The 144,179-nt window shown below is 39.1% G+C and overlaps 1 protein-coding gene across 1 annotated transcript; it reads right to left on the bottom strand.

Moving 5' to 3' along the window:
- Positions 1–28,855: 28,855 nt before the first annotated feature.
- Positions 28,856–76,814, bottom strand: LOC122789140 (peptidoglycan-recognition protein SC2-like). The gene is made up of 4 exons (XM_044056365.1): positions 76,736–76,814; positions 75,695–75,902; positions 59,072–59,190; positions 28,856–29,339 (listed from the first exon to the last, which is right to left on the bottom strand). Exons 1-4 carry the CDS (start codon positions 76,812–76,814, stop codon positions 29,176–29,178), a joined length of 570 nt encoding a protein of 189 aa, XP_043912300.1. The 3' UTR covers positions 28,856–29,175.
- Between the last annotated feature and the right edge of the window lie 67,365 nt (positions 76,815–144,179).

Consider the following 144,179-nt stretch of genomic DNA (forward strand, 5'->3'; position numbering starts at 1 on the left):
ACACATACACATATAAATGTATATACAAGGACCTTGTCAGGTCACATGCATGCATACTTAACACCTCAGTCTGTTATATGTATTTATAAATGATTCATGACTATGTCTGAGAAGCACTTCTTCTGTGGGAAAGATAGAAAATCACCATTGTAGAAGAAAATATGTTATTCCTTATGCATAGGTTTGTATACTACATTGTAAAAATCAATTTTAGCAGTGTATAAGGCCAAAAAACATGTGCCAGGTCATGAAATATATGCCTCCAGGGCATGTCTGCTAAGTTAAATTACTTAACAATTACTGCAGCAGACACCCCTCAAACAAATGTCAATTATCAGATTAACCTACCAATTTCAAAAACTGCTTTCCTCTCTATTTAGCACTGTTGCTCTATACTTAACATTGCGCAAATGCTGGTGACACCATTGCTTGGGTTTGCACACTACCAATAAAAGCGATAACAGGAATTGCAGGAAATCATTATTTGATATTGCACTGCTTTGGGATTTTGCAATGAATATTTTGAGTAATCCATAATTATAGTTTGTAGTTGTTAGGAAGTATACTTATATGTAAAACATCAGATAAAATAGTTGTATTATTGTGATAATGCATTGTATGTCACATATGATGGCACTAATTTTATCTATTTTTTCTCTCACTTCAATTCTTACCTCTTTTTTTTATTTTCTATTATGTGTCATCAAAATGTCTCAATGCCATCCATCTGTAACAAATCACTAAACGCTTCACAACACAGAGAGGTAGACCAACCCCAGTGGCTCAGCCTGCCTCCACTCGATCAGTTCTAGCACCGATGCCCAGCACATCTTGTACCCAACCTGGCAGTACTGCCTCTGCTGCCCTGCATCACCTATGCCCTCAGGTAGCACTACCTTGACAGCTAGTGCTGTGGTACTGGGAATACTAGCAGAGGTTTGGATTTCATTACCTGCCAGGAGATGTCAGGGTTGGTCCATACAGTTGTGCACAGCACCATTTGTATATGCCTACACTGGATAGAAAGACTGCTCTCCCTCATGGTCCATAGGAGGAGAAGATGTCAAGCACTCCAGCAGCCAGTGGAGGAAGGGGACAGTGATGACAGTCCTGTGGGTCCTCATGTATGACAGGCATGGACTTGTATTGTCTCCTCCCTATCCCCAATCATGGTGTCCCTGAACTTTGGTATCCCTCACTGTCCCTGTGTCTTGTCTTGTTTGGCCTGTTTGTTTGTATTTGTTTCCTCACCTATCTAACTTACCTGACCCAGAAATGCCAACATCCTTATCCAGCATTCCCCTCTTACTAAAGTAAAAAAAAGTGCACATGTCCCACAAAAAAACTATCATCCCACACATAGCTCTCTATTTCTCACATGTGTCTTCTTGACATACTTGATTTGGTCCAATTGGCAATACAACATGATTGCATTGTTGTCACCCCTCTTTGTGGAGGTGACAGTCCAAACTCAGTTAATATTCTGTACATATTTTCATTTTACAATATTGAAGAAAAGGATAGCTATTCTTCTTTCCTACCTCCTTACTGCACATTCCTGTATTGCTTTCCTTTGTTCTTCCCCCTGCTTGCAATCCATTTCCTCACTTTCCTAGATACCTTCTTTTTAACACCTGTAATTTGGTCAAAAAATAGAATCACACACAACACACATAAGTAACAAAAAAACCCCAAAAAAAACAAAACAATGGAGCCATTCCCTTTTTGGCCTCTGTGTTTGTGAAGAGTTTGGCATTGCACACCAATGCTAAATGATGGTGAACGGCTCTTGATAGTGCAGTTACCTCCATGCAATGCAGCTTAAACATGCTGCTCTACATCAACATACAGTAACACATGGTAAATGTAGTATAAAGATTTATTTCATTGCATTATCACTATTGATTTAAAAGTATTACATACACTTGGATTCAAACCCTATATCACCTGGGCTCAAACATAAATTCCTCTTTTCAGAAGGCCAAAATAATAAATGTTTGTGTTTATTTGTAGACCATGTGGCTTTGGCACCAATCATTTGTCTGTGTTAGCCCTTCCTGTAGTATGTTAACATCATCAGTTGGCTCAATAATTGTACCCAATATGCAAGAATCAGCAAACTTGGTAAGCCAACGGCCGTATACTTTAGCCTGGCCTGTCGAGAAATAGATTCCAAACAGTAAAGGGCCAAACACAGATCCTTGGGGTATACCACTGATGACTGAACTACTGGTCAAGGTTGATTTACAAACTTTCACAATATGTTAGTGTCAGTGAGCCAGTTGGGTAACCATCTATTGACTTAAGGGTTAATCTCAAGCTGGGAGAGTTTCTCAATGATACCTGAGTGGGAGATTGTATCTAAACTCTTGGCCAGGTCAAGAGAGGCAGTATGTACTGTCTTACCTTCATCCAGTCCTATCACACAGAATCAGTGGGCTGTGACAGCATCACATATCTCCTTTAGCATGACTCAGAACATGCAACTACCTAACACTGTTGGACACGCACTTCAACACACCTCCAGATAGACTGTGTTCCTGTAGAAGGGTGTACATCACCATGCATCCATCTGAGTGGGGGATGGACAGCACCTGATGCATGCATGTATAGACACATCCTGACTGTCCTCATCTATGAAGTAGATGAACATGTCATCATGGACCTTTTCTAAATGGACACTAGTAGTATCCTGGCTATGTGCAACAGACATGTGTGAGTTGTTAATGCTACATCCATGTCTGTTACATCTGTTAGATGTCCTCAAAGAGGTCATCGAGGGAATCCATGATGACAACACTGTCATTCCGTGGAACTTCACCAGGCCAAGGAATTTGGCACAAATCCACATTGAGGTATTCACTCAACACTGTTAGATGTGGCCATAAACACCTATATCACCAAGTGGGTAGACCACTGGATCACATACGTGGCATCTAAATATGTTGAAATGTGCAAAGTGACCTATATCTCAGGTTGAGTTTACTTCATTTGTACAAAGTTTCAGTACTTCGAAACCCACTTGGTCAAACCCAGTTGGTTGAAGTACCAAAACTTCGAAAACAAAGTACAGAGATCACAATACAGTGCAGAATGGGAATATTCCTTTTTCCTGACTGTAGTGTGATCTCGGAGTTGGTATATTTAAGTAGGGGGAGTGTAGGGGCACAGCCCCCCACATGAGGGTGCAGGGGGGGGGCTTTCTCCCCTGCTAAACATGTTTTCTGTGTGTTTTTTTAGTCAGCTGATCCAGTGACTAGGCTTCAGTGAAAGTGCACTTTCGTTGAAATGCACTTTCGCTGAAGTGAGCATCTACTTAGTTTGATGTAACGTATTTTTGAAGAAAGTAGCTCCCTCAGGCCCAGTGATCAGGTCCATACATCAGGGATGTCTGCTACACCCTTTCCTGTTCATTATTTAAGTCAGAGACATCAAAAATGACATACACATCCTGTGTACAAAGAGCTGTCTGGAGGATACAGATTGTGGGCAGTCATTGACTTCAATTGTGATATTAGTATAATACAGATAGTATAAACAAACACCAAAGATTGCTGCCACAGCCATGACAACACATAAGATGAAACAAAAACATGGGAGGATTTGTTATATTATGAAAACAAACTCACTACCCAATGATAATGTAGACATCACACCGCTATAAGCAGACCAAGAGGTATGTAACCTGTGTCCTGGGGAAAATGGTATGTGGAAAGTCCACCAGCATGAGGCCACAGTGGTGACTACTCCCTTGTATGTAACACAACTATGGAGTATGTGTAGGACATCCACATCAAAGACCATAATACCTCCATAGTTCACAGTCTTCATCACACCAATGACTGAGTACAATGCACCCTTCTTCATGTACCTCCCTACACATCTTCCAGTGATTTGTAACTGAAGTGCACCACCTTTGCCACAGTGAGCTCCCACACATATTATTGGTCATGTCTAGGTATTCTTCTTGTTGCATAAACATTACTGTCTGATGGTGCAGAAACCCCATTACACCAGATGCATGTGTGGTGCCTGTTCCGGTGATGCACATAGTACATACATAGCTGTTTGACAACATTGATGAAATGGGTTACATTAATGACACTGTGGATTGTGCCCCCCCACACACACACACACACACACATATTATATATATATATATATTTTTTTTTTTATTTATTTTATTTATATATATATATATATATATATATATATATATATATATATATATATATATATAAAGAGAGAGAGAGAGAGATATGTGATGCATACCAGTCAACTAACCTGTTTTGATTATAATGTCACATACAGGTATAGCAGTGTCCCTCCTAACACCTACAGCAGATGTTACAGTGTCAGAATGGTGTGCTTGATTACCTTCATACATTGCTAACGTGTCACAATAGTTGACAAGGGTGTTCATGCAGAACTATCTATGATCACTCAGAATCACATATGTTGTGTCAGAAACATGGGATTACTGGTGGTATTATTCTGATATTGTCCATGATTGTGCGTGCTTCTTTTACTCTTGTCTGTGAGCCTGTAAGTATGTCCCACTTGTTGGAAACCTCTGCTGAGATTACTGTCATATTCAGGCAAATCGGTTTGCACAGCTTCACAGTATGCACCCAATCCCTTATAGATGTCCTTTCCATTGTTCATGTAAGGATACTTATATCAGAAAGACATCTGCACAATCCCCCTAACCTAGTTTTCTCTAAGGTAAATAAGTTTGCTAGCCATGTTGCTTGACATGGTTTCCTGGCTGGCAACAGTGTTGCCCGCCACAAAACTGCGCTTGTTTATGATTAAACATGGTGCATGGCATGGATATGTAATCACCGCTGCTCCTCACAGTGCAAACACATAAACTCCATGTAGGCTTCATGCGAAGCTTAAACAGAGTTTATTAAATCCTACTGTTTCTTTTTTCCTGCATTTTTTCAGCACACATTAACTAAAACTTCATTGTAACTGTACTTAGGGGGCCACCAGAAACATAAGGGATCTAAGTGTTCTGCAATGTACTTTAGATTTTCTTTAACAACCTTTTCATCCAACAATGGCCTAAATATAAACCATGATTAAGGAAAGAAATTCAGTCTTACTCTTCAACTTTTCAACATACCCTAACCAGATGAAATTGCTATGTAGTAACTAAATTAAGCTGTGGGTCTAGGGGCTGATAAGCACCCAGAATCCATGTCGATACAGATGCTCTGAAGTGCATCTCAGAGCTTTTTACCTACCTTTTGATCCAATGATGGCCTGAACAAAAATCATGTGTAAGGGAAATAAATTCAATCTTACTTTGTTATTTCAAGGAAGTATAAGTTGTATCCAAGTTTTAATGCTCAAAGCTGACCAAACAACAGTTCCCAATAAACTGAGAAGAAAAATGCTTGTGAGGGTACATAAATTATACCTGGGAATAATATCTGCCCCCCCACCCCCAAAAATAAGTATTCACATTCTGTGTATTCCGCACTAGTGTCAAATTGGGATGGAAACGAATGCAGAAACTCCCACAGTCATATGTTTCAAGCCACTGTTGTCATATGATTATACGGTGTGCCTCCTCACCTCCTATCTCAAAAAGGTAGACAGCTTCTGTATATTCTTCTGATGTCAGACTGGGACAAAACTAAAAAAAAAAAAAAAAAACGAACATAATACACTTTGCTGTCAGACATATATAAACAACATGTTCTAGAGCTTTTCTTCTCAGGCCTCTGCTGAAAATGGACAGCTCTGTCCATTCGGACCTCCCTGGTAAATAAATGTAAAATAAAGTAAATAAAAAAATCTTTACTTTCCCCCAAAAGATAGACACTCTCTGTATATACCTCAAATGTTTGATTTTGAGGAAAATAAAAAAAAAATATGTTTCTAACTTGTTACTTCTCGACAATACAGTGCTTCTGTACAACCTGTAGCGATTCTCTGTGCACTCCTCTGAAATGAAGAAAGTTAAAGAAATATTGATCATACTGTCCCCAGCCCAACAAAAGATACAGTGATCTTTGAGGTTTGGGAGGAATGTTAAAGAAATTATGACATTGTCCCAGCTCCCCACACAAGTAGAGTGACCTTCTGTGTACACCTATTAGCAGGGCTAGTTTTAGACTAGGTGGGGTTCCCCATTTCAAAATCCACTTATACAGCCTTGGTGTGTGGGGAGCATGAGCCACCAGAAGCTGTGAAGGTTTGGATATTCTGTGGTGCATTTTATCCCTTAATTATGTTTTGAGGGATGACTGTTAAACCAAGTAAGTGAGAAGAGCGTCAGTTTCATCCCAAAACTAAAGAGTTATAACCCCTTCAATGCACAATTCAGACATCTGATTGTGATAAAAGAGCGTGTCAGTGTAATGTATTTCACCTTTGTTCCATACACATTAAAATATTGCATATTGTTACACATAAATCACATTAGCCATACAAAGCCAAAATAATAGACAGTCAGTTTCCTCCACAGACAGACACAGCAATTATACCTACTCTGTGGATATCAGGTGCCCAGTTAAGTAGTCCATCTTACTTCACACAAGCGCAGACTAATCCTGCAAATTCAAATACTGACTGTTTAAACTGAGCAAATGACAAATCAGTCAGTTACTTTTATCCAGCCAACACCAACCCCCATTCAGCAGTTATAGTCTGGATGTCTGATGGCTAAGTAATATTCTTTCACCTCCAGAAAAACAAGTTGCCAACATGCCACACATTAAAGTATTATAAGTTTCTCCACACAAATCATAAAGCCAGAAATATTGCCAAAAATATCCAGTTGATACTTCCTGTAACACTATAAAATTAATAATAACATTTATCCCACCATTGTCTTCAATCTCATCACACCGTTCCTCTTATCCCAATTATCCAGAACTCTTCAGAATGTTCCTGATTTTGTCTCATATTTATGACTTCTGTCTCTCAAAAGAAGTTTTTACAAAATATAAGAGAGCAATTTGATCCCTGGTGAAAATTAGAAACATCTGTCAAGCGAAAAAAAAATCTCTAATTTAATTTTTGATTTTCTAGTAAATTGCTGGCCGTTACAGTCAGTCAGTAAAGCCAGGCATTAGAACTCCTAAACTTGAATGTTACAAGCTCTCTAGTCCACAGTCTCAGAATAATTGAGCCTAATATGACAATCATTGAACCTATTGTTTGTTTTGTTATTGTTTTTAACTTGAAAGGTAAGTTTAATAACCACCACCAAACACCTCCCCCACTCAAGTACCTTACTCATGTGTGCTAACTCTATCCCTGCCCCCACCTCTAACCCTTCACTTTACATTATAAACCCCCCTTTCCTTAACAGCGTCATGATTCAGATGAATTTGATGTGAGAATATTGTTAGGCTTTGGGTTTTTAGTGATCAGAAAATGAGTCTATTTCTGTTTTTGATTGCTTGGTTTTCATATTTTTTAAATCAAATCAACATATGTATCACTTCTAAAGAAAACTTTTCTTGTCTGTTTTGAGTTGTTCACCTCCTTCTCAGATGTTCTAGACTAAATAATTATGCTGTACATTCCTGCTGTAGATCAGAAGTTGGCATTTCAGCTATCATTAAATTTATTTGTTTTACAAATAATAGTAAATGCAATTCAAATGCTTCCTTTTGAGGGTAACCTGTGCAGCTGTACCACTACCTCCACATTGCATGCTTATATACAAAGGTCTGTCAGAGGAATCTATTTCCAATTTGCCACTTATTCAGCTGCCTTCCTGCTCCCAGGATTGTCCCTCCTTATCAACCTGGCAGTCTTAGACCTTCTCAGAAAACATCTGTCGTCCTGCCATCATTCCAAAACCCATCTGTCATTTTGACACAGTATTAACTTTTCCTGCCTCTCTTCAGTTTAATCTCTGCTAACTGGTAGTCCTATTCCATGCTTAGGCAAAACCAGTATTATTCAAACATTTCACCAAGACTTATCATTTACAAATGCATTGGGATTCTAGAAACTTTGCCCCTTATTTTTTTTATTTCATAATATTTGTTTTACGTAGGACAGAGTAATGTAGATATGACTTTAACAATTTAAGTGTTTAGATTTCATTTTTGTTTCTATTTTATTACACAGTGCCTGTCAAAGAATACCTGCATTTCTTTATACATTGTCTTGCTCTTGTTTTTGCGTGTATCTAGTTTCACTACTGGTCTTTCATTCATAAATCCATTAAACTTAATTGCATGTCATTTAAATGGAGTAAACAAGGGGACCAGTGAGATGAACAACCATCTTTTCAAAACTTGATCCATGAAATAAGTACTACTGCCTTGCAAGGTCATACCGCATGAAATTAAGAGTGGCTGGGATTCATTCTGTGCCTTATATGTTTGTATTTAATAGTGTAAGATTTGACTGAAAGTACTTTACCGTAGTTAGCTGGAAACACTGCAAGCCATGAGACTGAGAAACGAAAGTCTTAATTACCCAAGCTCGTGTTTCAGTAGGTGTCAGTCTCTCCCTTATGAACCGAGTCTTGTGTACTGTTTTCTGAAATTCTCCAAACACTGTAGTTTATTTAATAAGGTTTTATTAAATGTTCACAATATCTGAAATACTGTCTCCATTAACAGTTCTGATAAACAATTCAAGTTGCTGTACATCATTCTGATTGTCCTGAACAACGTAAACTGACATAGTCAGTCTGTAGATGATCTGTTTTCTGTACTCATGCTCGAGTGTTAGACATCTTCTCTGCAGTAACAGGTCAAACGAACTTACTAACCTTAACTGCCCTGCTATCCTGAACACAGCATATTATATTCTCTTTTTCAGTAATTTTCCTCTATTGACTATATCCACCCCTAATCCTTGACCCTTAGGCTACGTCTTGTTTTTAGCTTAACTTATCTCTTGATTCTTTCCTTGAGAAAATAACATAACAAGTACTCTCTCCAATCTTCCCTTGACAAACTGTTATTTCAGCAAGGTCAAAATTCAGTTGAAGTTTCTTTGTTTCTGCTTTCTAAAATGTATGCATAAATAAAATATCATTTCCTAGTCAGCAAGGTCAACATTCAGTGAAAGATTCTTTGTTTCTGCTTTCTAAGATGTATGCATAAATGAAACACCATTTCTATCTTATTTTATTATTTTAGCTTGTCTGTCTGTAAAATGAAAAACCCTGCTCTAACAGATAGCATGGAGCTCATTATCTGTCCTAAAGAGTCATTAAAAAGTTACTCCTGTATGTGTCTTCTTAGAACATGGTTATATTTGTCAACATTTCAAAATATAAAAGTGATAAACAGCAACATAAGTAATTATTACATATATTTTGGTGAGTCAAATACTTAGGAGCTGTTAAGTTGCTTGAAGCTAAGTTTGCCAGTGAGGAAAATGATGCAACCATCTCTGCAACTGGGATGGGGAGCCATTTCCTTAGCAGTGGTGTGACCCAAAGTTAAAAAAAGATAGTATGGATTGTAGGAGCTATGATTTCTAAACATGGAGGAAAGCTTTGTCACTCTGCTGAAAATGCAGATTGCGTCTGTCTTGTGATGCTGGTAAGATAGCTGAGACCACAGAATTTTTCTTTTTATAGCTCTAGAGTAATTATTATGAACCCCCAAAAGATAAATTTCTTTCACTAAGTTGACAGCTTCTGTAACCATAGAAGATTGTACTTTTTTTCATTTGTGTAATTGTCTTTTTGTCACCAGCACCAGTAACTCTAAAAGTGGGTCTGTTTATTCTCAGATGAATCATCATCATCTGCATTCAATAAAATCAAATAAACTACTGACATAATTCTCTTTGTATTAGGCCGGGTCTATCTATAACTTCCTACAGCTCTCTCTTTAAGTACTTCTAGTTTCCTACAGCTTCAAAAATAAATTCCTAGTCATGTACTTTGTGTTGTCTGCCTTTACAACATACAATACTACTCCATGGGAACACTCACATCAATGTAAAAGGTGTGTGAAAATGCTTAAAATTATGTTGTCTCCCCAAAAAATTTCAACCAACCAGATTTTGTAGTGTAACTGGTCAATTTCATCACCTTAGCCTAAAGAGTTCCAAAATCTGTCATTGTAATTCCCTTTCTCAAATTGGTCTACATTTGTTAGTAAGAAACAGTCTTGGAGTAAGGAAATTTTATATGTAATTCCTATTAAATTATTAGCATCCAGAGCATCCCCCTAGCCTCAATTACCAATTTAACTAATTTGGGCCTAGTCTTATAGTCTATAGTTTTAAACTTCAATTTTCCTGCCAACTTCGTAAACTTTTCACATCAACAATTAATGGCATAGGATCTCCCAGATCTCTGAACCCCATGATCATAGTCCAGAAATGTTATATCTCTAAAAAACTCATCCCAGTACAACATCACTTGTGTTTCCTTCAATTGTCTACTCCTCACACAATGACAAAGGCCTCATTTTCCAAATTGACTATTGGAGCTAGTTTATATATTCAGGAATCAGCTTAAATCTCTCAAAAGGCTTCTGCTGCCACTTTAAGTTATGTCTTACTATAGGTAGACTTTAAATAGTATCTTCCACTCCCCTAACATTACCATATAATCCTTTTAAAACCGCTGTCATCCCTCCATATTATTCCAAATATATTTCCTTCCAAATAGTGTTAATGTCATCATTGTGAATATTACAAAATGACTCAGAATTGCTCCCAAATCATATTATTCTTAATCAGAGACTCCTGCCCCTTCTTCCATGATTGGTAATGTAAGTAATTCCCAGGATGATGTAGTCTTCTCTCCAGCAAGCAAATGTATGAGGCATTTTATACAGTTTAGCAAAAAGTATAGGAGGAGGCAGGATTGGAAGGCCTGCAGTTGTACATATATTTTTATGGTGACACAAAACATGAGAATGCCAGAATTCTTCTGTGAAATATTTAGAATTACATTTCTTCCAAATAAGCAAAAAGTTTTTTGATTTTTAAATTATTGAGTTATAAGTCTGCAGACCACAGTATTCTCTTGTTATATGCAACTAAACCCCTAAATATGTGAACTGGTCTTCTCTAGCTAGAAATGGATAATTAACCAACAGACTTTCTGAGAATGATAACTGAATTTAATTGTGTTAGTTTTTAACTTATTGATTTTATATCTTGAAAAAAAAATACCAAATATAACACATTCTTATAAAATAAAATTTAAAACATTTAGATTTAGGGATTATGCAATCAAATCATCTGAATAAAGAGATGGCTTACTGTTCTGTCTACTATATCCCTGAAATGGTGTTGCAAACATTTCTCTGCTAAAGGTTCTATATAAAGGGCAAACAATAATTGAACAAGCATCCGTCCTTCTCTTTTCTCATCTCATGATTAATAACACAACTATTAGACTGCCATGATCTCAACTTTGCAAATATTCCTTCATATAGGAAACTCAGCATTTTAATAAACTTTAATAAACTGTTCTGTGAAAACTTAATTTTCAGTAAGGCAAACAAGTAACCCCAGACTAATGAGACAAGTACTTTTTTAGCATCAAAGCTTACTAACACCAGCTTATGTTTATTGAGTTGTGCCTCATTTAAAATGATCCTGTCTAATCCAAGGGTATTTAACTTATTTAGCCTGTTGGTTATTATCAATGTGAATAATTTATACTCATAGTTAAGTATCAGTATTGGACAGTATGACTTCTAAAGACATATCCTTACCTGTCTTAAGAACTACTGTTACTACCCCTTGTTTCCAATTTAAAAAACATGTTGCTGTTTTTAATATCTAATTCACCAGCAGCTAAAATTAAGTAAATGTATACAAAAATATAAAGACACCTATACAAGTACACTACCTAAATGTAGTGAATCAGAATTCACTATCTGATTACAAATAATATCTAGTGCTTCTCTTGAAACCATTGCATTAAATTCTGAGCTTCAACTTGCTGGGGGGGGGGGGCATATCTTAACCTTTCAAATGAGTTTCTAATTTTAGTTGATTGCCATTATTATGATAATCCCTTTTATATCATTTCTAAAAACATTTACTAAAAGTAGTCAAAATTTCTACATAACTATTCAGCAACTTACTTGGGTCCTTAACTTTTAACTTATGAACTCAACATTATGCTGTCTCAATTTTAAGGTCAAATATTTTAAGTTGTTTGGAGAAAATTAAAAAAAATAATCACTTTTAATGAACTCTTTGCTTGTTCAGTTTTGAAGTCTAATATTGCCTTAATAATTTACTTGCAGCTAGATATTCGGAGCTGTGTTGTTAATCACCACATTAGTCATCAATGTTCATAATATCAAACAGATAAGATTTCCAGCAACTTCTCCTGGCCACCAGACTGGGAGAAGAGCTCAAAAGTGAGCGTTACATTTTCCTCACTTTCTCCCTCTTCTCTGAGGATGTGTGATCTCAAGCTATGGGCACTTGCCCTCCTGTCAACAAGACATATTTTCATGTTTTGCAACATTGGAAGTGTTGCTGTTTTGACTAGTGGCCTTCCAAATGTATAGATGTTTTGCACTTGCATAATCACAAGTCAATCAATTGAGATATGATCATTCATATTGGACCCTTATATATCTCTTCATCAATCCCTTGACCCTCCCCTCTTATATGGGCTCATAACTTTATGAATTTTGTTTGAGACCGAAAATATTTTTTATTTACTACTTTCCTATGCTTCCTGACACATTCCTTTAAAAATTCTGCCTAGTTAGATTTGAACAGATCTTAACGATCTTGAATTGCAATGTCTCCTGTGACTTGTAAGATTAAATGCTTATCAATACAAGTCTACAACTACTGTTCAAAAACGTTATCTTTACAATAATGCATATTGTCTCCCCAATGAAAAATTGATTTGAGTCAAAATTTAAGTAATATGTAATTAGATAATACTTTCAACATTTAGTTAATCCCTTTTGCCAGAAAACAGTATTTTAAAAACATATAAATGTGTCTATTCTATTCAAGGCAATATAGAAGAGCAGTATGTGTGAGCCTCTCTAGTTCCATATAAGATAATGTAAGCATTTACCATTCAAAATACTTTCAAATATGTGTTTCAAAATTTATTTAAAGTTGAGATTGTATGACTTCTTTGACCCCTGTTACTACACCCTAGGAAAATATTGTATTTCACTCCCTGCACAAATGCATAATCCTTTTTGAAACACAATTGTTTACTTAAATATCTGAGTCATCACTTCTTTCTTAGTATGTGAAACTGAATACAAAGGATCAGCCTAGATAAAATCACTTTAGCTAACTGATCAACAGGAGACCACTTGTTCATCTACCTACTTAACTGAATAAACTACTTGAAACGTCAACAAGGCATCTTTATTCCTCCCACAGGGAGGGTGTCAGAGAGAGAGAGAGAGAGAGAGAGTCTTCTAGATCTGCTAGATAAAGTGGTTTTATCTGGATTGCTTTTTGTAGTATGTTTCTTGTTAGTCTCATCACCCTCTGAGTCACAGGTGGGATACCAGATCTGAATCAAGCTTTCTGAATTATCTATGTTTTCTGTTTTAGTATGAAAAGAAATATAAACATTTATCAATATAATATTTGCCCATCTGTCACCCCGTTATATGTTACATATTTGCCATCATCACCTGTTTTGCTATCTTATGGAATTCGGGAGCTTTTTGCTGGACAAAATAATCACTTCCAATGTCTTTCCTCAGAATATGAGGACAACACTCCTTTATCACACCCCTGTTTTAAGAGATTTAAATGTTCTAGAGCTTACCCTAGAGTGCTTAATGGGTCATGAAAACCCATTGTCAGTCCATGCTATTACTTTCATTTTCATAAAATCCAAGACTTCTGTACATCATTTTACTTTTCTGGACTCTGTGAGTATTATCACACCACCTTCTTTCAGATTAATTATTCCTTTATCATGTAAACCAGACTGTGTCCTTAACAAACTGTGCTAATTAACTATACTCCACCTAGACTGAACATCATATGCGAACATAAATATAATCTGAACCACACACAAGGTTAAATAATTTATAATCTGATGGAGAAATTATTGTACCTTTTCTAGGACTGAAACTAAAGGGGAAGGATTATAGCAAATTGTGCCACAATTAAGTATAAATATATTCGCCCCTTCACTGTGAGCAAATAAATCACCCATGGTTTTATGTTGTAGACCCTACTCCCCATCTCTTTTTCACTTATGTATATCTTGCTAAATATTATTTTTTTAGTAATCTATAAGACATGGTCAATTCCAAATAAGCTGAAAGATATTATTCAGTAGAAATAATTTAGCATTTAGTTAATTATTTATATGATATGCATTTACAGGTTTGTAAACCCATGCTATGGAGTCATGCCATCTCTTTAAATATAATTAATGTTTGCTCCAAGATTGCATATTACAATTTTGTTTAAATGCACAATCCAGATGAAGCTGAATCATGTTCATTAGACAACATTGTACACAGTTACACTGAAACATATTTATTAAGCAATTCTATAACTAGTCACACTGACATATTCATTATGCAATGCCATAGCCATTTACGAATATTTCCATAAAACATAGGGTCTTTCTTCTCATTCTGTCTTCAGCATTCATTTGACAAGATTCTGATAAATGCAACCTTGCTCTTACCACTGTCATTCTTGGCCAAAATCCCTTAAATCTGTGCCAGGTTCCTGTAGTGTTCTATGGGTCTGATGAAGCCCGTGCAATCTGGGTGAAGGCACTCATCTTGTGCTTATGCGGGTGTTTTCTCTGTTGGAATCAACCTTTTCATTGACCAAGAAGAAGCAAGCTTTTGGAAATCATTTTGTGAAAAAAAATGAATTACTTTGATTTCTACATAGTGTTCTCAACAAAGCAATTTGCCTGGTACTAGTGTATTGTCTCTGAACTAAGTTTCTTTTTGAGTTGTGAACTTCTTGTAAGATGGTCCAAGTCACTGGATAGTGCAGATTCCATACCAGCTATTTTTCCATCCACTTTGCTCATGTAATCAGTAATCTTCATGTTTATTTGCTTTTGCTCAGTCATTAATTGAAACTATTCATTACTTTCCATATTCTGTGCCAATTTGGACTTATTTGAGTCAGAATTAATAAAGCTGAATTCAAGTCAACCATGCACTGTGCTTCCATGTGGCCTGGGAATATTATGTTCCTTGTAGAATTTTTACTTTTTTTCCCACAAGAACCATAGCAGATACTGCACATACAGACCCTCAAGCTATTACTTGTTTTCTGTTCAAACACTTTTGGAAGAGTCTCTCAAGACATCAAGAGATTTTAACTTTAGTTAAGGTGTGTGTGTGTGTGTGTGTGTGTGTGTGTGTGGGGGGGGGGCAGTAACCAAATTAATCTATGACTAAATCGGTTCAGTCCTTACTGGGTATCCCATAAATGCTTGGTGTTTTTATCTGCATGGAAAGAGTAGTTGCCATGATTAAAGTGAAAAGAATGTTTCATAATTATTCCTTGACTAACACTGCTGCTGTTTGGCAGCCACAGATACAGGGTGTGTCTCATCAATTATTTGGTTAGGTAAACTCATTTCAGATACCTTAGGAAGGCGGTAGATGTTTAGCCATTTGGTCTGAGTAAGTACTGATGTGAGCTCATACAGAACACCCACATGATGTCTCCCTATATAAAGTTTTATTTTCTGCTTTAGTATTTTTATTTTACATGCTGCTATCCTTCCATTCTATTTTAATGACTCACACCCTATACCAAATATCTTATGAACTGTCCCTATCCACCCTCCTGTTACTGAAAATAGTATTTTTTTAATGTTTGGAGTGGCAGTGGATGTTATTCCGGGTTTAATTTTGTATTATGTGTGGGAATGCTACCCCATTTTAACAGAGATCTGGACCCACTTTTGAGTATTTTGTAAGGGAAGAATGGGAGTGATAATGTTGAAATTACAGAGGGAGGAGGAACAGTCATATTTCAAGGAGTCACTAATGCTGAATTACCTTGAATGAAATCATGCAGAAATGTGTGCAGTCCTAATGAAGAAGTGAATAAAGTTTCACTCATGTTAACATTTTTTTGCATTAGTGTCATTGGAGGCTGTCAGTGGATGACTGACTTTGCCTAATATCATATGGAATTAGTGCCCTATGTGGGCTCTGTGTTGTCAGCAGATGATATTTCATTTTCTAGTTTTGAATGTCAAACCAATGTCAAAAAGAACATAAAGCAGTGAATCCCAAAATATATCTAAATCCAGGAAAATACCCAACAGGAAAAAATGCAAGAGATCCACCACTATTTTTGCTGTGCAGCTCCATACATCCCTTCTAACTTATGTATGCTAACTCCATGGTCATACAACTGTGGTGAAATTGACATTTGTATGAAGTGTGCTATTCACTGATAGTACAATTTACATTAGTTGTAAAAGGTGGGATCCGCACTTCATCACAGAAATGCTTTGCATTCAAGGCTTTTAAAACCCAACCTGTTGAGTTTTGGAACAAAGCATATGCTCCACGCAGATGGTATGTCAGTTGTTAGTTTTTAGGGTATGCAACTAGGGCAATGGGTAAAACCACTTATTCTGGTGAACAATGCAATAGTACATCTGTGATTTCCATTAACCTGGTTTATTACCGACGTAAGAGTTCTACAGGACAGAGAAAGACAGATAAGTATTTTCATTTCTTGATCTGATTTCATTTTAACAGTCTGTATCTGCTTTAGCTAAGGTCTTTAAGCCTATATTAGTGATTCTAGTACATAGCTGCACTGTATTTTTGCTGTTTTAAATGGTCAAACTATTGTTATTAAGCCCTGGTTTCATTTTTGATACTGAGTGTATATCAGCTTAGTTCAGGACTTGTCTTTGCAATGGAGCAGTTCCAGGCCAGTCAGCTAAGAGCTAATGGTCTACTTGTTTTTCCCTCCCACTCACCCTATAGTAGTTCTTATACCTAGTGTATCTGTTGTTACTGCCTCTTATGATAATTTGACAACATAAGTCCATCCCGCTCCCCATTTATTGGCTGCTGACAATAAGCACATACATTTCATTTTGCAAAATCTCTCCCCTTAAACTACTCACCAGGGTAAAGACCTTTGATAAAATTGTTTAATATTGAACATACTGACACTGCCGGCACTTATTTTAGCATTAAATTAGTGATTTTTTATATATATAATTAGTTTACTGGTTCTTTCTGTGACGGAAGAAGAAAGTTTCCAGGCTAGTTGTTTTGTACTGAAATTTAAATACCCAGTAGCAAGTCTACCCAAACATTATTCTAAGACTGAACTCCAAGCAGTTAGTTACACCTGCCCTCAGAGTCATTCTTGTTCGTATCATGGACCAGCACTTCCAAACAACTTCTCTAGCCATCATGATTGAAATGGTTATCACACTGTCTGATTATCATCTATTGATGAGATGTATGTATTAATATCCTTGAAGGCAAAAATCTCATACACGGTATACTCAGACATCAATATTATCAGCATGACACCAGACATCACAACTCTTCAAGGCCATTACAATACTCATAGTCCATCATATGCTGAGTTTCTAAAGATTAACTTGCCTAAACCTCAAAAACCTCCAAAACACAACACAGGCACAAAGGACACTCAGCATATTAACTAAGCCTACTTCCTCACACAGCACAAGGAGTCCCAAAGTCACAGATGCTGAGCCCGGAAGACAGGCATCGACCCAACCAAATATTAATGTTATAGGTGAGTCCATTATAAGTCAAACAGATGTGCCTCTTACCCGGCTGAAAAGGAAAAGATTGACGGCTATTTGCTTGTCCGGTTCCAGGATCCTTCAAATCATGCTTGTACTCAAGCCCTTGAACAACAAGAACCAGTAGGACTCTATTTTAGTTCATGCCAGTGTCAATGACTTGAGGTGTACCTCCCTCAATACGTTTTATAAATAAAGGAAAATAATTTTGACCAAAAGTAAGGAGAGTAATTCTCAGAATGTTAGAGCCCTTGTCACTGAAATAAGCAAACAACCCAGGAACTTAATAAACTCCATCAAAGCCAAGTTTCAGGCTAAAATAGCCACCCAAGCCAAAGACAATCATAAGGCATTTTTCAGTTATTTTCATAATCTCAAAAGCACAATGCAGCAATGCACTGAGCTGATTGGGAACAGTGTTATTTACACTGAGGCTGAAGATATAGCTAACATACTGGCCAATACATTTAGTTCTAACTTCACCCCTCTCTCCCCTCCATCTGTCCCTCAAGATATACCCGAAACTGGTTCACCTCCTGCTATTCTGCAAGACAAAGTCCTAAAAGTGATATCAAAAGCTAAAAATCAGTGGTTCCTGACAATATCCCTGGATGCATATTAAATAGCATGAAGCACAATTTAGCAATGCTCCTAAAAACACTGTTTAATCTTTACCTCCATACAGGTTTTGCACCAAGTGAGTGGCTATATCAGTGACAGTCATTCCCCCGTGTAAGACAGGACCTTACACAGACCCAGGCAATTACAAACCCATAAATCTGACCAGCCTCATATTCAAAGCCATGAGAAGACTTATCATGGAACTAATCAATCAGGTCATAGGGAACCTCCAAACACTAGACTCGTCTCAGTTTGGAGTTTTCAAGGGTAGGTCATGCTTACTAAACCTGATGGATTTTTTTGAAAAGGTCACTAAAGCAATGGATGAAGGCAAAATGGTCCATACCTCATACCTCAACTTGGCCAAAGCTTTTGACACAATTCCTCACTCAGGCATAGTAGAAAAGCTAAATAAACTGGGAATAAACTCCTGCGTTACCCGCTGTATTGCCAACTGGCTCACAGACAGGCTGCAGATAATCAACATGGGGGAAGCTGCCTCCACAAGGAGTCCAGTCACCAGTGTAGTCCCAACAAGTTTTTGGCTGGGACCAATCCTGTTTGCATCTACTTTTTTGAAGTAAATGCCAATAGCAACGGGCTCTGGTTGACTAAGTTTACAGATGTCTGCAAGCTAGGAGCTGCCATCTTCTTCTTTCAGCTAGGGGTCACCAGAGTGGATCACCTGTCCACTCATGATTGGCAGTAGAGTTTCTTTACAGTGTCGAGTTGCCAGCCCGGCACCCAACCTTCCACAGAAGGCACACACATGCACACACACATGCTTAGAGCCAATTTAGAGTGTCCAATCCACCTACAGCATGTCTTTGGGATATGGGAGGAAAACGGAGCACCCAGAGGAAACCCACGCAACCACAGGGAGGACATTCAGATTCCACACAGAAGGCACCCCAGCTGAGGAACAAACCGGAGGACCTCTTGTTATGAGGTGACAACACTAACCGCTGCACCACCGTGGCTGCCCAAGCTAGGAGCTGCCATATAATTCCCAAATGACGTTGCAAGAAGATTTGTCTCAAATAAATAAATGGTGTCAAAATCATGGTCTGAAACTAAATGCCAAAAAATAAATTATTGTATCCTTTGGAAAGTCATCCACCCTAGGGAACTACCACATTGACAATACACCCTTAAGAGTTGATCCAGTTGTTCAGGATTTGGGAGCTTATGTGGACAGTGACCTAATCTATGACCAACCTCTCTCTTTTGTTGTATGAAATTCCTTCTATATTGCACAGCTCATAAACAAAGGGATTGTTCCTAGATTTGGGGATGCCATTGTTCCCCTTTACTTAGCCGTCATTATCCCAATCATGGAATATGTTTATGCTAATGAGGGCAATCATTACATATAATGCCACCTTTAGCATGTATCTGTCCAGACACATACAACAACTGTAATGCCCACAGAGATAAAGAATACAAGGCATAAACAACATATATATATATATATATATATATATATATATATATATATATATATATATATATATATATATATATATATTACTGCACATCAGCAAGTCAAATGTCATCAGAAATATACAGTTTAGGGATCTAAACCTCTTCTGCAACTTTAACAGAATGGTTTGGCGGGACAGGTGTATTTCTCAGAGGATACCGCTGCTATGGAACAGATTTCCTATCAACTTAAAACAAAGTTCATCCTTGTCCATTTGCAAAAGCAACTTAGATCTGTGGATGGGAAACAGAAATTTTACCCCAAGACTGCCCCCTGTACTACTAATGGACTAATGCAGCTGCTTTATCCCATGCATGGGTCCCCGCAAATGATCTTATGGTATGATTGCAGTTATTCTCATTAGGGGTAATATATAATGATCAACCAAGTGATGGGTAAGGCCAATTTATAACCAACTGGGATAGGTTATTTTGAGCACAAAAAGGGAAATTGGCTAGGCTTAAACTGGTCCACAAGGGCAGTGTGCCTAGTACTTACCTATGACCTAATGAACTTATAAGTGGTTACTGGTTTCCTAAATGTAACAATCATATTTCTCAACCTCTTAGAGCAAAAAAATCTGGACAAAGACATGACTAATGGGGGGGGGGGGGGACAAAGGTCCAAAAATAGGGACACTTTTTAAATATTGGTCTTACAAACTTCGGAAGTTGACAGAATAACAGGTTTTGCATTAGCATACATTTTTCTGAAGGATATGAAGTCTGAAACTCAAATGTCTGTCATTATTTTCTGACTTCAACTCTCAGTGATTTGTCAGTGGTTTGACAGAAAACCACAATTTTATGAGAATTGGACCAAAAATATTAAACAAAAATCTGGACATTCTGTGAAAATATGTACAGTTGAGAGGTATGGTAACAACTGTTAATGCATTTTTTATCCTAGCTTATCCAGGTTTTGTGTTTTAGATAGGCAGAAAACATTCCTTTGATGCTACTTCTTTTGTAGGTGATCTCTTAAAACCCCAGAAGATATGCCATGTGTTTCATTTAACTGGAACACTAACTTATAAGCAGACTCTTTTCAAAAGTGACTGGTACATGAATTCATGTAATAATGAAGACTCTTCCATCAGTCATCCATCAGTCATCCTGCTTCTGACATATATCAGAGATTACGAATCAGGTTAAGATATGGCAGTGATAATGGCAATCTATGATGGAAGAATATTTAATATAAAATGATAATTTTGTAAAATATTGTGTCTCCATCCCACTGCTGCTTTTGGCAGCCACTCACCACATCTTTCCACTGCCTTTCTGCTTAATTGAGGCAAACTGAGCAAGTCATTCTGGAGTTAGTCATATTCTGTTTGATGCAAAGGACTGCTTCTAATGCTTCTTTGTCCACTACATTCTGGTTGTGACATGTACAAAATACACAACAGAGCATTTACAACCCTGTTCACATTTTCTATACCATTGTGTTACTGCAGTCTTTTTTCAAGTTTTTGCTTCCTGACTCCTCCCTTTGTTCTTATAAATAGATGTTGCTCTTCTGTTACCCATATACTCTGTTCCTGAGACAACGTCTGACATCATCAATTTGTTCACTAGGGGCATTTAAAAAGGGGACCATTATCTTTTATGCTGCAAATTGGGGGTGGGGGGGTATATTCCATCTTATCCTGTCAGAAGCCTTCTAAGTGATACAAGCAAATCATGGAAACAAATGATGGGCTAATGTGATGTTAAACCCCATTTCTGTATGTTGCTGTCTGCTGTTCCTCAGGTATCCACCTGGTAATAGCCCTGCAACAATTAAACCCCCTGTCTTCCCAGCATAAGCTTCTCTCTCTGCTAGCCCCAGCAGCACCTCGACTTGCTATTTGAATTGACTTGCAAGTAAGTGGCATAGTTGTATAGTGAGAACTAAATTTCTACTCCAGTGAGGTTAGCCCCTTTTGTATCCATTTGTTGCATGTGACCATTCATATCCCTCCCCCAGCTACTCTCATAGCCCTTGGGCTATCTGTGGATGACCTCACTCCCTTTTCTTACTTATGGAAAGTCAACTGACAGATGATCACTTTTTAGCAGCACTCCCCACCAACCATGTTTCTGATGGGTTACAAGCAGTTCAAATGATTCCCTTAGCACTGTGTTAACTTTGTTTGTGTCTTTCGGCTTTTCCCGGTTAGGGGTCGCCACAGTGGAACTCCGGTCCACTAATGATTGGCAGTTGATTTTTACGTATCGGCTTGCCAGGCCTGATGCACAACCTTTAACGAAGGTACGCCCATTCAAGCATGTCTCCACGCAGAAGATGCTCTAGCTGAGAATCGAACCGGACAGCATCTTACTGTGTTAACTAGCCTGCATAAATGCCCATTGCAACATTGAATACAGAGCCCCATAATTCTAGAGCCCTGTTTTATTTTTCTGTTGTTGCCTTGTTTTTAATGATTTACTCAGTACAGTAGGTAAACACTTCCTATTTTGAATATGACTGAAACTATTTCCAGGTAAACTATTTTAGGAAAACTACCTGCATAAAAGGATACAAGTCTAACAGCTGCAAATGTTGTAGTGAAATAGTGAAACTAACAAAGCCTGGGGTGATATACAGCATATAGTTCAACTGTCAAACAAGCTCATGTAAATTGACTTGAGATTTGTATTCCATATTGGGTAAACATTTAAAAGTGTATGACAAAATAACTGATTAGATGATTTAGATGATTTTGTTCCATGTTTGACATATTTTTTATATTGTATGTGATACCCTATGTTCACTAATAAAAAATGAATCTGAAAAAATAACCCCTTAGCAGTTCTATTTTCAGTTTACAAGTGTTATAGAGCAGTAATCTATACAGCAGTCCATTTTTTGGATAGTTATAACCAGCCTTCTACAGATGGCAATGCATTTCCCTATATAATGTTGCACTTTCTTTTACCTGCAATTTGCTGATAACATTCCATTATTTTGATTTTTTTTATTTGCTGTTCATTAAATGGTCTGAAGCTGTATATAACAATTGCCATGTAGTGTATCTGCATTGCAACTACAGCTTTTTTTGATTAAGTGGGCTGAAGCTGGCTATAAAACTTGCCATACAGTCCAAGATTGAATCCATATTGCAACTACAGCTCTGTCAAACCATGTCTGAAGGTCATATATTTGCAAATATGAACATTAGTTTCTGACTGTAAGGCAAGTGTCACTATTTTTATTATTAATTTGTCAACTAGCTAAGTTCACAAGGCACAAGTGCCTTTTTTCAGTGACAACCCTACAGGGCTATGCCTAGAACCATAAAGGCACACTTGCAAGCTAGGATGTAAAGTCTCTCTTCTCTCTATTAATCCAGCAATCCCTGGTTAGTTTATGCATCAGACTATGCCTCTCAACCACTCAGTGCAAGAAAGTTGGACAAAGCTTGGCAAAATGGGGGTACAAAGGCCCAAAACTAGGGACAGATTTTAAATACTGCTCATAAAAACTTCAAAAGTTGCTAGAGTAACAAGATTTGTGTTAACACACATTCTCTGAAAGATATGAAGTCTGAAACTTAAATGTATGTCATTAATTAGTGACTTTAAACTTCAGATGATCCCAGTGATTTGCCAGAAAATCATAGATTTTATGAGGAATAGACCAAAAATATGAGACAATGCATCAGACTGCCACAGGTGCCTTAGTACAACATGCTCATCTCAGCACATGATGTATGTTTCCATTCACTTGGAAGCTTCCTTGTTGCCCTTTTATCTGTTTAGAACAGAGCTTAGATGGAGAGCTGACACTCTTGCAGACTGCAGACCATTCTAAATGCAGCTTAGTTGAATTTTGCAAAAAGCTACTCCCACCTGTTATGTAAAAAATGGTACTTATTGAACAGAGCTCATAAGAGACCTGGGTACATATGTGGACAACTCTCTGTCTCTCTTTCTCACTCGCTCTCTCTTTTGATCGTCATGCTTCCACCATCATCAAGAAATCCTTCTAAATGGCCTAGTTATTTACCAAGGGAGTATCTTTAACAAATAAAGAAGTCATTATACCCCTATATTCTTCCCTTATCAGACCCTTCATTAAATACAGAGCCCCCTTGGGTAAGTACAAATCCAACCATATCGCTAAAATGGAAAATCCCCAAAGATTTCTAACCAAGAAAATGAAAGGTCTTAAATCATTCAACTATCATGAAAGATTAGCATGATTTTCCTTATACTTTGTAGCCTACTGGCTGTTCAGAGGTAACCTTTGTCTAGCCTTTTGATCTACGAAAGATCCACAATCCTATCTGACTTCCTATTTCTTTGCAAAACTAGTGCCTGTACAAACACAGAGACCTAGACCTATACCATGCAATAAACAACACTCGTTAAAGGGATAGGCCTCTAACACAGTGTATTCTCAGCCTGTCACTACAGGTCAAAGGAAGTACTACTTTTGTTACCTTTAAGGCTACGCTTGACGACTGAGTGACAGACATAAATCTACACCAGGCTTATTATCAGTGTGATGCACAATGCATTACATTGTGTCGTAAGTCTGTTGATCAGGCCTAAGTTCAAAGACTTAAGTTATGTACCTGTTTGGGAACCTATTTTTTTAATTATAGTTGTAAATTAAATTTCAGTTAAAGTGAATAACTGCATTTTGTGTGGAAAAGATGTTTCACACAGGGACTACCATCCCTATTGTCTGTTCTGCCTAGAGTATGATCTGCCTAATTGCTAGTATTGTGATTATTTCAATAACAGGACCATTAAACACAGGGCAGACTTGCTCAGTACATTTCTTAGGGAATGTAGTCCTGTCCCTAATCATGTTATGAGATCCACCAGTCTCCAAAGCAATTTCCTGAGGAATGCAAGAAGTGTTTGAAGGAAAAGTAAGTCAGAGAGGCTGATGGCATTCTAGAAGTGCCCAATTCCCCACTCTGGCTCAAAATCATTATTATAGACTAGGAGAATTTGCAACCCACAATCTCAATGATTAGTGGGACAGTGTCCTCCAGCATGACCCCTACAGGGGCACCATGTATTTATACCTCTCCATGCCCTTGTGAACTAAAACCAAACAGGAGCTGATTGGGTCCAAGTCTGCTTCACTGGCTCCAGCTTCCATCTCATGGGCCTTGCTTAAGGAGAGAGAAGATGGAATTTCTGGGGTTGTTGTAAGAGTCTGAACTGAGGCCATTGCTGCCTGCCTGCAGCCTGAGACCTTGCCATCCATCTTTAAAAGAACCCAGTGGCAAATCCAGCTGTGGTGTCTCTGGAGTCCCCTAAAAAGATCTATAGAGTCTACATCCAGGAATCCTTTGCAAATGGCAGACAAAGTAGACTCCTAGCCTTATTTGAAACATACTCAAATACATTGAGTCAGTACAGGAAAGGATTAAATCTAAGGCAGGGGGATTCAAAACAAGATCCTCAAGTGGGCATCAAGGAGTTGTACAATGATCGCCCTCAGGTGTCCAGACACTACCTCAAATGTAGCTATAATTCCTTGATGCATCATGCATGCCATCTGCTACTGGGTCTGTAACTCACAGGCATGCCTGGCTAAGGAATCAACCCCTGTCAGAGCATGTAAAAGCATACTTGGACAAGGAGTTTCTCTTTGGACCCCCAGCTGAGAAAGAGTTACAGAGAGAGAACAAATAGGAAAAAACTATGAAATCTGTTAAAGAACTGTACATTCCATCTCCTCCAAGATACAACAGGAATTATCTCAGTAAGGCTTGGCCCTTCCCCTCAACAAGAATAGTCTAAACTTTCCAAGGGGGAAATGATAAAGTAATGTAAAAAGTAGCAACCAGGCACTTGACCTAGACCTGGGGGAAGGGGGGACTAAAGAACCAGGAGGCAGTAAGGAGACACTGTGACTATTACAAGTACCTTCCCACCCCTCCCCTCTAAATCACACTCAAATCCCACCCTCCTTCCATCCATAACTCATCCAGAAATTAAGGGGAAGGCTTTCCCTCTCCACTTTTGCCAGGGAACAAATCAAACAGGATAATCTGGGGTTCCAAACTGTAAGGAAAGGATTTGTTGTGTAACTTTTGAGGATTCCTCCTTTTTTAGGAATTATCTCAGTCCTAAAGTAGCAAAGATATCTATTTCCTCTCAGACAGAGACATTTCTACAGCAGGGATCCACTCAGTATGTCCTCCCAAGAATGAGGTACAGGATTCTATTCAAAGCTTTTTCTAGTTCCCAAAAAAGCAGGGTCATGGAGATGCATACTAGATCTTCAAAAGCTAAAAATAAATTCTTGTGGTGCCCAAGTTCAAAATGCTTACCCTACACAAGGTACTGTCTCTCATTTTGCCAGGGACATGAATGGCAACTTTGGACCAGAAAAACACATGCTATCACAGCCCCACTGCACAGTAACAGAGAATGTTCCTAAGCTTTGGAGCAGTGACTCCTCACTTCCAGTTCTGTGTCTTACCATTTTCCTATCTACTACACACAGAGTTTTCACCAAATGTCAAGCACCAGTCATTGCCTTTGGCAAAACCAATGGGGTACAAATCTATACTTATCTAGATGACTCCACAGAGATATGCAAACCACAATAGACTGCTTTCAGAAAGTAGGCTTTACCCTGAGCATCCAAAAATCCAGGTTACACCCCATACCAGGACTACCTTTGTGTGGGCGGTCCCAGACTCTATCAAACTGAAAGTCTTTCTGCCCCAGGACAAAATCCAGTATCTCTCTCACAAGTTACTTTAAACACAACTGAAGCCAGAATGCTATTTCAGTCAGAGAGTTACTAGGATTCTTAGGGTAGATGACATCTGGTATTCTGATGGTACACACCTCCAGCCAAGCTCCACATGAAGAAACTACAATGGCCCTATACTCCCTGAGGACTACCACTACACTACTCCCTTGTGTAAAAAGCAGATATTGTGGTGGGAAGAGAACATTAGGGAAAACGTAGACATCACATTCAAACATCAGGAGTGTTACTAGGTGCTGATAGTGGACAGCTCAGACTTTGTCTAGGGAGTCTACCTGGGAAATTAAAGTGTACAAAGGACATGGGACAGGGATGATAGTAGTCATTCTAGCCTTATAAACATTCAAAGACAAATTGATCCTGAGACCCCATCAAAATCATGACAAACAACACTGCAATCATGTGGTATATAGGCAAATGGGGGGTACCCACTCCTACCATCTGTGCAAAATGGCCATGGAACTCTTGAAGCTAGCCCAACAACTATAGCTATTATGAACAGCATCTTACATCCCAAGACTGGAGAGCCTTTTGGCAATCAGCCTGAGCAGATCTCTCTTGGACCAGAATGAATGGAGGCTGAAAAGGGAGCTCTTTCTCATCCTAGTGCATGTGTGGGGTGTGCCAGAATTAGTCCTCTTTGCAAAGTTCTGCTCCAGAACACCTCAGAGAGGATCGTAGAAGACAGATGCCTTCTCTTTCTCTTTCTCTTGGACAGGTCTTTTTCACTATGCTTTGCTTCCATTACTACTCATTCCTATTTGCTGCTGAAACTAAGGAAAGATGGGACAACGTTGATCATGACTGAACCACAATGGCACAGACAACACTGGTTCTCCCTCCTGCTCTCATTCTTAGAGGACAATAAGAACTGTGCCACTGCATGTGGACCTCTTTCTCCAGAACAAAGGGTCTGTCATTCACCTCTGTCTCAAAACACTTATCCTCCCAGGTTGTATGATTTGATCTTAATTCCTTCTAGACATATATTTACTGAGGATGTGACCTTTCTTCTTAAGAAGCTAGACAACCAAGTACCAGGAAGACATATATTCCTAATTGGAAAAGGTTTTCAATATGGTACCAAGCTAAAGGGTTATAACTCAGAACTGTTTCATTAGCCCAGGTCCTAGAATAACTGTATCCCCCTCCCCTCTTATTCTCATCTCCATATTAAATAATATTTCAAGGGGATCTTACAGCTTCAGCCACCCAAGAGACACCCTATACCTACTTGGGACTTCAGCTTTGTGTTAGAAAAGCTCATTCCACCTCACTTTGAGCCAGCTGTGTCAGCACCCATTTACATACTCACCTGGAAAACTATCCTTCTGCTCACCTTGATTTCTTCCAAGTGTGTCTCTGAATTGCAAGCTGTTATGTGCATGGAGTCTTCCACAGGAACAGTGTCACCTTTAGGGCTAATCCTACTTTTATAGCAAGGTTGTTTCAGAGCTCTGTCTTAAACAAGTCATTTGCTTGCCAGTCTTCTCTTTGCAGAGGGCAAGAAAGGGAAACCTGTGGGAAGATAGATCATATAAAAATGGATAGACAATCGCATTTGCCTTTTTGTTATTCCCATAATGGTAAACAGACTCCAACACCACAAGGATGTATTCTACTAGGGCAAAGGCAACAGAGGGGTCACAGCTCAACCCATTTTGGAAATAGCTACTTGGTCCTCTGTTCATATTTTCACAAAACATTACAACATTAGTGTCATTTCCAAGGCAAGAACCCATTGTGCCTCTACCTTTCTTCAGATCCTTGCCATCCACGCCATCTGACTTAGTTTTGGGAATATTCCCAAGACTCAGTACTGCAACATCAACTATGATGAACATAATCCATTTGTATTAGGAACTTGCCATAAGAATAAATGATAAAGTAGATCATTGCTGCGTTACACTGTCCCAATCATCTACCCCCCATTCCTGTCTCACCTATCTGGGTTTGGGGTGGGCACCATGCCCACTCCCTCTCCCTTTCATTCTCCCTTGCTACACCCAGTCAAAGTTCTTAGTAGGTTTGGTCTTGCTCCTCTCAGAGGACAGATGGACCCTTAGTCTCTAGGTTGAAGACCTGTAAATGGTACAGGCTGCTGACTCCTTTATACCACTGATGTTTTGATATCATGTACAGCGAGAGTTCACCAGCTGGGGCATGGTGAAATTCTTTGGTATTTGGGCCGAACATGGGCTCCTGCATGCATACATTTCCAAGACCTAACAGCGATCTACTTGCACATCTACAGCTGTGGTAAATTCCAAACGCAATTGTACTCTACAATTTATTCTTTTTTTATTTAGACCATTCAAAAGTTGTATTCAGAAACCTTAGAAAATGAAGCAACAGCAGCATGGAATATTTTCTAGATCTGGATTAGTAACATATAACAGCTGTTATACTGCACAGCAAAATACCTCTTATTAATATGCATATTAGCTTACAATAGATCCATGGTGTTTCCACAGACTGTATTGTACATTTCCATTACAGGAAAGGCAGAGTATTAAATAGTGAGCATGCCCTGCACTGAAGAAATAGTACTTTCTAGGTAAAATGCATAGTTTAGAGATATTCATAAAATATGTATGCAAAAAGAAAACAATTAAAAGATAAACTCATGTCCTGTCACTTTTCAATTTATAGTGAGACCATTTTTTGATGACCCCATATAATGTATTGTTGATCCCAGCTGTCTGTGGCCCTTCAGAATATAATTTGATTTCAGTTTATTCTTGGACCAAGCACAGGCAATAAGACTCTTGGCAGCATTCTGGGCACTGGTTGTTGGTGTAGTTTCTGTTACAGCATAGTGGAAAAAAAAACAGAAAAATTATTCACGTAGTCTGCACTACAGCTCCATGTTATCAGCAATTTAGACCCATTTCACATGGAATACAATTATAAAAAGAAGTTAAGTTGGTATCCAGCCACAAAACTCTGTCCTAATCCACAGCTGTGAATGTGTTGTCACTGTGAAATTCATTCTAGTATGTCACAAAAGAATCGTCTTTCCCCCTTTTTTCTTCTATACATAAACATCTAGCTTTTTTTTTTCATTCACTGAAACTTCAGAAGCCATAGACTTCCTCCAGATGGCAGACAGTAGGCACAAGCTGTGTCATCTCCCAGTAATACCCCACGCAAACCCATCCGATAAGACATGAGCCTCACTCCCATGATGCAGTTAGTTTCCAAGCCAGCACCCTGTGACAATCTCAAGCTTTACATACAAATCGTAGGCACTCAGGTTTTGTACTCTGACATGACATCATGCTACATAACTGATACAGCAACTTCAAACACTTAAGACTAACTTTTCCAGACCAGATGAGGACTGTAGTACCATTCAAGACAGCTGATGACAATGGCTTACTTTGTGTAACCATTAGTAAGTGTTGAATATCTTGAGATGAGGGGCTCATATCTGCTAAGAATGTATAATAACTGACATGCTTTAAATGCTTGGAAACACTTGGAAATACAGATACTGTAAAGCTGGAGGGGAATTTTCTTAATTTTTCTTTCATTTTAGAAAGTTTGGTGATAGACTGTAGAACAAACAGATTAAGAAATAGTTACTGGGAGATCTACAATAGTAAACACATAGAAGAAAGACAGTATAATATCAGTCTAATGTGGAGAGTGATGCTATGCAGGAAATACAATAACAATATATGTTGATTTCTCCCTGAACTGCTGGATGTAGCAGATATAATTAGAAGAAGAAATCCATGACAGAATATTCACCCTGATTTAGAGCTCAGGTTTCTTATTGCTGCTGTCCCTGTGGATGTCATGAATGAGGAATAGTTGGATGAAGGTGAGGTCGGAGACACTTATGGCATTAACTCTGACATCCATCTACTGCTTATGTGCATGATATGCCATTTCACTGCCAATATATAACACATACTCAGAGACAGAAGCCTTTACTTTGTTTTCTCCTCACTCCTTCCTGCTTTAGTCTTTCTGGCCATTCCTGTGCCCCTTGTCCATCACTGGGTCTACCTACTCCTCCTTCCTCCCTTTGACTTTTTCTTCTAGTGAGTTGGGGCTAGCATGGATCTTAAGGGGATCCTAGGGAGGCAAAACCAGCAACTGCTTCTGCTGCTGATAGGGGTTGTGTTATGCCCTACCCTTATTTTGCTGCCACCTCCCCTAATTCATCAACAACACCCAAGGTCTACTTCGTTCTCTAGACCACATCTCAGGGAGCATCTTCAACAAATGATTTCCTCCGGGACAGGCATACCCACCCTTCCCTGTCAGTGCCTCATATGCCCAAGCCATTAATCAAACTGTGTCACCTGGGCTGTACTTAGGACTTTACCCCCTCCTGCATAACACTGCCGCCCTTCACATTTTATCCTGGGAGAGAAAACCTAACCATAACATTGACAAGGGCCCATTAATTCATGTTGTACATTTCATTACACATATTCTATAATTTGCCTAACTTCTAGCAGAGGTTGGCATTATTTTATTTATTTATTTATTTATTGCTTTTATTTACTGGGAAAGTCTGACTAGGTTCAGAACCCAGCAGAGGCTTCATTGCAATGCAATACAATTATGGAATCTAAGCTAATATTCCATTAATGCCAAATCACTTTTCTGTTAATGGTAATATATAATAGTGCTTAAATTGCTATCACTAACAATCTCTTTTAATACTTATTTCAACAGCACATTGTAATTTTCCTTAATTAAGCATGCACTCGATAGCATTTTGTAATTCCTTTTACTAAACATTCACTCTTGTCCTTTATAATCCTTCACATGTTTAAACTCTTGAGGGGGTGTTTTCGATAGCATCTCTCTGGTCCCACTGGGTGTGGAATAATAACCTGAGAAGGCCCCCACAATGTTCTTTCTGTCAGGGATGCAATGGCTATGGTTTAGTGACACTTAGTGGTGTGAAGTGAAGTTAGTCACTCTTTCCTCTAGAGTCAAAGGTCTGGTCTGTCATTCCTCTTTGTTTTTAAACAAAAAAACATCATTATTAAATTAGCACGTATGGCATAGGCAATCTTACATTTGTATAAATGAAAAACAAACAACATTAATACAATTTTAGTTGCAAATATTATGCATTACAGACCTCATTGAGACAACTGTAGTTGCAAACATTGTACATCACTTATAGTATATCCAGTCATTGTCAATTAAGTATAATAAAGCTCATTCAGTCCTGCCTTCTTTAAACTTTGTTCCTCCTCTGCATATACTGTTCTCACAATTCCAATTTTTTTCTGTGTAGTTTGCTCCTTCACTTTTCTAAAGATCCCAGTTCCATTTGTTTTATCTCTGTTACTATATTCACTACTTCTAATAAAGTTGGTTTAGACCTTGATTTCCATTTTCTAGTAATTCCTTTTTTGGCAGCCACTATAATTAGACTCAGCAAGACCTTACAATGTCTAGGCAATTCATATTCCGTATCGTAGCTCAAAAAGATCATTTCCCTAGTTAACACCAGCTTGCTCATGCAGTATTTCTGACAAACAGTCTGCAGGGAATCTTTAAAGTCTAAATTACCAGGAAAAAATGGAGACAACAGAATCCCTTGTCACAGACTCTCCAATAAGTGTTCTAGCACCTCTCGTATAACACAGTTTTATTCCATGAACGAACAGCACAACAAAAACTCCAAATACTGACAGCACATAAGATGGAAAAACAAAAACAAGAACAAAAACTGGTTAAGTGCTTTCACCCACTCGTATAGTGGGCTTCATCAGAACAACTTCTCATAACCATATCTCTCGTTATATTTTGAAATTGGCTTCTAAAATCAACGGATACAAGTGGAAGCTATGTATCTGTTGCTGTATACGCGCCTCTTAAAGCTAAACCAACAATAAATTGTATATTGGACAATATACAAACTACAGATCCCCTAAAGTAGCAAAAACAACGAATAAAATTTGTTCTAAACTATATAGGTTATTGCACTTAACTTAATAAGTTGACAAAATTGTAGACAACGTATTGCTTCCCTTTGTGAATATATATGGAGACCGGAAACTAGTATGTATGTGTCAAAGTTGATTGATTGTCTCCAATTTGAGTGATAATAAGTCTATCTGCTGAATTGATACTATATGTACCTATAAAATTAAAATTACACTCCAGATCTAATATGTGCATAAATCTAACCAACCTAATTAATAATGAGTACATGATACAGATGAAATTATAAAAATATTAATACTATCAATAAACTCACAAAACAACTATCATTGTTAAAAACACAATCCAATTATACATAAATGTACATAGATAAAAATGTATAAAAAAGTATAAAAAATGAAATATGATAATTGTGATTCTATTTCAATCAATTAATGAGTAACTGAATAAAATAATGATGGGTACTCTTTCTACCCTTGACTCCTATAATTATGCAATTTATTAGGTCATTTCCAAAATCGGTTTGCATGAAATGTATTCATTGAGGCCTGGGGGGGGGGGGGGGGGTTGCATCTAAATAGAGTTGCCACCAAACTTCCTTGAAACTCAACAGAGCTTTGTAGTCACCACCTCTTGGATCTACTGTAATTGTTTCCAGAATCCAAATTTGAAATTGTGTGTATCCCCCATCCTTTCTATATGCCTATATAATGCATTTGTGGGGTCTTTCTTCTTAATACAATATGTATGATCATATATTCGCTGTCTGAAACATTTCTCAGTCTTACCTATATAATAGCTTGTGCATTCACAACACTTGGCCAGGTATATGAGCATTTTTGTTCTACAATTACCATGTTTGAATTTAACTAATGTTTTTAATTCATTCTGAATAATCTTCCTTTCCTTTTCAAATATATATTTACATTGATTAAATGTTCCACATTTAAAGGTGTGTGAAGAATTGAAATTCTTTGACCCCTTACCTACACTTACTGTCCTGTGGACTAAAACATTTTTTATGTTCCTTCCCATTTTATAAACAATTCTTGGTTTATTACCCATTAATTCCAACAAACTGGAGTCCCGGGAGATCAAATACCAACATTTGTTAATAATATATACTACCTTGTCTACTACTGGACTGTATTGTAGTATTAGGGATCACTGATGACAAATTGTCTCATTGTCATAATTGTTCCCCACATTCTTCACCTGTTTAGTCTCAAAACCAGATCCTAATAAGGGTTTATACTTAGTGCCCCATTCTTGAATTACGTGTTGTCCTATGTCTGACAACATTTTCAATGGATAGCCTCTCTCTAGAAACAGCTCAGTTATAAACGTGATTTCCTCTACCATCATCTTTGCATCAGATGTCATACGGGCAGCACGTATGCATTGCCCTTTATAGATGTTATGTTTCATATTGAGCGGATGGCAACTATTGTATTCCAAATAATCATTGGAAAAAGTCTTCTTTCTGTATATTCTAGAATTAAAGCTGCCCTCCTTCTTGTATATATATGTGTCCAGATAGGTTATACCTTCAGTGTTGTGAGCATATGTGAATTTGAGATAACCACTTGTAGTGTTAAGAAATTGCAAGAATGCAACTAAGCTTTCTTCACTATCATCCCATAAGATATATATATATCATCTAAAAATCTTGAGTAGTATTTGATGCTCTTATAAAACTCATTAGGAAATAGTGTAGACTGCTCCCAATCAAGCATGACCAGGTTGGCAAATATGGGAGCACAAGCTGCTCCCATAGGTACCCCCCTGGTCTGCTTGAAATGCTCACCCTCAAAAAATATGAAATTGTTGTCTAACACTATAGTCATCAATTCCATAATGAGGCATATCTCATCCCAACTATAATCTGTATACTTAGTCACACTGTTACAAAAGGCCTCTAATCCTGCTTGCTTGGGTATGCATGAAAAGAGGTCTATAACATCAATGGTGACGAATATCAACCCTTCCTTGTATACACCTGTAGGGTAAGTTCCTAGAAACTCCCAGGAATCCTTGACCAAGTGCGGTATCTCACTGTATACATGTCTTAACTTCGAATCTATAAACTTCCCCATAGGGAATGTTTTAGATTTACTGCCTGATATGATTGGTCGGAAAGGGGGGTCCTTGGTATCCTTATGTATTTTGGGTATGCCAACCATTGTGGCTAATCTTGGATACTTAACTTTTAAGAATTTACAAATGTCACTAGTGATTCTCCCATCACTATAAAATTCTTCTATATATGAATCTATCCGTTGATAAGCTATATTTATCTCATTGATAGAGATAGATTCATAATTACCTGAATACTAGAGAATATCATACATTTTCTTGGTATAGCTTATACTGTCATAAATGACAATACCGCCCCCCCCTTATCCGGCTTCATCACCCTGATGTTAGTATCTTTCTGTAATGCCTTGAGTGTCTTCATTTCTACTTCTGTTAAATTGCTAATACTAGCTTTTTGGGAAAAATAGGAAACTTGGTAGATTTCTCTTGTCACTATTTTTTCATAAATATCTATCACAGGATAACTCGGTGGTATAAATGTACTTTTTTCCTTAATAGTACTATCTCTGTTACAATTGTTGGTATCTAACGATTGTTTTATCTTAATATTGTCTTTAAAAAACACCGCTAGATTCATCTTCCTAGTGAAGTTCTTAAGTTCACACAGTCAACAACATCAAAGTGTGGGTTTGGCATATATTTCATGCCCTTGTCCAATAAGTTGAAATGTGCCTTATGTATATCTATACTTGAAAAATCATAAATGTTAAAGTTGTTAAATGTGTGTGTATTTTCACATGCTACTATATCTTGACTGACATTACATACTTCTGCCAAGTTATCTGTTACCATTGTCCCCCCCCCCCCATTGCCTCTGCCTGGGTCTTCCTGGAGACTGATACTGTTGTTGGTATCTGTTCCTGTATGGTTGTCCCTGGTTGTTATCGACCCCCTGAAAATGGGAATCCTTATTGCATTGATTCCTATTCTGGGTAAATTCTTCTGTATACTTCTGATAAGATGTTTTATCAATATTAATACCTCTTTCTTTTTGTTTGTACCACTTATAAACCATACCTTTCTTATACTGTTCTAGATCCCTTAAAATTTTCTTATGCTTCCTTATGCAAATGTTTTGTACCCATTTCTCAGCTATATTAAATTGTTTCTTATACAATCTTTCCCATTCGGAAAATAATAAATCATTTGCTATCTTATTGTTTAAAATCTCTGTTTCCTGTACTAATTTACATAATTTTTCATCATTGTATTTTATGAGCAGTCTCATAAAATTTAAACCACATTGGTAAACAAATGCATTAAATTCAGCAGTACTATTGTCTGCTAAAGTAATACCCATAGGTACTTTAAAAAAATCTCAGGGACTATTTTCATGTGAATACATTTTTGCAAATATGCATTGTCAACTTTTATCCCATTTATACCTTTTAGTTTTTCACCTAATAAATAAATCATATCTTTAAGGCTCCCCAAATCTTCCGAAGTTGTGGAGCCCTCTTGTTTATTCTGTGTCATATTATCAAAATTGTGGTCAGTGATCAAGAAATTATTGAACTGTCTGTCTTTACTAGTCAATTCAGCTCTTCCTAATTGATTAACATTGAGACTAGTAGATGGAACAGTATCTTTGTTATGTTGAGTAGAGCTGTTTGTAACAGTTGAATAAGTTTTTAAAGGTAATACTCTCTTCGGTTTTGTGCCAGTACGCTTCACTTCTTCGTCAACGTCATAGATGGAAAAGTCGAAGGTGAAGTCCGTGATGTTGATCTTACTGCTGTTGAAGGGCTCAGTGATATCAAGTCCATGACCTGTATCCTACAAGTTGTCCCTGCCTCCTGCCCGTTTGACAAGGAAAAACTGTTGTTGCCTATAGACGAGTGAACCGTTTGCCTCACTGGACTGTTAGAACCATTGGTGAAGGACTGTCCCTCTGGAGGAATATCCGGAGAAATTATTCTATTGTTGCTTAGTCCATAATTAATGTTACCTTTGGATTCACTCTTAGTGTTAACAGGTAAGTTGGAACCGGTACCTGTATGACGCATATTGTGCAAAAGCTCGAACAGCTTACTGATTTCCCCTTTCAAAGATGTTACCTCTTTGCGTAATGTGGTCAAATCGTTCATGTTCTCAGCTTTCCCACAGGGTGAACTGACACCGGAGATCTCCATGACTTGAATCACAACTGAATTACCAGGAAAAAACGGAGACAACAGAATCCCTTGTCACAGACTCTCCAATAAGTGTTCTAGCACCTCTCGTATAACACAGTTTTATTCCATGAACGAACAGCACAACAAAAACTCCAAATACTGACAGCACATAAAATGGAAAAACAAAAACAAGAACAAAAACTGGTTAAGCGCTTTCATCCACTCGTATAGTGGGCTTCATCAGAACAACTTCTCATAAATATCTCGTGTTATATTTTGAAATTGGTGCTAAAATCAATGGATACAAGTGGAAGCTATGTATCCATTGCTGTATACATGCCTCTTAAAGCTAAACCAAAAATAAATTGTATATTGGACAATATACAAACTGCAGATCCCCTAAAGTAATGAGTACGATATATGATCATACATATTGTATTAAGAAGAAAGACCCCACAAATGCATTATATAGGCATATAGAAAGGATGGGGGATACACACAATTTCATAGGTTCATAGGTTGGTACTAGGCTATCAGCCCTAGGGCCTATATAAGCCTAGCCATAACAATTCCCTGGCTATATCTTCCCACACTATTTACTTCCCTGGACCCCTGTCTAACAGGGTGACTTCTCGATTCTGGAAACAATTACAGTAGATCCAAGAGGTGGTGACTATTAAGCTCTGTTGAGTTTCAAGGAAGTTTGGTGGCAACTGTATTTAGATGCAACCACCCCCTAGGCCTCAATGAATACATTTCATGCAGACTGATTTTAGAAATGACCTAATAAATTGCATAATTATAGGAGTCAAGGGTAGAAAGAGTACCCATCATTAATTTATTCAGTTACTTCTTAATTGATTAAAATAGAATCACAATTATCATATTTCATTTTTTATACTTTTTTATACATTTTTTATCTATGTACATTTATGTATTATTTGATTGTGTTTTTAACAATGATAGTAGTTTTGTGAGTTTATTGATAGTATTAATATTTTTATAATTTCATTTGTATCATGTACTCATTATTAATTAGGTTGGTTAGATTTATGCACATATTAGATCTGGAGTGTAATTTTAATTTTATAGGTACATATAGTATCAATTCAGCAGACAGACTTATTATCACTCAAATTGGAGACAATCGATCAACTTTGACACACACATAGTAGTTTCCGGTCTCCATATATATTCACAAAGGGAAGCAATACGTTGTCTACAATTTTGTCAACTTATTAAGTTAAGTGCAATAACCTATATAGTTTAGAACAAATTTTATTCATTGTTTTTGCTACTTTAGGGGATCTGTAGTTTGTATATTGTCCAATATACAATTTATTGTTGGTTTAGCTTTAAGAGGCGCGTATACAGCAACGGATATATAGCTTCCACATGTATCCGTTGATTTTAGCGCCAGTTTCAAAATATAATGGGAGATATGGTTATGAGAAGTTGTTCTGATGAAGCCCACTATACGAGTGGGTGAAAGCGCTTAACCAGTTTTTGTTCTTGTATTTGTTTTTCCATCTTATGTGCTGTCAGTATTTGGAGTTTTTGTTAAAAATATGCCTGATCTGTGAATAAGACTAAAGGGACTAAAAACATTTTAACTGCTTGTATCTTGCTATCCATATCCATATAACAAAGCTTCCAGTTTTATCAGTTTTTGTATTATCTTCTGTTTAGTCTCTTCCCATGTATCCTTAGCTGCCACAACAGAGTCATTTGAATCCATACTTCTAAATACTTCATTTTATCATCTCCCCATAAATATGGATATTGCTCTGCCAATTTCTGTGCAGGTACATAATTTACCACTATTGCCTTTGTTTTAGCTTCATTAAATTTGTATCCGGAGAAGATATGAAACTGTCTTAAAATGTTCCACAACATGCCATACCAGTCCATTATTTTCTTGGGTCTATACTATAAACACAAAAGTCCAAAATAGCGAATACATCTACATCTACACATAAAGGTCGATGTACAAAAAAGAGCGAAATATGTAATCGGTGAAAATGAAAACACCAAATGTATTTTCTTGGCCAGAAGAGCGGTCGTGGAGATGAGAAAAGATATCCTTTTCCCCACTGTAGTGTGGTCCCGGAGTTGGTATATTTAAGTAGGGGGGGTGTGGGGGTGCAGGGGGGCTTGCTCACCTGCAAAAGTGTGTTAATTTAATTTTATTTAGTTAGTTTGAGCTTACCTGCATGGCACTGTTGATTGACAAAATACGTTTGGTGTTTTCATTTTCGCCGATTACGTATTTTGCTCTTTTTTTACATCGACCGTTATGTGTCGATGTAGTTGTATTTGCTGTTTACAGCTTTTGTGTTTATAATATAGAACCATTTTCTTTGCTAATGGTTCTAAATCTAATGCAAACAACAAATGGGAAAGAGGACACCCCTGCCTGGTTCCTCTTCTCAAGCAGAAATTATAAGAGAGGACCCTGCCTACTTTAATTTTCGCCTCCAGTGCCTCATATATTCTCCTAATCAATCATAATTTTATCAGGGAAAGCAACTACTTCCATTGCCCTGCTCATGAAGTCCCAGCTTACTCTGTCAAATGCTTTCTCTGCATCAAGACACACCAACAATCATGGTATATTCGTACATTCTGCTTCCCTCTGGATCATCAGTGTTCTGTTCATGGGTTCATAGGTTCATAGATTAGTACTAGGCTAACTGCCCTTGTGAGCCATTTTAAGCCTAGCTAATTATCCCTTGTGAGACTCAAACCCTGCACCTTGTGTTTGTAAGGCAAATACCTTAACCATTAGGCCACCCTCCCAACCCCTTAATGTTATCAAATGTTTGCCTCCCCTCCACAAAACCACATTAATCCGTATCTATCAATTGTGGCATCACTTTTGCCATTCTTTTAACCTTTATAGACATAAACACTTTATAATCATGGTTTAACATCAAAATGGACCTGTATGCAGCTGGATCTGATGGATCTTGCCCCTCTTTAGGTATTACAGCTACCAACACTGTCTTCCAGGATGTTGGTACTTCTCCTCCTCTTAAATTATTGTTAAACAAAACCTTCCAGATCTTTATCAGTTTTTTCCCCCCTAGTTTCCAAACTTCCACAGGAATACCATCTATTCCTGGCGTCTTTTCTGCAGATAGGGTATACATCATCATTTTTATCTCATCTCCGCCTATCCTAACTGTTAGAAATTGAGCCTCATCTACCTCTAACCTTAGCACATTAATTCTTTCATAAACATTTCCATTTATACCTTTTCTTGATTTCCCTATTTCTCTGCTTTATACAGACTTTCATAAAACTTCTTAAATATTTTAATACTTCTCCAGGATCTGTTGTTATCTTCCTTGTTATAAACTCAGTAAGCTTGGTGACAGCCCTTTCTACTTTCTGTTGCCCGAGTCATTGTGCTAAAAGACTTTGTGAGTTATTATAAAAAAAAAAAAAAAACAGTTGCTTGACAGCAGTCTTTCTAAACTCATGCATATTATCCTCTGTCATTCTTCTTTTGGTGTGAAACTGTCAGTTGATTCCATCAATGAATGGCTGACCATCCATTTTCTTCAGTTAATGAGCTAGTCAGACTTCTGTCTTGGGATACAGATGTGGTTATCATCATACCTCCCAACCGTACCGAATTACTCGGTAAAAAACGAGTTTTGGGGTTAAATAATGGGGTGCCACGATTCACGAGTGGCACCCCTTCATTTCCGATTTATTTTTAAAGATTTATTTAAAAATTTGCGGTGTCGCTGATGTCATCACGTACGCGATGACATCAGCAACGTCAGCTCTGCCAACCAGTCGGAATTCAGCTCGAGCTCACACAGGGCACGTATTTCCGGCAAACGCGAGCGGGAACTTTTTGGATTTATTTTTCCTGCTGCTGTTGGCTTCTCTTTAGCGTGGAGAGCTGCTCTGCTTGGATTTAAAGTAAACGCGAGCGGGAACTGTTTGGACGGCTTATGTTTAGCGTGCCATGGAGAACTACTGCTTGGATGTATTTATTCTGCTGCTTAGCGTGGACGTGGAGATTTATTCTGTCATGATCGTGAGCAGATTATGCTGGCTGGAACTGGAGGTAAGGTGTGTGTGTGTGTGTGTGTGTGTGTGTGTGTGTGTGTGTGTGTGTGTGTGTGTGTGTGTGTGTGTGTGTGTGCAGAGTCTAGGGCAAAAAAAAGACTGTAAGGGTTATTTATTGTCTTATGAGTGTGCGAGAGATCAGAGAAACTTTTAAGATGAAACGAGAAATGGCACGGCAGTCTGCAGATGTGTATGTAATGTACTGCTCTTCTGTTAAGCTTCTAATTCTGCAGTTTCAGAAAGTGTACTGGGTATTTGTGTTTTTTCTGTTTAAGGCAAGCTGAAATGAGAAATGGGCCAACGTGGCAGTTATGTGCGAGAGTGGCAGAGTGCAGAAGTGTTTATTTTATTTTGGGTCAGTACAATGTATTATGAGAAAAAGACCTTCGGTTGCTTAACTTGCTTTATTGTTTTGTACTTACTAAGTGATTTTTTTTTTTTTAAAGTCATGCAATTATATAACGACTGCAAATGGGGCTAGCTGAAAGCTGGGTCACTGTTCTATTAAGATTCAGTTCTAATTGAGAAATTGCAGTCTGCAGAAGTGTATTGCTTTTTCTGTTAAGCTTCTGATTTTTTGTGTGGTATTGCTTAATGCAGGAGTCAATTGCTTGTGTGTGGTATTGCTTACTGCAAAAGTCAATTGCTTTGTGGTATTATTGCTTACTGCAATTAAGATAGCTCCTACTTGTGGTCTGTTCCTCTTAAAATTTATAGTTTCTGGAAAATCAGTGAGAACTGAATTCATTAAATAATGATGGCCATTTAAGTTTCAGTCATCCTATCTTTCAGGAGGTGCATGGTAACACAAAACATTTTATTCTAGCAACTTTTCTAGGATCATACAAGCAATGTTTAAAGTGTCCCTGATTTGGGGCCTTTGTCCCCCCATACATTTTGGCTTTTTCCAGATGTCTTGTGCTGCATGGTTTTCAGGGGGATCGAACTTTAGTGCTGCTTATGTGACGTCTGTTTGTGTTAGTAGCACAACAGGTAAAATGCTTGCTTTTAATGCAGAAGGCTGTGGCTTCTACTCCCACATTATGTAGCTAGATTGCTGATACTGCACTGTGTACTTTTGGGGTGTTGATACTGTAGTACTAAGAATGTCTTTGGCAGAGAATGGAGATACCTAGTAACTATGAACCTGTTATCAGTTTGCCATCCATTATTTCCCTATTGAAATATTAATAGCTTACCATTTTTTAATGCAATATAGGCAATTTATTCCTCAAGGGCAACATGCACTTTATTTTTTAAATGAAGCAATGAAATATAAAGTTGTTTGCTAGCAACAAGCTCTTTGTTACTTACAGATCTCTTTAACGTGAATTATTTAGATGACTTTTCCTTTTGCAGATATTGTGCATATTTATGGATACTGGTGGATTGTAGAAGTTTGACTAAGGCTGTTATGATGGAAATGTTCTGAATTGGGGTACTGGGCAGTTTTGTCATTATTGGTTTGTGCATTTTGTTTCACTGCTTAGTGGGAAAATGTTCAAAACAAATTTAAAAAGCGCTCTAACAAGTGTGCTGTATTCAAGGAATATAGTTTATAAGAATACAAGGAATACAATTTAATACAATCAGGAAGGCGCATCAAAAATCACATGTATGACAGCCCAAAGGTAATTTTTATCCACCACTGGCCAGATGCATTTTGTTTGGATGTGGTGTGGGTTGCAATGTTGTTTCAATGAATGTGACTTTCAAGGGCAAAGAAGTTTTAATGCCAAATCTATTTTTATAGTGAGACAGTATTGTTTTGTTTAGCATATGTTAGTGTTTGTGCATTACTGTGCTGCAAAATTTAAAAAATAAAATCCAAATAATCATTGTAGAAGTAAAGCAGTATACACAAATTAGTGTTTATGGTAAATGGAGTGAAATAGCCAGGTAATGGAACATTGGAATGGCTGCAGGGGAACTCTGGTGTGGTGCCATATTTTGGATGTCTGTTCTTTAGTTTGCTTTTGAAAGTTGGTATCCCACAATTCCATTGGAGTGGGTGGGGTTACATAATTATGTATGCAAATTAGATGTTAATCAGCGCGCAGATTTGCACCTATTTTTCATGGGCCTTGTCCAGATTTCTGATGTTTCCAGGTTGAGAGGTATGGTTATCATCTACCTTGCTAAATGTTCCATAATGCACAATCATCACTTTTCTGATATCATCAGGCTCAGCAGACAATACTTTACTACACAAATGCCTAACTCTTTTCACCTGACTTTTTAAATTTTTTTGTACAGGTCAGATGTTATTTTTTGCTCAGCTGTCAAACATTTTGTATTCAGATTTGTCTCAGTTTGTCTAGCATAACTGTTTTTCTCTTTGTTACTTGGCTTTCCTCAGGTTGACTAGTTCAGCTGTCTGATTGCTTGCTACCTGACTTGTCTCAATTCATGTAGCTCTACAGCATCTGGCCGTTGAGACTTTTGATGGTGACATGCCTTATTTTTATACTATAACCCACATGAACAGAATGCATTAAAAGCCCTCTGTTTGAAACAGATTGGGCTAATTGCCTAATAATTTGTCATTTCTGCAGTCTCTGACCAATATTTACTGTGCTGTAGTAAAACATCTTAAAGGCCTGTCATCTATACATTAAAACTTTTTTAGGTTCATAGGTAGGTACTAGTCTATCGGCCTTAGGGCCTATACAAGCCTAGCTTTCACCACCCAAGAAAATTATTTTTCTGTGCCCCTGTCGAGCAGAGCCACAGAGGTGATCCCTGGGGTGAATTTCCTATTTCCCATCCAATCATCAACATTTTTTTGAAGAGTGCTAATAAGGAGCTTTGTTTGATATAGATAGATAGTTTGTTCCAGAGTATGGGAAGTCTCTGGGACAGGAATTTATCCCTCCAGCATGTTCTGTTTATTGTGGTGACAAGGTTTAGGTCCCTAGAGCGTGTAGCTCGGAGGGATTGGGATTTCTTTAAGTGGAGCATGTCCAACAACTCTGGGTTTGACATAGCTTTGTATGTTAGGCAGAGATCGCTTCTGAGTAGGCGATATGCGACAGAGTAAAGCTGGAGTTTTTTTAGATGGTCTGCGTAGGGCATCTGTTTGAGGCCAGTAATCCTCTTTGTGAGGTATTTCTGTGGCCTTTCCAGTTGACTAGTACACTTGTCTATGTATGTCTAGTTAGATGATGTCCAAGCTAGAACTTAAATTTCTATTATTGAATGAAATATGTGGCACACTTTTGGTGGTTTAACCCATGACATTACAATAATTAAAAAGCAAATAAACGTTCATGTATTGTGGTGCCTTATAATGAGGAATCATGGCACTGAAAACCTTCTTGAACATTATACAAATGTTTTAGCTAGTCCATTTATGGCTGGGTGGATGTCAGTGAATAAATGTTATACCTGTTTTACTTCATGAATGCTTTTAATTTCTCTGATGTAAACCATTGACCGTTATCACTAACAGTTTGTTTAGGTAAGACATCTCTTGCAAGCATGATTCTTAACTCTGATCTTAATTTTCCAAATCACTCAATGTAAGGAATATTTGTACTTTTCATTATATTTTAATTTCCATATTTAGATAACTAAGCCTGCAGCAGGGCTAGCCGGACAGCGGTGTAAACTTTGGGTCAATATTACTGTCACTGCTGAAGTGACACCTCGACCCCATGTACAAAATGAGAAAAGGGGTTGAGGATAGATGGATTTAGATAACTAAGCCCAAATCCTTTATAATAAAAACAATACAGAACACAGCAGAATCAAGACAGACCTTAGCAAATGCTGTTAATCATCTTCTTCGTCTTTCGGCTTTTCCCGGTTAGGGGTCGCCACAGTGGAACTCTGGTCCGCTAAGGATTGACAGCAGATTTTTACAGTGTCAAGTTGCCAGCCCGATGCCCAACTTTCAACAAAGACACACCCATTCATGCATGTCTTTCAAACGCCACTCAACTGTGGGGAGGACATGCAGACTCCACACAGAAGGCGCTCCAGGCGAGAATCGAACTGGAGTACCTCTTGCTGTGAGGCGACAATGTTACCGCTGCACCACCGCAGCTTTTTAGCAAATACTGTTAATACAAACCATATTTCATCATGGAAAGATCTGATTTAGGGTTGCACCTTCAGACACCATTATTAGTTTCCTTATTTAAAAATTTCAGTTCATACAGATAAAAAATTACAGACCATACATTTTTATGAGAATGAATAAATCTGGGTTAAATAGTGCCTGGTGTAGAGAAAGTGGAGAGTATGACTGGTAAATCATCTCAGCGACTCCTGTAAGTTGGATAAAGGCATAGCTGAAGTATCTAATCTGGCCCTCTGTATCTGTATGAGCAATCTAAGATTGCCAAACTCAATACTGGGCATAAATACGTAGATGACTTAAAGCTATAAACTGCACTGCAAATGCTGCAGACCAGTTAAGAGTGGAGAATACCTTAGACATATTAGCAACCAAGATCAACAAGTTTATTTATTTTTATTTATTGACATTTCATTACTGGGAAAGTCTGACTGGGTAGAAGCCCATTTTCAGTGGAGGCCTGGGGAGAAAAGTTCCACATTATTACAAATCATTTTAATAACAACAATTTTACAGTCTTCAAAATAAAACAAAAACATCTTGCTACTAGACATATAGGTTCATAGGTGTATACTAGGCTAATGGCCCTGGAGCCTTCACAAGCCTACACCCATAGAATTACCCTGGCATCGTGCCAACCGACCTTAGTTCCAGTGCCTCTGTTGACTAGAGCCACTGGAGTGATCCTTAGGGTGAATTTTCAATTTCCCATCCACTCATCAAGATTTCTCTTTAAGAGGGCCAATGAGGTGCTCAATTTAACATGTATGGGAAGTCTGTTCCATAGCATGGGCAGTCTCTGGGTTATGAACCTATCCCTCCAGCATGTTCTGTTGATTGTGTTAATGAGGCAGTGGTATATGGACCATGTGGTGTGGAGGGATTGAGATTTCTTTAGATGTAGCATTTCTAACAGAGCTGGGTCAGATATGGCTTTGTAAGTGAAGCAAAGATCGCCTCTTAAGAAGGCAATATGAGACAAAGAATAGTTGGAGTTTTTTGAGTCTGTCCATATAGGCCAAGTGTTTAAGGCCTAGGATCCTCTTTGTATGGTACTTTTTCACTTCAGAGGCTTTTCCTTTACTGTTCTGCCACCCAACTGATTAAAATGAATATAAAAATAGGAATACACAGGGACATAGTCATTTTACTTCTTTTACAATAATGAGTGAGCTACTGACAGAAGGAACATTGCAAGGGCCTACTCAAGTTTCTGTTCCAAATGTAAACATATCTGCTTATGTAAGGGTGTGGACCAGAAGAGGACAGGAAAGAATATATGTTGACGGGGCAGTTATCCATAAAGTTGTACAATATTCAGATTTAAGGATTTTGGTGGATCATAAACCGAGCTTTAAAAACAGTACTGATGAATAATGTTTCAAAGTTACCAGGGTTTCTGGAGAAACATTAAGATCTTTGGTGAGTAGAACTCCATCTTAAATATTACCACTATAATTTCACATTTAGAAGATCATAAAAATACTGCACCAAACTTTGGACCCCTTAAAAAAGAAGCTTAGGTCACCAAGAACATAGGTGGCCTATGAGTCTGACATGTTTTATATCAAGGGACTACTTTACCAGGCTAAAAAAATTATATAAGTTATTTCGGAAAGTGAGGAAAGATCTTATACTGACATCAGACAATAAAAGATGATTTTGTTCTGCAGTCTGAAGATTTGTTAAAGAATATATACAACAAGAAGTCTGTATGGGTCTGAATGGAACTTGGTTTGTAGAATATGTTATTTGTCTATGCATTAGTCTAATTAATTGGCTTCAGCACTATGGAAGTCTTTAAGATATGGCTGAAAAATATTAAAGGGAGAGGAAAATTTCATGAAGTAGTGCATAGACTGCTCTAAAACCACAGATTTCATTGTGAGGGGCACATATATGTATGTATGTATGTATATAGATATGCAAATATTAGTTAAGACATGAGCAATAGCTCACTCCTTATTGTAAAAGCAGTAAAATGACTATGTCCCTGTGCATTCCTGTTTTTATCACCTTAATCACCCGGTGACAGGAAAGGAAAAGTCAAAAGCCAACTAAGAGTTCCTCTGATATCTAATAGCAACTTACTGTTCTTGATTGCTTTTTTAAGAGGTTGCCATCATGAAATCAATGAAAATATGAAAATTGATAAATACATTTGAGACAGAGCAGAACCAACACTGATGGATACCAACTACAGGAGTTCAAAGGAGCACTTCAAAGACCTACACTATGTACAATGCTACCATACAAGGGGATCATAGCCATTCTATTTCCCCTCCTTCTGAACTTATACTTTTAACAAGGGATGTTTTGTAAGAGAATAGAAGTATGTGGTTTCACTTGTTAGCAAGTGAAGCTAACATCAGCTTCCCAGTGACCATTAATTCCAGTTGAGCAATTAGCTAAACAAATGGACCTTTGTTCTGGAAAACAGCCCACTTCTAGGATAAAGACTCGGTGGCATTTCATTGTTCATGATGTGACATTTCACAGTGTCTTTCTTTTTTTCATTTTATGTAAATAGTAACACAGAAATTACACATATTTTTACAGATTTGTGAACAGTACTGAATACCTTTGAAATCATAAATAAAGCATCACTTGACTGGGACATGGTTCTTCATGCAACTTTTCACATGATACTATGAAATTTCAAACATTTTTGATGGTCAGTTTTTTTGAAACATTCACAAAATATGGAACTGTTGAATATTTTCAGAAATTGTTATGCAAACCCCTTCAAAATCATCATTTATCAGTCATACTTTCATCCATTACATAACATTTCACCTGAGATCAAGAAATGTTTAATTCTTTGAAAGCTGATTTGTTTTTGAAATAGTCACAAAATATGAAACTCTTGCATATCTTCTAAACTATCTATATTAATATGAATTAAATGGGTCTATAGTATGTTGCTGAAATGGCAAACCAGTGAATGTCGTTTCAGTGACACATAAACAGCGAAATACTACTAACGCGAACGGCCAGGTCACCAATTTCTTTTCCTAGGTAGACCAACCAGACACGACACACCTGTGCCCTCCACACACCCCCTAACTAAATATACCTACTCCAAGATCGCACTACAGTGGCGTAAAGGGCAATTTCATGGCGATGGCCAAGCAATTTTTTTTTCCCCTAGAAAAAAAAAATCAGTGACCTGGCCATTCACGTTAGTGGTATTTCACTGTTTATGTGTCGCTGAAATGGCATTCACTATTTTGCCATTTCGGCAACATAATATCACATACCACTTTTCAAAAGAATAAAATCATTTTATTCAAAAAACTTAACAATTCCAATCAATAAACTAATATGCAGCACAACTTTACAGCAATAAATCGTAATAAATACATTTACATTGTTTTTCGAAAATCTACCAAAATAGTTTAACATCTGATTCTCTTTCTCATTTCTCATAGATTGATTTACTAAAATATCACATTTAACTAATGTACTTTGATCTATGGAAACAGTGTAACGTTTTCATACTCCTTCTCAGTTTTCTCTAGACTGTTCTGAAGTACTACCCCACACCTACTTAGCAGTATTTTTCAAACTATACTCATCATTACCATGTTTTGTTTAACTCACTAACCTAGTGCTTGTTTCTACTCATAGGATATGAATGCAATAAATCAACAACCGGGAGAGGCGAATACGTGGTACAGACAATGACAACACAGGATGGGGACAATATTTGGAATTAGAACTGAACCAGTGGCTCAATAGAAAAGAATTTGTAATTTCTGACCCAACACCTATACAGGATAATGAAACTTATTTAGGTATGTGTAAAAAACTTAAAAACAAAATGTTTAAATATAGGGGGCTTATGGCTGACAATAGTTATTTATGTGAAAGTTTGAGATACGAAATTGTGCCTAAAGGATTTCGTATCAACAGATTTCCTAATACTGTAAATGTGGATACAGAATTTTTTAAAGAACTAGCAAAAGTTTTTAATGAATGTGGTTTAAATGTGGTAAAGCTTATTATTAAAAACAATGAAAAATGTTTGCAGGTGCTGGCTAATGAAATAAACATCTTCACTAAAAAAATACAGAGAGATTTGCTTTTTGGGGTGGAGGAGATGAAAAAGAAATATGCATATATATGTGGTAAGCATGCCGCGGTGGTACAGCGGTAGCATTGTTACCTCACAGCAAGAGGTTCTCCCGTTCGATTCTCGGCTTGGCTTGGTAGTGCCTTCTGTGTGGAGTCTGCATGTCCTCCCGCAGTTGGGTAGCGTTCGAAAGACATGCGTGCGTAAATGGGTGTGCCTTCATTGAAGGTTGGGCATCGAGCTGGCACCTCGGCGTTTCGTAAAAATCTACTGCCAATCATTAGCGGACTGGAGTTCCGCTGTGGCGACCCCTTACTGGGAAAAAGCCGAAAGGCAAACAACAACATTTAAGGATGTGGAGATTTATGAAAGAAACAACTGGAAATGGAAGATAGGTAAGTTAGAAAGGGATTTAACAGAATATAAGAAAGGAACAGCACACACCATTAAGGGGAAGGAGCATAGGAGAAGTGAAAAAGGAGATATGGGGTATGTGTGGTACAAAGATGGGGGGACTGTGATGTGATGGACACAGCTAGTGGGGATGTCCCTTTAGGAGGGAATGTACCGAGGAGATCAGAGAGAATAAAGAATTTGGTAGTTCAACCCTCGTATGCGCAGATGACATTGAGGGGTGTGGGAGACAAGGGAGGGACCAACAGGGTATGTATTGGAACAATCAGAGGAACCCTGTACAACCTGTGTACTCACCCAGGCAGCAATGGGAGAGGGATAAATAGTGGTGATATAGAACTTGAAGGTATTGTAAAGAGAGGTTGTATATATGAGAAAGACAACCTCAAAATTTATAATTATGCAGAAGTAGACATGGATGACAGATGTTTCCAGTTATTCAAAAAAGGTTTTAAATTTGTTCAAACAAGGAGAGGTAATGTGGCCAACACTTTATTGGAAACTAAAATGTTCATAAGGAATTTGAATTTAGTTACTATTTTTGAAGGGAAAGGAGCTGGGTGTGAAACACTCAAAAAGAAGAGTATTATGTACCCCCCATTGATACCGGACTTACTCAATTTTGAAACCATTGCGAGTAATGAAATAAAAAAGTACTGTAGGAATAGAAAGAAATGGTATCCAAACAATATTAGTCCGGAAGAGAGGGATGTCTTGAAGGAGATTACTAACAATAATGAAATAAGAATCATGAAACCGGACAAAGGGGGAGGGGTGGCTATTATGCATACATGGGAGTATATTGGGAAGATGCTCAATGTTTTGAGTGTGGAAGGAAGATATAGTTTGGTGTCCCGAAACAAAATGAATATAGCCTGCAGTAAGATTGACATGATTTTGGAGGACAATCTGTTACAAGGGGCTATTGACAAAACACTGTATGATTTTTTAAGAGTACCCAAACCATTTATTTCCAGCATATTTGGGATCCCTAAGACACACAAGAATCCCTTGGACCCACCTATGAGACCTATCGTCTCATCAAGTGAGTCCAAGATAGAGCCTTTGGCTATATATGTTGACAAAAAGTTAAAACCATATCAAAAATTATATCCACATATTCTAGTGGATTCTTGGGATTTCCTTACAAAAATGGGGAAATTAATGTATGACAAGGAATATAATTTTATAACAGTGGATGTTAATGATTTGCTTTCAGTTATTCAACACGAGTTTGGATTAAGATGGTTGGAAGACATGATGTTGGAATTTGTTTTTTTAAATAGTGGTGATTTCAATTTAGTACTTGAGAGTGTGGAATTAGTTATGAAAAACAATTTTATATACTTCCAAGGAGAGGTATACCACCAGATTGATGGTATACCTATGGGTGCAGCTTGTGCCCCTATAGTGGCAAATATAGTCCTTTTGTACTGGGAGAAACATTATGTGTTTGATTCTAGATATAAACAGTACATAAAAGCTTATTTTAGATTCCTGGATGACATATGCCTGGTTTGGAAGGGACCAAGGTATGAAATTGACAGTTTTATAGAGTATATTGGTCAAACTACAGAATTTTTAAAATTTAAATATGAAATACGGGAGGAGTATGTGAACTGTTTGGACGTAACTACAATGAAAGATGTTGAGAACAGAAACTTTAAGTCTAAACTATACAGAAAGGAGTGTTTTTCAAATTCTTATCTCCACTATAATAGTAGCCATCCTATTAATCAGAAGTGGAACATTATTAAAGGTCAGATGATTAGGGCAATTAGAATGACGTCTGAAGAGGAGGATATGAAGACAGAGCTTGAATTTATACAGAGTTTGTTTGTTGAGAGGGACTATCCTGTAGAGATTATAGTTAAAATTAAGCAGGAAGTGTTAGGGGAGTGGAACAAGAAATATGTACCATTACTGAAATGTGGGCAAGTGGATGGTGTTGAAATGTTAGAAAATTAGTTAGAGAAAGAGAAAGGTGATGTATATATGGTACTGACATTTAATGAGGACACTAAAGTTATTAAGAACATTATACATAGAAATTGGACTTTATTTTCGTCTATGCCCAATAGTATCAAGTTATTTTCTAATAAACTGAAATTTGAATATAAGAAAAACAGATGTTTGAAAGAACTATTTGAAAGGGAGCAGATGATGGGAAGTAACAGGAAGAAGGTGGCCACGTATAAATGTGGCAGATGCCCGCAATGCCCATTTGTGTATAATCAGGAGGTTTTGGATATCGAATATATGACATTTTACCCTAGGGGTTACTACAATTGTCAGACCATGGCTATAGTATATTTGGCTAAATGCACATGTGGTGCATACTATGTGGGTAAGACGGAGCGGAGTTTGAAGCAAAGACTATACGAGCACATATATGACATTAATAGGAAAAGGGAAACTAACGCACTTTTTTAGACACACACTAGTGTGCCCGTAGGCAGATTTTAAATTTTGGGTCATTGAGCAGGTGGGTAGAAATGAAAGGGGTGGAGATTGGGAAGTACAATTTGGCAACTGCAGTTGGATACGTGCAACCTACCAGGGCTCAATGATCATATTTCAATTATGCCAGCATTAAAAATAAGAGCAAATAAGTATTGACATTTAATAATAGCTTAAGATAATAATTATTTATTTATTTATTTTTTTAACAATTATGGATGTACAAAATTAAATGTTTTTAAGTCTTACACAAAATGTGTTTTAATATGTGTTATAATATATATATGGAAATAACATTCATGCATAAATAACATCAACAGAGATTTTTATATATGTATATTTGCACAATATATTAAGTATATGTTTTTAACATATTTTTAATATATATATATATATATATATATATATATATATATATATATATATATATATATATATGTTTTAGGTACTATATTTATGAATGTATGTGTATAAAATGTATTGGGGGATTGTTTAATTGTTTAATTGATTGAAGGTGTTGGGTCTATTTACATGAATGGTGCGAACTTTGTTGTTGACTCTGATGATGTTTCCGTACTAGGAAATGAAAGCGCTTAGTCTGTTTGCTTTTTCATTTAAATTTGTTGTCTATTGAAAAATAAATAGTTTTTACTGCATTAGAGGTGGCCTTTATTGTGCTAGAAAACTACTGGAGATTTTGTGGTTAATGCAATAAACTTCAACAAGATGCAGTTTATGGTCTAATAAGAACATGCCCCTAGTATGCAATAAGGCACTAGCCATATGCACATTTAGCTGTTTCAGTATGCATTGGGGAGGGCATGTATGCATTTACAGAGCATAAACTATAATGCAACCTGTCTTATTCCTCTCTCTATGTGTGTGTGTGTGTGTGTGTGTGTGTGTGTGTGTGTGTGTGTGTGTGTGTGTGTGTGTGTATATATATATATATATGTTTGTGCACATTTTTATTTTCATTTTATTTAATTTCTAGGCTGTTTGTAGGTAGAGTAGTATCTTGATTTTTTTAATATGTGTATGACTTTTATTTAGATAAAAACATGTTCATTCACCATCCATTTTGCTTACATACTTTATTCAGTTTATTCTTAGGGGGGGGTGGTGTCAATCACAGCTTATGTGTCTATCTGTATATGTATATAACATTATATCTCTCTATATATTTTTTCAATGTTTGCTTTCTCTCTCTTCCTCCCCCCCCCTCTCTCTCTCTCTCTCTCTATATATATATATATATATACTAGTGGCGCCCTTATAATGTCACACATTTTGACTCAGTCCACATGTTAGCCTTTTCATTATTTTAGAGCACTGGGCCATCTACAATTTATTGACTGATGCAGTGTTAGCATATCTGATAGTAATGGGAAGATGACAGGCAAACACAGTTTGCTTTCTTCAGTTATACATGTATTGATTGTTGGACAATGTCTTCATACTCACCATCTAGTAATTCAATATAGAACCTTTACATGCCTATGTTTTTATGTATTCACCAAGGGTGATACTAGCTGAGACACTGTAGCAATTTTTTTTTTCTTTTGGTGCTAAGCAATATCCTGATTTAGTTGCTTAATGCTAATAAATTTGACTATTTTTCTTAATGTTATATCACCTGCTAGAGAGCCTTGCCTTTTGAGTGGCCACGGTGGCACAGTGGTTAGCATTGTCTCCTCACAGCAAGAGGTTCTCCGGTTCTATCCTCGGCTGGGGTGCCTTCTGTGCGGAGTCTGCATGTCCTACCTGTGGTCGCATGGGTTTCCCCCGGGTGTTCCGGTTTCCTCCCACATCCCAAAGACTTGCAGTAGGTGGATTGGACACTCTAAATTGGCCCTAGGTGTGAGTGTGTGTATGTGTGTGTGTGTGTGTGTGTGTGTGCCTTCTGTGGAAGGTTGGGTGGCGGGCTCGCAACTCAACACTGTAAAACTCCACTGCCAATCATGAGCAGACATGTGATCTGCTGTGGCGACCCCTAACCGGGAAAGGCCGAAAGAAGAAGAGAACCTTGCCTTTTAGTTGGTCATTGGAGATGCTATTATAGGTTAGCGTTCTCAGAATATTGTGATGGTTCAGAGTTGGTAGTATTGCGGTAAAGGAGGTTAATGGCTGTGATATGGGTGCTTGAATTAACACTACCTCAGCGATAATGGTTGAAAGAATTCTTCTCTAGCTAAGTGACATTTGAAGAAAATGGAGTCCATGATGAATTTCTGTTTCAGAAAAAAATGTTTCTCTTAAGAGACAAATTTGGATTTGGCAATCTGTTCAGAACTTGTTCACATCCACCAGGTTCAGTAAAAGTTCCTGTGGTGTGGGTCCAGTAACTGGGATGTCAGCCAGACAAATTGTAGCTTGTAGCATACATTGTAATAAATTACTTAGAGTTCTATAAAAGACAGCAGAAGCATAGAATAATGTAAATGTTAATGGTTATATACAGACATTCCTTTCTAAGCATTTATAGCCAAATATTTCTTTGTGACTCTTACTTATTTTGAAAACTTTTTACCCTTGCCAACAGTGGAAAAGGTCTTCTAATTGAGATATTGGCTACTGTTCCAAGGATGTTACTTGATTAACAGGTGATTTACAGCCCTACATTATAATTCAGTCAAGTTTTAGTACAGGTACAATAGAAGCAGACCTTACTGAATATTTCACTGGAATTGGATTTTATTTTCTTTCAGCAAGTTATTTCATCTTCTCTTTAGCATGCTTTGAACAGAAATTGTAAGGAAGTGACCTATATCTGAAATATTAGGGTGTAGCATCTTCTGGAATATGAATGGTAGCTATGGTCTTTTTTAAGATATCCATTTCTTAACAGTTTCCTCTTTTTTTAATAAACACATTTATAAACCCATGTTTTCAGAGTTTATGTGGTTTATTCTCCCCTCTGTTTAGCTGCAGTTTATGAGTGTTTTCTCATCAGACTTGATCTAGAACCTTCTATTCTCAGTAAAAGTAATGCTCCTCTCACTCCCCACAATTAACATTCACATTAGGAAATCACAGTATTGTTCTGGTGTACATGTTTTCAGTACTGTGATAGAACAAACTCTGGTGGCAAATTGTGTGACTTATCCAAAGTATGCTTCAAACATGGTCTCAGTACCAGCCTCAACATTTACAGGCTTCACATCTAATATAATCTTATAGTAGAACAGTCTAAATTTCTGTATACACAGACTTTACAAACTATTCCTGGGATTCAGAAACATTTTACATATATCAGTAAGCAGTTTTGCATGATGGGCATCCATGCACAGGGTCTGGGTGATTTAGAGCTACACTGAATGTGAGCAGGAAAGGGCGAGGAATTTGACAGGTTGCATAGTATGCAAGTGGTAATATAATGAAATGGTAATGAGCTAGGTATTAAGAGTCCCCATGAATGCAGATAAGGATAAACAATACAGTGGGACAATTCAGAGAAGTGGTAGATTGACGTTAAAGACATGCAGGTAGGTGCGTGCGTGAATGGGCATGCCTTCTTTGAAGATTGGGCATCGGGCTGGCAACTTGGCACCGTAAAAATCCACTGCCAATCATTAGCAGACGGGAGTTCCGCTGTGGTGACCCCTAACCGGGAAAAGCAGAAAGACTTTTGTTTATATATACTGCAACTATAGGCATTAGCGCCAGAGTTAATGACCAAAGTAAAGTCCTAGAATTACAGGAGGAAAATCATGCAGAGATGTATGGGGTAGCTACAGCATTATCCAACCGATATATGCATCTGGTTGTACTCACTGCTGGCAGTAATGGCATTATATGTCCAACCTTGTCATCCTTCTGCACCAAGTATATCATGCCTGCCACAACACTGACATTGTGGGCTGAAACTTTGCAGACAGAGTCACCTTGCAGGACATGGTCACAATGTGCCATCTCATGAGCAGGCCCATGAGAGTAACTTTCCCTGTTGGTACCAAGGTATGTGTAGCTTTTCAAATACTAGCTAAGGGGCTTTTCAGCAACTAACAGGGGACATGTTGGGTGTACCTCAGGCTTCTGCCTGAAGGATACTTCACCAGTTCTGCAACATCATACTACAACGTATGGGGAAGCATAAGTGATTTCCACATATCACAGAGGATAGAGACAGTAGCAAGTGATTTATTTATGAAACAGCCTCTTTCCCTGAGGTACTAAGTGCTACTGACTGCACCCACATTACAATAAAGGCCCACTTGAGGAAAGATGTAAATTAACCACAAGGGTTTCCATTCCATTATCTCCCTAGTGGTCTGATTTGCACAGGGTATAGTATTCCCTGTATAGTATACATTGTGCCTGCAGGCTACTCGGGTAATACCCATGCCTCCCACATATGGGACATATGGGACTTAAATCAGTGATTTGAACAGGGTTATTTGTAAGGATTTTAAAATATGCCTTTTTATATTATGGATGCAAGAGAACCAGAAATAAGATGGGGGAGAAGCAGAAAACCTTTTAGAAGTTAAAGAATGTCAATGAAAGTGAGACTAGATGTGATGAATGGATGTGGTCATAATGACCACATTAATTTTAAATGTGTTTTTAAGAAACAGAGACAAAGTATTGATTGTGGTAGAGATGGCATTTTGTAAAAAGTTTAGTATGAGTTGAATTTTTGTCAATAATTCACATAATATATTTTTGAAATGGTATACTTGTAAAATATTTTGAATGGATCCCATTCAGAAGCACAACTCTACTCCACATGGATAACAGCCTACCTTCCCAATGAGTGCAGTGGGGGGTGGGCATACAGAAGACCCTCACTGCTGCCTCTGGTTGTGCCTCAACTGGCAAAAGAGCAATTGTTCCCTCCAGCAGCACTGCCATGGGCGAGCTGTATGTAACCCATTGGGAATTGGTGGAGATGGGGAAGAGTTTGTAGACCAGTGGTTTGTAGCTACATTGGCTTCCTGGAAAGACCTCTCTTATATCTCCAATATATATTATATATATATATATATATATATATATATATATATATATATATATATATATATATATATATATACCCTTCCTCTCTTTCCTCACTCCCCTTCTTACCTTGCAATTTTCCCTGTTTCTTTTCTTGTCCTTGCTGACCCCTTTTTCATACTGTCTACTGTATCTGTTTATACCCCTTTTTATGAACAAAAATGATTTAATCATTGCAAAAGGCAATTTAATGTGACTTGCTTGTTTTCATGTATTGTCATGAAGTAGTACTTGTGCACGGGCTGAGGTGTGTGCATTCTCTGTTCTCATATATTTCTTTCATATCACTCCAAGCTGCAGCTGGAGCATGGGTAATGTGAATTTTGGGGGATCATTTTATGTAATTAGCCATGTACTGGGCTGTGAATTTCTACTAGTCAATTAATAATCAACCTTAGAGTCAGGCCGCACTTTGCTATGAACCTTACCTGTAGTGGGCATTCTGCAATTCTGCTAAATATATTTCTGTATCTCTGAGCATACAAAAGAAATGTGTGCTCTGCTTTCTCTGTGCTGCCTTCCTTGGTGCAAAACAGATATGAATAATAAGTATTAATAATAAATGTTGAATTTCTATTATATCCCAGAAATATGACACATAAATCTCACACATATTTTATGAGTGTGACATTGTACAATGATAATGACATCAGACCTCCTTTGTCTTTGTTAACCAAAAGAATCACCATTTTGTCTCTGAGTTTTTTCATGATCATGTCATTAGGGTTTCTGATTTTATTGATGGATTGACTGATTGACTGATTGACTGATTGATTGATTGATTGATTTGGTAATTGGTTAAATTAAGTGAACCAAGAACACATTTCAGCCATGGTGTATGGCAGAGGTAGTATAAAACTGGAGCAGTATACTGAATACAGTGGACTAAATAAACTGTACGTGATGCAAACGAGACTGACATGAGAAACACTGCTTCTTTTCTAACTGATTAATGCTTCTAATTCCTTATATAAGATAAGACTTGTCTTAAAGTCCTTAAATCATCCGAGTCTGCGTATAATTTCAGCAAGTTATTAACAAAGAGATGAAGAGGACAAAGGGACCAGGTGCTTTGACATTCATAAGAAATTGTACATACCACTGCATCAGATGAGGAGATATTAAATTATGTAACATAAAGACCTAGGCCACAGCTCACAGACTTAAATGACAAGTCAGTTAGGTATGTAAGGAAGCGTTGACACTGTCTTGAATAATGTTTTACTTTATCTGTGTATGCAGTCGACAACTGATGGAACATCATAAATATTTAGCTTGATACACAGCTGTTGCTTTTGTTATGCCCTGAATTGATTGCTGTGACATGTTATCTCAGTAACAGAAGGCATTAAAATGGTTTTGTGCTCAGTGCCATGCAGTGCTAATGCTGCTGCCTGGCCATTCTAAGCACAGCCTCATTACTCCCCTGCTGCAAACTCTACACTGACCATAAGCAGAGCCACACAGAAGCTCCAGAACTGCACTAGTGACCATTACATAATACACAGTCAGCCCTTAGCTCTCCACTCATTGACAGGACAACTATGCTACATCAGCTGCACCCTTTATTTGTTATGTGGGGCCTTATTTGATATGTAGAGAAGTCACTTGGCATCCTTTTGTAAAAGGACCTTTGTAATAATAAGCCCACTTATTTTATTGCCTCAAAATCCTTGAAGGGAGACTATCTGAGACTTTAAAAAAAAAAATCTTGCATTTAACAAAAATACTACACTCTCTGTAATTTCCTAAACCTAATGTCTCATACAGAAAAGTTCCAAGATGGTTAAAATGTATTTTCTATATTGTAAGACTGATGTACATCTAAATACTTGTTACCCTTACAGGGTGGTTCTCTTTTCCATCTCATTGTGATGTGATCTGAGAGTTAGTATATTTAAGTACAGGTTGAGGGGGATGGTGCAGGTGCTTACCCCATGCAACAATTCCTTTCATGTTACTGCCATTCACTGGTTCAGTAAGTGTATTTTGCAATTAGTTTACATCATGTGCACAGTCAGCATGTTGTGGTCTTGATGTAAGACCACCCTTGTAGACATCAATGCAGTTTCATATTTATATTTGTAAGTGATATGTGTTTCATCTTATACCCTAATTTTAAAGATAACTACATTTTCTTTGAAGACTGCGGAGCAGACTGCATAAATAATGGCACCCTGGATTATGCAATGGATAGCAGCTTCTATCACTCATCGGTACTTCTTCTTGCTATTGTTCCCAATTTGGACAAAGCATTATAAAGTCAACAGCTTGATTCACATTTGCTTACTCATGAAGTTTCCAATAAAGCTAATGCCATAACTGACACGATTGTAGTTTTTGGCGTGGGCACCTCTTCTGTCCCATCCAACACCCTCATAGATATGTCCATCACCGCCAGTGAGGAAACTGAAACATTAAAAACAAAACATGACAGTTGACTTGAGTCCAGTAACAACATATAATGTTTTGGTTTGAATACAAAGGAACAGAAGAATGAATAATTTCAAGACTTTCATAGGAAAGACGAGTTAGCCTTTTTTACTGACATTCATTTGACATACTAATAAAACAAAATGTTTGCTTCGGAAAAAAATGATAAACTTAAAACACCAGGAAAAGAAGCATTTTGCCTTTACATTTTGTACTGCAAGCAGCCTGCAGACATTTCCGCATTTTCTGCCTGTATAATGCTGTATTCTAATTTATATCTTTATTTGCCTGAGCCTCACACAAAACAGTGTGTTATACTTTATAGCATTTGATGTTGCCATTATTGAATTAATTCTTGTCTTGTCCTTAGAAGGCAGCATATACCATTCACAGGGTATTGTCCATTAACAAGTATAGCCATATAAATACATTGAAATTACCAGAAATGAACATTTAATATATATGTAAGTTAGAGTTCCTTTATCCTTAACACTGGCTATACATTTGTTGAACATTTACTATGTTTCAAGGCAAATATTATAGAGAGACCAGAGCTGTAATTCATTATATGTTTACTCACTCTTGTTTCTTCTCAGCAGACATACCCAGCCAGGGCATATACACATGGTGTGATGGATAAACTAAATCAAGAAAAGAGAGGATTGCACATCTCTAAAGACAAAAAGATGCTCTTAAGCTGCAGCTTCATGCAAAAACATACAGATCAGACACCACAGAACACAAAACAGAAGCAAGAAGCTAAAACAGCTCTGAAAAGTGTAAACTGCTTCTTGCAGTCACAGGAAAATGCAGACTTTAATGTTTAACAGCTTTTAAAGCTGTTAAGCTGTCAGAGGTGCACTTACCTTAGCTTTTGGCCACTGTGGCAGCACTAAGTGTTTATGGCTTTCAAAGCCATAAGCACTTTGCTCATCCTACATTTTTTTTCTAAAATATCAGAGCAGCTGAAGCCCCATGTACTACAAAGAATTATGAATGAGTCTCTTCACTCAACCCAAAAGCTGAATTTTTTGGCACCCATGACTTGAGCACATAACTCAGTTATGATAAAAGACCAACTTATAATCATGTATGTTGTGTACGTCTCTTTTTACATTTTTACCTAGGGTAAAAAGGAGAAAGACGATATGAGCAGATATTATTCTTTGATAGTATGTATTTCAACTTATGGCTTCACATACGTATAATGTTTATCTGGGGTTGGCATTATTGCCTCTGGATCAGAGTCCCACAATTTCCATTCTTTTTATCATAAAGCACATGGCAGTTATCCAGGCACTGGCATTACTGACTCTGTATCAATGATCTTGAACTCAGTTTATATATAATGTAAAAAATATTAGGGTTTCTTACAATAGATCGTGCAACATTTGCCAAGGGCTTATCCGTCCTTAATTACTAAGAGTTGTCGCTTAGCCTGGCTAAGTAATGCAGAGGGATGGAGCCCTTACTGCAGCCCAGGTGACAGGAGTTTGATTAATGCCCCTGACAGGGAGGGAAATGGAAAGGAGTGAAGAGGTATGGCCTACTTGCCTCTCCTTGGCATTGGAAAGGGTTGCATTTGATCTGGGGCAAACATAGTAATTGTGATTTCCTTAGTAAAAATTGGAGAAACCACAAGTTATGGTTGTCAAGGAGAAGTGGATCTGTTTTGTTGAAAAGCCCCTTGCAGAACTCAGGGACGGTGTCTGTAGTCAGCCCATTGTACAATCTCCTCCAGCGCATTGTTGAGTTTATGCAGGGGGCTATGGTACAAGCAAGAAAAAGATGAACCACCTCTGATGCCTGAGTAAATTTGACCTTTCCCAGCCAATGCTGTCCTGGTGATGGTAAATGAATGAATGAATGAATGAATCCATGGGTCAGGAGTGGTTGATGATCTGCAGGCTGTGGGGGCAAAAAAAAAAAAAAGTTGTCACATAAGACTTTTTATTTTTTTTTAATTGCTTAAAAAATGTCCTGTCTCACTGTACATTTATCTTATAAAGAAAATCTTTGAGGCTCTGAGGACTGTATCTGTAGCTTGACTAGACTTGAAACAGTAACCTGGATAAATGATTTAGTGGTTTCCTACACTTGGCATGTTTCATGACCAGGATTTGTGTTACCTAAGAGTTTTGTTTGCTTTTCCAATCTATCCCTCACTGGTCAAAAGTCACGTCTGTTGCTCATCTTTGGTATCACCTTTTGGAATTGCTGTGGTCAACAGTTATGTCTTTCATCCATCCTGGAGTGCAAAACTGATCAGTTATCTTCCCTGAGAATGGTTTTGGTCATCCTTCCTCCTTTTATCATTGGTCTCGACATACATACTTCTTGGGTTTAGGATATGGGGGATGCCACCAGAGGGTAGCAGAAATGGTCACCATTTCGATAATATAATACTACATAGTAGTGTTCGTTTTTATACTAAATTGTCTAGTAACTGGCTGTAGATCATCTGCTTGCTTGTGCTTCCTTTTTTATACATAAGTGTCTAGTACTTGGCTGTAGATCATCTAATTATTAAGGGAAAACTCCCCTTTTTAGTATAGTTAACTTATAATCTTACCTCGGTATTGTTTAGTGCTCAGAGGCTCCTCGGTATCTTTCAGTTGTTTTCATTTCAGCTTGTCTTCTTGCTGCAGGTCATGACGTTCCCACAGCTGTTTCTTATTCAAACCTTACATTGTTTTAGAAAGAAATTTGCATCAGTCGACATGATCTAGGTTACACAACAGAGATTCTGAATGGAAAGATGATAAATCAGCAGGCAAAGGAGAGTAGTATTGCTGGAATTGAATTAATCCTGATGTCTTAGTGAGTACCTTCATGAGGTGGACCTTGTTTTTCACAAAAGCTCACCAAGATCACACAGACTGCATTTCATATAGCATATATCATGGTCAGAAGTAGGTTAAACCATAAAAAAGATAGTTGGGTGCACAAAACCCAGGATAAAAAAGTGCCCAATCCTGGTAAGCACACTGGTGCCAGGACTGGAAAAAATAACAGTGCAGAATCCTCAAGACATGGAAATATTCCTACAATGAGGATAGGTCATGCTCAGGGTGAGGATGGCCCCTCTGTTGTAGAAGGAAGTAGTCTACAAAAAAAAAAATCACAAAACTTTATAGGTCAAAAAAGAGATATAAATATGATAGTGGTCTATTGAGGATAAAAAAGAAATTTTGTATTGTTACTATTATGCAAAAAAGCCCAGAAATTCCAGACAGAAGATATAGAAAAAGATTAAGAGAGAAATTAGAGGAAAGAAAAATATTTGCACAAGAAAAAAGAACTGTCAAAAGCTTCAAATGCAAATTTGCGTTCATTAATACAACAGATTTCTGAAAAACATTATATAGACCAAGAAACCTTGGGCCATTTGGAAAAAGAAGTGACTGAGGAAGTGTAAAAATATAAAGAACAAAATCTAAAGATTTTTGAAAGACATAAAAAAGAAATATGGATATGGGAAAGAAAGTGAGATCTGATAAGGTACAATATTTACACAAAGGAGAAAGCCAAATTAATCAATAAGCAGCCCCAAAGATATTCAAGGAGAAATACAGCAAAGGCATCCAGATATGGAAAATTCACAATACAAAAAATAATAAGATCACCAAGATGGAATGTAGAATACAGATTAGTAAAACAGAAGTTAAAAAATAGAAGCAGAAGTTATGGAATGCCTGCAAAGTGAAGGAGTTAGTGTAGAAAGTCTAGCACTGGTTATATCACAGCATGATGGAATAGTTAGTCCCCCAAGTAAGGACAATCAGGAGCAGCAGGAGACATCTGAAGTAGAAATATGGACATGGGAAAGAAAAAGAGATTTAATATGGTGCAATATGTATGCAAAGGAAAAAGCAAAACTAATCCATGTATGTACACTTTACCATTCTCTATAGTGCCTTGTGGTTTGTGTTTCCAGTCCTTCTTAGCTACTTCTATAAATTAGTGTTTAGAAAATTCCCATTGCAACAGTCTTGCCACATCATTGTACCTTTCAGTGTACAGGCCCTCTGCCATGAGTATATCACACCCAGCAAGAAGATGTGCAACTGTTTCCAAATCGTTTATTGCAGAACCTACATTTGTTTGTTTCTCCCACATGTCCAGTGGACTTTGTAAACCAATGTGCATGTAGTCCACTATCCTGGGCTACCATTATTAACCGTTCACCTTTTGGTTTCAATTCACCTCTCCTTAACCATTCCTGCATCAAGTCCTGATCAACATAAGTTTGTTCCTGGACATCTCTATACTTGCCACTATATTTGTGGCTTTTCCAAATATCTTGCTTCTCATCCGATCCTTCTCTTTATATTCTTTCTTTTGTTTTTGGCACATTTAGTTACAGTTTGATTATTTTTACTTCTGGTTTGATTTCCATTCCTGCTTGACACCAGAATGCTTCTGCTAAATTAAGCAGGGAAGTTATCTTAGACTTCCTCTCCTCATTTTTTAAAACCATCACTATGTCTGGATCAGATGAGGTCAGCAGATATGTGCCACATGTAATCAATTTTGAGGAGCCCCATACTTCCTTCAGAGCAATGACGCACACTGATTTTTATATATCATTTAATAAGCATGAAGTATTCTCTTATTTTCCTGTCCAACTGATCCAATACATTTTGGGGCTAGTCAGTCACCCCAAAACTATAAGAATACAAAGAGCAAATTGGTTTATTGCTTGGACTTTATTTCTATATGTCAAGGCTGTTTTTAATATTAGTTTTAGTCTTCTAAAGTATTTCTTACTGAGTTTTAGTCACATTTGTTTATGTTTTATTGCTGATCCTTCATCAGTTCCCAGATATTTATACACTCCCTTTTCCTCAAGTTCCTTTATATCACATTTGTATCCCATGTTGACACTTTCTTGGTACTGCAACTTTACTGCTTTGATCAATGTAGGATGTGCTTTATACATCTGTAAGCACTCCTTTATCCATGAATGTGGGGTGCTGTCAAATGCATTTTTGTAATCTATCCATGTCATACTTGGATTCCTCCCCTTTTTACAATTCTCTATTACGGCTTTATTTAGCAATAAATGTTCCTTTGTCCCATATGACTTTCTTTGGTTACCCTTTTGTTCTATTGCCATGATTGAGTTTTTTCTTTCTTAAAAACTCCATAATACCCCATTTGAAAGATATTATTTTCTTCTTTGTGTTCTCTTCATATTTCATACATACTTATGACCAAAAGATAAAAGAAAAATAAAAGTGACCCAAGCAAGTAAAACAAAAATGGACAAAATGCACCAAAAACAAAAATCATCACTGGTATAAAGTAGACCAGGTGACAAAGATTTATTTTCGAGCATTTTTATCCAGAAAATAAAGGATTTCTTTAGGAAATGAAAGTCATAAAGCCATTGATTTGCATAGATTAATTCATGTGACAATCCATCTTCCACTCAATTTAAAATATACATGTACTGTATTCCGCGGTGGTGCAGCGGTAGCATTGTTGCCTCACAGCAAGAGGGTCTCCCGTTCGATTCTTGGCTTGGGTTGGGAGTGCCTTCTGTGTGGAGTCTGCATGTCCTCCCAGCTTTCAAGTGGGTGTTCGAAAAACATGTGTTGAATGGGCGTGCCTTCGTTGAAGGTTGGGCGTCGGGCTGGCAACTCGACACCATAAAAACCAACTGCCAGTCATTAGCGGACCGGAGTTCCACTGTGGCGACCCCTAACCGGGAAAAGCCAAAAGACAAACAACAACATGTACTGCACCAAGAGAATTTAATAATAAAACAAGCCATCCACTTCAATAAATATGAAAAATATGTACATAAAAAACAACTTTGCTATCATCATTTCCAAAGCACAAATGAAAAAAATCTGATCATTTAAACTTGGGTGTACACTGGCATTCCAACAAAATTGCCAAATTAATTTAGTATATTTCAGTTCTTTTTCACAGTCACTGCCCCTGTTATTGTGGTTAACTTTTTTTGCAAAATGAAAAACAATTCTTATACAACTATATCTTGTTTCATAACCTTAAGATGCTTTTGCTGACACTTATCTTCATGAGGCCTATTTATTTTCCTCCACCTTTACCATCACCATGACACCTAGAATGCTTGAATTCCATGTTCTGAACTCCTGCATAAATGTTTATGGCATTTTACAATCTTTCCAGTCCCCCACTTTAAACCTATTGCAAGGCTTCTATTTGCTAGCAGTGCATTTGCCACCGCTTCCTCCAGACCTTTGCTCCCACTCACAGTTACATCTATGTTTTATTATTTCTGTATCCTGCTATACAAGTTGGAAAAAAATCATTTCCCAGCAATAAAGTTATTCAGTTATTTGGGCTATATATATTCTATAACAGTCTGCACGAACCATAGCTGTCTGTTAACAGTTCCAAAAAAATACTCTGCTCGATCTTCATATGGCATATGCAATGGTATAATAAGACCAAATGTTACTCTTGCAAGCATGATTGTGAATACATACCACAACTTTTGTACTTCATTACATTTGTCACCTATTGGGTATTTCTTGTTTTACTATTTAATGACGTGCGATATGCTTATGTAGTCCACAGCCTGCCACACCTTCATTGCTGCTGCTAAGTAATTCTATATCCATAACATATCTTGAGAAATTCTGTATCCTCAACTCCAGACTCGCTACTGCCCAGTATCACCTGCTTTCTTCTCTCCTCTACAGATCTCATATTCTCACTAACCTCCTCAAGACTGACCTAAACAGTCTAGAATCTTGCTATAACAAAATTGCCAAGTTTGATACAAATGCCCCACGCAAGTCTCACCACTGTACTGCGCTCTCCCAGCTAAAGCGGCTAGAACCCCCAAACCTTTTAGCTCTTAACCAACTTACTATGACCCACAAGTTAATCCACCAACCCACAAACTGTCTTGCTCTCTCCAATCTTGTCCAGCCTAGTCATAATCCCAGGCCCCTTAGATCCTCCGATAAACTTATGCTGAAGGTCACCCACTCCCACAACTATTATGGTGACTGTCTCTATTCCAATAAAATTACCAAACTCTGGAACACCCTCCCTCAAACCATTACCAAAAAATCCATACTCGAGTTCAAACAACTATTTCATAACTACCTAGCTAATCACTGGCTCTTCTCCTGTAATATTCCTGGCTAACTCCACCTACCTATCCCACCTCTCTCGGCTCTTTTATAGTCTACATACCAGAAAGGCTCATCCAGACTCTGCTACACTTTGCTGTGAAGGAAAGGTTAGTTTGCTGTTATTTTTTGTATTTCTGTATTGCCTTTCTATATTTTGAATACTGTAGTTTGTTTTCTTTACCTTGTGTTTTGCTTGCATTCTGTTTTAACAGCATATTAAAACTTCAAAAGAGACCACAGCTCTCTCTGTTCTGAGTCAGGCAGAATTTTTCCCTCCCTCCCACCCATTTAAGTTGTCTTGTTAAATACCACTGTCTTTCTAGTTGCCCGCCTCTTATGTTAATCTGACCATATATCTCATTTCTCTCTACTTTCACTGGCTTATGTGAGTAATCACAAAACCATCACTTTTGAAATCCCACCCCTTCAATTATTTAAATTTATTGGCCATCCTACAGTATTTCATAGTACCAAAATACAAAAGTAACCACCCCTTTCAGTCCATCTTGCTGTTTTAAAAATAGTAACTCTCCACTAAACCTTAACTTTTTAAACAGGTAAAACTCAAGTTACCTACTTTCATATCTAACTTCTCTAGTGCACACTGCAGAGTGCATTCTTTTCAATCTTACCTTTAAGCATCCCTGTTACTAGCACTTTCTCTAATACCTAAAAGATCATCTCTACTTGACTCCAAGTAGACTTTTCTCTATCTGTTAAACCTAGCACTTGCTCCTACAGTACTTATTACCTTGATACGGCACTCTTATAGATAGCACCCCAAAAGGCAAACCCCCATTTCTCGGTCACCACGTCCCCGGAATCTCTTTTAAAGTTTTTTGTCTATTCCTTCTAGCATGTCGAGGGATCAGTTGCTAGTGTCCTCTCCTGCTCAGCTGGTGAACCTGGGAATATTGAGGCAATGTTACAATTGCCTCATGTACACAGACAACCCTCTCCTCCTCCCACAAAACACAAATACATGCGAGAGATGCAACTATACGGCCAAACTGGAGGCTGAGCTCTCTCAACATAGGACTGGCAAGACCAGTCAGGAGGAGAAGGTTACCACACACACTATAGACCCAGTCTCACATAGTACCATCACAACCTCAAATCATACACATAAACACACAAAGACATACTCGGCTCTGATCAAAAATCTACCAAAACAGCAGAGGCCACCAAAGCAGACACCCAAACAACCACCACCTCAGAACACAACACCTGCAACACATAGACCTCACAGTCAGAGTGTCAAACAGTCACAGCCCTTAAGGCCAAACACAATGCCAGACACACTAGTCATTGGTGACTCCATAGTCAGACACACTGACGTCCCGCTCACCAGACTGAGTAAGGAGAAGGTCACAGTAAGCTGCCTGTCGGGCGCTAGAATCCGCCACATAACGCAAGCACTCAGGTCTCTCAACAGCAGGTACAAATATGACTCAGTCATTGTCCACGCTGGTGTAAACGACCTGAGACGTACCTCCTTGGACTACATGAAAAGAGACATTGAGGAGCTCTCTGATTATGTAGCCCAGGCAGGTATGACCCTGACCTTGAGCAGTATCCTACCTTCACCAAGAATGATGCCACAATACAGAGATAAGATGATCAGCTTTAACAGTTGGCTTAAACTCTGGTGTCATTCAAAGGGGATCCAATGTCTGTCTGCCTGGGATGACATGCTGGACAAGCCACGCTGCTTCGCAAGGGACGGCTTGCACCTGTCAGCCCTGGGATTCCGGATATTGGCAAAGGCTCTTGCCACCCCCATAGTGCCTTTTTTAGGCAAGGCTCAAATTCTAAACCTACCACCCTAGAACACTAAAAAGGAAAAAACTAAGGGTAATGCTGCTCAATGCCAGAAGTCTAAATCTCAAAATGCACGCACTCGAGGCCCTTCTCAGTATGGAGAACATCGATGTCTGTGTAGTGACAGAAACCTGGTTCAAGGCTCCTGAGAGCACCCCAGCACTATCAGGTTTTACCTCTTATCATGCGTTCCGGCCCCAAAATCCGGACAATACCAAGAAAGGAGTGGGGGTATCCATATTCATCAAAGACACCCACACCTCAAGACTGGTGGCAACGCACGATGCATCGGAGACCATCCAGGTGCAATTAACCATAGGCAAGACTGCTCTGCAAATTGTAGCATGTTACAGGCCACCCTCACAAACTCAGGAACCTCACATGGCCTTCCTGAAAACACTAGAGGGATAAATGTATCACCGAACACCATCATACTAGGTGACTTCAATTACCCTAATATAGACTGGGAACACTACTCAAGCCCAAACACCCTAGCCCAAAAGTTCCTGGAATTCATAAACTCAAATGCCATGGAACAACTAGTCACCATCCCCACAAGAGGAGAAAACATACTTGATCTCATCATCACGAACATGGGAGCACAATGTTCAACACCGAAGTATACCCCTCACTGGTGAGATCAGATCACAAACTAATCTCGCTGGAGGTCCTCATCCCACCCCACCTGAAATAAAAAGACCACAGTAAAGAACTTCTAAAGCCGACTTCACACTTCTAAAGACTAGTGTGGTCTCCTTTAAGGCCCCGAGCCGACGGAAAACAGTACTCAAGCCACTGAATCACTTACAAATGCCTTCTACCAGCACCTGCAGGACTGCATGGATAAGGCAATCCCAAGCAAAACAAAGACTCTTTGTACCAAAGGCAAGCGTCCACTCTGGTGGACCCCAGCTATAAACAAACTCTACAACAAAAGGAGGAAGCTACTACAAGATAGAGCAAAATCCTTAAAAGGTAAGACACCCTTGATCACTATAAGTAAAAAACTAAGAGCTCTCATAAAATCATCCAAAGCAAATTTTGAGAGAAAAATAGCTAAAGACTCAAAAGACAATCATAAGGCCTTCTTTAGCTATGTTAGAAACCTGGGAGGAAACTCCCAGATATGCTCAGAACTAGTTCAAAATGATGTGAAGATTACTGATCCTACAGACATTGCCAACATACTGGCTGACAGGTTCAGTGCAAACTTCTCCCCTCCCCAAAAGGAGAGATATCTATACCAAGCGATTGCAGCCCCCAAACATCTCCAACGCCCAAGTGAGAACTGCTCTCTCCAAAGCAAAAAACACAGCATCCATGGGACCTGATGGTGTCCCCGGCTGTGTGCTCCACGAACTCAATGAGGAATTAAACCCACAGCTAGGACAGCTGTTTAATCATAGTCTTACCTCTGGATACGCACTCCAGGAGTGGCGCACTGCAACTGTGGTCCCACTTCACAAAGGCGGTGCCTCCACCGACCCTGGAAATTACCGCCCATTAGCTTGACAAGCCTTATCTGCAAAGCCATGGAGAGGATCATAATGGACCTCATAAATAAAGACATAGGGAATTTGCAGACTTTGGATCCATTCCAGTTTGGCTTTGTCAAAGGCAGATCATGCCTTCTAAACTTGGTTGACTTTTTCGAAACAGTCACCAAAGCCATTGATGAGGGAAAGGCAGTCCATACAGCCTACCTCGATCTGGCGAAGGCCTTTGATACAATACCCCACTCGGGTATCATTGAAAAACTCATCAGCTTAAGTGTTAACCCATACATCACAAGATGGGTTGCAAACTGGCTGAGTGACAGAACCCACAGGGTCAGAGTTGCTGGCGCCATGTCAGACTCAAAGCCTGTCACAAGTGGTGTACCACAGGGCTCAGTCCTGGGCCCACTCTTGTTTGGCATCTACTTTTCCAAGTACAAGCAAACACAGGAGGGTTATGGCTGACAAAGTTTGCAGATGACTGCAAACTGGGCGCCATAGTAGAAAACACATCTGACACAGATATCCTTCAGAAGGGTCTCACAGAAACGGATAACTGGTGCCAGAGCCATGGCCTAAAGTTAAATGCCAAAAATGCATAGTCATACCCTTCGGGAAAAACAAGGTTACCCCTAGCTACCAAATAGGTGGCAATCCACTGAGTACAGAAGAAGTTATCAGGGACCTGGGGACCCAGGTTGATAGTAGTCTGTCATTCGACACCCATGTAGCTAAAGTAGTTAGGAAGACCTTCTACATTGCCCACCTTATCATGAAGGGATTCTCATCTAGATCAAGGGAGGTCATAGTCTCCTATACTCATCACTCATCAGACCAATGATTGAGTACAATGCCCCATTCGGAATGTATCTGACCCGACACTTGCAGCAGCTGGAGAGGCCACAAAAGTTCCTCACCAAAAGGATAAAGGGTCTCAAACATCTGTCCTATGCTGCCCGACTGAAAGAACTCCAGCTCTATTCAGTCGCCACGCTTGCTCAGAGGTGACCTTTGCCTAACATACAAGGTCATGTCAAACCCAGATTTGATGAATATGCTTCACCTCAAAAATCTAGATCCGTCAGAGCCACAAGGGCGGGAGACTTAAACCTCGACACGGCTATTAATAGGACGTGCTGGAGGGATAGATTCATCACCCAAAGACTCCCTATGCTGTGGAATAAAATCCCGGTATATGTGAGGCAGAGCACCTCGCTGGCCTTGTTCAAGAGAAATCTTGACCAATGGATGGGAGATCGCAGATATACCCCAGGGATTACCTCAGTGTCACTGCTCAACAGAGGCACAGCAAAATAATGGGTATAGTTCCCCATACTAAAGGGGTGGCGTAAGCCACAAAACTATGGGCTAGGCTTGTAAATGCCCTCGGGCAGATAGCCTAGTATGAACCTATGAACCTATGAACCTATTACTATTACCTCTCTCAGATTATTACTATCTCTTCTAGGTTCTTATAACTACACCTTTCCAAAGGACGTTTGGCACCACTGTGGATACAGTTTTTTCTCTGTTGACTTTCCAAAATTCAAGGCTGTTCTACCTATATTCCATATGTAACATTCTAATTTTAAGAAATATGCTATCATGCCTTTGTACCGTCATTTTGGTGTTCTGTACTTAAGCTTGAAACAAAATTCTGTGTGTTTTTAAAATTTCATATGTAAATATTGTACTGACAAGTATTTTATTTGTACTGTTTTTTTTGTTTGTCTGGAGCTTTTTTCTCTGTGCTTAACAAATGTAATAAATAAATAAATGCATAAATAATAAATAAACATGATAACTCCACATCCTACATGCTTGCAGGTTACAATTCTAACTCCAACAATTTTCCTAATAAATCTTTTATGCTTCACTACCAACTGGGAGATACCTCTGAAGTGTACCCCATTGTGATGCATGTTCCTCATTTGGAGTCTTAAAAAGTTTGTGTTCCTCAAAATTCAATATTGAAAGGGTCTGTCACAAATTCAATATTAGGAATTTTTTAACTAATATCCATTGTAAATAGAATTGACTCATACTAATTCATCAAAAGTTCTTTTTATTAGTAAAAACAGCACATTTTTAACCAGCCTATGAGCTTTCAAGTTGAAATTGTTAGTAAATTTTCCACATTTTACCCATTTATTCCACATTATAAAAGTTAGTTTTCCACATGTTGAAGATGGAAGATTGAGAGTTATGATCAGGGAACTGTGTACGTTTCAATATCCCCCCACCCCCAAAAAATGTGCATCTGTAGACTTTCATTTCATCTAGTCACAACAGAATATCATTGTAATGAAAAACAGCTATACCAGAAATTCAGTCTTTACTCAATATTACACAGTGTTTTGAAAATAAAATAATTAGGTTACAAAGGTATGTCAATTAGTACATTAACACAATGCACTCAGAGTGCTGACAACCAGAAAGACTTCATCATTTTTAGAATGCTGTATGCAAATGAGTCTTAAATATACCAAAGTAGATCAAGCCATAGAAAATAATTTGTTATTTAGTCATAAATTGTGACAGGTTATCTGTTGGGTGAGATTTTTCAAGCCTTCTGCATAATACTGATGTGATGTACATCTAAAATATCGTCCACAAAATAAGAAGATCAAACAGCTTTAGTACATGAATCATGCTAATTGTTGTTTGTCTTTTGGCTTTTCCTGGTTAGGGGTCGCCACAGCGGAACTCCGGTCCGCTAATGATTGGCAGTTGGTTTCTATGGTGTCGAGTTGCCAGCCTGACACCCAGCCTTCAACGAAGGCATGCCCATTCAACGCATGCCTTTCGAACGCCCACTCGACCACGGGGAGGACATGCAGACTCCACACAGAAGGCACTCCCAACCCAAGCCGAGAATCGAATAGGAGAACCTCTTGCTGTGAGGCAACAACGTTACCACTGCACCACCCCACTAATGAAACTCAGTAAAATGACAAACTTGTTGTCCACCTTTCTGATAACAAACAACTTAAACAGTATTTACACACCCCATACTGCCATATACGTAGCAGTCAGAAGTGCACATATAATCAACCAAAAATATTTAATAGTGCCACAGAACTATAGAAAAGAGCTATGTCAAATTCCCTCCTAAAGTTACTCATAGACTGATAAACTGCTGCCAGAAACTTATGTAAACCAAGCTACAGTTACTGACCTGCTAAGCTACTAAATACATTCATTTAAGAAGCCATGATATCAAAAGCAGCTTCTTAAATGAATGCCAGTACTCCACTAGTGTCCCATCAGCAAGTGACAATTATGTCCACTAACAGTTTGTGCTCAGGCAGTCCCACTATTTGCCCTGTACTAAAGACATCTATGGAGAACAAATCTAAAGATAATTGTATCTTGACTTTTACTGTTGTATATCACAGCATCATTAAAGTTATTAGAGAGAAATGGGCCATAATTACTGAAATATCATATCTAATTGACATCCTTGAAGAAGCTCCTTCCTTTGTGTATAGGAAAGCCAGAAACATCAGGAGTTGGGATGAAGGTAGGCCCAGACCATTGAATACATGCACCAATAAGTGTGGACCCAACTGTGCCTTGTGTCAGCACATAGAAGAGGGAGACATATTTTTCTGCCCTTACTTAAAGAAAATTATTAAAACCAACGCAGGAGGTGACTGTAACTCAATGCAGGTGGTTTACAGGGCAATTTGCAATGACTGTGAATCATTTTATGTGGGGAAAACACTCAACAGACTTAGAAAAATTTCTGGCCATCTTTCTGAAATTAGAGCTAAGTGCAAAAATAATGCACTGGCTCAGCACCTGCAGCTTCACAAAAGACACACTGACTTTAAATTTCAAATTATTTATCGTGTGGAACTTTTGGAACTGGAAAGAGACATTCCTAATCTTTTATAAAAATGTGAACTACTGAGGCAGCTGAAACTGAACTCTTTTAGAAAACCGGGGCTTAGATATTATTGCTCCATAAAAAGCATACTAGAACTTAGTAAACTGCCTCACTTTTTCAAAAGATTATTAAAAGTCAGATATGGGTCTGATTAATCCTGACTTTACACGCTAACATTATACATGCTAATATTGTTAAAACAAATATCAAACACTAAATATTTTTCAGTGAAAATAATTGACATTGGTATGGTTTTCTGATACTTTCCCTCATTTAAACTCAGTGCTTTCTTAGTTAGATGCCACACTTAAATAGATCCCCACGGCCTTAATGCTTTATTTCTAACATTGTTCATTATTTATTTCTAACATTTTTCACTGTATTTCCACCTTATAGCAATTATAACTATGTTTTCTGATCTACTTAGGTATTCACCTGTAGATTTATACACGTTCATTAATATTATGATATGTTTTTACACAAACACCTGATGAAATATTATTTGGTACGAAAGCGATCTTTGTTAAAAGTGTTTCAGTTTATAAGTTATTAATTTTTATTCTAATAGATGTCTAGTGGTAGATATTTTTGTTAGTTAATTAGTCATTTTGTTAGTGAGTTGTTTTTTTTAATTAATCAAGTTTGGATTAGTAAGTTGGCCTTAATAAGCTGTTCTTATATATTTAAATTTGTCTCTAGCTTTTTAGTTTCAGTTCTAAGGTAGTACAGTCTCAGTTTACACTATGGTGTTAAGGGAGAAGGGGGACTTGGTTAAAGGAATGAGTTTATTCTGTAACCACTCCCTCACTCCAAATAACCTGATTTTATATAAATAATGAATATCTTTAATATTTTTCACTATACTCAACTAAGATCACTTGCTTGTGTGTTTCAATAAAGGATATTCCATTTTTAACCCAACCGTGGACTACCTACTACTATTTTCTGTTTTATTATTTTATAGTACATATTTTACAGTTCAATTTTTATTAGTGAACTAGGTGCATAACATAATTCAAGGACTGAACTTTACACCTTCCACACTGCAAAGTTCCCTCTTTGTTTGTTTAGATTTAAAAACTGTCACACTCCTGGAGTAGTATCACAGAGGAGTAGCTAAAACTCTCAGTATGTAACAAAACATGATCATAACCAGATGTTATTGTGTTCTCAAAATACATGTCAAGAAATCCATGTTTTGAGATTTAATTTTGAGGCGAAGTTCTTGATATCCACTTTCTCTATGCATAACAACTTGGCTAAAACAGCTGAGATGTGATTGGACACCTTGTCATAATCCTGTGGACATACTGTGAAAATGCTACAGGTCCATCATTAACTTGTATTATCCATCCGTTTATACTACTATTTTGCCCATTTACTCTTATGGTATGGCAGCTAGGCACTCCAAGATTGTGTGAATGGGTGAGAAATCCTATAACCTGGAAATCAACTGTCCATTCCACAGCAAGATTTGGGTGGGAAAGAGCAGGCCAGCTTGCTTGTTATGGGGGGAGTGAGTGAGTTATCGTCTCCCCGTGAGTGCACACCGTTACCCTCAACGGCTCCTCCCAGCTCTGTCACTGCTGTTCCCCAAGGGTTAGCATAACCCCATGCACTAAGTTCTTTTTGGTTGCCAGTATGAGATGCAATATGATAGTGTGAGTTCAGCAGACGTAAACTCCACCATTTATCAGCTAGTGTTCTCACTTTGTGTCATCTCTCTGTTGAGCTAGAGTCACCTACCCCCCCAGATGGATGAACCGACTGTGGCAACTCACAACCTTCCTTACCATCCACCTCATACAAGCACCCGAGCCACATATTCTGGTTATCTGCCGTATAGTCACATCTTTATCCTGCATGACACAGACCTTCCTAATTATGTCAATCTTACGGACATCATTATCTTATCAACCATGGAAAATCATATGTTGATCGAAATTCGCCTATACCCAGCACCATATTGGGCTTAGAATATTTTATGAAACTTGAGCTGCTTGTACCCATTATGTGTAGTGTCATGCCACCAATAAGGGTATCATGATAATTCATTTACATATACAAAAAACTATCATAATGACCCTATGAAACAACACAATAGCTGATTCCTTGTCATAGCAGAAACACACCTGTACCCGATGTCACACCAGCCGTTGTGATCCATGTGATAATTCGGGATGGATTTCACCTCTGAAATGCATGAGGATCTGGTGCTGCATGGGCTTCCTGCTGTATGGTGAATTACTGCATAAGTTACAGGGGTGGAAAGATGATTCGTACACCTAGGTCGGTGTGCCCCCCATTCTGAACAGCTTCTAATAGTTGGACAACTTTGCACTGTAGTAAAAAAAAAATAGCACATATAAATAATCTTTTAATCAGTAACTTTCATTTTTTATTGTATAACCTTAATTTTTCAAGCTAATATATAACTAATGATCTTTTTGTAAAACAATCCATTTTTTTCATATTACAACCAAATTATTTTTAAAATCCATTCAAAACCTACCAAACAGTATCATGATTTAAAAGACTTCCTGCTGTAAACAGCTTTCTCTCTTTGCAGTACATTAATCACATTAACAGCAAACACCATTGGATAGCTCTCCTATCTTTAAGAAGACAGGTGAGGAGGATGTTCCACTCTAATCAGAAAGAGACTTGGAGAGAAATGCTATAATACAAGCCAAGTGCATCTACTAGGCATGGGGGAGGGGCACACCAATGGACCTCAGAGGTGCAGGCATTGAAACACATATATAGCCACTGATGTCAGTAAACATTATACATTTGAGGTATGGCATGGAAAGATCACTAAAATTTGCTGACCTCACCCTCAGAGAGAAAGCAGATGAATGTATAGTGGGGTTGAAAGCAAAAGTGTCGATAAAAACCTTCCCTTCTTGGCTGACTTTCTCCTGACACAGCCTTGCTGCCAGTGGCAGCTTTCTAGTTCCACCATCAAAAGTATATTGACAAACAGCTTTACAGTATGGTATGGAAGCTGCTCTGCTTCTGAGCACCAGTCCCTCAGAAGGTAGTGAAAGTGGCTGAGAGGATTATCAGGAACTCCCTCCCATCCATACAAGACCTCCACATGTCCAGATGTTTCAGGAGGGCAAGGAAAATAACCAGGGATAGCACTAATCCTGCTTACAAGCTGTTCTGACATTCAACATCAGGAAGGCGGTTTCGATGCATATGCTGCAAAACCACGAGATTCAGAAACAGCTTCTTTTCATTAGCCATCAGGTTTCTGAACTCTAGGAACAGCACCCTTCACACTGGGCATTAAGACAGTAATTCAACAATACTGAAAAGTCTATAGTGTAATATGTAACAAGGTCTTGCCCGCTCCCAGACAGCAAAGTCAGCAGTAATCAAAGTGAACTGTCTTACTGTGCAATATAAATGTAGGCCTTAAATCAATTGCTTAAGTGCAATTTTTTCCAGTGAAAATAAGCTAATAACCTAGTAATGAGTGACAATCTGTTAAATCAGTGCAATAATGCAAGTATTTATTATTGTTTTGTCATCTGTGTCGATAGAATTTTCTGTATTATAGTCATGTTAAATGTAGTCTATGTTTTGTATGCACATTGAGTCGGAAGAAATGTAATTTCGCTCGGTTCACAGTTGTGTATCAAAGTGACAATAAAGTTTAATTTGACTTTGAGTTTTTTTACCTAAATTCATCTGTACATACTTGGAAGGTGCTTTTAAAACTTTGTATTACAAAATGTATCCAAACTTTCCATTTAATCTCAGAGCTTTTTCAAGTTATATATGCATTCAATATATATTTAGATTATACATTTATACTTATATGAATCCAATGCAAGATATTTCTGCCTGTAATTAGATTCACATATACTTACATGCAGCCCATGTTTGTATCACTGATAATGCAGACATTTTAGAACTGAGCATGCTCAGTGATGTATGACTGTTGCACCTTGCAAATAAAGTCTTGCCATGCTTTCTGTCTCTGGCTCCAAAGTGCTAGCACCACAGAAAGACATTATAGCATAGGATAGTATTGTCTGGTACAGATCTTGAGGTTACTGGTCATTACAGAGGAGTAGTGTACTAGCCAGAGTTGGGCTGTGCTCACTGTGCGTTGAGGATAATGCTGGATAAACAGTATACATTTTACAGACGCAAACAGTATAAACCAGATGATGTTTATGGTGTGTGACCAACTTACCCATGTGATGTGTAGTGTCCTCCACTAGAAAATAAAATGTTAACTACCTCTTGCAAAAAAAATTCTCGCCACAGTAATAATACATGGAATGCTACATCGGTCTAAGGAATCCTGTTGACTGGTCAAATTCACTCTCCATGAAAGTACAGTCGCAAAAAAAAAAACTGCCGAAACAACTTTAAGCAAATCTTGGTGGTATTTTACTTTTTGCAAGGCAAAAGAATCTCTAGATTTTCATGTGTGAGGACAATTCCCAAAGTAATATATACCTTCTCTGAGGTCGCATAATAGTAGAAAATAAGTTGTTTTAACACTTTTGCTATAGTTTGCAGGAACTGCTGTTACCAGAAAGCTATGCTCCCTGCTCTAACGGTCTTATGATAGGTCAGTCAATAATACCATGCACATAATGGATGGAGAATAGCTCCTTTTCATTGCATATTCCCTTAGAATACCTTTACCATAGATAAGTAGAATACCATACCCACTCATGGCTTCAAAATACCTGTTCTTGGCTCACAAGCATTTCTCTTGCCCTTCCATTTGGCAAATTTCCCAATATTGTATTCCTTATTTCTTTCTAGCTTTTCTTTCTAAACCCTGTCCTCAAACATCTCAGTCTGTTGTATGGTCCTAATGTTGCTATAATGTCCTGCAATCACTGCACTGTGAAGTCTTAGGCTTCCCACAGAACCCAATCCTAGCTCTGCTGTTGTAGTATTATTCTGACGTCAGCTCTGTACAATAGTAAATAATAAACATGGGGTCCTGGAAGAGAAGTGTGGTTATACAGAACGTATGCTGCACTAAGTACACAAGTTGTTACTCTTTTTGTATAATCACATGTCTGTGAGACTAGGTACCACCTTGGGGGTTCCTCATTCAGAACTGATTACTGTTTCCAGTATAGAAACTGGAGATGCTACCTGGATAGCTTATGTCTTGTAGGTAGCTGATCCCTCTAGCTGAGGGTACAGAGTTTGATTCCTTCTACATCCATTTCTATACTGTATGACTGAGCAAGTCACTTAACCAGACAGCACCCTCAGGTTGCCCCTTAAAAGAGGCACATTTGTCCTGTGAACTTACCTAGTTATCAAATGTATATAAATGAAAAAAGTACTCTTCTAATCATTAGGTTTGGGCAAAGCAAACATTTCAGGTTATAGTTTAATTCTGTTATATGTTCCCTATCACAAAGACCCCAAATCCTCTGGGACAAAAGATGTGATGTGAATGTCTTATCTCTTATGTGAAATTTACTGATGAGTTCTGCTGTAATTGGAACCTGTGTGTGACACCTGGAATTCTTCAAGTGGGCACTCTCTCCAAACAGCCTTGCCCCCCTTTTTGCAACATGAGCATTGTCTTTCCTGTCAAAGTAACCTTCAGATTTTAAGATTCTAACATATCGAATTGCCACCTAATAGTAAATCATCAGCACTGAGGTTTTGTGGGTCTGGGTTTCTTCTCGTAGAACTACTCAATAATTGTTAACGAATGTCCAGAAATGGTTCTACTCTACTTACCTGCTTAAGTAACATCAAACTTGCTGCAGAGAGAGAATCAGACTCGTGATCATCAAATTCTAAAATGCATGTTTTGCTGCAAGTTGAACATCGTGTTACTTGTGAAAAACTTGAGCTGTAATCATCCTCCACTGAACAAAAATAATTTATCTGATATATTGTGCTGACAATTGCAATTTAAGTGTTTTCATTGCTAGCAAGAACTTTGTACACGTGTAGGATACTTGCCTTGCACTATCAGGGTCAGTCCAATAAGTGTGAGAAGAACCTTCATTTACTAAAAGAAACCATACAATAAAACAATGTTACTATTCTTCTCAAGTTTCAGATTCTTACAGTACTAAACAAACACTGGCCGTCATTGCTTGTCAGGCATCTTCACTATTAAATGTGTCCAGTAGGGATTAGCAAAGGCTTTCAGTTTGCTCTAATAAATATCATAACACTTCATATAAGCTATGCACTTTAAAGACTGTTTGCAGTTAGTATTGTTCTATTGCAGTCATTTGAACTGTTACATATCCACTGCATTTAGCAATGTCTTAAGCCAAATTAAGGTAGGAAATAAGAGAAATGATATATAACTTAATATTCATACATAGGAACCAAAGTGAAAGGAGGAAAGGCACCAATAGTCACCAAAAACTGCAAAATGAAGCGCCTGGATAGCCGTTTCCACAGAATAACATTTTATTTAAGGGTATAAAAGCACAGCACAACACTCACTAATGCTGGCCACAACAGTAAACAGTATGTTTTCGTTCACAGAAGTTGTGGACAAAAACATACTGTTTACTATTGTGGTCAGCGTTAGTGAGTGCTGTGCTGTGCTTTTATACCCTTAAATAAAACGTTATTCTGTGGAAATGGCTATCCAGGTGCTTCATTTGGCTGTTATTCATACATAGGAAATGCGATACAACTATCACTAACTGCTTTCAAATACTGTGTGAAGACACAAGACACATGCGTAAATTTTTCTCCTAGGTTTGAAATATATTTACTGTAAAATATTTTAGAAATAAATATTTAAAGGATTATTTCCAGATGTGTGGATGTTTGTTGTACAACCCTGCATCTCACTTTTCATTTAGTATCACCCTATGGTCTGCACACGCTGTGCGGGACCCTTCAGCTCACTCCCATAATCCACCCTCATTTTCCTAGAACTTAACTGAATCTGAAGCATCTGCCTTTCAAAACTCACAACCTACTGCAGTATCAGCAAGCAGACAACGTGCTTTCTTCACACTGTGTACTAAATTGTACAACTCACATTACTGGTGGCATAGCAGGAAACATATCCCCTGCAGATATCTTTCCTATCTTTTCTGTTATTTTTCCACCACTCTATTTCCATTTGTCATACTGAACCAACTGTCCCTGTGTACCTACGGAGGTATGTATGATCGTGAAGTCTCTTATAACTCCTTCTTTTTGGTTACATTGCTGACTTGGATTGTCACCAGGCTTTTACCATGTGGTAGTCATGAGAAATCCAGTTCAGTCCCATTCCTCCTTTTAATCATCTCAACCATCAGTACAATAGATGTCAATAACTTATCAGGTGCTAATACCCCGCCCCCACATCTTCTTCTTCCACATGAATAGTCTTATGCCTTTCTTTACATACTATTCCTTAAAGGAGTGAAGTAACTTAATCAGGTGTTCCAGGAAACGTTTATGGAGGCAAACAGTAAGGTTCTCACCTCCATTCATGCCACAAAACACCAAGAACACTTCTCCCATCAGCAAAACATCAAGGGCACATCCCCACATCACCAAAACATCAAGGGCACATCCCCACATCACCAAAACACCAAGGGAACATCCCCACATCACCAAAACACCAAGGGAACATCCACTATCACAGATTATGTATGTATTATAGGCCGTATTTTATATCTGAGATGACTGTCACGATATGCAAGTGTCACTTGAGGATTTCCTATCCTTCTGGGGAATGGTTGCTTAGAAAATAGGGGAATTAATTGCAACATTTATTAGGTCATAACAGATTCTTAACATTTTCATTTGGTTTTACTCATCTGGGTTGGGAGTTGACAAAAGGCATTTCCAAACTGGATAACAGCAAAATGTAATAAAGCAATGTCTGTCTTAAAGCCATTTTACAAAAAAGCAGAAACATTTTGGTTGATGCTGTTTACATAAAATTTCTTTGCTCCCGTTAAGCAAGCCAGAATATCTCCAGAACTGATTTGTGTTTGCTACAGTATGACTAACAGAGAGGGTGTAACTGTGAAAATATCTTTTTTCAGTCTCCTTCATCTTGAGGATTTTGAACAGCATGTAGCCTGTTTGATGGTACATTAATCATCCATTACATAATAGCAAAAATGTTAACTTGTACTAACATCGTCTTTCTGCAGTAGTGGCTGTGAAGTTGCTGAACCTTAGGACAAAGGAGAAACCTCATAATCACTGGGTCGAGCAAAGCTAGCGTTAGTACATATAAGGTTTAGGGGGTGAGGTATGGAGCTAGGTGGTTATGTTACTTCAGCAGGCACAGCCTAATGTAAGCCAGCTTTTTTAATTTTGTGCATTCACTCTTGATTTCTTAATGCAATGCCATTTTGATAAATAACTTCTTAAATGAGTTTGTTTGCATCTACATCAACACCTTCCTAAAACAGCCAATTGAAACATGTACACATGATTGGCCCATTTGCACTGGTGTACCCTAACAGCAAACATGGTAAAGTCATTGGTACATGGTATACATTTGAGCTGCATTACATACCTTTAGTGCAAAACTAAGTGCAGTATGGATATGCAGTTTTATAGATGATTGGAATAAGTTGAACAAATGCTGCTTGCTGAATTCATATTAATTGCTAGTTCAACAACAGCCCACATATGCACATATAAGTAGAGACACTGCAACTATAGTTGCTGATGAATACTATAGGTGGTACGCTGTGCAGAGGAACAGTATCTGTTAGTACTGTAGATCAGACGATACTCCCTGCTGCAGTACTACAAGACAGGCAGTAACATGCCATATGTGAGGTATGTGTGTCCTGCCATACAGTGGCTGATTGTTTTCACTTGCTGTGAATCACTAACAGTGGTCAGGAGAAGCAGTGTTTTCCAAAAGCTGTTAGTAATCTCAGACGATGGCCCATGAGTCCTTACTAAATAACATTCTAGTTTCCTCCACGTTGAAAACCACTTTCATCACTGTTAACCCAGGAACCCTCTGAGAGGCAGATTTACTTTTTCCCATCCCATGTCTAATACTACATATGAAACTGACTACCACTGTCCAGTTCTTTTGGATTTCACTCATACCCTTTGGGCTGCAGTAGGGACAGAGATAAATTCTGGGTCCTTAGGAAGAAAGTTCTGCCTTTCCAGTTGTCCCAGATATCATGCTTCCCTAATCTATTTGGCTTGATATACAACAAATAATTCACACCTTAATCAAACAAACAAAATAATAGAGAAAGTATGAAGTACATCAGTGAAGGCAAAACAGTACACACCATATACCTCGACTTGGCCAAAGCTTTTGACACAATTTCCCACTTAGGCATAGTAGAAAAGCTAAATAAACTGGAAAGAATCTCCTGTGTTACCCATCGGATTACCAACTGGCTCTGGTCTTAAAAACATGGTCTGAAACTAAATGCCAAAAAAAATGCATTATTGTATCATTGGGAAGTTATCTACCCTACAGTACTACCACATTGACAGTATTCTCCTAAGAGTTTTTCCCACCTATATGGGATTTGGAAATTTAGGTGGACAGTAACCTAACTTTTGACCAACATGTTGTAAGAAAATTCTTCTATATTGTACAGCTTATAAACAAAGGGATTGTGTCTAGATATAAGGATGTCATTGTCTCCATTTATGCCTCCTTCATTTGGCCAGTCATTGAATATAACGCTTCCTTTGTCATGTATCTGTCCAGACACATGCAACAACTGGAATGGCCAGTGAGATACCTTACTAAAAGTATACAAGGCCTAAACAACATGTCCTACATGGCACAAGTCAAAGCCCTGTCACTATACTCGGTATCCTATAGACTGCTAAGACATGACATGTGTCTGACATGCAAGGCATCCTCTGACCCATTACTGATGGATTTACTGCATATCAGCAAGTCAGACAGCATCAGAAATACTCAGTCTAGGAATCTAAACTTCTTCTGCAACATCAACAGAATGCTTTGGAGGGACAGGTACATTTCGAAGAGGATACCACTGCTGTGGAACAGACTCCCTATCCACATAAAACAAAGTTCATCCCTGACTGTTTTCAAGTACAACTTAGATCTATGGATAAGGAACAGAAAATGTAACACCAGGACTGCCTCCTGTACAACTAATGGACAGATGCATCTCCTAAATGCTTAATCTCATGCATGGGTGCCCTCAAATTATCTATGGTATGATCCCAGTTATTCTGTTTAGGGGTAGTATATAATTATTGATCATGTGGTGAGTAAGGCCAATCAATAAGCAAATGAGATAGGTTATTTTGAGCACAAACATGGGAAATTGGCGAGGCTTAAAATGGCCCCCAAGGGAAGCTAGCCTAGTATTTACCTATGAATCTAAGAAATGCTCTTTCTTAACGCTCTCTACTGTTCAGAATTTCCCAGAATGTCCAGATTTGTGCCTCATATGTTTAGTCTGTTCCTCTTAAAACTTTTGGTTTTCTGCTAAATCAAGGATTGCAGTGGATTAAAGTTACAAAACAGTGACACACGTTTGAGTTTCAGACTTGATAGCCATCAGAAAATGTATGCTAACGCAAAACCTATTATTCAAAGTTAGAAGGTTTATAAGAATAATATTTAAAATGTATCCCTGATTTTGGGCCTTTGTCCCACCCCCATTCTTTTTGGCTTTGTCCACATTTCTTGTGCTTCAAGGTTGAATGGTATGCTGCTAATTGTCATCTACTTTAACCCCTTTGAGTGCTTGCATGCTATATATCTGTAATCTGGAATTGTATGCAGAACACTACAGAGGCTACCAAAACTCTGTGGATGGAATAAGTTATCAGGAGGAGTGTTTTCAAATAGTCGAAAATGATATATGGCCCATTCCCCACTGTAGAGTGACCCTGGAGTTAGAATATATAGTAAGGGGGTGGGGGGCACAGCCTCCCACATATCATAAACATTTTACAGTATACAGATGCATTCTTACAAGTGCAATGAATAACTATTACCAAAAAAACATTATAGAACCCCAGTATGTGAGAGAGAGAGAGAGAGAGAGAAAGAGATTGCCTTCTGTGTACTGTGAAGAATAAGTTATTTATGGACACTTCATTGACCAAATTAATCCCACTAGTTCAGTGACCTGTTTTCAGTAGAAAACCAAGGTAATACTCACACTCACTAGAGGACATTTGGCCTGGGCACTGGACAAAGTCCTCTACTCTTTTCCATAAATGCCGGGGGATCTTTTACATTCACTTGAGTTGCCACCAACTCAGACAATTGGAATCACAGCTTAACATCTCACCTGAGGTATAACATACTCAGGAATGCAGCACCATCTTATGTCCACAGAACCCATGGCCTTCTGATCTTCCAGCATTAAAGGTAAGTGTGCCACCTGTTGAGCCACTGACACTTGATAGGCCAGTCCTTACATTACTGACCATACTCTCAGGCAGCAGACATTTAATCCAAGACCTCTTCATACCAAAACTGTTGTTGATTCAATGGAAATATATGCATTCATTCAAAGTGCCTAAAATAGTTCATTTTTGTACATGGAGAGTTAACAACAAAACTCTCTAACTTAATAATTGAGTAGTGCTTTACCAATCTTACCTGTTTCAGAAACATGGGTAAATAAACCTCTTCACAGCTCCAAAACTTGTCTATGCCATAAAATCCCAAAGGAAACACAAGGCTGTAGGAAGTGTTGCAAATCTGTTTTCAGACTAACCTGACCTGTGTCCTATGTAATATTCATATACCTTACTTTATGACAATTGAATCTGAACTGATTCATATTTAAGGTAATGATGTAGAAGTGTTATCATCAACCTGTCTCTGCGTCCTTCTGGACAAATCTGTGGCTGAAGAAAACATTCACTGTTTGACAACAAACATAAAGTTTCAATTAACTATTCTGGGTATTTTGACTATAAAAATCTACAAGATGATTTTATACTCACCCTTCTACTTAGCATCATGGCCTTTATCAAATTATAAATTTTCCTTCTAGGAAAGACAAAACATTAGCGTGACAAACATAATAGAATGGATTCTGATCATAGTACAGGGTACTGTCCTTGCTGTTGTAATCAAGGCTTGTTCTCTGCATAATCAACTACTTATATTCACTGTGTCGGGCCACAGTAAAATCCATAAGGAACATTTGTTTTGTTTTCCTAGGAATATGAGCAACTTTAATCCATGTTTATTTATACAAGCACTAACATATATTCCTTGTTCTCCACTTCATACTCTGTCACTCAGTTATGTTGTTCAATATTAATACAAATGGTGTCTTAAGCATCTCACATACAGTGCTCATTAACTACAAGAGAGTCAGACTGTTTTGCACAGCACATGTTTTTGCCTAATAGTTTCATTTCTGACAGCCAGTCAGCTCATTCATTCTGAGTACACTGAAGTCAGGCATTCCCAGGATGGGCAAGAACCCTAAGGCCCATTCTTTCCCACCCAAGAATTCTAGTCAGCCCTTCTATTCCCCAGTGACTGTTAGGTGGCAGGAAAAAGGCCAGCTTGCTAGTCTTGGTGGAAATCTCACCCCCTCCATGTTGGAAGCACCCCTCCCCTTTAGCAGCTTCTCTGACCTCATTATTGCTCTCCCCAAGAGGCCAAATGCCTCTACGTGCTAAATCCTCCTCAGCTTTACTAGTGCTAAGCACGATGGCAGTGTAGCCTCAGATAGTTTCAACTCCACTGGGTAGCACCTAGTGCTCCAGCTAGGAGTCATCCTTGTGGTGAGCCAGAACCAACTCCTTTCACCTGAGATGGCTGAATGTTGATGGCTACTAACTCCCATCCTGCGAGGGCCTGCCCCTACATCACCTGAGCCACAACTCAATCTTGGCTCACCTGCATCATGGGTTTATAAGTTCGTAGCTAGTTTCTAGTCATGCAGTCCAGGAGACCATTAAGGAGTCTAGTCCAAATTCCCAATTGCCCCAAAGCACTGTCTGGCTAAGTGACTTGCTCAGGGTCATGCAGTAGGCAAATAAAGGTAGACACATTCAAGCCCTGTACCCTTGGTACAGGAAGCAACTCATTAACAAGCCAAAGCTTTAGTCCTCTGCACTAACTAGGCTTTATCCCTCTATGGCAGAAAGCAAGCAAGACAGTTAGACTTCAGACTTTCCCTGGATTATTTCTCAGATCAAATTATTGATGTTACACAAAGATCATTGATGGTCTAGGAATCAACAGAAGATGTTTCTTATCAGGGGGCAGTGCCACAAAGGGGCAGATTCTCAGTCTGTAAAATTGTGTGTCCTGGTGACTGCCCCAGTCCCAGGTAGAGTAATAAAAAAGCCCTTTTTGTTTTCTTTCACTAACACCAGTTTGTGCTGCAGCCATGAATTAAAGTTTGCAGTTGGCATGTTTTTTTTTAGACCATTCAGGCATGTCCAAGAGCCAGCTCCCAGTGTGTTCTCCTGTGCACCTGATGAATTTGGGCATCATGAGGCAGTGTCACAACTGCCTCATGTACACAGCCAACCCACTCCTCCTACCACAAGACACCAAAATCTGCGAGAGATGCACTTACATAGCTAAACTTGAGGCAAAGTTCTCTCCAGTCACGACTGGAATTGACAGTCAAGAGGAGAAGGTACAAATCTGCAGCACACCACTTACTACACATAGATCCACCATAAATGCAACTGCTAACCCCACACATAGATACAAAAAGACATATTCAGAGGCTCTAAATAAAAATCTGCAGAAACAACAGAGACCTCCAAAGCAGACACACAAGCAGCCTACACCCACAAACACACCACAATCATCACATAACCACAAAAACCAGTGTGCCGCACAACCACAGCCCTTAAGGCAAAACACCATACCTAACACACTTGTAACTGGTGACTCCATAGTCAGGCACACCAATGTCCCTCTCACCAAGCTGGATAAAGAGAAAGTCACTGTCAGTTGCTTGTTTGACACCAGAATCCGTCATATTACCCATGCACTCAGGTCACTCCACAACAAGTACAAATACGAATCTGTCATTGTCCATGTTGGTGTGAATGACCTGAGACGTACCTCCCTGGACTACATGAAAAGTGACATAGAAGACTCTCTGATTATGTAATCAAGGCAGGTATGACGCTAGCCCTGAGTAGCATCTTACCCTCACCAAGTATGATACCACAGTACAAGGAAAAAATGATAAATTTCAACAATTGGCTAAGTTTTTGGTGTCATTCAAAGGGGATTCAGTATCTGTCTGCCTGGGATGACATGCTTGACAAGGATGCTTCACCAGAGATGGCTTGCACCAGTCACCCCTGGGATTCAGGATACTGGCAAAGGCTCTTGCCAGCCCCATAGTGCCTTTTTTAGGCAAGGCTCAAAAAACAAATCCACCACCGTAACAAGTACTAGTGATAATAAACTGAGGGTCATGCTGCTAAACACTAGGAGTTTAAACCTCAAAATTCACTCTCTCGAGGCACTCCTCAACATGGAGAACATCGATATTTGTGCAGTAACTGAGACCTGGTCCAAGGCTCAAGAGAGCACCCCAGCGATTCCAGGCTACAATTCATACCACACATTTGGGCCGCAAAACCCAGACCAAAATACAAAGGGAGGAGGCGTATCCATATTAATCAAGGATAACCACACCTCCAGACTAGTTGCAAAGTATGATGTCTCGGAGATCATCAAAGTGCAACTGACAATGGGCAAAACTGCAATACAGATTGTAGCTTGCTACAGATCACCTTCCCTGCCCCAGGACACTCACTCCACTTTTCTCGAGGTGTTGGAAAACATGACAGTCCAACCAAACACCCTTAAACTACGTAATTTCAATTACCCAAACAAACTGGGAAAACTACGAAAGTACTAATAACTTTGCTTAGCACTTCCTGGAATACATTAACTCCAATGCTCTGGACCAGCTTGTAAACACTCCCACAAGAGGTAAAAATATACTGGACCTGGTCATCACTAACATGGGGGACAAATGCTCCACACCTGCAGTAAACTCCTCATTGGTCAGATCAAACCATAAACTCATCACCTTAGATATCCACATACCACCCCCATCCTCCATCCCAAAAGAAACCATGGTGAAAAACTTCTCCAAAGCGTACTTTATGCTACTCAAAGCAGAGGTGGCAAACTTTGTTACTCCCACGCAAATTGTCAATATGACTGAATCTGCTATATCCTACACAAAAGCACTCTACAAGCACCTACGTGAGTGCATGGATCGTGCTATCCAGAACAAGACCAAGACCCACTCCTCCAAAAAAGAGGAAACCAGTCTGGTGGACCCCGGCCATAAATAAGCTCTATAATAGAAGGAAGAAATTCCTGCAAAAAAAATAAAAACCCAGGAATGGAGGGGCTCCCTGACCAACCTTAGCAAAAACTAAGAGCCCTCATAAAAAACTCTAAGGTGAGCTTTGAAAGAAAAATCACAACAACAGACACCAAAGACAATCACAAAGCATTTTTTAGCTATGTCAAAAACCTTAATAGATCTGCTCCGAGCTACAGCATAATGGTTCAAAATTCACAGAACCAACTGATATCACCAATATATTGCCAGATAGGTTCAGTGCAAACTTTACCCCACCCTCACCCCCCAAAGGGCTCATATCCATACCAGAAGATTTGTGCTGACCCGAAAATCACAGACACCCAGGTAAAAACAGCACTTTCCAAGGCAAGAAACACAGCATTCATGGGACCAGACAGCATCCCAGGCTGCGTGCTACATGAGCTCCAAAATGAATTAACCCCTCACCTTAATACCATGTTTAACCACAGCCTCACCTCAGGCTATGTGCCCACAGAGTGGCGTATGGCAACAGTCATCCCACTCCATAAAGGAGGTGCAACCACTGACCCCAGGAATTACCGCCCCATCAGCCTGATGAGTCTCGTCTGCAAGGCCATGGAGCGCATCATCATGGAACTCATAAACAACGACATTGAGAACCTACAAACCCTAGACGCCACCCAGTTTGGGTTCGTAAAGGGAAGGTGTTGTCTCCTAAATCTGGTTGACTTCTTCGAAATGGTCACTAAAGCAATAGATGAGGGAAAGGTGGTACACACAGCATAACTTTATCTTGCAAAGGCCTTCGATACCATTCCCCATTCAGGAATTATAAACAAACTCACCGACCTAAATATAAACCCCTATGTTACAAGATGTGTTGCTAACTGGCTCACAGATAGAACTCATTCAGTGAGAACAGGAAATGCTAGATCAGACTCCAAAGCTGTGACTAGTGGTGTACCACAGGGCTCAGTCTTGGGACCCCTCCTGTTCGGGATCTATTTCTCTGAGGTACAAGCAAACACAGAGGGACTATGGCTAACAAAGTTCGCAGATGACTGCAAACTGGGTGCCATAATCGAAACACTTACTGACATAGACATCCTTCAAAAGGGTCTTATGGATACAGATACGTGGTGCCAAAACCAAAGCCTCAGACTAAATGCCAAAAAAGTACATTGTTATCCTCTTTGGGAAAAGACAAGTACCTATGAACTACAACATAGGTGGCAGCCCAATTATCACAGAGTGTGATAAGAGACCTAGGGACTCAGGTAGATAGTAACCTCTCCTTCAACAACCACATTGCCAAAGTGGTTTGAAAATCCTTCTACATGGCCCACCTTATCACAAAGGGGTTTGCATCTAGGAATAAGGAAGTTATTGTCCCCCTCTACTCATCACTCATTAGACACATTATTGAATATAATGCCCTGTTCGGGATGTACCTAACAAGACATCTACAACAACTGGAGAGGCCTCAAAATTACCTCACAAAGAGGATAATGGGCCTTAAACAGATGCCCTATGTCATGAGGCTAAAGAAACTCAGACTGTACTCGATCGCGTACCGGCTAGCCAGTGGTGATCTCTGCCTGACATACAAGGCTATGTCAAACCCTGACTTGCTAGAAATGCTCCACCTAAGGGAAACCTAATCCACCAGAGCTACACGCTCAAGGGACATAAACCTGACATGATCAATAAACAGGACATGTTGGAGGGACAGATTCGTGTCCCAGAGACTCCCCTTGCTGAGGAATAAGGTCCCCATATATGTGAGGCAGAGCTCCTCATTGGTACTCTTCAAGAGAAATCTTGATGAGTGGATGGCAAACAGGAAATTCACCCTGGGTATCACTTCTGTGGCCCTACTCGACAGGGGCACAGGTAACTAAACCACTTGGGAGGAGATGATAGCACAAAAGTTTTGGCTAGGCTTAATTATGCCCTAAGGCCAATAGCCTAGTACCTACCTATGAACCTAAGAAGAAAAGAGACAATCTCATTTGGATTTCCCTAGTAGTTCACAAGCATGGCAAGGCATTATGGAACTTTTAGTCCTGCTCCAAAAATGCTCTGAAATGAAGCCTTATTAGACAGCAGCTGTGGTGGAGCAGACTACTCCTCCCACAGTGCATTGCATTTTCCCATGATATCTGCCTTTAAATATCATCACCTATGCACCACTTTGAAGTGTTTGGTGATGAGATGAAAGCTCATTAGAACATTGGCTATTAAATGTTTATTGCACATAGAAAATAAGTTGTTAAACAGGTTTGTATTTGTTTTGCTACTAGTATGTATCTCTCTCTCTAACACACACACACACACACACACACACCATACACACACACACACACACACACACACACACACACACACACACACACACACACACACACAAAAGCAACTTCCATCAGCATCAAGCTGACTATCTGAATTTTGGTCTAACCTAATAAACCACAAGTTACTCTGTGCTATCAGTAAACACACACACACACACACACACACACACACACACACACACACACACACACACACACACACACACACACACAAGCACACACGTTCACACATATTAATTCAGCATCTTTGTTAACACTACCACTACTGCTATTACACATATCACTTTTCAAATTCTTCTTATTTTGTCTTATTCTCTCTAGATACAAACTGCCAATGAGAAAAAAACTTTAACCTTCCAACCTCCCCATCACAGTTATTATTATTACTTAATTCTATCCACTACATTTCTACTGCTTGGTTCTCTTTCATGAAAACAGACACACAGACTGACATGCTGTTTTTTTTTCTTTTCTATGTGTTTAACAGGTTCCATGAGCATGTCTGGTTAAGTGACTTCCTCAAAATTGCACAATAGGCAAGCAGAGGTAGAAGGAATCAAACTCTTTACCCTTGACAAAGGGTAAATAACGCATTAAGAACTTACAGCCTTGATCCTCTCTAACTGACAGACCTTCATTTACATCTGATGCAGCTTATAAATCATAGAGTGTTGCAGTCAGGCAATACTGTCAGTCTTTAGAGCTTCATTTTGTTTTTCACAAAATGCTTGCCCATGCAACACGCGTGTTCTGTTAACTTCTAAGTGAATTAGAGTTGTCTGGTAGTTACGGCTCTGAGCTGCCAATGAGTTCATGCAATCAGGTATACAGGGTTTGAATCCTTCTACCTCTGTTTGCCTACTGTGTGACTTTAAGCAAGTCATCAGACAGTGCTCCTGGGTCCCCCCTCCCAAAAGGAGGCACTTTATCCAGTGGGTTTACTTGGTTAACAAATAGATAAAAGAAAATGGTATTTGAAATGCGCTCCTTTTTCTGCCTTTCACCCCCTATTATCTTTGGCTTTGTCCAGAATTCATGATCAGAGAAGTTGGGAGGTATTTTGGTTTATTCCTTGTAAAGTTTTTGGCTGGCTGAAAAAATGTTGTAGACTGCAGTCATTAAATAAAGACAGGCTAGTGACCTTAAATCTTTCTTCAGAAAAATGTTTGCCAATGCAAAGCTTGTTATTCTAGCAACTTTCCAAAAATGTTTAAAATTTGTACCTGATTTTGGGGTCTTTGTCTCTGATTCATGAACTAAGAAGATGAAAGAGCAGATTGGAGTTCCAGATGATTGCTCTGCACGGTTCCTACTGTAGTGAGCTGAGATACAATTCTGGGTCATTATTACAGTGATACAAATGGCTGAAACTGGTGTGGTTTTTTGTGTGTGTGTGTGCATGTGTGTGTGCGTGTGTGCATGCATGTGTGTGTGTGTGTGTGTGTGTGTGTGTGTGTGTGTGTGTGTGTGTGTGTGTGTGTGTGTGTGTGAATAGTTGGTTCCTTCAACCCACAGTAGTTATGGTTAAAGAAAGCAATCAATTTTAGATAACAGAAGCAATGTGATGTTGTTAGGGTATGGTACTTGGTTTCTTCGTTTTCTTAAATGCTGACAATGTGTTTATTATTTGGCTGTGAATAAACTGGATAACATGACGTTTAAGAGTTTAATTTTTTTTAACACCTTTATGGAATTATTACTTAAGACATAGGCAAACATACATTTATATAAAAGAAAACAAACCATATGAACATATTCCTATTTACAAACATTATACATCACTTATGTTTTTTGTATATCTATCATCAATCCAACTTTACATAAATTGCTCAAGCCCTGCCTTCCCTTAAATCTTGCTCCTGCTCAAAAACATTGTTTTGCATGTACAGTTCCCACAGATTCCATTCTTCTATGTGATTTGTTGCCAACTTTTCTAAAGATCCCATTTCCAGTTCAATTATCTCCGTTACAATATTAAATATTTTAAATACAGTTGGATTAGACTTTGATTTCCATTTTCTAGCAATTCCTTTTTTGGCAGCCACCAGAATTATACTTAGCAAGACCTTACTACATCTAGGCAATTCATATATAGTATCCCAGCTACAAAATAAATAATGCCCTTAGTTATACCGATTTGCTCACCCAATATTTCTAATTTTTGAAGTCTGCCAACTCATTACACACCAAAAATATATGTTCCCAGTTATGGTTTTCTTCCCTATCATACTCCCAACATTTGCCATCTACCCAAGGAAAAATTCTTTGGAATCTGCTTGGGATATAAAAATACCTATGCAAACACTTCCAAGCAAAAATTGTACACTTTCTTGACTCTGTTGCATACTTGGGAACCATATATATATATATATATATATATATATATATATATATATATATATATATATATATATATATATATATCTAGGATGTTTGCTCGACTGAGCAAACGTCTGAATCCATAAAACCCAAACACACTTTAACAAAAGCGCTTTTATCGAAAAAGCACTTTTGTTAAAGTGTGTAAAAAAAAAAACACTTCATTTACACCCCCCCTACTTTAATATTCTCCCTCCGAGACCACACTACAGTGGGGAAAAGTGAAATTTCACTTACCTGCACCATATTACAGCCTTGGCAACAGTCATACTTACGCAAAAGTGCTGCTTCGGTGAATAGCACTTTCGCGTAAGTATGCCCGGTCGTTTGCTCAGTCGAGCAAAACGTCCTAGATCCATATATATATATATATATATATATATATATATACATATTACGTTGGTTTGGACATGTGCTGAGGAGGGATGCAGAGTATATTGGGAAAAAGATGCTAAGGATAAAGCTGCCAGGTAACAGGAAAAGAGGAAGGCCTAAGATAAGGTTTATGGATGTGATGAGAGAGGACATGCAGGTGGTTGGTGTGACAGAGCAAGATGTAGAGGACAGGAAGAAATGGAAACAGTTGATCTGCTATGGCGACCCCTAACAGGAGCAGCCGAAAGAAGAAGAAGATATATATATATATATATATATATATATATATATATATATATATATATATATATATATGTGTGTGTGTGTGTGTGTCCTCCAATTGTTTTCTTGTGAATTACTTATCCATTTTCTCTACCCAGCCTTTTTTAAATTCCTCTTATTGATTCCTACAGTTATCGTGCAATATTGTATGTGCCCTACTAATTATCCCTTTTTTAACAACAGCTCCTGTTCTAGATTCAACTAAAAACTCTACTAGAGCAGGTTTTTTTACTTAGGATCCCCCTATTGCTTTCCCTTTGCCTATATTCTAATATCAATCCCTGATAGGGAAGGCAGTTGCTAGCCTGCAGACCAAATGTCTTCTTGGCCTTTTCCCACTCTAGTACCTTTCCCTTTCTAGTTATTTTCTCTCAATACATTGGTTCTTTTGCCAATTTTCTCCAGTAAATTCTATACCTCTCTTGCCTATTCTCTGTACCCCTAGTTGCAATCATCCCTATCAACAAAATCTCCTGTCTCCATTCTTGTGTTGGCTAAGTTCTTAGAATACTTTCTGTTTCTTTATGGTTATAATATTATGTATGGCTGTTGTTACTCTCCTTAAGGATCTGTATCCAAAATCCTACTCTCTCCTTATATCCTGAATTTTCCCTCTGTTTCATCATCATCCCTTACCACATTAAATTATAGCTTTCTGCTTCTGTTATGTATATGAGCCTTAACTGTGTAGCTGTTAGATATCCCTTCGAATCAGGTAATCCTAAACCAAATTGTTCTGTTGGAAGGATCAAATTATCTCACCTTACCTTTGCCCTCTTCCCTTCTGAGATAAATTCCTTCAACTCTTTATTAATTATTGTCCACAACTTCTCCTCTGGTTAATAAAAATATGCCTGACCCATATATAATAGTAAAGGGACTAAAAACATTTTCACTACTTGTATCTTGCTATCCATGTCCATAATCAAGAGCATCCAGTTTCTCAGTTTTTGTATTATCTTTTGTTTAGTCTCTTCCCACATATCGTTAGATGCAATAACAGAATAGTTTTTAATCCATACTCCTAAATACTTCATTTTATTGTGTCCTTTTAAATATGAGTATTGCTGGATCAATTCATGTGTGGGTACATAGATTACATCTATAGCCTTTGTTTTATCATCATTAATTTTATATCCCAAAAAGACTTGAAACTGTCTCAACATGTTCCTCAACACTGAGATATCCTTTTCTGTTTTTCTCTGGAAAAAATAATGTCTGCTAATAAGACCAACTTTTCTCAATTACCATACTAATTATATCCTAAAATTTGTTGAGTCTCTTATTTTCTTTGCCAATGGCTTTAAATATAAAGCAAATAACAAAGGGGAAATAGGACACTCCTGACTGGTTCCTCTGTTCAGACAGAACTTGTCAGAAAGAAACCCTCCACTTTACTTCTTTCCTTTGATCCTTTATGTGTCCTCCTAATTAACCCTTGTTATTGTACCTTTGCCATTCTTTTACCTGATATAGACATAAACTCTTTATAATCATGGTTTAAAATTGAAATGGGCCTATATGAAGCTGGGTGTGATGGGTCTTTACCATCTTTAGGTATTACAGCCACTACAGCTTTCTTCAAGGATGTTGGTACTTCCTTTCCTTTGTAAATACTGTCAATCAAAACCTTCCAGATCATTATCACTTTCTTCCCTCCTAGCTTCCAAATTTCCACAGGAATACCATCTATTCCTGGAGACTTTCCTGAAGATTGATTATACATCACCATTTTTTATCACATCTTTTCTATCTTAACTGTTAATTGTTGAGGCTCATCTACCTCTAACTTTAGCATATCTAAGTCTTCCATAAATATTTTCATTTGTGCTATTTCTCAATTTCCACACGTCTTTACTTTGTACAAATGTTCATAACATTTCTGAAATATCTCTAGTATCTCTATAGGATCTCTGGTTATTTTTCTTGTTATAAGCTCCCTAAGTTTGGCAACAACCCCTTCTACTGTCTGTTACCCTAAGTTGTTGTGCTAAAGGTTTTTGTGCTCTAGAGTTATTATAAAAAAGCAGTTGCTTAACAGCAGTATTTCTAAACTCATGCATATTATTCAGATACTCTCTTACTTTTCCTTTAGTATTATGCAGTTGTACCTCTTCTTGTTCCGTGAGATTCCCCTTATTCTGCAGTGCTTTAACTTTTATCAGCCCCTTTAAATAATTCATGTTACTTCTTAACCATATCTCTTTTTCTTTTATTTCTACCCTGTTTTTAAACTCCTATAACTTGAAAAGATGTTTCTGTCTTCCATAATAACTCTCAAACAATTTCCACTATCTATTCCTTAAATTCTTCTTTTTAATCTGTACATGGGAAAGCATAAGCGTCTCATTTTTACTTTCTTACCCTGCATTTTTATCTTAGCTGTTATTGGCGCATAATCTGAAATAGTTATTGGATGTCTGTTGAAGCTTTCAATTAAATGCACATGTTTCTGTGAAATATAATTTCTGTCTAGCCTAACTCAGTTATTGTACCTTGGGAAATAACATGTACATTCCCTCTAAGTTCCTACTGCATTCACATCTTCTTTACCAAATATTTCCATAAATTTCTTTGGAAATATACCCTTTTTTATTATATTTTTCCTTCTAGGTCCTGCAGATACATCCTCACTGTTGCAAATTAAATTCCAGTCCCCACCTATAAGTAATATTCCCTATTGAAAGCTGACGATTTCTCCCCAAAATTTCTTATGCTCTATAATACCAGATTTTAGTGGAACATAAATACATACCAGCATAATCTTCCTCCATAGCAAATAGTACCTTACTACCACAAATTTACCATAATTATATTTTTCCCTATTCTATCACTTTTGAACTTCCTCTAGCAATTAGTATAAGTACCACCCATTTCCTTTGTCCCTAATACTCTGATGAAAATCTCTCCAGAGAGCTTTTCTTTATCAAATTCACATGCTCACTTCTTTCTAAATGTGTCGCCCATAGCATTGCTATTTGCACTCTGCATCTCTTAATGTAATTCAAAACTACTCTGCATTTCTTAATGTAATTCAAAACTCTTTTTTATCTATACCTGTGAGGCAATTCACATTCCAAAAATAATATGGATAGTGTAGTTATTACAACAAGAAGTTCTTATTCCCATCTATAATATATGACAGTTTTTTTAAATGTCTATTTCTGGCTATTGTGTTACATGCACCTACAATTCTTAGCTGTGTTCTTTTATGCAGTTGTTTTTTGTTATCTTCATTTGAACCTGTCACATTTTACAAGATTTTTATTTTAACAAAAACCCTCAAAAAACATGCCCACAGAACACCTCCATAACCTATTAATTTAAAACAAACACACAAAAATATGTATGTCCTGAAATAAAATTTAACCCTCCTGACAGGAACAATAGTCTCAAATCAAAAGCTGCACACATAGTCATTACCTAACCTAAAACTGAGGTTGTCCATGCTAAGATGCATGTCACTGCCTGTGGTCCTACTTGCATCAGTTGCTGTCTTCTCTTGTCTTATCTTTATTTCCTCTCAGACGTGAAAAACAGTTTTTATGCTTCCAGAGAGCATTAACGTTTAGCCTTAAATGGTGATCTGGCTTTCATTGCCTGCCCATGTAGTCAGCTTATGTTCCTGTAGATGTAAGAACAAAATGCACAGCTGCCCTCAGCTGCTGACTTCTCAATGCACATTGAACATTTATTTGTTAAAGGAAAACTTTTCATTAGTGTTCTCTTCAGCCTCCTCAGCCTCAACAGGCAAATAAGACAACTTGTCAAATCCTCTAAGGCTTCTTTGAGAAAAACTTAGCAAGCAGTCAAAGAGAACCATAAAGCCTTTTACAACTATATACATAGCCTAAAAGGTAGGGCCCAAACATGTGTAGAACTAGTGACCAACGGTACCACACACACTGAAACCCACAAAGATAGCAAACCTGCTAGCTGATAGGTTTGGTGAAAATTTCACTCCCTTATCCCCTCCAAACCTATCACAAACCTTCCCCAAAACTTCCTCCCACGCCACATATCTGAAGAACAGGTCATCAAAGCCTTTTCCAAGGCAAAAACACAGCCTCTATGGGACCAGATGACATTCTAGGCTGTCTTCTTAACAGGCTTAAACATGAACCAGCATCACCATTAAGTACCCTTTTCAGTCTTAGTCTAACCACAGGCTTTGTCCTGCAGAATGGAGAACAGCAACAGTTATTCCCCTCCACAATGGTGGCCTAGCAACAGATCTGGGGAATTGCAGACCCATAAGCCTTATCAAACTCATCTCTAAGCCCATGGAATATATCATTATGGACCTCATAAATACAAACATAGGCAACTTTCAAACCCTGGATCCCACCCAATTTGGCTTCATCAAGAGATCCTGCCTGTTAAGTCTGGTGGCTTTTCTCAAAATGTAACCTGTGCCATTGATGAGGGCAAATATGTGCACACAGCATACGATAACCTGGCAAATGCTTTTGACACAATCCCACACTGAGATATTACAGATAAACTTAGCAAACTGAATATAAACCCCTTCATTGTAAGATGGGTTGCCACACACTGTCAAAGTGGGTGACTTCACATCAACCAGCAGACCTGTTACCAGCAGCATGCCACAGGGGTCAGTGCTGGGCCCCCTACTGTTTGATATATACTTCTCAGAAGTTCAAGTCAAAACTAAGGGGTTGTGGCTGACCAGGTTTGCGGATGACTGCAAACTGGGTGCAATTATTGAATCTCCAAATGATATCAGTATACTCCAGGAGGTGCTTATGCAAACCAATGGCTGATGTCTTAGTCACAGTTCCAAACTGAATGCAAAGAAATGCATCATCATTCCCTTCAGCACAATGTCCCTTCACACTATTGAACCAACAACAATACCCTAAGTACCCACAAAGTGGTAAGGGACCTGGGATCTCAAGTTGACTGTGACCTTAACTTTGACCACCATGTGTCTACTGTACTAAGGAAGGATTTCTATGTAGATGATTAGTAAAGGCATCTCCTTGAGAGCAAAAGAGGTTATAACCCCTCTATACTTGGCACTAATCCAGCCTATAATTGAGTATAACACCCGGTTCGGCATGTACCATACAAAGCACCTGCAGCAATTGGATATATCTCAGAGATTTCTAACTAAGAAGATCAAGGGACTCCAGCATGTGCCATACACAGACCAACTAAAGTCCCTGTCACTATACTCTGTATCGTATAGACTTATTAGAGGAAACTTATGCCTGGCTTACAGAGCAATCTCAGAGCCAAACCTAATGAACTTGCTGCCTATCCATAAATCAAACAGGACTAGGATTACCCATTCTAGGGACATACATATGGCCTGTGACTTAAAAAGGACATGCTAGAGGGACAGATTTATCTCCCAGTGACTGCCGTGTCTTTGGAATAGGCTACCTATTCATGTGAAACAGAGTACCTGTAGGACACTGTTCAAGAGGAACCTGGACAAGTGGATGGGGCACCATAAATTCTTACTGGGAATTGCACCCACAACCTTCCTGGGCATGGGCAGCCATTACTAAATGCAGTCTTGGGTATTAACTAACATTTCTGTGGTATTTTTGCCTCATATTTTTGGTGTGCTCCCCCTAAAATGTGTCCCTTTCTGGCAAATAGCTGATGATTGAAGTCATTAAATAATGACAAACATTTGAGTTCAAGAATCAACATCCTTCGGAAAATTCATGCTAATGCAAAACCTATTATTCTATCAACTTTCTAAGTTTGTAAGGGCAATATTCAAAATCTGTCCCTATCTGTCCCCCCATTATTTTACGCTTTGTCCAGATTTTTTGCTCTAAGAGGTTGAGAGGTATGATTGGGATGTGATGACTAGGCTTTAAATGACCTTCCAGGTCAATAGCCTAGTAATCTCCTATGATTTTATGAACTTATTTGCTTGCTTACACAGAAAAAAAATGAATAGATTAAGCCAAGGGTCTTAATCAATTCACCTATGCAAAAGCAAGAGAAAACATCAGCTCGGCAAATATTATAATCTGTGTGCTTTTGCACCCCATTCTCCACCTCAACAATCCAAGATTATAGAATATTAACTTAAACTTGCTTTTGTTCAGCCTTTCTTTTGTTTTTACATTGTAATGCCTACATCTCTTAAAACTAAAAAAGAAGAAAAAAGGCATCTGTTTACTTTTGCATCTTTATCACACATAACAATAACAGAAGATGCTTTGCATATAACATGCAATTTATATCACAAAATGTTTTATACAAATATTAAGAAAAAATTATTTTACTTAAGTTTCCTTTCCATTTAGTGTTCTTCCAAACATTAATGACATGAAGTGGGATATATACTTTTCAGTCCTACACAAGTTTAACAAAGTCAACAAAAGTCCAATTTCTTGTAAAACCATATTTCACAAATTTGAATAATACTTTATGATCTCACATGTATTCACTAATTCAGTGTTGGTTCAAGTCTGAGGTACTCTCGATTCTTCTAGTCAATTACTGTTACTTTTTTCTGTCTCTCAAGCATTTTCCTTTGGAACATTGAAAAAGGTTTCACTGGCTATGTCTACTTTTGGGCTTTGTTATCAGAAGAATGAGAATCAGGGTTATTTTCTGCTGGATGACTCATTTTTTGTTAGACAGTCTTTTGCATTTCATCTTTAGCCTTTTTTACATTAAAAATTACTTTAATCCTCCAGGGAAAAAAATATTCTGATAACAACTGGGTACAGCAGTTTGAGTCTCACACCTGCCCCTCAATATTCCTTGCCTGCTGAGATAAATTCACTTCTCTTTTGCCAGGTATACAGTGAATAATCATTTTCCACAAACACTCTTCTGTCTCCAGTTTTTAATATTTTGCCCTTCTGCCACTGTTTTGTCAGGATCAACTCTTGCTGCTGCTGTGATTGCAGCTTTACTAATACAGGTCTTGGCTGCTTTCTCATGGCATAGGTTTAGACCATGATCTTTCAATTAACAAATCCTGCTGTGGAATACCAGTCCAGTTCCTTATTTGAGCGTTTATGAAATTAATATAGTCTGGTCCTTCCAGTTTTCCCCTGTGTGCTCTGTCTTCTAACTCAACAATTTTTTTAAAACAACTCTTCTTGAGCACTTTCATAATCAGCCAGCCTTGCCTTCATTTTCACCTCTGATTTTTTTTTCAATTTTATCAGTTCAGCTGAATAGCTGTTTAAAGGTTCTTCCATTTTTCCCAGGTTTTTATTATTTCAGTTGATATACCCTTCAATATTTGTTTATTTTAATCATCTCTGAGCACATTTGATTTATTTGTTTCTTCTAGATTACTAGAAATCATGTCTTTCACCACAGAATTCTTCCTATACAGTGTTTTCACTTCGCCTTTTCTAGTTGATTTTCTTTCAGGTTCTCTTAGTTCCTTCTTTGCTGGCATCCAGGAAGTGTACTTACTAACCAGTAACTGAATTTATTAAAACTGGCAGAGTTACTGTCCTTTATCTTTCAGTTTCCTTTTTCAGTCTGAGAGAGATAAAATTAAGCTGTTGATCAGTATGCAGCCATCATGGAATTTCTAAATATTTAATGCTAATATTTTAACTATGAGTACATTTTTGATTTTTGCAGGTACACAGGTATAAAATGCAATGTGTTGGGCTATAACTGTCTGTCTGGTAATTAGTGTGGATGAGTAAAGCTATGTTGTTAATGAGCTGCTTCTGTAGTGCAGGGGTTTAATTCTCTCATAGGTTAACTCTAGGCTAGCTGCAATGTGGATGCTCTTAAGTCTAGCCAGTTACCCCAAGAGTGAGAATTAAACCCTGTACCTTATGTCTGTTAGGTAAACACATTAACCATTATGCAAAGCCACAACCCCCTTCATTTGTCTACTTTGTAACTGTGACTAAGTCATTAAACAGACACTCCCTTTTGGCTGCCCCTAAAAAGAGACACTTGCATCCAGTGGGCTGTCCCAAGCTACTAGGAAATGCTTTATATGTTTTGCCTTTTGAGTTCCTGCACCCTTCACTTAGCTACTAATTTGTAATTCACTATACGTTGTTTGACCATGAATCCCAGCACATCTCTTATAGTTTAATGGACTGCCAAATGCACTTTCAATAGATTCAAGTTTTAAGAGAAGAAAAGTTTGCTGTTGTTCATGCTAAGTATGTTTTTAATGCAAAAGTGTTTTCTTTTGTTTTGTTTAGCAAATGGCTCTCAAAGTTTTTGCTGTAAAATTTGAAGTAATTTTTTAAATCCAATCCAACTCTGTCATCATTATAAGAGTAAAGAAGAGAACAGTATGCACTCTGACAGAGTTGAACAACGTTTTAGGGTAACTATGGAGAGATAGCCAAGTAATGGGGTATTTATATGGCTGCAGGAGGGGCCCAGTCCATTACCCTGCCTAGGGCCCATTTGACCATGATCCAGTACTGGTGGCAGTGCATTCTTGTAGATGATTTTATTATATGCGCGGTAACATTGGGCATATTGGGGACATTGTTATAATACAAAATGCATGCACATCTGCTACATGTTATGCTGTGTCCAAGTCCACCAAACAATGCATAGGCAAGATGTCCCCATTGTGTAATGCACATTAGTAGTGATGATTCTTTAATATCCTCATTCTTGGCATCCTGTTTGGCACTGGGTTCACCCATCTCAGTGGAGTATGTACCATATGCAGAGTAGTTGCCAGACTCTTTTAAAACCACATGTTGGGAAGCAAAACACAAGTAAATAGCATGTCTTCAAGATTCTGTTATGAATTCCCTGGCTCTGTGGCATACAGAGATGAAGCCCTGCTAAATCCCAGATGAGCCAGGTTTAACTAGTGACTAGGGTATAGAAAAGCCAGATGAGGGAGTGTGGAAGTGAGCAGCCAGTACTGACTTATCCATCTTGGATGGAGGGATTGATGGTTCTAGCCAGCCTGGCACTACCATGCAGGCAAAGGCCTGCAGGCAATGAATAGAGCTGAAGACTGGGGAGGGTATATGAGCATGGTTCAGCCAAGCTGGTGATGCTAGTCCTCTGCAGCATGTGTGTGTGTGTGTGTGTGTGTGTGTGTGTGTGTGTGTGTGTGTGTGTGTGTGTGTGTGTGTGTGTGTGTGTGTGTGTATATGTATGTGTATGTGTGTGTGTGTAAGCAGGTATATGTTTGGTTAGTTCAGACCTGAGCCTTCAGTGGTGACATGGGTGTTCACATTAAGCATCAGGAGTTGGGGTTTTGATATAAGCAGAAAAAAAGTCTTGATGGCTGCCAAAATGTTGACTCTGTGTTTGACTGTCCCCTCTCAGGAACAAAGGAAGGAACACACCAATAGATGATGGGATCTGATGGTCAGCAAGCAGTGGGGGACAAAAGAAAAAGGATTTCTAATGACTAGGATTGCACTGGTTGGTGGAAGCTGGATAGAGTGCCTTGTTTAATTGTTATTTCACTGTTGACTCAATATCCCAATACCAGTCTTTACTCATCTTGTAGGTCTTGTCTGTAACACACACACTTATTTATGAATGAAATAGTTCTGTGGTATGTAGAAATGAATGAATTCCCAGTTGGTTCAGATGATTATATGACTACTGGTCGATGCTTATATCATCAAGTCCTGTTGCAACAAATGCTGTGTTTGTCAAAGCCCACATCACTGACGTTCACAAAAAATGCAAAACTCCTTTTTTTTTTCAAAGAGGCACAAGCTCTTGTGCACCCTGACATGGGGGGAGGGTGCCCCCATACTCCCACATCTCTATATGTGCTATCTCTGACATTGTATCCTGACATGGGGGTGCCCCAATATTTCTATATCTCTATATATTCTCTCTCTGACATTGTACAACACTGGGCGATTGTTAGGAAATGTTGCTCAAATACTCAGCAAGAAACCTAAATACCTTCCACTTGACCAAATCTTAACACTGATTAGATAGTCAACCAAAATGTACATTGGCAAGAAAGGGTAAGCCATCAAGTGCTGCCATTATGGACACTCAGGATGTATGCAGAAGGCATTTATAATACTGGAGTCTGTTATATATTACCTGGCAGTTTATGGAATGGAATTCCTTCCTGTTTATATGCATAGTTCCTGTTTACCTCATCTGAGTCCTACTGGTAAACTTACTACCCTGTGAATTTGTTGCACAGTGGTTCACCTTTCCTGAGGTGGGGTGTATGTCAGGTAGTCTCCTACATGCCACAACATGCAAGTGAGAGGGCTGCAGCCAATCTGCTTGACAGAGATAATTGGAATATGCAAACCATATTTCCTATAGCCTGAAAGAGTGTTCCTTTTGGCTATATATGGAAAATTGCTGTAGTCTTTGTGGTATACTGGATAGGCCAGACCCATAATCCACTTAAAATGAGGCTGTCATAGGACATATCACATGTCCCATTCTGCATTGTCTTGTCTTCCCTTTACCGGTGATAAAGGAACTGGTCAGCATGACACGATTTTATCTGGTGTAAACTTGTTAGCAGGAATACAGCCTGGTATGGTGTGCGGTACTTTTACCCACTATTTTCCTCACCATTGCCAGGGTATATACTGTAGGAATTGTGTTACTACATCAGCTCCTTTCTTATTTTCAACTATGAATGCATTTATTTCTTTGCAGTCCTCTACTTTCATAGGTAGGTACTAGGCTATCGGCTCAAGGGCCTAAGTAAGCCTAGCCAACAAGGTTCCCTGGTGTATGCCACCCAAGAAAGTTATTTTCCTGTGCCCCTGTCGTGCAGAGCCACAGAAGTGATCCCCGCGGTGTATTTCCTATTTCTCATCCACTCCACTCATCAAGATTTTTCTTGAAGAGCGCTAATGAGGAACTTTGCTTGACATAGATGGGTAGCTTGTTCCAGAGTATGGGAAGTCCATGGGACAGGAATCTATCCGTCAAGCATGTCCTGTTCATTGTGGTGACAAGGTTTAGGTCCCTAGAGCTTGTAGCTCAAAGGGATTGGGATTTCTTTAGGTGTAGCATGTCCAACAGCTCTGGGTTTGACATAGCTTTATAATGTTAGGCAGAGATCACTTCGGAGTAGGCGATATGCTACAGAGTAAAGCTAGAGTTTTTTGAGATGGTCAGTGTAGGGCCTCTTTTTTAAGCCAGTAATCCTCTTTGTGAGGTACTTCTGTGGCCTTTCCAGTTGCTGCAGATGTCTTGTGAGGTACATTCCAAAAGGGGCATTGTACTCTACAATGGGTCTAATGAGTGTCAAGCAGAGGGGAACAATGACCTCTTTTTTCCTAGATGAGAACCCTATTGTGATGAGGTGTGCCACGTAGAAGATTTCCTGACTACTGTGGCGATGTGATTATCAAAGGAGAGACTACTGTCCACCTGGGTCCCCAGGTCTCTTATCACACATTCAGCGTTAAGTAGACTGCCACCTATGTGGTAGTTCATGGGTACAGAGTTTTTATCAAAGGGGATGACAATGAACTTTTTGGCATTGAGCTTGAGGCCATGGCTCTGACACCAGGCATCTGTCTCAGTGAGGCCCTTCTGTAGGATGTCCACATCATTTGGGGACTCAACTATGGCTCCTAGTTTGCAGTCATCTGTGAACTTTGTTAGCCAAAGACCTTCTGTGTTAGCCTGTACTTCAGAGAAGTAGATACCAAACAGGAGAGGTCCCAGGACTGAACCCTGTGGTACTCCACTTGTCACTGGTTTGAAGTCAGATTTGGAGTCTGCAACTTTTACAGTGTGGGTGCTGTCAGTGAGCCAGTTGGCAACCCATCTTGTGATGCAGGGAGTTATACCTAGCTTAGTGAGTTTAGCTATAATTCCAGAATGGGGGGTGGTGTCAAAAGTCTTGGTGAGGTCAAGATAGGCTGCGTGAACCACCTTACCCTCGTCTACAGCTTTGGTGACTGCCTCAAAGATGTTGATTATGTTCAAGAGGCATGCTCTGCATTTCACAAACCTGAACTGAGAGGGGTCCAGAGTTTGGAGGTTACCAATGTCTTTGTTTATGAGTTCCATGATGATACGTTCCATGGCCTTACAGACCTGGCTCGTCAGGCTAGGAGGGCAATAGTTCCTGGGATCAGTGGTGTCTCTCCCTTTGTGAAGTGGGATAACTGTTGCTGTGCACCATTCAGTGGGCACAAAGCCTAATGTGAGACTATGATTGAACATGGTGCTTAGGTGGGGAGCCAGTTCATTCTGAAGTTCATGTAAAATGCAGCCTGAGATGTTGTCCGGTCCCATGGATGCTGTGTTTTTGGCTTTAGAGAGTGCAGCTTTTACCTGCATAGTTGTGATTACAGGGACTCTGCATTCTTCCTGTATAGATATGGGCCCTTTAGGGGGTGAGTGGGGGGGGAGGGTAAAGTTAGCACTGACCCTATCTGCCAGGACATTGGCAATATCAGTTGGTTCTGTAATTTTCATGCCATTGTGCTGTAACTCAGAGTAGATCTGGGTGTTGCCATTGAGATTCCTGACATAGCTATAGAATGCTTTGTGGTTGTCCCTAGAATCAGTGGCATTTTTTTTTAGCTAGCTTTGGAGGATCTTATAAGGGATCTCATCTTCTTACTGAGACTGACCAGGGAACTCCTCCACTCATGGGATTTTACTCTCTTTTGCAACAGTTTCTTCCTTCTGTTGTAGGATTTGTTTATGGCAGGGGACCACCAGATTGGCTTCCTTTTTTTGGAGGATAACGTCTTGGTTCTGTTTGGGATAGCACGATCCATGCACTCGTGTAAGTGCTTATGGAGTGTATCTGTGTAGGATTCAGCAGTCGTAACTGTATTGTCCATCTGCATGGGTGTCATGAAGTTTGCCACTTCTGTCTTAAGAAGCATGAAGTTGGCTTTGGAGAATTTTTTTACAGTGATTTCCTTAATGGGGGGTGGGGATGGGATGTGGGTATCTAGGGTGATTACCTTATGGTCGGATCTGACCAACGAGGAGTTGACTTCAGGTGTGGAACACCGGTCACTCATATTGGTAATGACTAGATCTAGGATATTGTTGCCCGGGTGGGGGTGTGGATAAGTTGATCCAGGGCATTGGAATTTATGAATTCCATAAAGCGTTGAATGAAGGAGTTGATACATGAGTAGTTTTCCCAGTTAATGGTGGGGTAGTTGAAATTGCCCATTATTAGGGTGTTTGGTTGAACCCTAATATTTTCCAGTATATCAAGAAAAGAGGAGTGGGAATCCTGAGGCATGGAGGGGGATCTGTAGCAAGCTACAATTTGGATTGCAGTTTTGCCCAGAGTTAGTTGCACTTGGATAACCTCAGATGCCTTATTCTGAGCAACTAGCCTGGAGGTGTGGATATCCGTAATGAATACGGACACACCTCCGCCTTTGGTGTACCGGTCCAGGCTAGGTGGCCGAAAAGTGTGGTATATAGCCTGGTAATGTAGGGATGCACTCTGGAGGCTTGAACCAGGTCTCAGTCACTGGGCAGATATCGATGTTCTCCATTTTAAGGAGTGCCTCGAGGGAGTGAATTTTGAGATTTAGACATCTAGCAACCCTTCCTGTATAATAAAAGAGAAACAATTTAATGACATTAAAAAGTACATCCATCATGATGACAACTTCATTCGCAGTGTACTTTTCCTTTTCACTCCACCAAAACCCTTTGCTCAGCTGCATCATTCAGTCTTCTCTATGTTGATACACTACTGCAGATGTGTGTTTCATAAACTGCAACTTCTTTGCATTGTCATTCAAGTAAATTCCAACCCTGTTTTACTACTTTCACAGTATTTTTCCATGAATCTTAGCTTTTGTGTTTAACCTAGGATGCTGTTGACAAATATCCTGAAAAGTAGACTGATCAATATCTGCAAAAATAAGACTGTGAACAGAAATTCATAAGTAATGCTAACAGCAGTGGTATACCTAAAACCAAAGGTTTGTGGAGATCCAGGAGTACATTTTATAAAACAGGTAGAAATGTTTGTGAAGTCCTCCTTTGGCATATACAATGGTGCACGTGATTTCATTATGGAATGCAGGAATATAAATTCTTAGATGATCTTGATAGTCATTGAGATTGCTAACCTTCTATGAACCTGTAATATATTTATGTAATGAATTCTAGTGGAAATTAAACACCTTATTTCTAGAAAAAAAGAATATATGCAAGATAAGTAACTTTTTATGTCTTTGCTAATATAAAAATCAGACAGTACATCTAAATGAAGCATCGCTTAGTCTGCAAGCTGTTGGCTGTTGAATAACCGTAAAACATATATTACCTTCCTTTCTGAATTTTTTTTACTTTTTAATATTTGTTTGTCTCTTCAAAATTGGGAATATTTATTTTGGAGTATATTTTTACAATTTAACATCAACCAGTGAAGCTATAAACTAAACAACACTTATTTGGTGGAGAATGTCATCACTGGCATTTACCGTGCATACAAATGTCTGCTATCAAGTTTACTTTTTAAGTTATTCACATTAGTTTGCCAGTCAACAGAGTGAGACACATTTTTGTTTATTCCTTTTCCTGCATTTACAAAAAATGCAGGTGGTCAAGATTAAATTCCCTTTGTGTCAAGTGTCCAAATCATGAGTATCAATTGTCTGAACTGAACAGAATGGTGATGACTGTTTTCCATAGAAAATGACTGGTGGTTCACTTTCTACCTCTCCAGGGTTGTGAGAGGTTAGCACCCAACATGAGTGTGCAGAGTAGATTGTCCCCTTACAAAAACACTTGTATTTCAGTTTTTGCCTGGTTGGTATTTCAGGCATTTGTGATTGGCAATGTGCCTCCTCTGTGTTTTAACAACTCTTGTATCATAATGGAGCCATAAAGAGATGCATATTAATTAAACCACATACTTTATACATATTTTATTAAGAATCATTTTCATATTCACAGAATTCAGTTACCTTCATTTTTAATCAGTCTGCATCTGTTTGTTAAAGTGAAATACTGCAGAATATTTCTTTGCAGTTTTCTAAGTACTTAAAATATATGTATGAGTTAAATGTCTCTCATTTTCTAGACAGTGCTGTTCTGATTAATGTAATAGTTTAGCATAATAATATTTTTTAAGTATTAAAAACAACAGGCAATATTGGTTATAGTTTTGCTGCCAAGAGAATTTGTCACGTTTGCTCTTCACTTGCTTTGTTTTAAAGTGAAACTCTTAACATTTTAGTGTGGAGTTTTGATGCTATGGGATTATCTAGTTATGCAAAAGTTACAACTCCAGTTTCTAAAATATTAAATTATCAAATTATTAGGATACACACACACACACACACACACACACACACACACACACACACACACACACACACACACACACACACACACACATATTTATATAAATATCTATATATACATATATGTAATTTATTTAATTTTTTTCCCCTCTGTTGCCTGCCGACCATCTCTCTCTCTTGGAAGTAGTCACATAAGCAACCAGCATGGATTTTGCAGTGAGGTTCCTAACCCTGGTGGCTGACATGAGCACCTTTGTCACCTCAGGAACATTATATGTCCTCCTATGGCATTTTCCCGTACACACTCTCTCTCTGTCAAACACGCACACACTCACACACATGTGCATTCACACACACACACACACACACACACACACACACACACACACACACACACACACACACACACACACACACACACACGCACACACAGCAAGTCCAAAACCCACACTCCTGTGGTCATTAGTGTTGTGCAAGCTAGTTATTGTCTAGGAGTAATTTGGCTGAGTTGAACATCATCCTACCTTTCAAAATGGGTGAGCTAGTACACGCTCACTGCCTTCTTGGCCTAACCAGCTCTTTCTTTGCCTGAACAGATAGTGAAACTTCAGTCATGCAGGCAATAATTATTGCTCTACTACTTTAAGGAGCTGGATAAGTTATCTATTCTTTCAAGTGAGGCTAACCAAATTATTAAGCTATCTTAACATCTTTTTAATTTTTTAGAAATGTTTCATTTAAATGATTAAAATGCATACTACTCAGCCAAGCTCCCCGTGGTCCTGCAGAGTGGTGCTAGCAGCAGAGAGGCTAAAAGAGCGACTGCTAACCAGATAAAAGTGTTTTTTTCCTGCTACTACCTGGGCGACTGTCCGATCTAGCTAAACTGCAAGTATTTCTGCTTCTTGAACTGTTTTAAACTGTTTAAAGTTGTTTTTACACATGCACTTTTAAAGTTTGTCCTGTTTGTTGCATTTACCTGTTGAGGCTACACACTCAAGTGTGCTAGCCTGTGTTACATATTTATTGCATTTTTCTGCTGTTTGTTGCAAAAATGAAAAAAAAACCTAAAAAATTATCCTTGTTTCCCATCTTTCCTGACCTAGAGTAGTCCAAATACAGGCTTTGCTGTATTCTGGACTTTTGGAAAGTTCCTGTGTTGCCCATTTCCTTTCTTGTATAAAGGGAGGCTTCTTTGTTCACCAGTGGCAGTGGGGAGCTTAGAGCAGCCTATCTATCCCTGGAGGAGTGTTCCCAGCACAAGAATCTGGTAGTCTATTGGCTGTTTTGGGCCAATTTCTAGATCTTTCAAGTCCCGCTGTATAAAACCCGCTTTGACGTGGCTTTGAGCGATGTTGCGCATAGCGCAGCATCGGGCAGCTCCACTTAATTGGGTTTAAACCATTCTCGGCTCCACAAAGTCTGCTCTTCACTTTTTCCCTTGGAACTGATCTAGTTCTCATAATAAACACCCTATTCCTACTCTAAAGCCTGGCACTTGCTCACTAAAGCAATTATATAAGTCAGCACTAAAAAATTAAAAGCACTACACCCTCACAAACTCCCCTTGAGTACCTTGTTCCCCACTGGCCCTTTTTTCAATTATAAAGGAATTCCCAATACTATTCTAGTATGTCCAAAGGTCAGTTGTCAATCTCCTCTCCGGTCCAGCTGGTGAATCTGGGAATCTTGAGGCAATGTTACAACTGCCTCATGTACACAGACAACCCTCTCCTCCTCCCAACAAATTCCAACACATGTGAGAGATGCAACCATATAGCCAAACTGGAGGCTAAGCTCTCTCAACTCAGTACTGGCGTAACCAGTCAGGAGGAGAAGGAAACCACACTCACTACAATTCCAGTCTCACATAGACCTACCACGACAGCAAACCAAACACATAAACACACAAAACATACTGAGGCTCTAAATAAAACTCTGCCTAAGCAGCAGAGACCTTCAAAGCAGACACCCAAGCAACCGCTACCCCAAAACAAAACACGTGCAACACATAGCTCACAAAGCCAGTGTGCCGAACAGTCACAGCCATTAAGGCTAAACAACACACCTGATACACTTGTAATAGGTGACTCTATCGTCAGGCACACTGACGTCCCGCTCACCAGGCTGAACAAGGAGAAGGTCACGGTGAGCTGCCTGTCGGGCGCTAGGATCTGCCACATAACACAAGCACTCAGGTCACAACAAGGCAAGTACAAATATGACTCAGTCATTGTCCATGCTGGTGTGAATGATCTGAGATGTACCTCCCTGGACTACATGAAAAGAGACATAGAGGAGCTCTTTGAGCATGTAGCCCAGGCTGGTATGACCCTGACCTTGAGTAGCATTTACCCTCACCAAGAACGATGCCATAATATGAAGACAAGATAATCAATTTCAACAATTGGCTTAAGTACTGGTGTCATTCAAAGGGGATCCAACGCCTGTCAGCCTGGGATGACATGCTCGACAAGTCACGATGCTTCACTAGGGACGGCTTGCACCTGTCACCCCTGGGCTTTTGGATATTGGCAAAGGCTCTTGCTACCCCCATAGTGCCTTTTTTATGCAAGGCTCAAAAGACAAACCCACCTCCATAGGTATCACAAGGGATAAGAAACTAAGAGTAATGCTACTCAATGCCAGAAGTCTAAACCTCAAGATGCATGCACTCGAAACTCTCCTTAGCATGGAGAACATCGATATCTGTGCAGTAACAAAACCTGGTTCAAGGCTCCTGAGAGCACCCCAGCACTACCAGGTTATACCTCATACCATGCTTTTCGGCCCCAAAACTTGGACCGAACCACAAAAGGAGGGGGAGTATCAATATTCGTCAAAGATACCCACACCTCCAGGTTGGTGGCACAGCACAAAGCATCAGAGACTATCCATGTGCAACTAACAGTGGGTAAAACTGCCTTCCAGTTTATAGCCTGCTACAGACCACCCTCCCAAACCCAGGAACCCCACTCGGCCTTCCTGAGAACACTGGAAAATATGAAGGTCTCTCCAAACACCATTATATTGGGCGACTTCAGCTACCCAAACATAGACTGGGAGCATTACTCTAGCTTCAACACCCTAGCCCAAAGGTTCCTAGAATTTATAAACTCAAATGCTATGGAACAACAACTTGTTACCACTCCCACAAGAGGGGAAAACATACTGGACCTGATCATCACCAACATGGGGGCTCTATGCTCCAGACCAGAAGTGTATCCCTCACTGGTAAGATCAGACCATAAACTAATCTTACTGGATATTCACATCATGACCCCACCCCCTGCCCAGAAAACCACAGTGAAAAACTTCTCTAAAACAAAATTCACACTCCTCAAAACCGAGGTGGAATCCTTCAAAGTCCCTGGGCCTGTGGAAAATACGGCCCAGACCGCAGAAACCTTTATAAACGCATTCTATGAACACCTTCAGGAATGCATGGATCATGCAATCCCAAATAAAACCAAGACCCAATCCTCCAAAGGCAGGCGTCCTGTCTGGTGGACCCCAGCCATAAACAATAGAAGGAGGAAGCTACTACATGATAGAGCAAAATCCCAAAAAGGGAAGGCATCTCTGATCAGTATTAGCAAAAAGCTATGGGCACTCATAAAATCGTCTAAGGCCAGCTTTGAGAGAAAAATTGCACAGGACACTAAGGATAATCACAAGTCTTTCTTTGGTTATGTTAGGAACCTGGGTGGGAATTCCCAGATATGCTCAGAATTAGTCCAAAATGACAAAAAATACACCGAACCCACAGACATTGCCAACATCCTAGCTGACAGGTTCAGCGCAAACTTCTCCCCTCCCACCAAAGGGCAAATATCTATCCCAGCAGAGTGCTGCCCCCCTGACATCTCAGATGCTCAGGTAAGAGCCGCCCTCTACAAAGCAAAAAACACAGCATCAATGGGACCAGACGGTGTCCCGGGCTGCGTCCTACATGAACTTCAAGAAGAGCTAAACCCAGACATAAAAACTACTGTTCAATCTCAGCCTTACTACAGGATATGTATCCAAAGAGTGGCGTGCAGCAACAGTGGTCCCTCTCCACAAAGGTGGTGCCTCAACAGATCCTGGAAACTATTGCCCCATAAGCCTGACTAGCTTGGTCTGCAAAGCTATGGAAAGGATCATCATGGACCTCATAAATAAAGATATTGGGGACCTACAGACACTGGATCCTACCCAGTTCGGCTTTGTTAAGGGCAGATCCTGCCTCTTAAACCTGGTCAATTTCTTTGAAACAGTCACCAAGGCCATTGACTAGGGGAAGGTGGTCCACACAGCCTACCTGGACCTCGCAAAAGCCTTCGATACAATACCCCACTCAGGCATTATAGATAAGCTCACCAGCTTAAATATAAACCCCTATGTCACTAGATGGGTTGCAAACTGGCTCAAGGACAGAACCCACATGGTAAGAATTGCTGGAGCCATGTCAGACTCCAAACCAGTTACAAGTGGCGTCCCACAAGGCTCAGTCCTGGGACCTCTCTTGTTCGGTATATATTTCTCGGAGGTACAGGCCAACACGGAAGGACTGTGGCTGACCAAGTTTGCAGATGACCGCAAACTAGGCGCCATAATCGACTCTCCAGCCGACACAAGCATCCTACAAAAGGGCCTCATAGAAACAGACAACTGGTGCCAGAGCCATGGCCTCAAGCTAAATGCCAAAAAGTGTATAGTCATCCCCTCTGGCAAAAACAAAGTGCCCACAAATTACCACATAGGTGGTAATCCATTAAGTACAGAAGAAGTAATTAGGGACCTGGGGACCCAAGTTGATAGCAATCTCTCATTTGAAAACCACGTGGTCAAAGTGGTTAGAAAAATATTTTATATAGCCCACCTAATCATGAAGGGATTCACATCTAGATCAGGGGAGGTCATCGTGCCTCTTTACTCATCCCTCATCAGGCCCATAATTGAGTACAATGCCCCTTTTGGGATGTACCTTACCAGACACCTGCAGCAACTGGAAAGACCCCAAAAGTACCTCACCAAGAGGATCAAAGGGCTCAAACAGATGCCATATGCTGCCCGGTTAAAGAAACTCCAGCTCTACTCCGTGGCATACCACCTGCTCAGAGGTGTTCTCTGCCTGACGTATAAAACCATGTCCAACCTGGAATTAATGGACATGCTGCACCTCAGAAAATCCAAATCCCATCGAGCTACGCGCTCCAGAGACCTGAACCTCAGCACTGAAATAAATAGGACATGCTGGAGGGACAGATTCATAACCTAGAGGCTCCCTTCACTCTGGAATAAAATCCCAGTCCAGGTTAGGCAGAGTCCCTCATTGACTCTCTTCAAGAGGAATCTTGATGAGTGGATGGGAGATTGTAGGTTTACCCCGGGTATCACTTCTGTGTCACTGTTAGACAGAGGCACAGTATACTAACCTCGAAAAAGGGCATAGCAAAATTCATTTAAAATGGGTGGCGAAAGCCGAACACACTCTGGCTAAGCTTATAAATGCCCTAGGGCAGATAGCCTAGTATGAACCTATGAACCTATAATGTTAATGTTTAAAAAATAACAAAACAACACTTTTAAAATGTAGGACAAACTTTTCATATCATGACAAATCATTTCTTATATTGATAACTTCTGTTGTTTCACTACTGAAATTAAGCTACGTATTTTCACTGTTTTCAAATTAGAATGTGGTAAAGGCTCAGTATTCTAAAAGCTAATTACACAGCAACAAAAGCTAAACACGTGACAATAAAAGTTGCATCTTCTTTCTGTGCTTTGAACATTGAAGACTTTTACCTCAGACAAAGTAGTTGACAGGTAAACAAGCTTCTCATGAGAAAGAAAAAAAAAAAAGAAGTGCTATTGAAATAGAACCCTCTGTGCAATACAGCCAGGTAATGTATATTGTTTTTTCTAGGATTTAGCACTTTGTAAATATGCATAAATGCATTGCAGCTGTTTCCATTAAAATTATTGTATAACTTGATGGGCTTTAATAGCTACTTCCAAGTTGTAATCATCTGTTGACACATCATAGTCATAGGATATAACATTAATTATGTTGTGGCATCTGGTAGGCAAAAAGCATCACAATCACATCAGAAACCAGGATTATTGTGCTTATTTGTTTGTTGCTTAGGGATATGGCTAGTCCAAATTAACCCTGTACAGCCACAGCCTAGACTAAAGGCAAAGTAAAGGTGTGTAAGTTGAACTTACCATAACAATAGATGCTCAAATGATCACTGATGTAGTAACTTCAGCTATATGTGTTATATCCTGTAAAGGATATAACAGCCAGACAGCTTCCAAAGCTTCAGGACACTTTCCATGCACCCAAACTGTTAGGCAGCTTAAACTGAGCTGACTAAAGGGTAGGTTTGGGTGCAAAGCCCTTCAGAGCTTTCCTGACATATACAGGCATATTTGTACATACAGAGATCATAATTTGGGGTTTCTACTGATCCAACATATTATTTTTGACCCACAAGGGAGGATTGTATCTGAACATTTGGAGGTATGTGAACTTAAATGGCAATTGTTGAATGCTACTATGACCCCTTACTTGCCTCATTGTGATACTATTTTACGGGATACATCAGACTTATTGTGTAAGCTGCAGTTATGGCACAATAGTATTAATGATGCATTAGATAAGTGTAAATATTATTTTGTAACACTAGATATTACCTCCCTCTTTACTGTCATTCCAAATGACATTGGGCTTGAATTGTTGAGAGAATTTTTAGTCTCACAACCTAGTCCAAATATCAGACACATAGAAAATATTTGCTGTCTTATGGATGTAATATTGAAAAATAATATATTTCTGTTTAATGACACTCTGTTCCTTCAGCTTACTGGGGTAGCTATGGGTACCTCGGTAGCCAACACATATGCCAACTTGGTCCTTTACCAATGGGAAAAGAATCATATATATAATGAAAGTAATCCTTTTGTTGATAAAATTTGCTTTTTCCAACGTTTTGTGGATGATTGCTTTATGATATGGGGTGGTACATTGGATGAGTTAAATGAATTTTTGACTTTTTTGAATTCAACTACGAGTTTTTTAAAATTTAAAATGGAAACATCTGCTAACACTATAGCTTTTTTAGATGTTAGGTTACAGATGCATGAAGGTGTTCTACATACTAGTTTACATAGGAAAGATGTTTATTCTGGTAGATACACCCATTTTGGTAGCATGCATGCACCGCATATATTTAAAGGCATTGTTAAGTCTCAGTTTAGTAGAGTAAGCAGGTTAAACACTGATGACACTGTTTTCTCCTGGCAATTGGAGGATATGATAAAAGATTTTATATCTAGTGGATATGATGAGCATCTTCTATCTGGTTTGAAACATAATGTGATGATAGATAGAGAGACATGCCTGAAACCAACATTTTTAGAAGGTTTGGCTGGTACAAGTAATGACTATGTAAGGAATAAATCTGAGACAGCCATTAGATATGTTACTTCATTTAATGTAAAGTCAGGTTCTATCAAACAAATTATATTTAATAATTGGGCCATTCTTATGGCCTCTGATGAGTTGAAGGCTATCTTGGGTGATAAACCATGCTTTGCATATAGAAATATGAAGACACTTAAGAGCATGTTATGTTACAAGGATTTTAGTAGATCTATGCATGTACCCTTTTCAGTGAACTATGGCACTTTTAAGTGTTTTAATTGTATGTGTTGTGCTGATATTATTAGTAATGATAGTGATACTTTTATACATCCCACTCATGGTAATGTTTTTAAGTTTAAAGTATCAGCCACTTGTATTACATCTTCTGTGGTCTATGTGGCTACATGTGTCTCCTGTCCTTCGTTTTACGTGGGTAAGACTACTCGTAAATTGAAGGAGCGTATTACTGAACATAAATCGGAGATTAGGAGATGCTATGATAAGAATGCCTTATATAAACATATATCTATTTTTGGTAATGAACATAAATTTAAGTTTAGGGTGATTGATATTGTATATCCTACATTAAGGGGTGGTGATATCAATAACCATTTAGAGACTAAGGAATATGAATGGATATTGAGACTTGCTGCTGATTCACCACCAGGTTTGAACAGTATGGTTAGCCTTAAACCGATACTAGTTAAACTACAAAATACCAAATTGTGATGTAATTGTTCATGAAATATGTATGTTATATAGGATAGACTCTTATGCTCTAAAGTTTTATAATATGTTTACATTTTGTGTTTTATATTTTGTATTTTATTTTGTTTTTGTGGTCACATGATTTCTTTTGGCTGCTGATCATGTGACTGATGACCTGTATTTAAAGTGTGAAATGTTTGATGCTATGTTTTAGTATTGAAGAAGGGTTCTGCCAAAGCTTTGCTTTATAAAGTGGTTTTCTACCAAGTTATTGTGTTTTTGTCTTTAATAGCTACTTCCAAGTTGTAATCATCTGTTGACACATCATAGTCATAGGATATAACATTAATTATGTTGTGGCATCTGGTAGGCAAAAAGCATCACAATCACATCAGAAACCAGGATTATTGTGCTTATTTGTTTGTTGCTTAGGGATATGGCTAGTCCAAATTAACCCTGTACAGCCACAGGCTAGACTAAAGGCAAAGTAAAGGTGTGTAAGCTGAACTTACCATAACAATAGATGCTCAAATGATCACTGATGTAGTAACTTCAGCTATATGTGTTATATCCTGTAAAGGATATAACAGCCAGACAGCTTCCAAAGCTTCAGGACACTTTCCATGTACCCAAACTGTTAGGCAGCTTAAACTGAACTGACTAAAGGGTAGGTTTGGGTGCAAAGCCCTTCAGAGCTTTCCTGACAGCTTATACAGGCATGTTTGTACATACAGAGATCATAATTTGGGGTTTCTACTGATCCAACATATTATTTTTGACCCACAAGGGAGGATTGTATCTGAACATTTGGGGTATGTGAACTTAAATGGCAATTGTTGAATGCTACTATGACCCCTTACTTGCCTCAGTGTGATACTATTTTACGGGATACATCAGACTTATTGTGTAAGCTGCAGTTATGGCACAATAGTATTAATGATGCATTAGATAAGTGTAAATATTATTTTGTAACACTAGATATTACCTCCCTCTTTACTGTCATTCCAAATGACATTGGGCTTGAATTGTTGAGAGAATTTTTAGTCTCACAACCTAGTCCAAATATCAGACACATAGAAAATATTTGCTGTCTTATGGATGTAATATTGAAAAATAATATATTTCTGTTTAATGACACTCTGTTCCTTCAGCTTACTGGGGTAGCTATGGGTACCTCAGTAGCCAACACATATGCCAACGTGGTCCTTTACCAATGGGAAAAGAATCATATATATAATGAAAGTAATCCCTTTGTTGATAAAATTTGCTTTTTCCAACGTTTTGTGGATGATTGCTTTATGATATGGGGTGGTACATTGGATGAGTTAAATGAATTTTTGACTTTTTTGAATTCAACTACGAGTTTTTTAAAATTTAAAATGGAAACATCTGCTAACACTATAGCTTTTTTAGATGTTAGGTTACAGATGCATGAAGGTGTTCTACATACTAGTTTACATAGGAAAGATGTTTATTCTGGTAGATACACCCATTTTGGTAGCATGCATGCACCGCATATATTTAAAGGCATTGTTAAGTCTCAGTTTAGTAGAGTAAGCAGGTTAAACACTGATGACACTGTTTTCTCCTGGCAATTGGAGGATATGATAAAAGATTTTATATCTAGTGGATATGATGAGCATCTTCTATCTGGTTTGAAACATAATGTGATGATAGATAGAGAGACATGCCTGAAACCAACATTTTTAGAAGGTTTGGCTGGTACAAGTAATGACTATGTAAGGAATAAATCTGAGACAGCCATTAGATATGTTACTTCATTTAATGTAAAGTCAGGTTCTATCAAACAAATTATATTTAATAATTGGGCCATTCTTATGGCCTCTGATGAGTTGAAGGCTATCTTGGGTGATAAACCACGCTTTGCATATAGAAATATGAAGACACTTAAGAGCATGTTATGTTACAAGGATTTTAGTAGATCTATGCATGTACCCTTTTCAGTGAACTATGGCACTTTTAAGTGTTTTAATTGTATGTGTTGTGCTGATATTATTAGTAATGATAGTGATACTTTTATACATCCCACTCATGGTAATGTTTTTAAGTTTAAAGTATCAGCCACTTGTATTACATCTTCTGTGGTCTATGTGGCTACATGTGTCTCCTGTCCTTCGTTTTACGTGGGTAAGACTACCAGTAAATTGAAGGAGCGTATTACTGAACATAAATCGGAGATTAGGAGATGCTATGATAAGAATGCCTTATATAAACATATATCTATTTTTGGTAATGAGCATAAATTAAGTTTAGGGTGATTGATATTGTATATCCTACATTAAGGGGTGGTGATATCAATAACCATTTAGAGACTAAGGAATATGAATGGATATTGAGACTTGCTGCTGATTCACCACCAGGTTTGAACAGTATGGTTAGCCTTAAACCGATACTAGTTAAACTACAAAATACCAAATTGTGATGTAATTGTTCATGAAATATGTATGTTATATAGGATAGACTCTTATGCTCTAAAGTTTTATAATATGTTTACATTTTGTGTTTTATATTTTGTATTTTATTTTGTTTTTTGTGGTCACATGATTTCTTTTGGCTGCTGATCATGTGACTGATGACCTGTATTTAAAGTGTGAAATGTTTGATGCTATGTTTTAGTATTGAAGAAGGGTTCTGCCCGAAAGCTTTGCTTTATAAAGTGGTTTTCTCTACCAAGTTATTGTGTTTTTTGTCTTTAATAGCTACTTCCAAGTTGTAATCATCTGTTGACACATCATAGTCATAGGATATAACATTAATTATGTTGTGGCATCTGGTAGGCAAAAAGCATCACAATCACATCAGAAACCAGGATTATTGTGCTTATTTGTTTGTTGCTTAGGGATATGGCTAGTCCAAATTAACCCTGTACAGCCACAGGCTAGACTAAAGGCAAAGTAAAGGTGTGTAAGTTGAACTTACCATAACAATAGATGCTCAAATGATCACTGATGTAGTAACTTCAGCTATATGTGTTATATCCTGTAAAGGATATAACAGCCAGACAGCTTCCAAAGCTTCAGGACACTTTCCATGCACCCAAACTGTTAGGCAGCTTAAACTGAGCTGACTAAAGGGTAGGTTTGGGTACAAAGCCCTTCAGAGCTTTCCTGACAGCTTATACAGGCATGTTTGTACATACAGAGATCATAATTTGGGGTTTCTACTGATCCAACATATTATTTTTGACCCACAAGGGAGGATTGTATCTGAACATTTGGAGGTATGTGAACTTAAATGGCAATTGTTGAATGCTACTATGACCCCTGGATTAAATAAAACTACTAGGATAAACTGTATTTTGAAATTGAAAAATTATGATGGCTTTTAATTGATAGTTTTTGTAGTAATTTAGTGGTTTTAGAAGGTTTTATTTGCAACAACAAATGTTTAATTGAATAATTAATGACTAAGTTAAAGTCATTGGTTGACTGTGTCAGGTGATTTCAATGTAATTCGTATCTAATGAATGTGTTTTTGAAATGTGTTAGTTCTGAGGAAGTCCCTATAAGGTTTTTGGGCGAAAGCGCTTATCTCAGTTTCTACTTAATGAAGTTGGATTCCAGTTTTTTACATTTGGATTGTTAAGGCTAGTATTTGAGTTGTCAGTGGACATCTAAATTTTGGATTATCCTTTCTTCCTCATTTTTAGGTTCAGGAAAGAGAACGGGGAGATGGAAAGTTTGACTTAAAGTAAACTTGGTTACCCCTTTAGGCTTAAAAGAAGGACTAGTTCTCAAAGAAACCCTGTCCATATGGAAAATGAGACAGGGTGATTCCCTATAAGCGCTTGCAACTCATATACCCTTCTTGCAGAGGTTAGAACAATCAGTAAAACTGTTTTCTCTGTTAAGAACCTCAAGTCAGCCAGATTAGCTGGTTCAAATGGACTAAGTGATAGCTTCTCTAACACAAAATTTAGATTCCAAGAAGAGGCCAATGGTTTTCTTGGAAGCCTCTTATGCAAACCCCCTTTCAAGAACATTTTGAGATGAGACAGCATTGAAAGAGGAAGATCCATGGTCAGATATGCTTTAATTGCTGATTAATGAACCTTGATAGAGGAATAAGAGAAGACATAAGACAGTAACTCACACATATGCCGTAAAACCAGAGAACAACTAGCACTGAATGGGTGTTGGTTATGTTGTTGGCACCAATTAGAAAACCTTTTCATTTGCTAATATATAATTTTCTAGTGGCAGGCTTTCCTGCCTCCATTAGTATCTGCTGAACACCCACAGTAAACATTTGCCTAAAGGGAATTAAGACCCAGTTGTCCAGGCAGTCAACTGAAATAGTTTGATATTGGACTGTATCAGGCAACCTTGTTCTTGTGTGAGCAGATACATTCTATGAGGAAGCTTTTGGTAAACTGCCCCTGGCCATTTCCAAAATATGGGAGAACCACAGTTGCCTGGCCAGAAGGGAGTCACCACAATGATCATGGGTGATTCCTTCTGAATCTTCAAAAGTATCCAGGATATTAGTAGAAAGGGTGGGAAATCATACAGGAACATTACTGTCCAAGGAAAAAAAAGGCATCTGTCTTCCTGGCCATCTTGCTGGAGTCCTGGAACAGAATCTTGCCAGTTGATTGTTCAGAGATTTGGCAACAAAGTGCACTTGAGGAACTCCCGACAGATAGATCAAATCTTGGAAGATGCCATGATCCAGTTTCCATCTGTGAGGGTCTGCCCTGGTCCTGCTTAGCTTCTCTGCCACACAGTTTTGCTATGATGGAATATAGGATGCCTGTAGAGTGAGACTGTGCTATGAAGCTATATCCCAGGCTAGCATGGCTAGTCTCTATAGGGAGTACAACCTGGTTCCCTCTTTCTTGTTGATGTATCACATGACTGTGGTATTGTTTGTAATCAAGGTCCCAGGGACCAAAGATGATTCAGAGAGTTGAGTGCCTTCATCAGGGCATGCATCTCCTTGATATTTATGTACTTAGTCTCTCCATGATGTCCCATACCCCCTGCAATTCTGTCCTTCATGAAGCTCCTCCCCAAGCAAAGTCATAAGCTTCTGTGGTGACTGACTGCTTTGGAGCAGGGAAGGAGAATGGGAGACCTGTGTTTAATGATATGTGTTGTCTCCACCAAAACAAATCTCTTCTGTCAAGCCCCAACACTGGGATTTGAAAAGATAAAAGGTGTTGATGTTTGGACTAAAGAGATTTCAAATACCACTGTATCTTTTTCACGTGGAGTCTTGCCAAAAGTATCATGAGAATCACAGATGCCAGGAGACTCAAAACCCAGACATATTCCTTTACAGTGACTGAAGTTTGAGTGGAAAACCTTAGAAATAGATCTAGATAAAGATTTTTTTTCTTATGGAAGAAAAGTTCTTTGAACTGAGGTGTCTAATTGACATCCCAGGAAAACTTTTGAATGCTTCTTGGAATCCCAGCTTGTATGAGATATCTCACCCAAGAGACAATTTCATGACACTTTGAAAATACATCTAAATATGGAAAGATGAGGATACGCTGTAGACTGCAATGAGCTATTACTGGAGCTGGACACATTGCAAACACTCTTGGTCTCATGGATATTCCAAAGGTAGGGCAGAGAACTGATAATGTGATCCAGACATACAGAAGTCTTAAGGAATGCCTGAAGACTGGATGCATAGGGGTGTGATGATAAGTATCTTTTCACTATAGTGTTACCAGGAAACGTGAAAGAAGAAGAAGAGGTAACAGGTTGTGAAGTGACATCATGTTGAATTTGGGCACTATCACAAACAAATTTTGGAAAGAAAGAAAGAAAGAAAGAAAGAAAGAAAGAAAGAAAGAAAGAAAGAAAGAAAGAAAGAAAGAAAGAAAAAGATCTAGAACTGGTCCCCAAACATTTTTTTTTCTTTGGCACTAGGTGCATCCTTGAATAAAAACCCTTCTCCATCTGGAATGGAGGAACTGGTTCTATCACTCCTTGGGACAGCAAGTGATGAAGAATTGATTGCAGCAATATAGTCTGATCTGGAGGATGAGGAATCACCCCATGAAAAGGAGCAATGTCCACCCCCTACCACCTTTATGAATTATTTTCAGAACCTATTTGTCTGAAATGATGTGTTGCCAAACAGAAAATGGAGATTCAGACTTTCTGGAAGAAAAAAAGGGCCAGGGTGGGAGTGGCTACAAGGACACATGAATAGCCATTCGAATGTGTTAGACTCTGTTTGGTTTTAGGAGGTTTCAGATTTCTTTTTGGAAACTCTCTTTCCATTTCTTAAACATCTGTTTACTTGTATTATGTTGAGACTGTTTATTCTGTTTTTTTTTTTTTGCCAAAATTGGATGAGGAAATAAAAAATCCCTTAGAAATTTGGAAGAGGAGGACTGAAAAATCTTAGAGATTCCCTGCATTAGCTTCCCCTTTCATCACAATTTTTGATCACCTCTGCAAGCAGAGGGGCCAAACACTAAATCTGTGCCCAATGGAGAATTTAAAATCTCGTATTTAACATCATCATCTGAGGGGTTTCTAAGAATGCAGCCATGCAAACCTCCTCAAAACAGTACCAATGGCCATAGCCCTGGAAGACGTATTAACAGAGTCATGCACACTGTAAACAATGAGCATTGACCTGTGCAGTAGAAGAAACTAAGTTATTTAAAACAGATCTTTCCTGACAAGAAGAAACTGCAGATAAAGCATTCCTCATACTTTCACAATTTGTCATAACAAACTTTAACACATGAGCCAGGCAATTCAAAATGCTGAAAATCAAAGTTGCAGAAGTATACTCTTTTTTTTTTCCTATACCTACTAATAATTTTCCAATCAAGGTCAGAAAGAGTAGGATTAGAATTAACTAAAAGCTTAGCAGCAGTGGGATCAACTACAGCTATAGCTGCTGCGTCAGGCTTGGGAATAATGTATAAAAATTTAAAAGACTGAGGAACTTTATACATACTATCTGCCTTTTCAGGGGCAGCTGGCTGACTATGACAAAAATCACAGGCAGTAACACACACATCCACTAAAGCAATCAAAACAGGAGGAATGGGTGTAGGCTATAGAAATTCCTTCTATAAAAATTCATAGTATTTTCTGAGGGACTGAGAAACCTCAGTGTTTTCCCACTGAAAACATTGCCACATTCTCGCAATACTCTCAGAGGAAGAGAAACACCCACAGGAAGAATGAAAAATTGAGCTCTCCTCTGAGTCTAAATCAGAAAAAACCCTGTATCCATCCCTGCATCTTCCTGTTCAGATTCACAATCTTTAATCTCTTCAGGGAAAGAGGAATCCCTCTTTCTTTTATCAATAACTACTTTACAAGAAGGATCAATAGCCTGAATTAAATTCTAAACCAGACCCAGTTAACTACTCCTATCCAACTAAAATTGAAGAGGAATAGATAAATGCTTGGTTTTCTGTTTTTTATTGACAGTAAAAATGAAACCAACTGTGTTACTAAGGATAGCAGCAGCTTCCCCAGGGATGGGCACGACATTCTGACACAACAGGGGAATCTTCCCAGTTCCCTCTCCCAGAACCAACAAGAGTGCTTTCCCCTGCCCACTGAGAGAACCCCAAAGCTGCAGAGGACATGCCTAATGCCCAGTCAATAGTGGCTGTAGGTGCTACACCAGAGGGATCCAGGGTAAATGGGCACAGCAAAGTCGCCCACCTGCAGCTGAGGCAAATTACTAGCCTGTTGTGGTGGCAAAGACTGTTTGCTTAAATTTTTGTTTGTTTTTATTTTTGAGGCTGGAAGAAGGACTGACCTTGAAACCAGTAGTCTGTTCCATGGTCAAGAAGAAAATGGTGCCTTTTTCTCAGGGAAGACAAGCAGCCAATTGCCAGTAAACACTACTAGTCCATAAAAGTTACTTTTTTGATAGCAAAAGCACAATAAAAAACACTTTAAAATACTATACCAGCCCCCTGAAAGTGAAATATACACAACTTCTCCACAGAAAAAAACTTTCATTTACTTAACACCACTTAAACTGACAGAAAAAAAAGCATGTGCTCCATTTAAAAGTATCTTACAGTATTTTGAAAGAAAGTAATAAAACATCAACAAAACTGAGAAAATTGAAGTTTTTTTTCCCCAAAAGGAAACTTATACTCACAGAAGAGGAAAGAGGAAGCTGACCATTGATCCTCGAAAGCCTCAGAGGAGCATATTCTTCATCTGCAGTAAAACCCTGGAGGGCTTTCATAGCCTTATAGATTCATAGATTGTTGCTAGGCTAACAACCTTTCTAAGCCTAGCCAAGTTTTCCTGAAAGAATAATGACATCCTGTAGCCACATAGGACACTGAAGGCCAGGCATATATAAGCTACTTCTGTCCAGAATGAACATGGGTGCCAGGCCCAGTGTAAATTTCCTATTCCACATCCACTAGTGCTACATTGTGCTTAAGCTGGGTAATAGACAAACTCAGCTTCACATGGAAGGGAAGCCTGTTCCATAGGAGGGGCAGTCTCCTTTACTCATATCTGTCTGTCCAGCATATTCTATTTAAGTCATAGACAAACTTCAGGTCCCTAGACCTTGTATTTCTGGTAGTTTTTGACTTACGAATATGTAGGAGATTGATAAGTGTGGGGTTTACAGATGCCTTGTAAGCCAGGCATAGATCACCTCTCAGCAATCTATAGGAGACTGAGTAAAGGGAATGGGCATTAAGGCAGAATCTCTGAGGTTACTCTAGTACTGCATATGTCTGGTCAGGTGCATAGCAAAGGCAGCATTGTATTCTACGATTGGTCTGATAAGGGTGGAGTACAGTGAGATAATGAACTCTTTGGTGCTAGATGCTATGCCCTTACTTATAAGTTGTGCAACATAAAAGGATTTCCTCACCACTGTCACCACATGGTGTTTGAAGGTAAGGCTACTGTCTGTGTGTGCACCCCCCTCCCTGACCCCTGAGTTGACTCTTAGGGGAATATTATCCACATGGTATACCTGGGATGGATGACTTACCAAAGGGTACAATTATGAATTTCTTAGCATTGAGGTTAAGACCATGGCTTTGGCACCATTTATTAGTCAGAAATAAACCTTCTTGAAGAATGCTAGTGTCTGCAGGGAAGTCGATGATAACTCTCAGCTTGAAATCATCTGCAAACTTAGTCAGCCATAAACCTTCATCATTTTCCTCCATTTCAGAGAAATAGATGCCAAAAAGGAGCACCCAGTACTGAGCCCAGGAGGATTCAGCTAGTGACTGGCCTCTCTGTGGAGGTGGCCTCACCTATTTTGGGTTCTGTCAGTAAGCCAGCTGGCTATCCAGTGGGTAAAAAAGAGTTTATAGCTAAATTAGTGAGCTTGTCTATAATGCCTGAGTCGGGTATTGTATCAAAAGTCTTGGCCAGGTCGAGGTAAGCTGTATGCATAGTCTTACCTTCATCTGATGCTTTGATGACCCTCTGAAAAAAGTCCACCGGATTTAATAGGCATGTCCTTCCTTTAACAAAGCTGAACTGTGATGGGTTCAGTGTCTTCTAGTTGCCTCTGTCCTCATTTATCATGTCCATGATGATTCTTTCCAAGGCCTTAAATATGAGGCTGGTAAGACTTATGGGCCTGTAGTTACCCGGATCAGTGGTTGGATCTCCTTTGTGCAAGAGAATGACTGTAGCCATCTTCCATTCTATGGGCACAAAACCTGATTGAAGGCTCTAATTGAAAAGTGATTCAAGTGGACCAGATAAGTCATGTTTCGTGCTATTTATTAAACATCCCAGGATGTTATTGAAGCCCATCAATGCAGTATTTTGGTCTTGGAAAGTACATTGATGACCTGTTGCTAGATAATAATTTGGGAGATTTTGGTATGCAGTATTTCCTTTGGACTATCGAGGGGTGAGGGGATAAATTTGAGCTGAGCCTGTCAGCCTAAAGGTTGGCAATGGTGTCCAGTTCAGTGTGGGTGATGCCATTTACAATAAGTTCTGTGCATTGCTGTGTATTTTCCCTGAGGTTACAGACATAGCTGTAGAAAGCTTTGTGGTTGTCCTTTGGCTGAGATCCTATTTTTTCTTCAAATTTAGCCTTTGAAGTATTAATTAACCCTCTTAGCTGTCTGTTTAGTCAGGGGGCTTTTAGTATGTATGGCTTTGTTCCTCTTACACTTAGCCAAGATTTTTTTCTTTTGTTATATAACCAATTGATATTGTGATTCCACCAGGGTGGCTTATCTTTTGAGTTTGTCTTATTCTTAATATGAATGGGCACAGCTTGCTCTATACAACTATCAATATGGCTGTACAGATATTTTGTAAATAGTTCAGCATATGTTTTTATTGGGTTTAGGGGTGCTTGGAATTTATCCAAGGTGTTGCTTAGTAGAGATAGGTTAGCTCTGGAACAGTTTCTAAAGGTTTTTCATTTCACTGACTCACCAGATTTAATTTTTATTTCAAGTAATACTGCCTTATGGTCAGATCTGACAACAAAGACTTTACATTGGGTGAGGAACATTGCCTTCCCCTCCCCTCCAATGTTCGTAGGTACATAGTCAAGGAAGTTTGTACCTCTGGTAGAAGAATGGGCCAAGTGAACCAGGATGCTGGTATTAACAAAGTTTAGGAATTGTTGGGCTTGTGCATTAGAAGTTGTGTAGGATTCCTAATCTATAGAGGAGTATTTGAAATCCCCCAAGAATATCATATTGGATTTAATGGTGAGGGACGCTAGTACATTGAAATAGGTAGTATGGGTTTCCTGGGACATGGATACAGACCTATAGGTTGCAAGGATATGGTACAACACCCTGTGAGTTGCACATGCATGAGTTCCAGTGAGTCATATACTTTAACTAGTCTGTATGTGAGATTGTTTTTAATATAGACTGAAACTGATCCACCTTGCATTCCCTCCTGTGCAGTAGCTGGTCTAAAGGTGTGAAAGGCATTATAATCTTGCACTGCTGTGGCACTCTCTGCAACTTTAAACTATGTCTGCTTTACTACACAGATGTCTACACTCCCCAGGAAGAGAAAGGATTAAACTAAGTGGAGTTTCTTGTTAAGACTTCTAGCATTGAGCAGACCTACCTTCAGATATTCATTCATAGGTTCAGTTAAGCCGGTAGGTTTATCAGTTTGGCATTGCCTAAAAAAGCCACTACAGGATGGAAAATGTCTTTGCCAAAATCCAAAAGCCTAGAGGGGACAACTGCAGACCATCACTGGCAAAGCAGTGTGGTCTGTTAACCATGTTTTCCCAGGCTGTCAAATATTGTACCCCCCTGGATTGACACCAAAAGCTAAGCCAGTTGTTAAAATCAACCATTTTCTGTTGGTAACTTGGTGTCATTCTTGATGAAGGTTGTATGCATCTCAGTGCTAGGCTAATACCTACCTGAGACACATAACCAGTGAGCTCTATCATGTCTGACTTCATATAGTCAAGAGAGGCATGTCTCAGGTCATAAACATCCACATGGACTATGATAGAGTCATAATGGTACTTGCACTTCAGTGACATGAGTGCCTGTGTGACTTCATGGATCCTAGCCCTGGAAAGGTAGTTAACTGTGATTCACTCTTACTCAGTCTGGTGAGGGGGGCATCATTCTGCCTCACTATAGAATCACCAGTGACCAGGAAATCTGGTTGTGACCTGGTTTGCCTTAAGGGCTTAGCAGTAGAGGCACTGGATACAGTATTACTATGTGTAGCTGTGGGTGGTATTTTAACGGTGTGTTTACATAATGTACTGTGCAAGAGGTCTTAGTGTTATAGGAAGTTTACCTGTAAATGCCTCAGCATATGTAGTTTTATGTGTATGGTCTTTACCTTGTGCAGTAGGCATGGTCTGACCATGCTTAACTTGATAATGATAGAAGGGTCAGTCATTTTTTTCCACAGGCAGTACCAATACCCAGCAGTTATAGCCATATTTTGACTGTGTATACCTCAGCTGTTTGGTTTACAGTGGAAAAGACAATAACTGCCATATATATTATGACAGCAGCAGCAGCTAATATATAACTGTGACCATTGGTTCCTTCAGTTTCATCCAGTCTAACACCAGAAAGATAAACAGAAGGTGACTGTATTTTGGGGGTTAGGAGTATAGGAGGAAGGTTATTTGATAGCATTTATGTATCCTCCTAAGCATTTGGTTTGCCATTTTATTGGGTACTAGTATTTTGTCAGCTTTGAATGGTGAGCCTTGACCACACCTTATTTCTTCCTTGAAAAAAAGTAAGACTGAATGTCTTTCCTTTAGGTTGAAAAACAGTTCTAAAATGCATCAGAACATCTAGAACCCATGGCTTCTGTGGGCCTAATGGCCCTCTGACCTCCAACTATATTTGATTATTTCCGTCCATGGTTATTACAGTGTAGTATTGGCCAGTTAGAACGCAGGAAAGGATGCTGAAAAAATCTTAAGAATAAGACAAATGTGAGAAAACAATTTAGACAGCAATCCGGTTTGCATGGCAAAGTTAGCATGGGAACTGGGGAGCACTGGGAGTGCAGTAGGGAAGAGCGATGGACAGTAGGGGGACAAGTTAGCATGGGGACTGGGGAGCACTGGGAGTGCAGTAGGGAAGAGTGATGGACAGTAGGGGGACAGGTTAGCATGGGGAACTGGGGAGCACTGGGAGTGCAGTAGGGAAGAGCGATGGACAGTAGGGGGACAAGTTAGCATGGGGAACTGGGGAGCACTGGGAGTGCAGTAGGGAAGAGCGATGGACAGTAGGGGGACAAGTTAGCATGGGGAACTGGGGAGCACTGGGAGTGCAGTAGGGAAGAGCGATGGACAGTAGGGGGACAAGTTAGCATGGGGAACTGGGCAGCACTGGGAGTGCAGTAGGGAAGAGCGATGGACAGTAGGGGGACAAGTTAGCATGGGGAACTGGGGAGCACTGGGAGTGCAGTAGGGAAGAGCGATGGACAGTAGGGGGACATCCACAGAGTCCTTTGCTTATGGCTACATTTCACTTAAGGCTAGCCCTGACCATTGTTGAGTCACGTTGCAGTATCTCATTTTTCAATTATTCCTTCACTTTTATCCCATTAACTTGCTGCTTGTGAGTTAGCAGTAGCACTTTGTGCTTAAAAACTACAATTGTTTCAATTGTCAGACATATTTTATAGCACGTAATTGTAAGTATCCCTTGTAGCTAAGTGTTGCTCTTTTTTAGCCTGTCCTGTCTATTTTATTATTTAAATTTAACTTTAATGTATTTATGTGTGTCGACCCGATAAGTGGCCATCAAGGCCTCTTTTCATCCATTGCTGAGAAGATAAGGATAAGTGTAAGTATAATGAGAACTTAGATACTTTAGACTGGCCAATCAACAATGTGTTTTTGGGTGGTGGGGAGGAAACCTGCAGACCTGGTAAAACACTATGCAGACATGAAATCATATAAACTCTGCATAGACAATGAAAGGAAGTCAGGAATAAACCTAACTCCTGGAGCTCTGATATAGCAATCTAAATGTTTGAGCCACCAAGCTGAAGGTCTGTAGTTCAACACTCTGCAGCCAATGTAAGACTGAGGTTTCATAACAGACATGAGTGATAGCAGGGGAAAAAACTATTTCTGGAGCCTTCCTGTGTCCTGAAAGAGTGCTCTTCAAACTATCTGGAGATAAACAGAGCTGAGTATATTTTTCTGGCACTTTAGAGTTGTGTACTGGTAATTGTTGTTTGACTAATTTTATATCATTGCTGGCTGACTTCAGAGTTGTGCACTGTTATTTTTGCTTCACTGTATAGTTTTTCAGATCTCTGCTGAAGGTGTTGGCTTTCCCATACACACCCTCCCTATTCTTGTGTTGTTTAAATTTGGAGGTTTTTGCAGTTGCTTGCCCCCACTGTAGATTTGATCTGGGACACTCCCCCCAGTCCCATCTCTTTACCTCATTCTACCTAATAGACTCCTTCTGCATTGTTTTTAGTCATTTTTAATTTACTTGCATTTTTTAAACTGTTTGATCTAACATTGCTACATACTCAAGTGTGCTAGCTCGCACTGCATTTGAATTGTTTTGACTGCTGTTTTAGCTACTTTTCTGTATATATAAAAAAACTACCTTTCCTGTAACTAGTGTAGTCCAGATTCAGATTTGCTGTATCCAGGACTGTATGTAAGCTTCTGAGCCCCCCCCCCCCCAAGCTTTCTGTGTTGGAGGGAAGCCTTCTAGCTTATCAGTGGGAGTGGTAAACACTAGGTAACCTATCTACCACATAAGGAGTGGCTCTGGCCCAGAAATTGTAGTTATTGGCCGTTTGGGCAGTTTTTCCATCTCTCTCAACTTTCTGATTTAAAAGCCCACATTTGCACTTGTTTCCCCCCTTTCCTGTAACTAGTTTAGTCCAGATACAGATTCTTACTTTTAGTACTTGAATTTGCTTATTCGTGATCAGCACTTGTTCAGAACTTGTAAGCACTAAATAAACTACAAATTACTACAGCACTCACCCTTCCTCATTACCTAGAGGAAAACAGTTTTGGTACTTACATTCCTCACTTGCTTAGAGAAAAACAGCTCTTGTACTCACTTTCCTCACTTATCTAGAGGAAAATAGTTTTTTTATTCAGGCATGTCCAAGGGTCAGCTCCCAGTGTTCTCTCCTGTCTATCTGATGAATCTGGGCATCTTGGGGCAATGTAGAAATTGCCTCATGTACACAGACAACCCTTTCCTCCTACCACCCAACACTACAACCTGTGAGAGATGCACTTATCTAGCCAAACTGGAGGTAAAGCTCTCTCCAATCAAGACTGAACTTGACAGTCAAGAGGAGAAGGTAAACACTTGCACCACACCACACTCATCACATAGTCTCACTAAATCTACACCACCAAAATCCACACATAGAAACAGAAAAACATTCGCGGAGGCTCTCAATAATAATCTGCTCAAGCAACAGAGACCTCCAAAGCAGAAATGCAAGCAACCTCCACCCCCCAACACAACCCAAATGACACATAGCCCGCAGACTCGGTGTGCCACTCAACCACAGCCAATAAGGCAAAACAACGTACCCAACACACTAGTCATAGGCGACTCTATATTCAGGCACACTGATGTCCCACTCACCAGGTTAACCAAGGAGAAGGTTACTGTCAGCTGCCTGTCGGGTGCTAGGATCCGCCACATAACCCACGCACTCAGGTCACTCCACAACATGTACAAATATGACTCTGTCATTGTCCGTGTTGGTGTGAATGATCTGAGACGTACCTCCCTGGACTACATGAAAGGAGACATGGAAGACTTCTCCGATCTTGTAGCCCAGGCAGGTATGACCCTAGCCCTGAGTAGCATTCTGCCATCACCCATGATGCCGCAGTACAAGGACAAAATGATTGACTTCAACAATTGGCTAAGCTTCTGGTGCCATTCTAAAGGGATCCAGTATCTTTCTGCCTGGGATGACATGGTCAACAGACCACAATGCTTTGCCAGAGATGGCCTGTACCTATTACCCCTGGGATTCCAGATACTGGCTAAGGTTCTTGCCGCCCCTATAGTGCCTTTTTTAGGCAAGGTTCAAATGACAAATTCACCACCGTAACAGGAACAGGCAAGCAAAAACTGAGGGTGATGCTACTCAATGCTAGAAGTCTAAATCTCAAAATGCACTCACTCGAGGCACTCCTTAAAATGGAGAACATCGATATCTGCCCAGTGACTGAGACCTGGTTCAAGGCTCCAGAGAGCACCCCTGCACTACCAGGCTATAACTCATACCACACTTTTCAGCCATGTAACCTGGACTAGAACATCAAAGGCGGAGGTGTGTCCATATTCATTAAGGAAATCCACACCTCCAGGCTAGTTGCTCAGCATAATGCAGCCGGGGTTATCCAAGTGCAACTAACTCTGGGCAAAACTGCAATCCAAATTGTAGCTTTCTACAGATCACCCACCATGCCCCAGGATTCCCACTCCTCTTTTCTTGATGTACTGGAAAATATTAGGGTTCAACCAAACACCCTAATAATGGGTGATTTCAACTACCCCACCATTAACTGAGAAAACTACTCATGTACCAACTCCTTCGCTCGACGCTTTCTGGAATTCATAAACTCCAATGCCCTGAATCAACTTATCCACACCCCCACCAGGGGCAACAATATCCTAGATCTAGTCATTACCAATATGAGTGACCAGTGTTCCACACCTGAAGTCAACGCCTCATTGGTCCGATCCGACCATAAGCTAATTACCCTAGATATCCACATCCTGCCTCTACCCCCCATTAAGGAAACCATGGTAAAAAATTTCTCCAAAGCCAACTTCATGCGCTTCTTAAGACAGAAGTGGTGAACTTCATGACACCCATGCAGATGGACAATACAGTTACGACTACTGAATCCTACACAATTGCACTTTATAAGCATTTACATGAGTGCATGGATCGTGCTATCCCAAACAGAACCAAGATGGTATCCTCCAAAAAAAGGAAGCCAATCTTGTGGTCCCCTGCCATAAACAAACTGTACAACAGAAGGAAGAAACTCTTGCAAAAGAGAGTAAAATCCCATGAGTGGAGGAGCTCCCTGGTCAGCCTCAGTAAGAAGCTGCGATCCCTGAAAAAATCCTCCAAAGCTAGTTACGAAAACAAAATCACCACTGCTTCTAAAGACTACCACAAAGCATTCTATAGCTATGTCAAGAATCTCAATGGCAACACTCAGATCTGCTCTGAGTAACAGCACAATGGCACTAAGTATACAGACCCAATTGATATTGCCAACATCCTGGCAGATAGGTTCAGTGCTAACTTTACCCCCCCTCTAACCCCCTAAAGAGCCCATCTCTATACCAGAAGAATGCAAAGTTCCTGTAATCATGGCTGCACAGGTAAAAACCACACTCTCCAAAGCAAAGAACACAGCATCCATGAGACCAGACAACATCCCAGGCTGCGTTCTACACGAACTACAGAACGAACTGGCACCCCACCTAAGTACCATGTTCAATCATAGCCTCACCTCAGGTTTTGTGCCTGCTGAATGGCGCACAGCAATGGTTATCCCACTCCACAAGGGGGGAGCCACCACGGACCCCGAGAACTACCGCCCCATTAGCCTGACGAGCCTGGTCTGCAAGGCCATGGAATTTATCATCATGGAACTTATAAACAAAGACATTGGTAATCTCCAAACTCTGTATCCCACCCAGTTTGGGTTTGTAAAAGGCAGATCATGTCTCCTAAACCTGATAGACTTCTTTGAAGCAGTCACCAAAGCCGTAGACAAGGGTAAGGTGGTTCACACAGCCTATCTAGATCTTGCCAAGGCTTTAGACACCATCCCCCACTCTGGAATTATAGATAAACTCACTAAACTAGGTATAAATCAGTATGTCACAAGATGGGTTGCCAACTGGCTCACTGACAGAACCCACACTGTGAAAGTAGCAGACTCCAAATCTGACTTCAGACCAGTGACAAGTGGAGTACCACAGGGTTCAGTCCCGGGTCGTCTCCTGTTTGGTATCTACTTCTCTGAAGTACAGGCTAACACAGAAGGTCTTTGGCTAACGAAGTTCGCAGATGACTGCAAACTAGGAGCCATAATCGAAACTCCTAGCGATGTGGACATCCTGCAAAAGGGCCTCACTGTGACAGATGCCTGGTGTCAAAGCCATGGCCTCAAGCTCAATGCCAAAAAGTGCATTGTCATCCCCTTTGGTAAAAACTCTGTACCCATGAACTACAACATTGGCGGTAGTATACTTAACACCGAAAGTGTGATAACAGACCTTGGGACACAGGTGGACAGTAGTCTCTCCTTTGATAATCACATCGCCACAGTAGTCAGGAAATCCTTCTATGTGGCACACCTCATCACAAAAGGTTTCTCATCCAGAAAAAAAGAGGTCATTGTTCCCCTCTACTCATCACTCATTAGACCCATAATAGAGTACAACACCCCTTTTGGTATGTACCTCACAAGACATCTACAACAATTGGAAAGGCCGCAGAAATGCCTCACAAAGAGGATTACCAGCCTCAAACAGATGCCCTACGCAGACCGTCTCAAAAAACTCCAGCTTTACTCTGTCGCATATCGCCTACTCAGAGGTGATCTCTGCCTAACATACAAAGCTATGTCAAACCCAGAGCTGCTGGACATGCTCCATTTAAAGAAATCCCAATCCCTCCGAGCTACACACTCTAGGGACCTAAACCTTGTCACCACAATAAACAGAACAGGCTGGAGGGATAGATTCCTGTCCCAGAGACGTCCCATACTCTGGAATAAACTACCTATCTATATCAAACAAAGCTCCTCATTAGCACTCTTCAAGAAAAATCTTGATGATTGGATGGGAAATAGGAAATTCACCCCGGGGATCACCTCTGTGGCTCTGCTCGACAGTGGCACAGGAAAATAGTTTTCTTGGGTGGCAAAAGCGAGGGTACCTTTTTGGCTGGGCTTGTATAGGCCCCAGGGCCGATAACCTAGTACCTACCTATGAACCTATGAACCTATGAAAGAGAAATCCTCCCTCCCCCAAATTACATTTGCTACAGGTATTTAGTTAGTCAACAAAAGCTGTTAAAACAAGGATGACCTGCTAAGACCACTGATTTAAATGACAATGAAGCTGTTATGGCCATGGTGGGGGGGGGGGGGGGGGTGAATTCTTAAACTGAGCCAAATCAGATGTTAATTAAGTGATCAGTTTCTGTTGTAACTGGTACATAACATATTGAAAAGAAAGGTGCAGCAATATGAAATGGTGAGTGTTTGGCTGACAGTAGTTTAGACAGTATTAATGCTTCAGTGGCTGGAAAGGGTAAAACAGTTCAGGTCTATAGTACTAAATTTAGAACAGTAGGATAAAATGATACATTTCATAAGTGCAGTCTATATGCATTTCTCGAATTATACAATCCATTAAAGATGAAATATATTTGCATGAAAGATGAAAGTGGACAAATCTACTTTTTTTCTGAGTGGAAAACATGTTTAATGAGATGGTAAATTAGCAATTCACACACCTGGTAAGGATATCATTAATCTGGTGCCTTTCTACATACACATGCACATACACAGTGAAGAAATGATAGCCAGTTCCTTACATAAAAGAGAATTCCATGATGTAAATGAGCCACTAAAACCCAGCAGCAGTAAAACAGTGTAAACACAATCAGCACATGATCAAAATGTAGGAAAAAATGCTGTTATGACACATTCACCTAAAACATGAACTTTGGTATCAGATACTATCTACCTTATCCAAATAGTCTGACCATATCCTGTCAGCTAAATAAACTTAGTCCTTGACAAAAAGCAGACAGCTTTTATCTGTCCCCATTTGAATTGCCTTCTGTCTGTCCCTGACAATCTTGACTTCTCATATGGTTTTAAACCACTATTTTTTCATATTACTGTATTCTTCTGACTCCTACAAATTCCTGCCATCCCTTAGCCATCCAGCGTACTAGCTCATGAAGTTTATTAATGAACCTGTGGACAGTGGTATTCTTTGCTTGACATTTATTGATGACCTTCTCCAGTTTGGTTTGTCCTTGCAGTATTCTAGTCCACTGCATTTTGAGCTCAGTGCATAGATGCACTTTTTGAGTGCTTGATGGCTCAAAACTCAAAAACACCATTGTAATGCAATCAATAGTTAAGAAGATTAACAAGATGCTGGCGTACAGAGACAGATTATCACCAGCAGGAAGAAATAACAAGCAAATAGACAAGGAGTACACAGGGCAAACTAGTGATGTTCTTCATCTCACATTGCTGCAGTCCTTACATATGGGTAGTCCGCTGTCCTCGGTCGGCCCGAATACCAAAGTATTAGGCTGACGTCGGTCAAGGCGCTTAAAACTGACATCAGGACGTCAGGGTACAAAAGCGCATGCCCGACGTCATTTCCCCAGTCTTTTTTGCCGCGTGGTCCGATGCAGAAGCAGCGTTGCAAGTGCCGTTCGGCGTTCTGAAATTTTTCGAATTCGGAGTTTCAGACCGAATCCAAGTTGGCTAAGTACCCCGTTGGGGAATATTTTGTTTTTTTCTTGCCTCAGTGTTTTACCGGATGTCAGAAAAAGTGAATAACTGTATTTCTTGTGGGAAACAGATACCGCATAGGGATTATCATTCTTTGTGTATTCCTTGTATGGGGCCTGAGCACGACGTTGTTGGGTGTCGCTTTTGTGCTAGGTTCAATAAACGCACTATTAAGCGAAGGTTAGATTGTGCTAGGCTGGTCTTTGGGAAGCGGAGCAATTGTAATATGCCGTCGGATTCTCCGGCCCGCTTCTTAAGAAGCGCAAAGACAAAGCAGTTAAACCCAGGCAAGATGAGTCGTCCGGTTCGGTCGCCGGTTCTTTAGAGGCTTCAGTGGAACCGGTGGTTCCGTCGGAGATTTCTCTGGAGTCTCAGGGGAGACTTTGATTTTGCAGGAGGTGGTCTCTCAGGAGGCAGGTCAGGCTGAAGGGGCTTCTCAAGTTACTGTACTCCCTCCCTTCCTAGGGTGGTTAGGCCTTCTCCTTCTGTTTCCAAGGCTTCTCCCAGTGGCAGGCCAGTTTTAGCTTCTGTTGGTGTCACTCCTAGTTCAGCAGGGTCTGTGCCTAAGAAGCACATGCTTAAAATGGCAGAAGATTTGATTACTCTGATTAGAGGTTCTTTGCCCTCCTGATAAGAGGCCTAGGGTGGAGCCAGAGTTGGGAAGTTTTGAGCAGGCTTCGGATGTTTCAGAGTCTTCAGCTGAAGACTTGCAGGAGTACTCTCCTTATTCCGATGCAGATGATTCCACTCCTTCTGCTTCTCCTCCAGAGGATTTTTCTTTTTCAGAGACACTTCATTCTATGAGGGAACATTTTAAGTGGGAAGGTCAGGACTTCTCTGATTCTCGGAAAAGGCTTAGGAAATTTTTGCTGTTACCCCAGCATAGGCCCTTGGCTATACCCCCTGTTCTGGATGTTGTGGAAGATGTGTTTGCAGAGGCTTCACTTAATCCTGATTCTCTGCCTCCTGCTCCTGTTAAACCGGATAGGTATTACAGGGTGCCTGAGGCTCATAAATATCTTTATAAGAGTCCTAGGGCGGACCCAGAAACTATTATTCAGGGACCTAAGGGTGTCAAGGCCTCTGTTGTAAAAAATCCGGTTCCTCTAGATAAAGAAGCCAGAGCTTTGGATAGATGGGGAAAAAGGTCTATACATCTTCTACCTTAGCTATGAGGGCTTTGAATTGCCAGTTTCATATGTTGAAATATCAAAACTTTCTTCTTTCTCAATTGAAGTCTAAGGTGGATGCTCTGGCGGAAGGCATTGAGTGTAAAGAATTACAAGAATTGGTGCATGTCTCTGAACAGGTGGGTAAGCATTCATTACAGTGTGGTTTTGATGCTGTGCAGGCCTCGTCTAGGGTGGCTGCCACTGGCTCAGTTCTTCGCAGGCACGCCTGGCTGAAGGATCAGAATTTATCTGACCATGTTAAGACAAGGATTTTGGATGCTCCTTTGCAGTCTGATGTGTTGTTTGGTTCACCTGTGGAGTCAGTCTTGAAGAAAATGGAAGACAAGGCTAAGTCTATGCAGGCTGTTAAAGATTTTTTGCAAGTTCAGCCTCCAAAGTTTAGTAGGAATTGGCCTGCTAAGGGGTGGACGTATCCTTCTTATGATTCTCAGTCTAGGGGTAGATCTAGACGTGGTAGGGGCAGAGCTCAGAGTTCTTTCGGACCTAGAACAGGGAGTTCACCTGCACAATCTTCGGGTGAGGGCAGGGGCCAGTCCTTTCGTAAACAGGCCCAATGACCTACTTTTTCAGCTGCCAGATCCTCCTTGCCTGGCAGCACCTTTGGGAGGAAGGTTAGCACTCTTCAAGGAAAATTGGATGTTGATTACCCAAGACAAATGGGTATTGGATATCATACACCAGGGTTACAAGTTTTATTTCCATACCTTGCCTCCTTTCAAAGGCATGCCGGACGTTCCTCCTCAGCAAAGACTAGAGGCTCACAAACAAATTTCTCTACTACTTCAAATAGGGGCCATACAACCGGTCCCTCTGCCAGAAGTGGGCCTAGGATTTTATTCTCGCCTGTTTCTAGTACCAAAGAAAGGAAACACGTGGAGACCTATTTTGGATTTTTCTATCCTCAACACATATCTGGACATTCCCAAGTTCAAAATGTTGATGTTACAACAGCTTTTACCTCTGCTGGGCAAAGATCACTGGATGGTGCCTCTGGATCTCAAGGAAGCTTACCTTCATGTTCCTATCAGGCCCAGTTGCAGGAAGTATCTGCGTTTTTGGGCTGGGACTTCACATTATCAGTTCTCTGCATTGCCCTTTGGCTTATCTACTGCACCCAGAGTGTTCACGAAGGTTCTGGCTCCAGTGGTAGCTTTCTTCAGGCTAAGAGGAATACAAATCTATCCTTATTTGGACGATTGCCTGATTCTGGCCCAAGAAAAGGACGAACTTCTTCATCATTTACAGTATGTGATGGCAGTGTTAAGATGCCTGGGGTATTCTGTGAACGAAATAAAGTCCAGTCTAGTACCCTCTCAGGACATGTGCTTTCTGGGTGTGAGACTGTATACAGCATCCCAGATGGCCTTTTTGACCCTGGACAAACAAAAGAATCTTTCTCTTTACTTCCACCAATTGTCTCGTCAGTCCAGGCTGACTGCAAGGACAGTCCTTCAAGCCTTGGGGTTCATGGCATCTTGTATTCTGGTACTTCCCAATGCCAAACTGCATATGAGGAAGCTACAGTGGTATCTCAAGAATGTATGGACACAGCACTGCCAAGATTTGGACACTGTCATTCAGATAATACCTTGCATTCAAAAGGAATTTTTATGGTGGGCTCAGGAATGTCACCTAAACAAGGGACTCTCTGTGACCCGGCCAGAGGCGAGTCAGATTTTAACGACAGATGCCTCAGACAAAGCTTGGGGAGCTCATCTAAATGGAAAATGGGTACAAGACACGTGGCCTGCCAGACTTCAACATCTACATATCAACTTGAAGGAGATGTTAGCAGTCCAATTTGCATTGATAGCTTTCAAGGATTTACTTCTTCCAGGGCAGGTGTTGATTCAAACAGACAACACAACTGTCATGTGGTACATCAACAAGCAAGGGGAACGCATTCTTATCCTCTATGCAGACAAGCAATGATTTTGTGGGAGACTGCTCTCAGTTTACAGCTAAATCTTCAGGCAAGGTTTCTGCCAGGAGCACAGAACTCCTTAGCAGATGTGTTGAGCAGACAAATTATGGATCCCCACGAGTGGAAATTGGATCCTCATGTATTTCAGAGATTGACAGTGTTATGGGGAACTCCAGACATAGATCTGTTCGCTTCTCCACTAAATTACCAGCTGCCAAAGTTTTGCACAAAAGGTTTCATCCCACAGCTTGGAAAGTGGATGCTCTCTCATTCAATTGGAGCAATCTTCACGTGTATGCCTTTCCACCTCTGCCTCTCCTCCCAAAGGTACTGCTGAAGGTCAGACAGGACAAGCCAAACATGATTTTAATAGCTCCAGATTGGCCTCGACAGTACTGGTACCCATTACTGAGAAGTCTGGTACAGGAGCCTCCATGGCCTTTGCCTTCGATTCCTCACCTGCTGTCTCAGGAGAACAGTCATTTACTCAATGTCAAACTTCATTCTCTACATCTGACAGCCTGGCATATTCTGTTTTAAACCCTGGAGGGTCTCAGCTTCCACAACAAGTTTTGAATGTTATTTTGGAGGCCAGAAGGCCTAGTACAAGGAAAGTTTACGCAGATAAATGGAGGAGATTTTTATTTTGGAGTACAGCAAAGGACTTTGATGTTTCTAAACCTAATTTAAGTGTTGCTTCAATACCTTACTGAGTTATTGGACAAAGGTTTGTCCTTCTCCTCTATAAAGGTTCATGCTGCAGCAATTTCTGCTCACTATGACTGTGACCCACCATTATTTTCTCAGCCTTTGTTTAAGCAATTCCTTAGAGGGGCAAAGAATATAAGACCCCCACGTAGAGCTCCTACTCCTGCTTGGGATCTCAATTTTGTGTTGGAGAAACTCACTCTACAACCTTTTGAGCCTGCAGCATCGGCAGAGTTGAAATATTTATCATGGAAGACTGCTATTTTGTTGGCCATTACCTCTGCGAGAAGGGTTTCTGAATTACAGGCCCTTATGGCAGTTGAGCCTTTCTTAATTTTCCACAAGGATAGGGTGTCTTTGCGTACTAACCCTTCTTTTATGCCTAAAGTGGTTTCTAGTGTGGCTTTAAACCAAACTATTCATTTGCCTACTTTTATGCAAACCCCCAAAATAAAGGGAAAGGATTTTGCACACTTTGGATATACACAGACAGTTGCGATATTATTTGAGCAGAACTAAAGGGTTCAGGCAGTCTCAGCAGTTGTTTGTTTCTTTTGCTTTGGGTTCTCAGGGCAAACCTGTTTCAAAACAAACTATTTCTAAGTGGATTGGTTTTTGTATTGCTTTCTGTTATTCCCATCATGGTAAGGAGATTCCAGCTGGGATTAGGCCTCATTCCACTAGGGCTACTGCCACTTCTACAGCTTTTTTAAGGGGGGTGGCTACTAAAGATATTTTGGAAGCAGCTACTTGGAGTTCAGTGCATACTTTCTCTAAGCATTATCACCTTCCACTTTACTCCAAATCTAGGGCTGGATTTGCCACTGCAATTTTACAGGGCATGTTGGCAGCTCCTAATGCTTTATAGTTTTGCCATCCTCCCTTACCTCTGCTTTGGGATTCTACCCATATGTAAGGACTGCAGCAATGTGAGATGAAGAACATAGTACAGTTTTGTACCTACCATAAATGTAGATGTTCAAGATCCACATTGCTGCAGTCCAATTACCTCCCTCCTTCCCTCTGTTGTTGAAGGTGGTGGTGTGGTTTGTGTTGTACATATTGTAAATATGGTTAGTGCACGGGGGGTTGGTTAGGTTTTGCTGGTTTTTGGCTTTGGCCTTTCTTGTTAGGGCCTTCTGACATCTGGGGCAAGAAAAGACTGAGGAAATGACGTCGGGCATGCGCTTTTGTACCCTGACGTCCTGATGTCAGTTTTAAGCGCCTTGACCGACGTCAGCCTAATACTTTGGTATTCGGGCCGACCGAGGACAGAGGACTACCCATATGTAAGGACTGCAGCAATGTGGATCTTCGAACATCTACATTTATGGTAGGTACAAAACTGTACTTTTTCATCCAGATGCTAAACCATTTTGCACTGGTCATGATTGCTCGATCATTCAACAGTCACATATGCTAGCTGAGCAGGCACCTTTGACTACTGATCACATTCATTTTTCAAGCCTTGCATTTATAGTATTAGTCTACCATAGAATGATAAAACATAAATAAAATGCTACAGGAACAAAAACAGTTAAAGGGTAATGTTAAATATTACTCTAGAAAAATCATGCAGTGCCAGAAGGAATACACTCGAGGAACTTGAAAGCGTGCAGTCAGATATCTCAGTTGCTTATTTATAATGTGTGTGTTCCTGTGTAGATCATTTCTTTGCCTCCTGGTTGTTTAATCTGTTAATCTGCAAACGCATAAAATTGCAGGATGCCATACAGACATTATTACAGTTCTGACAAGAATAAGCCATGTAATTCTCTAACAGTCATAACACACATTAGCAATGTCACTGCATTATCATTACTGTTTTTCTAGTGAGTCCCATCTGACAGATGATATTACAGTTTTCTTACCATTAATCACTGACTGATTTCTAAACATTTAAATTGCTTTCTATTATCCTTCTTCAGTTTGTTTCTAATTAGTCAGTGTTGTTGTTATAAAATGCCCTCATAACTTTGCAGTATAAGCCACTATCAGATATAAAGTAAAACATTCAGTTTTTTTCATTCAATGCCACCACAGAAGGAAGATAAGAATCTCAGAAATATTGCAAAAGGATATTAGAGTGGTACTCACTGATTTCATATATCAAATAATGCGTCACAGCTTAAATTACTGTACCCCTAGATCAGTAGCAGAAGACTGGAAAGGAAATTTTAGCTATCTGGTTCTCCTTTGCAACTTTTATCAGGTAACCTGCATAGTATCTTTGTTTGCCTTGGTTAACCCTCCCTTTCTGTTGTAGTAAAATTACTTTCTTATACAGTCTATAATCAAAAATGGACAAAAGTGACTGCTATTATGCTGTTACTTTACCATTATTGAGAAACATGTATCTGTTGCATAATGCAGCTTTGGATGAGCAAAATAGATGCATCTGCTCAATTATGATCTATTATTTTGCAAGGTTTTCTAGGCTTCCAGAATTTCAAAACACTGTAGTAAATGCAGGAATGTTTCAATATATGAAGATTATTCAGGTCTCAGTGTCTGTACTGAGATCATCACACTGATATATGTTCATCCAACTTTTGTAATGTTAATGTAATGTAATTTTATAGTGTGACGATTGGGGAGAGATGGGCGAAGGCTGCCAGCCTAGTCAAATAGAATCTGATATCTAATTCTGGCATTTGTAAATAAATGTAAAATACAGGCATGTTTTCTTGATAATAAATGTAAAATACAGGCATGTTTCTTGAGTGTAAAGAAAACACTGTAAAATGTGAACTTCAAGATTTTTACAAAATTGCCATCTGCTGTAAGGAAAACCAAACCAAGTATTTCAA

This window comes from Protopterus annectens, chromosome 14.part0 (genome assembly GCF_019279795.1).
Source record: "Protopterus annectens isolate FY-2018-M chromosome 14.part0, PAN1.0, whole genome shotgun sequence".
NCBI lineage: Eukaryota > Metazoa > Chordata > Ceratodontiformes > Protopteridae > Protopterus > Protopterus annectens.

Excerpts from the sequence above, each read along its gene's own strand:
- LOC122789140 (XM_044056365.1), bottom strand. The coding sequence starts at position 76,814 with ATGGCTAATGAAAAGAAGCTGTTTCTGAATCTCGTGGTTTTGCAGCAT. Across the intron at positions 75,903-76,735 it reads CCGCCTTCCTGATGTTGAAT|TGCAAAGTTGTCCAACTATT; the intron begins GTCAGAACAGCT and ends TTTTTACTACAG. Across the intron at positions 29,340-59,071 it reads CTTTATTGGAAACTTCATGA|AAACTACACCAACAACCAGT; the intron begins GTAAGCAAATGT and ends ATGCTGTAACAG.